This window comes from Saimiri boliviensis, chromosome 1 (genome assembly GCF_048565385.1).
Source record: "Saimiri boliviensis isolate mSaiBol1 chromosome 1, mSaiBol1.pri, whole genome shotgun sequence".
NCBI lineage: Eukaryota > Metazoa > Chordata > Mammalia > Primates > Cebidae > Saimiri > Saimiri boliviensis.
Window position 1 is genome coordinate 63,858,589 of NC_133449.1, and position 121,896 is coordinate 63,980,484.

General features: G+C 47.1%; 1 protein-coding gene across 5 annotated transcripts; it reads right to left on the minus strand.

The window, feature by feature from the left end:
- Positions 1-1,380: 1,380 nt before the first annotated feature.
- Positions 1,381-120,418, minus strand: TET3 (tet methylcytosine dioxygenase 3). Of its 5 annotated transcripts, none has more exons than XM_039460185.2 (12): positions 120,171-120,418; positions 118,584-119,312; positions 102,785-102,841; positions 58,860-60,993; positions 33,890-33,980; positions 27,402-27,495; positions 21,656-21,864; positions 19,975-20,125; positions 17,120-17,209; positions 16,125-16,262; positions 9,909-10,245; positions 1,381-9,157 (listed from the first exon to the last, which is right to left on the minus strand). In XM_039460185.2, the coding sequence occupies exons 2-12, from the start codon at positions 118,884-118,886 to the stop codon at positions 7,377-7,379; spliced, it is 5,385 nt and encodes a 1,794-aa protein (XP_039316119.2). In that variant the 5' UTR covers positions 118,887-119,312; positions 120,171-120,418; the 3' UTR covers positions 1,381-7,376. The 5 variants fall into 5 exon arrangements, with proteins under 5 accessions (XP_039316119.2, XP_039316124.2, XP_039316126.2 ...); XM_039460190.2 differs by lacking the exon at positions 120,171-120,418 and adding an exon at positions 119,628-119,681; XM_039460192.2 differs by lacking the exon at positions 120,171-120,418 and having other exon boundaries at positions 118,584-119,619.
- Between the last annotated feature and the right edge of the window lie 1,478 nt (positions 120,419-121,896).

Genomic DNA, 121,896 nt, shown 5'->3' on the forward strand with positions numbered 1-121,896 from the left:
TTAGTTCAATTTATAACTGCAACAAGTTGGGATGTTAAAGAGTTTGGTGAAACAGGGATGATTAAATGCTTCTGTAGCCATACCAAAAAAAATTGCTGGGCAACTATTTAAAAAATGCTATTCTGCATACTGATAAAGACAGTTTATGTGCAAAAAGATTACATTATTGTATTCCATTAAAAATTACATATAGGTCATATTTACATAAACTCAGAAAACGTTTGCAACCAATAAGCAGGTCTCTTGTGGTGGAATTTCAGATAACTTTTAAGAACTTCTGTGTTTTAATTTTCTATATTTGACATGGAACTTGTGTAAGAAGAGATGGCAGCATAGTTACAGCTAACCAATAGTGAAACCAGCTCTAGCTGAAGCAGGAATGTCCTGGCCCTCCCCTCAGGCTCTGCAGATGGGGCCATCATGACAGGGGCTCTGGAAGGGGACAGAACTAGGTCTCTTCCAACTCAAGAAGGAAAACAGCCGGTTACAAAGCACAGTGTGACTCCACTTGTGTAAAACATATAAACATGTTTGAAGATGCCTGGATAGCCAGGTGTGCCAAGGCATTTCCAGTGGGTTCCTTTGCAAGCAAAGTAAAATGGAGATTAAAAACCTCTAAGCCCATCACCTGGCACTCATGATCATCATGGGGTTTTCACTCAGATGCCCTCAGAGATGAACTTCCTCATCTAGAGTGACTTGGGATGTTGGGATATTGCTGAAGCCCTTATCAAACAAACAGTTGGGCTGGTTGTCCCTCAAAGATGCTGGATCAATTTGTCAGATGTTTCAAGCCGGAGGAAGGGGGAAGAGCGCTAGCATGGTTCCCCCCACTCACTCACTCACTCACTCTTCTTCCTCAATTCATATTCCCATTTCAAGAACAGCTATCTCCAGAACTGGCAATCTGAATTAAAGAAGGTAGCTCCAGGCATGGGATCTTACGGGAAACCTTACGGGATCAGCGGAATCTTGGGTTCCATATTGGCCACTCCCTACTAGACTTGCTATTCAAGCCATCAGAACCAAGCAGCATTCAGTGATCCTTCAGCAAACCTAACATCGGATGTTAATTTTAGTAGAAGGTGGGTATCTCCCAGTGGAAAGAAAAGAAAGGGACAAAAACGTAAAAGAAAACAGAGGAACAGAGATAAGAAAAAGGCCCTCTCTACTTTCCCCCTTTCGGTCCCGTTTTAACAGCTGACAGCCTTTGAACATTCCTTTATGTAGGCGGCAGAATGGACAGGTTCTGCCACTGCTATTAGTGAGGGCTTCATTTGTGCATCTACAACATACGGTGGGCAGGTGAAGTTACAGGGTACCTGACACATCACAGTCCAGAACTGGTTCAAGGAGGGGGAAAAAAGAGCCCACAATGAATTTGAGTGCAAAAAATAAATATAAAATTTATTAAAACACCCACAACATTTTAAAGATACCAGGAGTAATACAGTTCACAAACCCAGTTGTTTGTGTAAATTATAATAAAATACAAATCAAAAAGGATACATACTTGCAATTTCTAGGCACCCTAAATTAAATTTACTGAAACACTGGGGGAAAAAGGAGGGTAAGGAGGGGTAGCTCAGGAGGCAAACCAATAAAGTGGAAAGAAAAAAATATTAACAAAAAGGTAAAAATTATACAAAATAAAATTATCAGCATAAATTTACTGTACTAAGAATATCTACAGTTTAATACACATCCTATTGCCTTGAGACATTGCAAAAATCTACCATTCATCCATCAACCCCAGATAAAACTTCATTTCAAGTAGCCACAGTTTACAAAGTCAAGACGGAATATTCAAGTATGGTTGTTAAGTTCACCTCCATTGGAAGCCAAGTAACCAAACAGGAATTCAAAGAGATAAGAAATAAAACACATCAAAAAGCTACAGGGGTTCTAGATTAAGTCTAACGTATTAATATGCCACTATACGACCTGCCCTTGTTTCTTTGATTGGAATACATGAAAAAGAAGTGACATCACTCCTGTTTTTCTCCCCTCTTTTCCCCTCAAAAGAAAAAACAAAGTATTGAAACCAAGAACATTTGGAATGTTCAAATGAGCCAATTAGTTAATTAATTTAAATCCCCACGTGAAGAGTGATGAGTTACCCCTGAATGACGGGTAGTCAAAACGCGAAGAGGGAGCAAACAATACCACTACAAAAAGCATCCCTGATATCAGAATAGAAGCCAATGAGGAAGTAGGCCAAATCGCTCGCTGATTCTTAGGCAAAAAGCAACTTTAGACCTCGCATTTCTGTGCTGCGGTCTCTGCTCAGGGGAGAAGCCTATTGCTCTGCTCTTGCCTGCAGCTCTGCAGGAGGAAGGGCTGGGAGCACCAGAGGGGGCTGCCCCTCTCCCCGCACTTGCGGAGAAAACTGTGCACCTGGATGTGGGACTGTGTAACTTATGCTGGGGGTATGCACCTCAAAAATGTTTTGGTCCAGGGTATACTGAAGTTGGCCATGTACTACAGCAGAGGCGGCTGGCTAATAAAACTAGGTTTTGAGGGAGTCATTTCAAATGACAGCAACAATGACCGAGAAAGCTCAAGGAGATGGGCATAGAAAATTCACATTTTATTCAAAAGCAAAACTTAAAACATGAACTACAGCCAACCACACTCCTTCCTTTCGGCGTTCCGTTATGTTAACTGCTGAAGAATGAAAAACAAAACGACCCCAGATTTCTCAAGGTCAGGTACGTCGTGAGACGGACAACCTGCAGGTATCAGACCCTCATGGAATCTACTTTACTGAAGTTGTCATGATGTCCTGTTTTTGAGGTATTTAAAAAAATTATTGTGACAGTGGATGACACAAAATGGAGCTTCCTGTTGAGTTTTTAAAACATCAACTTCTGTGGACCCAAGAAGAAATTTAGGTTAGCACCAACTAAAAAGCAGCCTCAGTGGCATCGAGTGAGCAAAGAAAGCTCCTTCCTTTAGCCTGAACAGAATGAGTTACCAATGAGAGGCAGAAGCAACGCTGGGTTAGAGAATGAAGCCCCTGCCCACCACGGTCCCGGCCAGTGCCAGGGGAGGAAGGAGGTCCATCTGGTCTCCCTTGGTGTGCCCTTAGGACTCACAGAGATGTCTGCTTAGCACCCTGGGCTGCAGGAGAATCTGTGTCCCTGGCTATGAGGATGCCTATCATGCTAGGAGAGGCAGGAGTATCCAACTCCCCTTCCTCAAAAACAAAAACAAACAAAAAACCCTTTGCCCTTTCTTTCACATCAAGCCTGAGAAGACAGGTGTGGAACCAAACGCCTGCAAAGCCAGGCAGGCCCACTCCGGATCACAGCGAGGGAGCTGGCTGCCTTCTCGACTTGCTTTGTTTGGCCACCAAGGGAAGAACGATACAACAAAACACAACGCTGCTCAGAGCAGATTATAGCACGGTAAACGGGTCTAAGACAGCACCAAAAGAGGGGAGGGAAAACAGAAGCCAAGAGACTGGAGCCCACCTTGTTTTTGGTTGGTTGTGGTTTCAGAACGTTGATAGCACCTCAGCAAGACAGGATCAGGGACAGTCACATTAAAACACCATAGCACCATTTTATTTAGACTATTTCAATTCATAAAAATGCTTCCTAGTCCATAAAACACACTTCAGTAACAAAAGGAAAGAGATACTGGTTGAGGCACGTCAGGGATATCATATTGTTTTCCACCAGCTTTGCCTTGCTTTGAGATCTCATGGTGGTTAAACCTCTAGAAGCAAGTCTGGCTGGATTTCTCTCAATGAAATCAGGTTATCATTGACTCACTGTCAACCATCCTTGCACATCTGCTGCTGTGTGATACAAAGCAGTTAAGCTCTGCTACTTCTTTCCTTGCTTTAGCACTTTAAAAATCCCTTGCTCTGCAAACTACTGTTTCCAAAAGAGGCTGGTGGAAGGACCAAGAGGGGGCGGTGGGGTCTATCATCTCTTTCCACGCACACCATCGTCACCTTGGTGAGAAGGCAAAGCAGTACCCATGAAGCCGGGGTGTGGGAAACATTGGCCCTGCTAAAAACCAGACCCAAAACCAAAAACCAAAAAAACCCCCAAATCCATGCAACACCTTTAGTCAAGATTTCTGATGGTCAGATAATGATTTCTTGAGCTAGCACCAGTTATTTTGTGAGAACCTGCTGCGAAGCGATTTTTATTTTAAAAATCTCTTAGCACAGAACTTTACAAGTACTTCCCTTGCACGCGACAGGCAGGGAAAACAAAACACAGCAGAAAAGGAACCAAATGTTTTGCACTGCACGTGGATGGTGTCCGTGGACAGGGCACACTGGGGAGATGACTAAGACGCCATCGGTTTCCGTTGCTATAATATGACTCTTCGAACTTGGTCATGCTGTTAGGTTCTTTAGTTGCAATGGCTTTATTTTTCTTCTCATGATAAAAATGTCTGTTAATCATCTTTAGGATTTAAAAAATGATAGTGCCAGTAAAAAATAAAAATTTGATTTTTCTCTTTAAGAAACCTTCAGCAGCAAGGGGGGGGATAAAGAGCTGTGCATAGTTACTTTTTAAATATATGTCTAAAGCATGCTAATTTTAATGACTGAGATTTGAGGTAGGTTAGACATGTAGTGTACAAATCAGCATGGGCTTGAGCACGGTAATCACACCGCCTAACTCTGGAAACGCTATTCTGAGGGGAGTGGGGACATCCAATGGAGACTGCCTCTTGACTCACCTCTCAGCAGCCTATTTCCTACCCTAGAAACTGACGAACCAAGGCAGTTTGGCCTGGGGGACAGACATCGCATGCTTTTAGCTTGTATTGGTTTCTCCTTTCATCGAATGGCTTTCCTACCAAGAGGTGATGAGGGAAGAGTGTATTTCACACACATCAGGAAGATTCACACATGCCAAGTATCAGCATCACCTGGGTTACACTCGGGACCTTCCAAACCAACAGCCAACCTGGGGCTTCCATGGGTCATACAGACGGTCACATTCTCCACATGTTTCGTAAAATACTGTATTTCTTGCTTAAGATCATTTAAAATGAAGTTTTCAAGGCACCCCCGCATCTACCTAAGCACGGAGTCAAATGAGACCTGCATAAAAGTACTGATGCGATAAGCAAAATAGCATTTAAAGGACCCAATTTTTCCTCAAAACTAGAAAATTAGCATGCTCATTAAAGACTCTGCTTCCTTTAGCTTGTCAAACTGAAGGTCAGAGGTTTTCCTATAGATCTGAGTTCTGAATAATTCTAAGTCCTGATAAGCTCTTGGGTATTTATTTCAAAAGCAATAATATTTCATTTTTTGTCCTGTAAAATAAATGCAACTTTACAGAATATGGTAAAAGTGGAGGATAGACAAAGCACGTTAAATATTCAGCTACTATTTACAGTTTCTCCCACAATTACATGTTAAAACATATTTTTTTTTTCAAGTTGCTGTTTAAATCTAGGCAAAAGTGCTTAAAAAAATCTTTCACTATTTACAGTTAAAACCAGACCACATAAATGCTCAGGACATCTTACAACGACCCTCTGCCAGTGCTTCCAAACAGGTACAGTAAACACCCAGCAGGCCGGTTCTCAGCTCTTACACAAGGCACCCGGAAGCTCAGGAACTTGCCTCTAGCTGTCATCTGATTGTTAAACATGACTCATGAAGACCCATATCTGAATACAACTGCTCAGTAAATACCTGGTCATCTCAGGGCTTGGTGGTCATCCACTGTGTGGCCACATTTCCCCTCTGTGCGTCCTGATGAAGCCCCGCATTCACCACATCCACATCCACACGGGTAGCGTGAGATCATTTCTGCTAATATCACAAGAACAACCGACACTCCCAAGCCGTTTGACTTGGTGACAATGAGTGTTGCTCCCATCAGGCCCAACCTATCTCAACAATGTCACAAAAAGTAAGCACCACATTCTCATTTCAAAGAACCGAATGAATGCACCAGAATTTTAGAATGGGTATGTTCAAGTGGATGAAGAGGGGAGAAAGGAAAAAAATGATCAAATGGAGAAATGGCACCAATTAGGGAGGAAAATCATAGCAACCTGTTGAAAATGTTTGACTCTTGCACTTTAAAATTGTTAAGTGTAGGCCCCTGAACCCGATGATAGCATGGAGGAAGCAGGCTCAGGTATGAGGCATGCACCATTGTCCAATGTGGAAATGCAGGGATCAGGATAGATGCATTAACTGTTGTTACACTGGTCTGCTGAGCTCCTGTAGGATGTGACCTGCCCAAGAGTCAAGAAAGTCCCAGCACAACACTATACAGCACCAGGCTCCGCACAGCACCATGCACAGAGCACCACTGGCTTTTCACAGCTTGGGTTCAACTTCCTGTTTTTAAAGATACAGTAGCCCTTTTTCAGTATCAGCATAGACTTTGGGGGGCATTTTTTTTTTTAAAAAACTGCCACTAAGACAAATTCCTTCAGCCCAGCATGCATTGGGTTGGCAACATGGTAGGCGTGGCCCCTAAGAACCTTGCACTCCAGTTCCAGCGTGAGGTGCTGCCTAGTGAACCGTGACATCGTGTGACTCCATAAATAACGGACAGAGGATTCAGTGTGGAGACTAGCAAGCTTGAAGACATCTACTTCCAACCTGGTTTCTGGGGAAAGCTGTGCCAGCATCTCAGGGGGGCTGGCCTGGGGTGCATCTGCCCCTCGACTCCAAGCCAGGGACTGGAAAAGGGACCCCAGATGGTTTTCTGCAGACTCTCCCATCCTATCGGAGAGGACAGAGGCTGTCCTGAGGCTCCCTTCCCCGAAGGGAAGGTGTGTGTGTCGGGAGGGACGAACTGGGTGGCTACTGTCTGCGCTTGGCTCTCGAGGGGCAGATGGCTGAGGACTTTGCCAGTGCCCGAGGGGCTTGGCTCGCCGGGCCCAGCGAGACTGGGCGGGGGAGCACTGCTGGCCTTTCCTGCCCATCCTTTACCATTACTATTGTCGCTTTTTAAAAAATCCAATAAATACATTTTAAATGGAATTTAAAACTACTCCTTTGTGAAAGGACACTATAAACTTTCTTTCCATTATTGTGATATACAAGGATAGAGTTTTAAAAACAAAGAGAAAATAAAAGCCCCCCAAATAAGGGGGGGAAAACAACTTGGAGATATAAATATTAAGATCACGGAAAAAATCACCCGACAGCCGTAGTTTCTTCTTCAAAGTGCTGGGGAAGTGGGGGTAAGGGAGGGGCGGGTCAGTTCTGAGGTTTGGACCATAAATACATATATATGATATGCGCATCTATATATGTATATAGAGATAAAAAGACTTCTGCACCCCCAACCCGCCCCCAGGTATGAGGGCAAAAGCACCACAGAGACAGCTCGGGCCAGGCCCGACGCTGAGGTACGCTGGCTCCCTGGCACCTAGATCCAGCGGCTGTAGGGGCCAGTGACCTTCGTGTAGGCATAGGAGGACACGGTGACCGCCGAGTCTGTGGGCACGGCCAGCGCCTGCCGGGTGGGGACGATCCCCTTCTCTTTCTGCTGAGGCTCGGCGACCACGGCACCCCCCCACTTGCGCTTCTTCCCGTAGAGCTTGGCCTCCTGCTGGCCCAGGCCCAGCCGGGCGGCCTCCTCCCGCCGCGCCCGCGCCCTCTCCGCCAGCTGCTTCATCTTGGCCTCCCAGAGGGCCAGCCCGTGGTTGGGCTGGTTGAGGTTCTTGTGCTGGTAGAAGACCAGCGAGATTCGGGTGGGGTGGCAGCGGTTGGGCTTCTTGAGTGGTGTGGTGGCGTGCAGCTCCCGCCGGGCACACTCGATGAGGATGGAGCCGTGGGCCGGGGCCACGGCCACGCCGCCGATGTTCTCGTCCAGGAAGTTGTGTTCACTGTCCGACCACAGCTCCTCCTCCTCCTCCTCTGCGCCGCCACCAGCCTTCTCCTCCTTCACTGCTCCCTTGCTGGGGGGCTCCTCGGCCGTCCCCTCCTCCAGGCTGAAGGGATCCCACAGCTTCTCCTCAGACTTCAGGGCCCCAAACAGCTTTTCACTGGAGCCCAGGGGCATACCGAAGGACTGCCAGGCCTTGTCCAGCTGGCTGGCCCCTGCGGCTGGAATCCTGCCTTCCTCTCCTTTCATAGGGTTCCACAGCTTGTCTTGGAACCCAGGACCACCTTTCAGGGCTGAGTTGAAATCCCCGGCCCCCAACCCCCAGGGCTTCTCAGTCAGGCTGGGCCCAGCCAAGGCGGACGTGCTGTTCCCAAACTTGCAGGGGCTCCATGGTTTGCCTCGCAGCCGTCCTCCGGAGTGGGGAGCCGCCTGCTGCCCCTCGGTGGGGAACAGTCCCCACTGGCCATCTGTGAAGTGGGAGGGTGCCAGGCAGCTGGCCCCAAAGGAACTGAGCTTGTCGGGGATGATGGAAGGACTCTCCCCAGATGAGAACACACCCCAGCTGCCACCCACACTGTTAGTCCTCTTGGGGGACATGCTTGGGCCTCCTGAGTACTGTCCCCAAAGGTGACTGGGTCCCCCATTCTGAGACGCTTCGGGCAGAGGTGTCTTGCCCATCTTGCCAGTGTCTCTGGGCACAGGCTCGGCCTGGGTCAGCAGGTCTACTGGCTCTTGCTTGATGGATCTGTTGTAGCAACTGGAGCTCTGGGCAAAGGGGGAGGGGCCCCTGGACACTGAGTGGATTGGGTGGGCCTTGGGAAGCAGATACTCCTTGGGGCCTGGGTACGCAGGCTGCTGGTGGTGAGGAGTGGGGTGGTGGGTGTCCGTGGAAACAGCCTGGCTGGGCAGCTCGGCAAACTCAGCACCACCGTAGGCCGGGCTCAGGCTGTTGTGCAGAGCATGGAGGTCTGGCTTCTTCTCAAAACTGCCACTGCTGCCACTGTGCCCCCAGGCACCAGGACCTAGGAACTGAGAGGGGAAGACGGGGTTGCTGGATGGAAAGCCATAGTAGCCAAACGATGGGAGAGCGTACTTGGAGTGGAAGCCGTTGACGGAGGTCAGGCTGGGCTGTGCATAGTAGGAGTGGTAGGAGTATACGCTGTTCATGCTGTAAGGGTCGGAGGGCCGGCAGTTGCCCAGCACCGAGTAGCTCTCCACCACCGCGTTGCCACTGTACTTGAAGGAGCTGAAGTGATTCTGCGGCTCCACCTTGAGGGAGGGCTTCAGGCCTTGCTGGGACAATCCACCCTTCAGGGACAGGCCTGAGAAACAGAAGGCAAGATGGCAGAGGGGCAGACACCACCACCGCCTGGAGAGGCCCTGGGCGAGGGACTGGGGATGAACCCTCCCTCTTTTCCAGGGATGTTTTCCTCTTTCGGGACGGGCAGGTGAGGTGCTGAGGCATGTCCAGTCTGGACCTGGATGTGGGCCCCGCTCAGCACAGGCCCCCAGCCCCACTGGAGGTGGGAGGAGGCGAGCCCTGGTGGAAGCAGCTCATGCAGGGTCCACAGTCCCCCCGGCCCCCACCCTAAAGAACTCCAGAAGTTGCACTGAAGCACCACCACGCCCTGTGCCCAGCCCAGTGGGGATCACAGCAGGAACCAGGCCAGGAGACAAGAACTCAGATGCCTGCCGGCAACCATCTCTGCCCATAAGCCCCTCCGCCCTGGAGCACACCCACGTGTCCTGAAGTACTGCTACTCACCTCAGTATCTCAGAGAAGAACAAACTAGAGCTCAGAGGGGAGCCTCCGATTCTCCCAGGGGAGCAATCTAGAGAAACCCAGCGCTCCCCCTCTACCAAGCTCAGTTTCACGCAGATAACAAGTCCTGCTATACTTGAATCCCCACGGCCTCCCGTCAGGCTGGGTGTCCTGTGCCTGCTGCTGCTACCTTTCTGACAGTTAAGCAGAGGCCGCAGTTCCAGCGTGATGCAGGAGGATGCGTGGAAGCGCGAGGGCCCTCATGAGGACAGCACCAATGCCACCCCTGGCAGGCACCCTCCCCCACACACCTGGGTCCGACGTGACGCCCGCCAGCTCCAGGGCCTCCTGCTTGATCTTCTCGGGAGTGCTCAGCTTCTCCTTCTGAATCTTCTTCTTCTCAGCCGCTGCCTTTCTGGCTTCCAGCTGCCGCTGGCGGCAGGACTTTGCAGGCTCAGGCAGGCGCCGGACCTCGCGGGGGAAGGCGGTAAGCACCTGGATGGCTCCACTGCCCACCTTTGCATTCTGGTTCTCCTCGCTACCGAACTCATCCGTGTTGGCCATCTTGTACAGCGGGAGAACATGCAGCTGCTCATCCTCGGGAATCTTGCCCACGCAGCGATTGTCTTCCTTGGTCAGGGTGCAGACCTGCCCCAAGCAGTGAGGGAGAGAGGACATGGGGTTGGGGGACCGAGTGCTGGCAGAGAGGGGTCTGAGCACCCCAAACTCATGACCTCATCTTTCCCCACACAGTCCCAACACCAGCCACTACTACTTCTGAGAGTTTCTGGAAAGCACATTGATCTTGGTTCACAGGGCAACAGTACTGCCAGCATTTACAGTCCGCTCACCAACTTTCAAGGCACATTATCTCCTGTGATCCTAAGAAGGCTGAGAGGGGATGAGATGCCTGGCAAGGGGCCTGGCCAGGACGAGGAGGCCTGCTCTGCCCTCTGGCATAGCACTGAGGCCAGGGCACCACGTTGCCCAGCGGAGCTCGGACCATTCACCATTATCTTCCTTGTTCTAAACACAGCCTCCTTTTGTCCTTAAAAAAATGTTTCCTTTTTATGAAAAACCTCTATGTGCTGACTGTAGAAACTTTAGGCAAACAAAAAGGAAATAAAATCTCCCATCCCACCACCCAGAAGTAATCACTTTAAATACCAGGGTCATCTAATTGTGTACATACATAAGTACACAACTACTTTTTGGATATAAAGGGGATATTATGCAAATGGTCATATAATGGCTTCATTTTAACACAGTATATTTTCCTGTGCATTATTCTCCCCCAATATAAGAGTTGTATAATATTATTCTATTGTATCAATGTATTAGTTTAACTAATTAACAGATATTTCAACTTGTTTCCAATTTTTTATACCATAAACCATATTTTTCGCCGGGCGCGGTGGCTCAAGCCTGTAATCCCAGCACTTTGGGAGGCCGAGGCGGGTGGATCACGAGGTCAAGAGATCGAGACCATCCTGGTCAACATGGTGAAACCCCGTCTCTACTAAAAATACAAAAAACTAGCTGGGCATGGTGGCGCGTGCCTGTAATCCCAGCTACTCAGGAGGCTGAGGCAGGAGAATTGCCTGAGCCCAGGAGGCGGAGGTTGCGGTGAGCCGAGATCACGCCATTGCACTCCAGCCTGGGTAACAAGAGGGAAACTCCGTCTCAAAAAAAAAAAAACAAAAAAAAAAACAGTATTTTTCAAAATACCCTTTTAGCTAAATTTTCTAAGATTCTTAATTCCTTAGAATGAATGTTAAGTAGAACTGCCACATTGCCCTCAAAAATGATTTGGTTTTTCACTCATACTAGCAGAATGTATTCTAACTTTCCTATATTTTTTCCACTAATTTCTTTAAAAACTTTTTCCTCATTGGTAAAATTGATTTTGTTGGTGTACATTTCTCAACAAGATTTGCTTTTTTTCCCCAAGTTTACTCTCTATGCTTGCGTTGACTGTATTTTCTTATTTTATATATTCCTGATGCTCTGGCATTTAAGGTCTTGATCCCAGACAGGCTGCCCCTCCCAGGGCTACTTAATTCCCAGAGACAGCAAATGACTCCCTGCAAGTGTGCCTTTGATATATTAACTAGCAAATCTAGAGCCCACATCCCCAGCCATCTCCTTTATCATACTCACACACCAAGCCAATATTTCCCTGGCCTTAAATTGTAGACGGCCATGAGGAACCATCCCATAGCTCAGAGGCGGCCAAAGTATTCAAACTGCCCAATCCTAAACATCCCCGGTGTAGCCACCCTGTGTCACTCATTCTTTCCTGCAAAACCCCACTAAAGACTCCAGGCCATGCTCCCCACTCTTCCTCTTCTGCTCCTGACTGGCCTGGTGCTTCCCCAAGTGGCCCCCGAAGCACGACCTGCCTCCTGTTTCTAGGATCTGAGTATAAACTTCCTTCCTATTATCCAGGTCTGCATTTCTTACCATACCCAATTAAAATAAATCCTTGGCCCATTTTAACACAATGCTCTCATTGTCCTCCTCCTCTTGTGAGTTTTATGACTTTTGCCCACACTATATATGACTAGTCATTTCTTAAATCATGAAGTCATCTTTGTATACGAAGGTTAATATACAAAGATGACTTCATGATTTAAGAAATCATGATTGTTTCTTTATCATGTGTTATAAATACCGTAGCAGTTGGAGCTCTGTGAATTATTAGCCACTGTCAAGTGTTTACCCAGACGTGTGTGTGTGTGCATGGGTATGGCTATATAAAACTACAAATGGGGTCACATGATTATGTACATGCTATTCTATAACCTGCTTTTCTTTTTCTTTTTTTTCTTGAGACAAAGTCTCACTCTACTGCACAGGCTGCAGTGCAGTGGCATGATCAGGACTCACAGCAGCCTCAACCTTCTGGGCTCAAGTGATCTTCCCACCTCAGTCAGCCTCCTGAGTAGCTGGGACTGCAGGCATGCATAACCATGCCCAGCAAATTTTTGGTAATTTTTGTAGAGACTGGGTTTTGCTATATTGCTCAGGCTGGTGGTCTAAAACCTCCTGGGCTCAAGTGAGCCTCCCACCTCTGCCTCCCAAAGTGCTGGGATTACAGGTGTGAGCCACCGTGCCCAGCCTGACCTGCTTTTCTTTTCTTTTTTTTTTTTTTTTTTTTTTTTTGAGACAGAGTTTAGCTCTTGTTTCACAGGCTGGAGTGCAATGGCATGATCTTGGCTTACTGCAACCTCCACCTCCCGAGTTCAAGCAATTCTCCTGCCTCAGCTTCCTGAGTAGCTGAGATTACGGACACCTTACACCATGCTCAGCTAATTTTTTGTGTTTTTAGTAGAGACAGGGTTTCACCATGTTGGCCAGGATGGTCTCCAACTCCTGACATCAGGTGATCCACCGACCTCGGCCTTCCAAAGTGCTGGGATTACAGGCATGAGCCACCATGCCCAGCCTGACCTGCTTTTCTTAACTCAAGGATAATTCAAGTTATCTGGTTTGTACTGGCCTTTCGATTGTGATTCTGGTGTTTTACTACACTGAACAGAAACTTTGTATTTTTATGGCACTAACTTTATTAACCCTTTCACTTAGAGGCACTCTAAGTGAGTTTGGTGTCATGCCCTACCCCAGCTTGTTTCTTCCCAGACTGTGTGTGGGTCTTCGACTTCCTCTGCTCTGACCAGTCTCCTGTGTACTTTCTGGGTGAGACTGGGCATCAGCCCTGCTTCCTACCAGTCTGTCAGACCCAATGCTATCAACAACAGACCAAAGGGAAAACGCAAAGGATGAGATGTGGCAGAAGCTGTATTTCCCACAAGAGATACCTTACAGATATCAAAAGGTAAGGCTATCCTGATTTTAAAAAAAAAAAGTACATGGGCCGGGCGCGGTGGCTCAGCCTGTAATCCCAGCACTTTGGGAGGCCGAGGCGGGTGGATCACGAGGTCAAGAGATCGAGACCATCCCGGTCAACACGGTGAAACCCCGTCTCTACTAAAAATACAAAAAATTAGCTGGGCATGGTGGCGTGTGCCTGTAATCCCAGCTACTCAGGAGGCTGAGGCAGGAGAATTGCCTGAACCCAGGAGGCAGAGGTTGCGGTGAGCCGAGATCGCGCCATTGCACTCCAGCCTGGGGTAACAAGAGCGAAACTCCGTCTCAAAAAAAAAAAAAAAAAGTACATGAATGGGATAGTCACAAAGATGAAATTAAAATGGTTAAGAAGAAAAAGGAAAAAATGTTCAACCTCTCTAGTAACAAAAGAAACACAAATTAAAATGAGATCGTATGCTTCTCACTCCGGCAGCAGGCAAAGATGAAAGAGACCACCTAAATCCAGTGTTGCCGAGCAAGCAGAATTAGTGCCCCAAGACTGTAAATGTAAACATCAATGCAATCTCAAGGAGGTTACTGTGCCACTGCACAAATACATGAGAAGAATGGCCTCTCCCTGTGGTTTACGGAAGGGAAATGGCTGAAAGCACTTACTGTCCATTGATAGGGGACTGGTTAAATAAATGATGGCAGAGCCGTATACACAGCCTCAGAAAATGAAGTCCATTGACACAGAAAGCTTGAGTTAAGAAAAGCAGGTCATAGAACAGCATGTATATATAATGTGACCCCATTAAGGTAAAATTTCATAAAGCCATATACATACACATACATATTTGGGTATCTGAATGGATGCTCACCAAACTGCTAACTAGTTATCTCTGAGATTTCAGGCAACCTTTTAAATATTATTTGAATTTTAAAAAAATGAGTAGTTACTGTTTAGGAAAAAATAATACTTTCCATTTTAGAAGAAAATTGTCCTTTTTTCCACCCCAAACTCTAGAAGCTCTGGGGTCCAGATCAACCTCATGGTGCTCTTGCTGTCACCCACCTCCCAGTGCCCCTGGGCTCTTCCGCCTCTCTAACCCTGTGGGCCTGCCCTTTCTGTGTATTTCACCTAGAAATCCTCACAACAGAGTGCTGGCAGGAGCTGCCCCTTCTTGCTTCTCAGTCTTGGACATGGGGATGGAAAACAAGCAGAGAAATGAAATCCTGAGGTGGGGCCATCAATCCCCAGGGGGCATGAGCTACAACTGGAATCTGGGAGCCCTCTTTCCAGGTGAATGTGCTGGTGCCCTTGCCTCTTCCTCAGTCCCTGGAAGCCCCGTCTGCCCAGAACATGGCTAAAAGAAGAGCAGAGAGCTAGCATTATCCCTTCAAGGAAGCCCCTACCCAAGTCCAAACCTCTCTATTCTCCCTCCGCACTCACTCTCCGGGTGATGGCGTCAGCCTCACGACTTTAACTATAAACCATGTGCTCTCCAGACCCTCCTGCCTCCTGCCTATCCACATCTCCACCTACACTTCTAGCAGGCGTCTTGAAACAGGATTCTTGATTTCTTACTCCTAAATTCAGCCTTTCCCTGCTACTCTACATCTCAGTCAATGTTCCAACACACCCAGACGCTCAAGCAAAAAGCCTTGGTGTGCTCCTCAAGTCCTGCTCATGTAACAGCTACACAGTCCTCTTGGTGGAGAAGCAGCATCCAAAATCTGTTCCATTAGCACACCCCCGCCCCCACTCCGGCCTGGACGGCTGCCCCAGCCTCCTCCCTGGCCTCCTTCCTCCTATTCCCTCCCGTCTACCTCACCCTGCCCCCACCATCACACACCTCATCCTCTAACTGCAGCAGCAAGAGTGTGTCCAACTTTACAATGCAATCTTACTGCTGCCCAGCTGAGAAACTCTCAACAGCTTCCCATCACACTTACAGCAAACCCCGCAACCCTCCCCTGGCCCAAGGCTCCCTGTGAGCTGGTCCCTGCCGGTCTCTCCAGTCCCGCTCCCCTACCCCCTTGCTTACTCCCTTCCTGTTGTTCCCTGAACACACACCCGGCCTGCTTCCCACTCGGAGCCTGTGTGCATGCTGGTCCCTCTGCTTGGAGCACTCTACCCCCAGACAGTGGCTCCCTCACTCTCTTGCACCACTCACATCTCAACTCAAACGTCCCCTCCTCAGAGCAGCCTCTCATCTAAAGTAGCATCTTCTGTCACTTTGTCCCTCACCCTGCTTGGCCCTCATTGCTACAGGACATTCCCTCATGTACTTGGGCAGGAACTTTGTTCATGTCATCCTGCAGCACGGAGAACAGTGCCTGGGCACAGCTGGTACTCAATACACATTTGTCCAAAGAATGAATCAAGGGTCTGTCTGCGTTTAAATCCAAGTATCCAGAGACCAGGACCCATGCTTTAGATACTGGGCACTCCAGGTGCCTGAGGGGCTGCATCCTCCAGCATCTCCCTAAGACACGGACACAAAGCCAGCCTTGTCTGTTCAAGGGTTTTCTGGTGAGGGTTTTCTCTGGGAGGTGAGCAGGAACAGGCTGTCTTGCAGGGCACCTTATAGAGTTCTGAGGGTCCTGTCTCCATGTCCCTTCCTACCCTCAGCCTGCCTTTCTGCACAGTCCACGCTGGGCTCCCTCTGAGTCGCCCCACAGGTGGGGCTGTGACAGGGCACAGGCTTCCTTACCACGGTGCACCCATTGTAGAGGTTATGCTGGTCCTTGTGGGCGTGGGCACAGAAGTCCATGCAGGCCGTGACCCCCGCGAAGGGCCGTCCTTCCTTCAGCCCCAGACGGCAGTCAATTGCTACTTCCTCGTTGGTCACCTGTGTAGATGGCCAAGGAGAGGTGCTCACATGACCTGAGGTGAGTGGCCCCGATTCTGCACCTGAGGAGGCTGGGTCTTGGAAGGAGGGATGTAAAGGATCATCGTCATCTTGCCCTTCGACTGCAGGAGGGAGGCTTTCTGGCTGAGAGGCCAGGCCCTAGCTCCAAAAAAGTTACTTTAGGGCTCCTGTAGGAATTACTTCCTTCTGGGTTATCCCAAGTCCCTTTGCCTCGTCTGAGAGATGCAGGTGTGACAGGGGAGAGAAACTCAAGCCTCACCAGTGGAAACCAGACCAGAGGAGGTGGCAGGTTACCAGGGGAAGGGGGAAGACCAGGATAGAAGAGGAATGGTGTGGAATGCAGGTAGCCTGGTGTAAAAAAGGGGTTTCAGCCGGGCGTGGTGGCTCACACCTGTAATCCCAGCACTTTCGGAGGCTGAGGCGGGTGGATCACGAAGTCAAGAGATTGAGACCATCCTGGCCAACATGGTGAAACCCTGTCTCTACTAAAAAAATACAAAAATTAGCTGGGTGTGGTGGCCCACGCCTGTAGTCACAGCTACTCAGGCTGAGGCAGGATAATTGCTTGAACCCAGGAGGCAGAGACTGCAGTGAGCCAAGATTGTGCCACTGCACTCCAGCCTGGCACCTGGCAACAGAGCAAGACTCTGTCTCAAAAAAAAAAGGCGGGGGGTGGGGGCGAAGTTTCATCAAAGAATGACATCATCACTTTACTTCTGGACTGGGCTCTTCCCATAAGAAAGCAAAAGAGCCCGCTCTCCCACTTCCCACCTTCAGAGCCTGAGCAGAGATGTGGACGGTGACATGTGGGCAGCAAAAGGCCCGGTGCCCATTACCTGGTTCTGATAGGCCTGAGGGGCTAGCCGCTTGTACAGAGGAGCGACTTCGGTGGCCAGGTCCTGGAAACTCTTCCGGAGCACTTCTTCCTGCGGAGAGAGGAGCAGTCACACATCCAGAGCAGCCCTACCTGGCAGACGCTGCACCCTGGAAATGGACTGGCATTCCTGAAGCATCGCGGGGGAGGCCGGGAGGGAGGTGTCATCAGGTGTCTTCCCAGCCTTTCCTCCAGGAGGGCTGTGGTGCCATGTCCATTTCACAACTGGGGACACTGAGGCTCCGAGGAAAAGCTGTGGAAGCCATGGCCTGAAGGTCTCGTCATCCTGACTGCTAAACTACTGCTCCTTTAGGCTCCCGCCCAGTTCAGCCCAGAACACATCAAACAGTTTCTTGCTTTTGAATGCTGAATACCCTAGGTCAAGGGTGTGGCACAGTGGGAATGAAAAAGCCATGAGGAACATGTGGCTCCTGCCTCCTAGGCTACAGACGGGAAGGATCCATGCTAGAAATTCCATAGCCAGGCTACAGACAGGCAGGATCCATGCTAGAAATTCCATAGCCAGCCCAGTCCAGAGCTTGCCACAAGCCACGGACACAGACAGACTTCAAAGCTCCAGCCGCTAGACTCATACTAGGTAATGTGCTACTTACAAGCCACATGTAGCTACAGAAATACAGATGAATTCTAACTTTTTTTTCTTTGAGACAGAGTCTCACTCTGTCACCCAGGCTAGAGTGCAGTGGCACGATCTTGGCTGACTGCAACCTCCACCTCCTGGGTTCAAGCGATTCTCCTGCCTCGGCCTCCCAAGTAGGTGGGATTGCAGGTGCCCCCAACCACACCCAGCTAATTTCTTTTATATTTTTACTAGGGACAGGGTTTTGCCTGAGGTCTTAAACTCCTGACCTCAGGTGATCTACCCGCCTCGGCCTCCCAAAGTGCTGGCATTACAGGTGTAAGCCACTGCGCCCGGGCTGAATTCTAATAAAAATTAAAGAAATTCAGTCCCTCAGTTGCACTAGTCCCATTTTAAATACTCAGCAGCCACCATGTGGCTCCTGTACGGACAGCAGAGAATGTTTCCTCCATCACAGAAAGTGTTGTAGGACAGCACTGCTCTACATGAAGCAGCAGCCCCTGGTCACATGTGATAAGGAGAGTTCCGGGAATCCACAGACTCTGGCCCTCCAAAAACAAGCAGGGCTTGAAGGACTCCTAGGACACCATGAGCACAGGCACAAAGGGTTTATGAAGAAGCAAGCAGGAAGAGAGGAGAGAGAAAAAGAACAAAGCACACAGAATGAGAAATGGAAGGTGGAGACCCACAGCTCAGCTGTCCATCCAGTGGGGTGACCAGGGCTGCCAGCCACTCTCGACCAGGCCACCTCCCTGCCTGCTGTCCAGATGCTGCCACCAGCACAGCACGCAGTGAGGCTTGTGAGTTCTAGGGACACATAGGCCTGGGTTTCAATCCTGCCTTCACCATCAGCCACATGGCCTTGAGGAAGCCATCTGCCTCATCTGCAAAGTGAGGGGTAACAGTGCCTTGGTCACTGGGGTGGGGGGTCATGAAATCATCTGAGAAACCTGTGAGGGGCTTAGCACAGTACTTAGCACATCGCAAGAGCACAGGAAGTGGCAGCTGGTAGAACAGGGAAAGGATTTGAGAGAAATTAAGCCAATATCTTTCCATTCCTGGTAGTTCGTAGCTTGGTGGCCCCAGGGCTCCATTTGTTGAAGCAACTGTATCTGCTGCTCATGGGGGCGGGTGGATCTTACCGTAAATACAAATCTAATAACAAATTACACAACAGTCTAAAACCCAGGTCTGGGGTAAATAAAGAGTTCTGAATTTTTAAATGCTTTCTTTTCCTTATGAGGACCTGAGCTTGGCAGTCAGAGCACAGCAGGTGACATGGGCGTTGGTGTGGAGAGGATGTCTGTGCGCCACGGAAGTGGGAAGCCCTTCTGGTACTAGGAGCTTGGAGAGATTTGGAAGGTTGACACTGAGTCCAGATATTTAGATATTGGTCTGTATCCTAGCAAAGGGAGCCAGCACCCCACCCGCTCAGTAGCTCAGGCAGGAGGGAGGTGAAATGGCAGACAGCCTGGACAGGCTTGCGTCTTCCTTGCATTTGGAGCTGAGTGGAGCCCACCTCCCGGGAGGGCCTTTACCATGCAGGCATCAGAGGAGAAACGGCAGGGAGGGGACCTGAGGGTGCCTTCCCTTGTTGTTTCGGGGCTGGGGGAGGCCCTGCAGGCAGGGGCACAGGTAAGAAGCCTGCAAAGAGGTGCTATACCTAGTGGTCATACTGTGTGGACGCCAGTCCAGAGCCCAGGGACCAGGCCAGGTTCCCGACATGGAGACTGCAAGGGCCCGGACGACTGCCCAGCGTCTGTCCAGCAGCCAGGCAGGGTGGCAGATGCCTCGGGAAGTACAGCAAAGACCCAGAGGGTGGCCCATGTGCCGGAGACCGCCTTTCCTGCTAAACCTCACACCCAGAAAGATGACTTGGGAAGATGAGGGAAATGACCTCTGAGAGGGCCAAATTCTCATGAGGAATTCGAACATGTATCTTCAATATCTGGAATATTTGCCTAAAAGAGATGGTTTAAATTGGAAGGGTCTGGGGCACCTGTAACTGCTAAGTCTAATTTTTCATACTTGGTGCTCTCCACACATCCCACACCTCTTATTTCACAGCAAGATAAGGTCAGCTTTTAAAAAAACTAAAACAAGTTCCACTTCCTGTGCATCTGAGTCATGGCGTGCCAGTCCTACCTCCCGCTGAACTATTAAGGGTGCCAGGTGAGAAAGGGTGGGAGGCAGGGTTCCCGCCCAGCTCTGCTCACCTCTTTGGGATTGTCCCCCGCGAGGCGGAACTTGCGAGGTGTCTTGCTCCGAGCATACTTGCAGCCGTTGAAGTACATGCTCCAGGAACAACCAAAGGAGAAGGAGGCACCACAGGTGTTGGGGTCTTTGCCTTGGCACGCGCAGGTCCGGCTGCAACATAACATCACGGGTCGGGCATACAGACACAACATCCCTTCATTCTGGAGTATTTCTCCTCCTCCAAGGGGTGGCCGTGCTGAACCCTGGCATCCACCAGCCTCCCAGTGGCTGGGACTCATCCTTCTCTGCCCCCAACCTCTTTCTCAAGTTTCTTTGAGTACAATGCCAGCTCCAAGCAGCCTCTTCTGCCCCCACCAGTGAGAACCTACAGGTCGAACACTAAGTCTTGCTGGGAGCAGCACATGGGTTTACTGAAGTAAGGGGGAAGAATCTGGTAAAAACGCATGAAGGTTTATACTTTCCCTTAACTCTAATATCTTAACCAGCTCCAACATACACCATACGAACAGGGAAATGATGTGAGCCCCAGGATTTGGGCGTGTCTATTTCCTATAGCCCAGATGTTAACAGGCTTTTCTACAAAGTATATACTAAGATGAAAATTACCGCTTAATACAATCAGGAAAAACAACCCAAATGTCCCTCACTGGGGAATGAATAAGCGAATTGTGATAGATCCACACAGTGGATTATGACTCAGTGATAAAAAGGAATGAGCTACTGACACACACAACACAGAAGAACACCGAAAACACTACATTTAACGGAAGAAGCCAGGCTCGGAAAGCTACACCCTGTACGATCCCATTTATATGACATTCTTGCAGAGGCAAACCTACAGGAACAGGAAACAAGACTGCTGGCCGCCCAGGGCTAGGGGAGGGCTTACTGATAAAGGGCACGGGAGACTTGCAGGGAAGATGAAACTGTTCTGTATCTTTTTATTTTTGGGACGGAGTCTCATTCTGTTGCTCAGGCTTGTGCAGTGGCGCAATCTCGGCTCACTGAAACCTCTGCCTCCCGGGTTAAAGTGATTCTCGTGCCTCAGCCTCCTGAGTAGCTGGGATTACAGGCATGTGCCAACATGCCTGGCTAATTTTTGTATTTTTTAGTAAAGATGGGGTTTCGCCACGTTGGCCAGGCTAGTCTCGAATTCCTGGCCTCAGGCAATCCACTGGCCTCAGCCTCCCAAAGTGCTGGGATTACAGGCATGAGCCACCAGGCCCGGCCCTGTTATGTATCTTGACAGTGGTGGTGGTAGCTACGTGACTGTAAACATTTGTCAAAACTGTCCGAACTATATACCTAAAAGGATGAATTTCATTGTAAATAAATATACCTTCATTTTTTTAAATGGGAAAAACTCTAATTAAAGGGCAGGTTTTGTAAATACCATTGATACCTTCTATCTCTGGGGCACATGTACTTCACACTTGCTAACATCACTAGTGGCCAGTACATCCACCTGGGGTTTAACAGCGAAGTCAAGTTAGCAGACCCTCCGAAGCCTGAGCTAGAACCCAGCTCAAGCAAGAGCTGTGGATAAACCTTCCTCAACCACAGTCCTAACTGTGCAGGACAAACAGTGCTGTAGAGATGGCAGGAGCCTTCCCCGGGGTTGCCTGAAGTCTCCTGTGATCCCATGGGTGGGCCCTGGCCCTGTAGCCCCCCGCTACGTACTCATCGTTGAGGCCGCATCTCCGGCTGGTGGGGTTCCCATACTTCCGGAGGGTGTCGGTGAGCTCCTGGTAGAGGGTGTCGCCGAGGCTACGGGGGATGCCCTCCCAGGCCAGGATGAGGATGACGATCACGGCATTCTGACAATGGTGGCCCGCCCGATGCCGCACCAGGCAGAGCAGCTTCTCCTCCAGCGTGTGCCTGCGGATCACCTGTGGGGACGCAGGGTGTGAGAGGCAGGAGCCAGGCACCTGTGCTCCTCTGCATGGTGCCATCCCTCCCTCTGTCACACGGACCCAGGGCGCAGGTCTTTAGGGCAAGGTCCTAGGGGTGTCATGCTCTGACGACAACAACCTTACAGGCTGAGACCATTATAGTTAGGGGACAAAAACATAAATGTAATTTTTTTTTTGAGAGTGAAATAAAAAATAATTAGCACAAAGTCTAAGTTGCTGATGACTTACATAGGCTTAGGAATAAAAATACATGGATAAACACTGTAAGCCAAAATACAGTCCGATTTTTATGTTATCCTAAAACATTTGCAGAGAAAACGCTGCATACCTGCGTGTTTTAGTTAAAAAGCAAGGGGTTTGGCACTATGAAAAACAGTCTGGCAGCTTCTCCAAAAACTAAACATAGGATTACCATATGATCCAGCCTGGGCAATAAGAGCGAAACTCCATCTCAAAAAAAAAGTGTTTCATGCTTAGGCAGGGCAGAAAGTCGGGAAAAGGGCAAGATGGGGAGACCACCGGGTACACCACTGACATAACACAAGAAAAATGAATAAAATCCTAACGACGGCAGCGGGTAAGGAAGCGGGAGAAGGAATGGATTCCTGATGCTGAGGGACGAGGAAAAACCCTGAGTGACTGGGTGTGGTTCACTGGTGAGTTAACTGGGAGCACCCTGAGGCTGAGGTACCTTAGAGCAGGGGTCCCTGACCCCTGGGTACAGACCGGTACTGGGTCCGTGGCCTGTTAGGAACTGGGCTGCATAGCAGGAGGTGAGCAGCAGGTGAGAGGGTATTACCGCCTGAGGTCCACCTCCTGTCAGATCAGCAGTGGCTTTAAGTCCTTATAGGAGCAGGAACCCTGCTGTGAGCTGCACACGCGATGGACCTAGGTTGTGTGCTCCTTATGAGAATCTAATACCTGAATTGTCTTCCACAAAACCAGTCCCTGGTGCCAAAAAGGTTGGAGACCACTGCCTTAGAGCACCTGAGTGGTCTCTAAGGATGCCCCCCAGAGTAGGTCTGGAGGTCAGGAGATGCTGCGTTGCAGACAGACCTGGTCACGAGTGGATCCGTGCTGGGAGACACTGAATGGGGTGGCCAAGCAAGCACTACAAGTGAGGAAGGCGGGCCGGATGCAAGACTAGGGGGTGGTGTGGACTGCAGCAAAGTGAAAAGCATCTGCCCCGCCCACCGGGGGAAGCCAGGCCTTCTTGCCATCAACTGCCGCCTGGGGGAAATTCCAGCCCAGTGAGGTTAATTCCTTCAGTTTTGCAAGAAAAAAATGGAATTCCAGATTTGTATATAAAATCCCTCTGCAAAAACATGAGTGTTCCATTATTTTTTTTTTCCTGTGGTAAAATATACAAAAATTTACCATTTTAATCATTTCAAAGTACACAGTTGAATGGCATTAGGTACCTTCACATTAGGTATTGTTCATATCGTGTGCAGCAATCACTAACCACCCATCTCTGAAATTTTTTCATCTTGCAAAACAAACTCTGTTCATTGAAACTTTCCTTTCTCCCCTCCTGTAACTACTATTTTACTTTCTGCCTCTGTTTCTTGTTTTGTTTTCCTTTTTGAGATGGAGTCTCACTCTGTTGCCCAGGCTGGAGTGCAGTAGCGTGATCTCGGCTCACTGAAACCTCTGCCTCCCAGGCTCAAGCAATTCTCCCCACTAACAGTCTCCAGAATAGCTGAGATTACAAGCACATGCTACCATGCCTGGCTAATTTTTCGTATTTTTAGTAGAAACAGGGTCTCCTCATGCTGGGCAGGCTGGTGTCGAACTCCTGCCCTCAGGTGATCTGCCTGCCTTGGTCTCCCAAAGTGAGACCCTGTGCCTGGCCTACTTTGTGCCTCTGAATTTAACTGTTCTAGGTACCTCATGTAAATGGAATCATACAGGATTTATCCTTTCATGACTTGCTTATTTCACTTAGTGGATAGTCCTACGCATGTTGTAGCATGTGTCAGAATTTTCTTCAGACTCTGAAAGGATACTCTGCAGGCTGAACAAAACACATCTCTGGCCATGAATTCCTGTTCTGAGACACAGTGCTTCCCCACTAAAGCATTAATTATATCATTCTTTTGAAATGTGTATTTTGGGTATCAGTAACACCTCAACATGATATTACATCAGATACTGTGCTAGAACTCCCTGCATGATTGCCTGGCTTCCTGCAGATTAGGCTGAGTGCATCACGGGCATCGACACACATCTGTGGACGCTGATAAGGCGGCAGGCTCTGTGACTAGGGTTTGCGAGGCACTACGGTTAACTTCCACTCCCGGCCAGGGCAACGCAGCCAATCACACTCATGGGAGAGGCGTTCAGAGCACAAAAGTCACCCAACCAGTCGTGGCTGTGACTGAGGCTGTGCCATTCTGGTTTCCCAAATGGCAAACACACAATGTCATTAGACACAAGCAGATAGTTCTCTGTGGCCCATCCTCACAGGCCTGCAAGCGCATTAGAAAAAAAACTAAGAAAACAGCACAGAAGAGCTCCCTGCCCACACTCCTATGAAGGAGACTGGTAGGGCAGACTGCCAAAGTCAAAGGTGGACAGAGGCACACATACATCCATACCTGAGCAGAACAACAGAGACAGCTCCAACTCGGCCACAGAATCCTCAACAGCTCATCCAGCTTCTGGGCTGGAATTTGCTGAGCACCAGATGAAGGGTAACACAACCCCCAGCAGAACTCCAACCCTGTCTTCCCATAGCTCACCCACGGTGCTTGGTTCTAACACATGCAGCTTCCTAAGTCTGCTTCACTGTGTCCCCAGCAAGCCTACAAATACCTGCCTTCTGACTTCTGTGACCTTTACACACTGGTCTGGGCATCATTTCTGGGGTTCTTTTCCCAGAGCCCATCTCGCTGTCCCAGAGGTTGTCTTTGGCATGCCTCTGTTGTTCTGAGCCTTCAGAGTGCAAAACCGGGACATGCCTGGAATCTTCCATATTTTGTACAGGCCACGTTAAAATCACAGATGACCAGAGGGCTCTCTGGGCTAACGCACTGCTTCTTAGGGCATTCTTTCAACACATATTTGCTGGGCACTCATGGTGTGCCTTGACTGTGTAAGTCAAGTGCAAAACGTATAAGGAACACTGCTTTAAGCTGAAGGTATTAATTGGGGGCTTGGGAGAGGCTGAAACACAGACACGAATCCTGGTTGGAAAACAAAAGCCAGGCTCTGGACACGGGACCAGGAGGTGCTGGATGCCTGAACTCACCCATGGCCGCCGAGCTGGCTCTAGGCTCCTGACACTGCACTGCCACTGAGAATAATCCATTCTTCTAAGCATCTGTGGGTCACTTTCCCAGTGTGGCAGGGAGAAGGAGCACCCAAACCCTCTCCAACTTAGAAAGGAGGTGGAATTCTTTAAACTGAGCCTTCTCACAAAAATACATAGGGTATTTGGGAGCTGTGCAGCCAAAAGAAAACCCCAGAAATCCACCACACTAAAGGAGATGGCTAGAAAAGAAAAACAAAGCAGCCCTCAGTACTGCCGTTTTCTTGCCACTACAATAGTTCCGTGATTGACCACCCATTCGCTCCTTCCATAAAAAATGATCTTTCCTCTTCTTTTCTCTTCACTCATCAGACATGGGAAGAGTTCCACCCTCTGCAAACATTATCACCATGCATTCCCTTCTATGCTAATCCACCAGGGCTCGGTGACACCCACAAGCTGTTCCCTCCTTTCCCTCCTTGGATGTGACCTCCAGTTCACTGCACCCCATGCACCCGGCTCTGGGCATCTGTCCACAGACCCCAGAGCAATGGCATACTGGGGACCTAGTTTCTGCCTCTCCAGCCTCCCGTCTTCCTCTGCCAGCTCCAAGAACTGGCCCTGGTCTCCAGGCACACATGCTCTTCCCAGCCCTCAGTGGGGCTACAGGGGCCCTGGCCAGGGCTTAGCGCTGTATCTGGGGTCTACAAATGCATCTTCTTTAATGCCACCCTCAGGGCCAGCTGTTCTTTAAGGGGCCAACTTTACTGAAACTGGAAGAGTCTCCAACTCTACCTATGCCCCAAGATTTTCATTTTTATGTCCAAGACTTTGGAGTTCCTCAACAACTGCATGAATTAGCAGGCAAAAGGGGCAGCTGTCACTCTATGGCTGATGTCACTTCTCTGATGGGTTCTCTGGGGAGGTAACACCTCACCATGATCTGCCACATCAGACCTCTCACTGCAGTGACCACCTCTCATGAGGGCAGGGGTAGCCTGCTTCTTCATACTTGTGAATACATTAAGTGGTTCCAGGTTCTTTGGTTGTATATTATCCTGCAATGCTGACTAAAAATTGCTAAAAATAGTAAGCTTGGTAGTTCAAGTTCAGACACTTTTTTTTCATCAAACACAAAGACGCAAAGGCACAGGGTGTAGCCCAGGTAAAAATGGGCGTGTGCACAGATGGACATGTGCTGACAGGAGTTATCTTACCAGCCTCCCTCACACAGTCAGCCATGGGTCTGTCCACCCAGCCTCTCTGCCTCTGGGCACGTAAGTCTCCTCACTGGGAATGCTTCCCCCCTCTCCTCAGCCTGACTAATAACGACCCAGTATTCACAGCCCCCTGCACTCCCACCTAGCCTAAGCATTCCTCCTCCTGTGAACCACAGCACCATGTCTGCCTCTCAATCATCCCCGTCTCCATGACTTTATGTCACGTGTCTCTGGAGCACAAACAGCTTGAACACAGGGACGGAGCCCTCATCTTCCACCCATACCCCCCTGCCCAATACAGCACGAGGCTGAGCTTATAGGCACCCGAGGAACCTGGCTGCTCCTTCTCAGCATTTGTTCTGCAGAGGCAGATGCTCTGCTATTTAAAGATCTCCCTGTGGACTGGGAGGGCAAGGTCAGAAGGACTCTGGTGACTTAGGGTCTGAGTTACTGACATTCTCCCTGCAGAGATGTCCAGGCTGCCTGGTAGGAAAGTCTGTAGAAGCAGGACAGGGGCAAGACTGGCCCATAGTGCTGCCTGGAGGCCTGGCCTCTTCCCTCAGGTTGGACCTCAGCATGCCAGCCTTCAGGTTTGCCCCTGGCTTCCAGGCAGCAGACAGAAGCACTGGCAGCTCCAGGGCACATGGAAGGGGATAAGGAGGCTGACAGTCCACAGGGGGGCCCAGCATGGAGTCAAGACAGTATCCCAGCTTCCCCCTTCCTATCCCTCCAGCCCTGAGCCATGGGGAAAGAATGAGCCGAGTGTGAAGACTAATGTACTTCCAAGGCCGGCCCAAGACCCAGGGACTGGCATTTAAACAGGATGAGGACAAACAGCTGAGGCTGGGAGAAATGACCCCAACCCTCAGCCAGATTCCAGTTCCAAGGCTCCCCTGGATTGTCAACATGTCGTCTCCTACACACACATACACCTGGCCCCTGCCCCTGCCCCGGCCCCCACCCCCACCCCGACCCGCTCAGCTACATGCAGCAAGGCGAACCAGGCACAGCCATGGCTCTTGGGTGGGCTCAACACTCACCCACTTTGCAATGGGGCAGCCGCGGGAGCTCTTTCCCTCCTTCCCCGTGTAGATGACCTTCTCGATCCGGATGGCTTTCCCCTTCTCTCCATACCTGAAGAGGGAGACAGAAGCCACCATTAACACAGCAGAACCCCAAAGGAGCACAACTTTCGATCAGAAGGCAGCCTCAGCGTGCTTTTGTTTGAGTTTCTGGTTACTGTCGGGGCAACAGAGAAGAAAAAGGTTTAAATGTCATTTGGTACCTAAAGGCTCTGGAGACACAGTGGCCACTTCTGGGCTTCCAGGTTCACTTGCTCCTTCTCTGCTCCTGTCCATCGGGCCCCCTCTGATCCAGGGCAGAAGGACAGTCAAGCAGAATGTCCCTGATTGTTACCTCCGAGCTCCAGAAGGGAACTGAAACCAAAGGCTAAACACAGGTATTTGTAACCAGCCCCGTTAGACGAGTCACCCTGAGAGTTAGCTATTTATAAATAAAATAAAATAAATGGGAGAACCTTTATTGTTCTCTTTGAATAATCCCCAGCTGACATTGGACCATGATGAGGACAAACAGCAGAGGCCAAGGAGAAGCTGCTCTACCAAGCCCGAACACCAGCTCTGAGCTTCCCCTGGACAGTACACACATCTGGTTCCTGCACACGCCACCTGCCCTGCCCACCGCCCCCCCCACACACTCAGGGCTTTAGAATCCCTGCTCCCTAGGACTGTCTAAACAACCACACTATATTCAGTGATGGTGCAACTACGGCCCCTGGAGCTGAAATGACTTGTCCAAGGCCACACAACTACAAAGAGGCAGCAGTGGTCTAAGCACAGGATATCAGACAGACTAAGTTTGAGTGCCAGCCCTGCCACCTTCTTGCTACATAACTGTGGCCATATTACTAAACTTTTCTAAGCCTCAGTTTTCTCATCTGTAAAATGGAGACTAAAATGGTCCCTGCCTCCTGGGCTTGGAAAGATCAAACAATAGTCCACAGGGAGTATATTATTTAAAGTGCTTTGAAGTTTCTGGCATGAAAGAAGAGCTCAATAAATAGTAATTATTTTTAATAATGTAAAAGCCATCTTACAGAATCTTATTTTTAACAGTGTTTTAGTTTCAGGTGCAATGTCATATCACCTGCAGATAATGGCCATTTGCCACCTACTCCTTTCCACTCTTCATCTCTCTAGCCTGACTCTTGTCTCTCTGAACTGGCCATGTGCTCTCTGAAGAGCATGCAGGAATCTCTGTTTATTTCCTGACTTTACTGAAAATGTTTCCAACAATTCATCTCTGAACAGGAAACTGGCTAACTTTGGGAAAGAGACAGATTTCCTTACTTTGAAGGATGCCACTAAGAATCTCCTGTCCTAAGGACTTTTAATCAAGAATTACTTTTATAAAATACATTTTTAACACATAAGGAGACAGATGATTGAATGTTTTTCCTTTGATCAATTAACATAGCATGCTATTTTAACAGCTTGTCTGAATCTAACTACCCTTGTATTTCTGTAATAAATTCAATTTGATCATGGCATGTTATTTTAATATACTATTTAATAGAGCATTAACGTTATCATAGCTTCTAGAGTTCAGCATACCCATATTCTTTATCTTATCCACTCCACTTCTAGCAACCTCTATCCCAGAAATAACTGTACAAATGCACAAAGCTTTAGGAACAAAACTAATTCACTGTCTCATCAACAACAGAAAAATGAAAAAAAACTTAAATATCTAACATGAGACTAGTTAAATAAATTATAATAAATTTCAACAAAAAAATACAGTTTTCATGCAATGTAAAACCATGTCCCATCAAAAATGATTAGGTTTTGTGTCCTGACATAGGAAGAAATTAAGTGGGGGGGGGGGGGGAAGGCAAGCTACAGACAGTGGGTATATTATGATGGACCCCATTTGGTTTAAAACTTCTCTATATACATATTAATACATTTATCTTTGTGTATATACATATATATACCTTTGTAAATGCTTAGAAAATACTGAAAGGTAAGCATCAAACTTTAGAGCTTCATTCACTCTTTAGACTTCTCTTAAAGCCTTCGTTTCATTTTTATAATTGAAAAAGAGAACAGAGTTTAAATGTTTTTAATTAATGAATTAATTCTTTAAAACAAGCTCTTGTCAGGCCACAAAGATTTTTTTTTTTAAATGCTGATCTAAGGTTCCTCCGAGTTCCATGTTCTCTATTTCACTCAAGACCTTAGCAGAAGCTGAAAAGTTTCTGATAACTACATTAAAATTCTAAGGCTCTTTTCGTGCCTTATAGAAAGTGTTGGGAGACAGGACTCAGGAGTTTATATAGCGTGGTCTGCATGAAGAGGAAAAGATCACATAATGCTGCTCTTGTCTGGTTCCTGAACAATTTTCATTTCAACAAGCATTTATCAGGAAGCCACCCACAAGGGCAGGGCCTGGGCCCCTGGTGTGTCCTGGTGATCCCTGTCAGGAGAACAGCCTGAGGTGACCGCACGCCTCTCGCCGAGACGGAAGCACGATCGAGTTCCTCGCAGGAGGGTGAGCTGAGGACACTGGCGCCACTTTCCAACCAGGTCCTTCCCCACCATTCCGCCCCTGTGAGAAATGTGACCTGCAGTGAACCTCGAATTAGACAAATAAGAGGGCCAGGCACTGTCTGATCAGCTAGACTTTAAAAACCAAAACAGACCAAACCAAACCAAAACAAAACAGAACTGTCTCTTTGTGTTTAAAGACAGCCAATCAACTCTCCCTTTAGCTCTTTCTTCTTAAGTGTCTTACTTTTTGGCCTATCATGAAGAGGCCCTTCTAGTATTCAGATTAACTATTAGACCCTAAACCAGGCGTCCCCAAACTACAGCCCGCGGGCCGCATGCGGCCCCCTGAGGCCATTTATCCGGCCCCCCGCCGCACTTCAGGAAGGGGCACCTCCTTCATTGGTGGTCAGTGAGAGGAGCACAGTATGTGGCGGCACTCCAACGGTCTGAGGGACAGTGAACTGGCCCCCTGTGTAAAAAGTTTGGGGACGCCTGCCCTAAACCAAGTCTGCATAGATAGCCTAAAAACTTATTCTAAAGGATAACTGATCATCCAAGCCAGTGGCTCTACAAGGGTGGTCCCAGGGCCAGCAGCATCAGCATCCCCTAGAAATCTGCTAGGAATGGAACATAAATTCTCAGGTCCCATCCCAGACCTGCTGAGTCAGAACCTCAGGGGAGACCCAGTCATCTGTGCTTTAACAAACACTCTGGAGACTGAGGCCCAGTGAAGTCTCACGACTACTGCTCTAAAGCTTTACTTTTCCAGGATTGTCTCTATCGCACAGTAACGAGACCAGCTCTCCCGAAGCTCAGAGAACCTGCTAGTGCACTGTTGGTTCATTGTTTCTGGAACAAGCATTTAATGAACTCCTAGGCTGCAGAGAATCTCCTTCCCAGACAGAGCACACGAGGCTCTGTGCTGTGCACCCGTCTCAGATACGGGTTTGACAACTGACTCCAATTATCTATGAAGATAAGGGCCTAGATACCCACAAAGCATGAAGCCCATAAATAAGTTGAGATATTTTAGGATTTGCTTTAGACCTTCCCCTCCTTTCTCCAAATCTTTACAAGAGCTAAAAAAACCAACTTTCCCTGATTTCAGTTTATTTTCCCTCCCTGCCTTCAGCCAACTCCTGACAGCAGAGCAGTCCTGAAGAGAAAGGGTTGAGGACGAATGTAGGCAAAGAGACAGCCTAGACCTGCCATTCACAAACTAGACCCCTACCCAGGGGACTTGCAGCAATCACTCATAACTCCTCTTGTTCCAGAAAGGATCTTATGAAGGTATCTCTTAGATGAAACTAACAGGTGATGAAATTAGAGTAAAGGTCGAAAGAAAAAAAGGTATGTTGGTACATAAAATGCAATCAGGGGGGTTTTGTGTGTATTTTTGAAAGATGAGCCTGAAATATCTTGTTATATGAGAAATCCAAGAAAGGCTTGTTAGGGTCATGTTAAAAACAAAACAAAATCAAACAAACAACCCAGAGGAGTGAACCTGAATAGGTTCTATGGGCCAAAGATGAGAAATTACCTTCCTCCTGATGCGGTACACAAATCTGGCTCCAAGTTTACTAGCAGGCAACATAAAGATGAAAATGCAATCTGTTACATGATTTGCAAGGTCCTTAAGATAAAAATAAACCAGTTGCTAAGGGAAAACACAAGTATTCCTGGTCTTGAGAGGAATTCCTCCCTTGGATCAGTTTCTGAAGAATCTACAGCTGGATGTTATTTTTAAAGCAATCAGGGAAAAAAAAAAAAAAAAGACACATTTCAACCTTATCTTACCAAATTTCAAAGATCTCTTGATCCTTGTTTCAAAATGTACTTTTCTAAAATGAAAAGTTGTTTAAGTGAGCTGTCTGGAAATCTTATAAAACTGTTCCCCCAAAACACCCCAGAACAAAAAACCTGCTCCAGATCGAGCTTGTACATTTGACTCCCCAGCAGCAAATGATAGTGTCAGGATTCCTTACAAAAATCATTGGCTCAGAAGCTGCCTGGTCTAATCTGCAAATTACAACACACAGGCATGTGAGCACATGCAGGCAAACATGACAACACTTACACAGCATCAAATCTGTCTCGTGCTCACGGACTCAGAACTGCCCTCACACCAGGCTGGAATTTACAGATTGGTGAATATAAATGTTCCCAGATGGTTTAGGAAATTAAGAATGACTGCAGAGTACTGTCCTCCATGTATCTTACCTTTTATTCATTCAGAGAAGCTATTATAGTCATTCAGTTCAAAATCGTGTTCCCTGCTACACAGACAAGAGTATTTGGCTCCTTGCCAGGCATGGTAGCTCATGCCTGTAAACCCAGCACTCTGGGAGGCTGAGTGGGTGGATCACCTGAGGTCAGGAGTTCGAGACCAGCCTGGCCAACATGGTGAAACACCATCTCTACTAAAAATACAAAAATTAGCTGGGCATGGTGGTGCACGTCTGTAGTCTCAGCTACTAGGGAGGCTGAGGCAAAAAAATCCCTTAAATCAGGGAGGCAGAGGTTGCAGTGAGCCAAGATTGTGCCACTGCATTCCAGCCTGGGTGACAGAGCAGACTCAGTCTCAAAAAAAAAGAAAAAGAAATAAAGTATTAAGTTCCCATGGTCAGACAAAATCTGATTCCCAAATTTGTGAGAACTCTAAGCCTCACAGCTTTCCATGTATCTGTACGTATATGTATGGGCAAGTATATGCCTGTATCTAGATCACCTTAGCTTTTATTATTAAAATGCTAATGTTTGTTCTAAAAAATGCAATCAGTGCATTTGTATGTGAGGTACTTAATGACTGTCTACCTTTTCTGTAGCACTCATGACAAGCACTACATGTTTCCACACATCAATTCAGTTTATCCTCACAACACTCCTATAGTGTATGTGCTTTTATCATCATCTCTATTTTGCAGATAAGAAAACTGAGTCAAAGAAGAGCAGAACAAATTGCTAGGGACCCAGCAGTGAGTGGCAGGGCCAGGACTGGGCCTCAACCTGATGCAAGTCTCTGCTCTCAGTCCCAGAGCCACACACTGGAACTCTGAGTGTGTACTAACTGCCGTGGACTTCCACGGGTTTCCAAGTCTCTGTCTATATGAACTGCTTAAAAACCACGATTAGCAAACAGAAACCCTAGAGTCCTGAATTTTAATTGCGAGTGTCAATATAAACTTATGATGCATATAATCACTAAACAATACCAAAAATGAAAAATCCACAGACTCACATGGCTCCTTCGACTTAAGCGGCCTCAAACAATGAACAACCCTGTGAGGTCATGAGTGACCCTAGCAGGCAGAGTCTGTTTTCTAAATACTTTTTCCTCCAATAAAAGGAACCGGGACTTCTTGGATAAACGTACAATGTGAACCCAGGATATCTTGTCATATGAGAAATCAAGAAAGCGACGAAAGACTCCTATGACCCTGTCCAAAGGATCTAGGGAACAACCTGAATAGCTTCCCACCGGCCAGGAGTGAGACACTGCATTCCTTTCAGGGGAGGTAAAAAATGCCACCTATGAATTAGTTTTGAAAAAATAACCTGATCCCAAGCAGGCCTTTAGGTCTAACTACCAATTTATAGGACACAGAGGCATGTGAAACACTTTAATGATACCACAATACCATGGGAAAGCTATTAGCAAAATTCAGACTGTGGGAAATTAACTCTGCAGGACATAGAGCCATATAACCATGTTTCTTCAATGAAAACATTTCAAGACAGAGAGAAGCGGGGAGACATAAATTGGGCAGAACTACAGAATGAAGAAACTCAGAAACAACGTAAGTGAGGATCCCACAGTCAGACTTCCATAACCCCGTTGTCAGGGCTTCCTTTCTGTATGTTGTCTATTACAAGGCAATGAAAACTGAGAGCTGCTTAATATCCACATTTGATTAACAGCACACCCATTTCTCCTTGGACATCTGTGCATCACTCACCGCTCCTCCATGAGTTCCCGGATAGAGGCGACCGTGGGGCCAGATCCCAGGTGAGTATAATACGGACCTTCATCTTTCTCCACTATTTGTTCTGCAGAAATACAAAGAGTAAACATTATTTGGAATATGAATTAGTCAATATTAATTTAGAAAGGCAAACCACCAACAAGAAAGTTAATAGGCATATCCCAAAACAGGAAACCCACATGGCTTATGAATATGTGAAAAGGTGTTCAACTCCATTAGAAATCAGAAAATACAAGTTAAAATCACAATAGAACACCATCACACATGGACCAAATTGGCAAAAATTTAAAAATCGGATAAAACCGGCTGGATGTGGTGGCTTATGCCTGTAATCCAAACACTTTGGATGCCAAGGTGGGCGGATCAGCTGAGGTTGGGAGTTCAAGACCAGCCTGACTAACCTGGTGAAATCCCATCTTAAAAAAAAAAAAAAAATCTGATAAAACCAAGTGTTGTCAAGATTGTGATCTCAGCACATTGGGATTCCGTCTACTATTATCGATGCATCCTGCATGACCCAGTAATTCCATTTCTAGACACACACTCAAGACCAGGGGTCAGCAAGCTACTCCCCTCCAGTGAGCCACCACACCCAGCCAAAAACACTTTGTAAGTGAAGGAAGCCATCCTGGGTAAATACCCAATCGAACTTATGAAGACAGAGGCTCAAATAGATACTTGTACGCCAATGTTCAGAGCAGCATTTACTCACCGCAACTAAAATGTGAAAACAACATAACTAACCATCAGCAGGTGAATGGATACATAAAATGTGTATGTCCGTATGACCACATATTACTCAGCCAAAAAATGAATGACGTTCTGATGCATGCTATTACATGGATGAACCTTAAGAACATATGCCAAGTAAAATAAATCAGACACAAAGGACAAATCCTGTAGGAGTTTACTGATATGAATTATCTAGAAGAGGCAGATTCATAGAGACAGAAAGTAGATTAGAGGTTAGCAGGGGCTGGGAGGAGCAGGAAATGAGGAGTTATTGCTTAATGGGACAGAGTTTCTGTTTAGGCTGATGAAGTTTTGGAAACAGAGTGGTGACAGTTGCACAATACTGTGAATCTAATTAATGCACTAAACTTTACATGTAAACATGATTAAAATGGCAAATTTTATGTTATATACACTTTACAATTTAAATTTAAAAAGTTCTGATACATGCTACAACATGATGAACCCCAAAAACATTTTTTCTTTTGAGATGGAGTTTCAATCTTGTTGCCCAGGCTGGCGTGCAATGGCAAGACCTCGGCTCAGGCTGGAGTGCAATGGCACGACCTCGGCTCACTACAACCTCCGCCTCCGAGGTTCAAGTGATTCTCCTGCCTCAGCCTCCTGAGTAGCTGGGATTACAGGCCTGCGCCATCATACCAGTTAATTTTGTATTTTTAGTAGAGACGTGGTTTCACATGTTGTCTAGGCTGGTCTCAAACTCCTGACCTCAGGTGATCCACCCGCCTCGGCCTCCCAAAGTGCTTAGATTACAGGCGTGAGCCACCGTGCCTGTAATCTAAACACTAACAAAAACATTTTGTTAAGTGAAAGAAGCTAGATACAAGATAGGCCACACGTTGTATGATTCCATTCATATGAAATATTCAGAATAGGTAAATCTATAGAAACAAAAAGCAAATTGGTGCTTGCCAGAGGCTGGGGGTTGGGAGCAGGAATGAGGAGTAACTGCTTAATGGGTACAGGGTTTTTTTTGGAGTGATGAAAATATTTTAAAACTTGAGGGAGATGGTGGTTGTACAACATTGTGAATGTACTAAATGCCACTGAATTGTTCACTTTAAAATGGTTAATTTTATGTTATGTGAAGCTCAACTCAATTTTTAAAAAGGAACAAACCATTCAAGTAACAACATGGATGAATTTTAAATGACTTTTTCTAAGTGAATGAAAACAGACCCAAAAGGCTACATAGTAGCAGCTCTGGAAAAGAATGTTTTGGCTGGATGTTAGGAGGCTAAAAACAAAAAAAAACTACATATACAGTAGTGCACCTACTATACTACAGTTGGTAAGTTTGCTTCATCTCTAGAAAGACATGACATTTAAATGTAACAGAGTATCCTACATTGGGTCCTATGACAGAAAAAGGAGCTTTAGTGGAAAAACTGATGAAATTCAAAAAGTCTATAGTTAATAGTATTGGACCAAACATTAATTTCCGTGTTTTAAATATATCATAACTACATAAGACATTTATAAGCAAGAGAAGGTATATAAACGGTATATAGGAACTCTGCACTAACTTTGTAACTCTCCCATAACTGTAAAATTATTTCAAAATAAAGTATTTAAAGAGTAAAAGAAGAAAACAGTGAGCCATCATTTGCTGATCCTTAGGAGAAATCTTATTTACATAAATTGAAACCCACATACAAAGATTTTCACAGCAACACTGTCTGCAAGAATCAAAGCTGTAGACAGCCTGCTGTGGACTGAAAGTTTGTGCCCCTCCCAAAATTGTATGTTGAAGCCTAATCCCCAGTGGGATAGCATTGGGAGGTAGGGCTTTGGGAGGTAATTAGGTCAAGAGGGTGGTGCCCTCCTGAATGGGGTTAGTGTCCTTATAGGAAGGGATACAAGAGAGGTTGCTTCCCTCCCCTTTTCCTCTCTCCTCTTGCCCATGTGAGAATTTTTTTTTTTTTTTTTTTTTTTTTTTTTGAGACAAGGCCTTGCTCTGTTGTCCAGGCTGGAGTGCAATGGCACAATCACAGCTCACTGCAGCTTTGACCTCCCAGGCTCAAGTGATCCTCCCCCATCAGCCTCCTGAGTAGCTGGGACCATAGGTGAACACCACACCTGGCAAATTTTTATATTTTTTTTGTAGAGACAGGGTTTTGCCATGTTGCCCAGGCTAATCTCCAACTCCAGGGCTCAAGTGATCTGTCTGCCTTGGCCTCCCAAAGTGCTAGGATTACATACAGGCTTAAGCCACCAGGCCTGGCCAGTATTTTTGTTAAAGTAGTCCAAATAAAGACACAACCCATAATCCGGCAACAGTGGAATAGATCTCTCTTGAAATGCAGTAGTCATTATTATGAAATATATTCAGCAATGAAAATCAGAAACCTGCAACAGCGTGATTGACTACAACAGCACAGTGAGTGAAAGCACAATGCAGATGATGTGGTCCAGCTGTGTCCCCACCCAAATCTCCTCTTGAATTGTAGCTCCCATAATTCCATGTTTTGGGGGGAGATAACTGAATCATGGGGGTGGTTTCTCTCATACTGTCCTCCTGGTAGTAAGTAAGTCTCATGAGATCTGATGGTTTTATAAGGGAAAACCCCTTTCACTTGGCTCTCATTCTCTCTTGTCTGCTGCCATGTAAGACATGCCTTTCACCATGATTGTGAGGCCTCTCCAGCCACGTGGAACTGTGAGTCCATTAAACCCTTTTTTTTTTTTTTGAGACAGAGTCTCGGTCTGTCACCAGGTTGGCATGCCGTGGCGTGATCTGGGTTAACTGCAACCTCCGCCTCCTGGGTTCAAGCAATTCCCCTGCCTCAGCCTCCTGAGTAGCTGGGATTACAGGCACACGCCACTACACCCAACTAATTTTTTGTATTTTTAGTAGGGAGGGCGGTTTCACCATGTTGGCCAGGATCATCTCAATCTCCTGACCTCGTGATCTACCCACCTCGGCCTTCCAAAGTGCTGGGATTACAGGTGTGAGCCACTGCGCACTGCCTTTTTCTTTACATAACAGTAACATGAAAACAGACTAATACAGCAGAATACTGTTAAGATTCCATTTAAATGATATTCAATAACAGGCTCAAACTATACTGTTTAGAGATCCATACATAGCTGGTAAAAATTACTAGGTGAAAAATATGAAATTTCAAAAAGTCAATGATTTTTGACCTACCAAAAAATGATAATTTTATATGATTCAACCTTAACATAAAAAAAAAGCAAGGAAATCACTGTCATGAAAGTTAAGAGAATAGTTACTTTTGGGAGATGGAAGAGGAATGTGACTAGAAAGGCATACAGGTCTGGGCATGGTGGCTCACGCCTGTAATTCCAGTACCTTGGGAGATCGAGGTGACAGGATCACTTGAGTCCAGGAGTTTAAGACCAGCCTGGACAACATAGTGAGACCCTGTCTCTACAAACAAACAACAACAAAAACCTAGCAAGGCTTGTTGGTGTATGCCTACAGTCCCAGCTACTTGGAAAGCTGAGGCAGAAGGATTGCTAGATGTGAGGAGTTCAAGGCTGCTGCACTCCACCACTGCACTCTTGCCTGGGTGACGGAGCAAGACCCTCCCTGCATCAAGGAAAATAAATAAATAAGAAAGGGCACAAAAAAAAAAAAAATAAAGAAAAAAAAAATAGAAGAAAGGGCATAGAGGTGACTCCTGGGGCGCTAGAAGTAGCCTATTTCTTGATCTAGGTGGTGGTTACACAGGTGTTCATTTTATAAAATTTCATTGAACTTTCCGTGAATTATTTTCCTATGTAAACAAATCACAACTTGGTTAAATGTAAAAACTTAATTTCATCCCCATTTTATTCAGATCATTATGCTCAGCTTTATGGGGGATACAAGATAGAGTAATACCTGATTGTTGCCTTTAAACAGTATATGATCTAGCCAGGTGGACAAGACCCACACATAAGATACCCAATGGCATTTTCTATCAATAGGGCAAGATCAAACTTTCAATGCATAGTGTTAGGATAACTGGGGTGGGGTCGGGGGGGGGGAGTTTGAGCCATACTTAATACCTTATCCCCCAAATCCATTCCAAATGGCTGAAAGATTAAAATACAAAAACTGTACATGTACTAGAAAGAAAAAAATGGAAGTTTAAAAAAATCATCATGAAGGGTCTTCTCTAAGTATAACATAAAATTCTGAAGCCACTCCCAAAAATAAATAAAACCCTGATAAATCAACTAAGAACACGGTAATAACTACTGAAAGCGAAGCTGAAAGACAAACACCACACTGGGAAGAGAGATCTGGAACTCACATCAATCAAAAGGCTAATTTCCTTAATAGATCAAGAGCTACTGCAGCTAAACAAAGTCAGCAACACAAGGGAAATGAAAAAAAGATACCAATGGGTCCTCAGAAAATGCAAATGGCTCAAACACACATAAAGCTACAATGAGATGTCATTTTCCCTCTATCAGAGGAGTTCCTATCAAAAAGTCTGATAAGTCATTGTGTTGGTGAGGATGCAGGCAGTATGAAGAATAATTTAGCAATACATTAAAATGACAAATGCATAATCTGTTTCAACTAGAAATTTCAAAGACCTTCAAACTCCTCAAAAAACTTATTTCTAGGAATCTCGTTATAATTGTATATGTAAAAAAATGACCTATGTAACAAGAATACTCATTATATCATTGTTCATAATGAAAAAACATCAGAAATAACCTAAATGTCCATTATCATGGACTAGTTAAATGCATTACAGCATATCCATATAATGAAATATTAAGTAGTTGTCAAAAGGAATTAAGTAGCTTCAGATTTACTGACAGAATATGACCTCCAAGATATTTTAAGTGGAAGGAAAAAAAAATTCAGTACAGCATGTATAAGATGCTACAGTTCATGTACACACAATCACACATACATATGTACATACACACAGGTACAAACATAAAGGTATATACATATATCATTATGAACTCTAAGAATAGCAGAGGAAAAGCAAGTTTAAACTGAGTTCTATTGTGTTCCAGTAAAAAAAAAATTTAGCCACGGAGCGTGCAGCCGAGCAGATGACCTGATCAAAGTGACTTACCACTGACGGCATCTACTCATGGAGGTTCCTCAGCCCTCCCTACTGCCCTGGGTCAGGCTCTTGCCTGAATTATCACCATGGTCCTCCAACAGCTGGTCTGAGCCCTTCTAAGTCATCCTATCCAATACCACCAGTTACAGTCCTCCAACAGAAATCTGTTTACATCATTTTCCATTGATGATGCCACGCTGGACAGAAGATAGAATCCAAATTTCAGAAAGTGGTCCACAAAGCCCCCACCACACCATCTCCACACACCTCCCTGCCTTGCACCTTGCCCCAGCCACCAGGGGCTCTGCCAGACAACCACTCAGTACCCTGTGTCGTTAAATATGTTATCTTATTGACAACAGTGCCTTCCCAGATGTCTCCCTTTGGAAAAACTTTTTTTTTTTTTTTTTTTTTCCTTTCTTTCCTTGGAGCTCCAGCTCCAAGAAAGGGCCTAGTTTGCCCCCTTTTCTGTGAAGCCCTATTGGACTTTCTCAGGCTGTTTTCCCTCTGGACTTCCAGAGCATCTTGTATACAATGTCAATTATCAAGGCATGTATATATACATTATATAATTGTTATGTAATTGTTAGTGTGGCACAGAATAACGAACACAGATCTTGCAGACGGAAACCTGGGCGACTACAACGCGTTACCTTCCCAACCTCTGGAATCCTCATGCCTCTATGTGTAAAATACACAAAAGGCTTAGCACAGTATTTGGCAAATAACACGAGCTCAATGGGTAGCTGTTGTCCAGGCTCGCCAAACAAATTACATGACTGTGGGCAATTTACAAAACCTCTGAGCCTTAATGTAGTTAAAATAATGTATTTACATAATAGAATTGTTCAATATTAGATGAGATGCAAGGTACCAGTGCTTAAACATTTCATGAATGAATATTTTCAACTAAAGAGTTAAAAGCCTCATTCCAAGTGGGCTCTATTTTGAACCATAAAATAGAATTATAGAACGATGCATGTAAAGAAGTGGGGAGAGGGGAAGGCCAAGGGGGAGCAGGGGGGAGTGGGGAGGGAGAGAAAGAGAATATGAGAATATGGGTGCTGGAGGCAGTGGTCTGAAAGCTCTTTATAAGTGTAAGAAGACAACATGGCATACAGAAAATAGAACATAAGAATATGCCAGAACTTCCGGGCTCTGTTCCAGTTTCTATCCTCTGGAGAAAATTCAAAGTAACAAATTGACTGCAGGGTCTTATGCTGGGAACAGAAACATCATGTAGCTTTTGGTGACCACCTTCTGCCCTAAATCACAAAAACTCAAAACTTACATGGCTAAAGGCAGAGAAAGGAAGTTTTCAAGGAGAAGGCACAAACTAAATCTTAGCAACTCCTTCCCAACAGCTGGAGAAGAAGATACGAAGATCTAAAACCAAGCCAACCTAGAACTGGCTGGTCAGGTTTCTCTGGGAAGGCCACTAAAACACAAAGGGCAGAGAAAGCTCCAAGTGCCAAACAAAACCGAAGCCACTTTGAGCAGTTTACAGGGCAGCCCAAGGAGTCTCCTGAAAGCATTATTTCTTTTAATTATGTCCCTCCCCACCCCTGAATATATATCTGTATAGAAGAGAAGATACTCTAGAAAAGAAATCTGACAACCAAGTTGCTGACTCACAACAAAGTTATAAAACTAGTATACATGTACAAATTTAATTATTGTCCTCATATATGTTATATGAGAACATATAAATATATTATATTATCTTCTGTTCATGCATGTGTAACATATATATACACTACTCCCATTGATTTCTTGTTATGTAAATGTCTCATTTTCATATAGTTTTCACTTTATCACTTTACATAGTGAATAAATGGTATATATGGTACTTAAAGGATCCCGAGCTAGGAACTAAGATATTAAGTATCTTATTAAGTATAAGATAAAGGAGATATAAGTATAAAAATCAAAAAAAGTAAAACCTCTGTACTTTGAGTCTGAATTATAAATATCATTATCAACTCTGGTCCTACGCACTCAAGGAACATAACAGCAATGACATTCTAGTAGCTGTAAGTACCCATAGCTCTCTTGTTTTGTTTTCTAAATACCATTATCCTTTAAAAGGAACCAGGTGGGCCGGGCACAGTGGCTCATGCCTGTAATCCCAGCACTTTGGGAGGCCGAGGCGGAAAGATCACGAGCTCAGGCGATTGAAACGATCCTGGTTAACACAGTAAAACCCCATCTCTACTCAAAGTACAAAAACTTAGCCTGGCATGGTGACATGCGCCTGTAGTCCTAGCTACTCGGGAGGCTGAGGCAGGAGAATCACTTGAACCTGGGAGGTGGGGGGTGCAGTGAGCTGAGATCGCACCATTGCATTCCAACCTGGCAACAGGGACAGATTCCACCTCAAAAAAAAAAAAAAGAAAAAAAAAAAAAGGAATCAGGTGGCCTTGGATAAATGGTTAATTCAAGGTCTGAGGCAGGAAAAGTATGATGTGCCCTGAATATTTCTTGCTGAACAAAAAGCAAAGAAGGGATCAAAGAATGATCTGTCCAAAGACCACAGGAACTGGCCTGAAGGGGCATCCCACTGGCCAAATTTGAGATAATCTGGGCAAAAAGAATGACTGAAACTAAAACACATTACATATATACATTAATGTGTTCATAACAATGCTCAAAAAAGAGAAAAGACAAAAAAATGACAAACACTCCTTTGTCCTTGAAGATGACTATTGATTTTTCATTTCAACTGCTATAATATACACAATTTTTATTAGTTACCATTAAAAGATAAACCCTGTCACTTAGACCATGGCAATACTATACACATATCACTTTCACTTTTTATCTCATACTCATTGAAAAAGCATTTAGACTTGCTTGGATGGATCTATCAATCACTATATATACATAAAAAGAAAAAATGTCAGCTAAATACAGTAAATGAGTTGCATGTTCTACAAGAATACAGTTGACTCTTGAACAACAAGGAAGTTAGGAGCACCAACCCCCAGCACGGTTGAAAATCTGCATATATCTTTTGACTTCCCTGAAACTTCACTAACAACCTATTGTGACTGGAAGTCTCACTGATAACAGCTGATTAACACACAGACTAGTATCTACACATATTTTATGCATTTGTAACATACCATTTATTAAGAATTTTTTTTCAATATTTCTAGGCTATGCATTTTGCTTGTCAGTTTTTTCAAACTTCTGCAAATCTCCAAAAAATGTTTCAATATATTTAGTGAAGAAAAATCTGGGCCAGACACAGTGACTCATGCCTGTAATCCCAGTACTTTGGGAGGCTGAGGTGGGCAGATTCCTTGAGCCCAGCCTGGGCAACATGGTGAAACCTCACTTCTACCAAAAAAAAAAAAAAAAAAAAATGAAAAAATTAGGCAGGTGTGGTGGCACGAGCATTTGTAGTCCCAGCTACTCAAGCGGCTGAGGTGGGAGGATCACCTGAGCCTGGTAAGCAGAGTTTGTAGTGAGTGGGGATCACACCACTGCATTCCAGTCTGGGAGACAGAGTAAAGCCTTGTCTCAAAACAATAAAAAATAAAAGTGCTCAGAAGCTTAGTTTCCACGTTTGTATACACAGTAACTTTGTTTCAATACTGAATCACACTGTACTCTTTTTGAAGACAATTTAAACAGTATTTAGTCTTAACACATAATACTAACAATATTCATAACTCAACCAGATAAAAATATGAAAAGCTATGACCAAATTCATATGCATATGAGGAGGCCATAACGGCTGCCTGGCCAACAACTAGTATAAAACACCATTGATTTTAAGATATATCCAGAGCTTCGAGATGTTTTTAAAGAAGTATATACACACATATACACACTTCTTCCAACAGATGAAATGTGATATTAAGCCAACTCTTTTTTTTTGAGATGAAGTGTCACTCTGTTGCCCAAGCTGGAGTGCAGTGGCACGATATTGGCTCACTGCAACCTCCAACTCCTGGGTCCAAGCGATTCTCCTGCCTCAGGCTCCCGAGTAGCTGGGATTACAGGCGCCCACTACCATGCCTGGCTAATTTTTGTATTTTTAGTAGAGACAGGGTTTCACTATGTTGGCCAGCCTGGTCATGAACTCCTGACCTCAGGTGATCCACCTGCCTCAGCCTCCCAAAGTGCTGGGATTACAGGCGTGAGGCACCATGCCCCCAGCCTTAAGCCAACTCTCATATTCTGACAATTGGTAACTAAGGAGAAAATTAGGCATTTATCCTGGCTTTCTTACTTAGTAATGAAATGAAGAACAGCACTTTTTTTGGTAAGAACTCTTTAAGATCTACCCTTCTTTTAGAATCTATTTTACTTACCTATTTTTTTGTCTGTAGAGATGGACTTTGTTGCCCAGGCTGGTCTCAAACGCCTGGGTTCAAGTGATCCTCCCACTTTGACCTCCCAAAGTGCTGCGATTGCAGAAGGAGGTATTGCGCAGGGCCAGATCAGCCCTCTTAAACTTTTAAGCGCACAATACCATATGGTTACTATGTTGTACAGCAGATCTCTCGAACTTACTCATCTTGCATAACTGTAACTTTATACCCACTAAACAACTCATTTCTCCTCCCCTATCCCTTAGCAATCACTTTCTATTTTCTACTTCTATAAGTCTATTTTACAAAAACTCACATAAGTGAAATCATGCAGCATTTGTCCTTCTGTGACTGAACTATTTCATTGAGCATATCTTTCAGGTCGAATGGATAGAATTAGAATATAATCAGTCTGCAATCCCTAACGAAAAATGAGCTTACATAAGGATCATCAGTAGACATGAAATGACTAAAGATTGATGGAGAACTGGATAATCACATGTTGGTGAAGTACTGCCTGACGAATTATTTGCTGGACACAAAGGGGAACACATAACCTTACAACGGCAAGATGTGGTTCTTGCTCTTATCACCTTAATCTCAGCTCCATCAACAGTGGGACAATCAGACTTCTGAATGCAATTTTATAAGAAAAGCCTGGCATATTCAAGAAAAAAAAAAAGTTCAGGCCAGGCATCGTAGCTCAGGCCTGTGATCCCAACACTCTGAGAAGCTGAGGTGGACGGATCACTTAAGGTCAGGAGTTCAAGACCAACCTGGTCAACATGATGAAACTCCATCTCCACTAAAAATACAAAAATCAGCTGGGCATGGTGGTATCACGCTTGTAATCCCAGCTACTTGGGTGGCCGAGGCAGGAGAATCACTTGAACCCAGGAGGTGGAGGTTGCAGTGGGCCATCATGCCACTGGTACTCCAGCCTGGGTGGCAGAGCGACACTCTGTCTCCAAAAAAAAAAAAAAAAAAAAAAAAAAAAAAAAAAAAAAAAAAGCTTCACTTTAACCTAACCAACCAGACCTTTCAATAAATTGTTCTCTTTTTTCCTCACAGTGAAACAAGGTTTACTAACCTTCTTGGTGCAGTTTAATGCTATTCATCTAAAATTCAATAGGTGACCTTACCCTACTTACTTTCATTGTTACAACGTATTTCTGGCATTTTATGTTTTCCATGTTTAATGCTTCCTTGCCTTCTTCTTTTGCTGCAGATTTTGTATTTTCTATTTCTCCCACCAGCACCATCCCTGGTAATCTGGATAATCTGTAGTTAAGTTTTTAGAAACGCTAACGGTACTTCTAAAGAGAAAAGTTAGCACCTCTATACTTTCTCCCACCTCTTCCTTCACTTCTGCTTTTCACCGGTATCCTCAGGAATATATTTCCCTCTGTTACATGTTAAGATGTTTAACATATTTTAAGTAGGGTTTAATATCTTTTGTTTCAGCAGTTAGACTTTACATCTGAACAGATTTAGTGTTCATTGCCGGCTTCTCCATACCACAACTTCCCCATCTATTATTATTTTGATTCATTTCTAGAAAATTCAAGTTCTTACATATTTGAAAATTTTTTTTTGAGACGGAGTTTCGCTCTTGTTACCCAGGGTGGAGTGCAATGGCGCGATCTCGGCTCACCACAGCCTCTGAAAATGTTTTCATGAAGACTTTACACATGGATGGTGACTTAAGTGGGTCAAACTTGGATCAAACTTTTTAATCTCAATATTCTACTCTTGAGAACTGCAATGCATATATCTAACAAAGGACCCATATATCCAAAATAAAGAACCCTTACCACTCAATAAGAAAAAGGAACACAACAGATAAATGGGCTTGAACAGGAACTTGAATGACTTGACAAGGACTTGAACAGAAATGACTTAAACAGAAATGACTTGAACAGGAACTCTACAAAAGAGGGCATTATGAAAAACTGCTCACCCTCATTAGGCATCAGGGAAATTCAAATGAAAACCACAGTGAGATACTATTATACGTCTACCACAATGGCAAAGACTGATGGCACCATTTGCTGGTGAGAATGTGGAGCAATGCTGGTGGGAGCTTAAACTGTAACACTTTGGAAGACCAATGGTACCTACTAAAGCTGAACACACACAATTTCAGTCCTAGGTAAATACGTAAGTATATACATGTATACATAAATGCACCAAGAGACAAGTATAAGAATGTCTTAATACCAGCATGATTCATAATAACCCCAAGTTGGAAACAACCCAAAAGACCATCAGCAACCTACTGGATAAATTGTGGTGTATTCAAAAAATGGAATACTGCACAGCTATGAGAATGAATGATAGGGGCAGATAACAAATGTATATATACAGATAACACACAGCCAGGCACAGCGGCTCACACCTGTAATCCCAGCACTCTGGGAGGGCAAGGTGGGAGACTAACCGGGGCAACAAAGCGAGACACTGTCTATAAAAGATAATTTAAAAATTAGCCAGGCACAGTGGCATGTGCCTGTAGTCCCAGCTACTTGGGAGGTGTGAGGATCGCTTAAGCCAAGGGGTTCATAGTTGCAGTGAGCTATGATCACATCACTGTACTCCAGCCTGGGCAACAGTGATATCCTGTCTCTCTAAAAATAAATAAACAGGCCCAGTGCAGATTACACCTGTAATCCCAGCACTTTGGGAGGCCAAGGAGGGTGGATCACCTGAGGTCAGGCGTTCAAGACCAGCCTGGCCAACATGGCAAAATCCTGGCTCTACTAAAAGAATACAACAGTTAGCCAGGCATGGTGGAGCCAGGAGAATCACTTGAACTGGGAAGGTGAAGGTTGCAGTAAGCTGATATTGTGCCGCTATGCTCCAGCCTGGGGACCTGAGAGAGACACTGTCTCAAAAAAAAAAAAAAAAAAAAAAAAAAATTAAAAAATAAGAAACAGATAATATAGATGAATCTCACAAACACAACACTGAGCAAAAGCCAGAATATGAAAGAGCACATACATATATATGCATGATTCCATTGCATAAAGTTCAAGAACAGGCAAAAGTGATCAGTGTGGCAAGAAGTTAGAACAGAATAGTTACCTTACGACAGGGGTCAGCAAACTTACTCTGTTAAGCACCAACAGTAAACATCTTAGGCTCTACAGTCTCAGGGGCAACTACTCAACTCTGCTGTTGTAATGCTAAAGTGGCTACAGACCACAGATCAACAAATGAGCATGGCTATGTTTTCATAAAACTTTACAGACTCTGATATTTAGATTTCATATAATTTTCATGAGTCACGAAATTTTATTCTTTGATTGACTTTTTTTTTTTTTCCCAACCATTTAAAAACATAAAAACCACTTTGATTCATGAATGTGGGCCAGGCTTGGTCTCCAGGCTGCCAGCCTATGCTTTAGTGGACTGGGTGGCACACGCCTGGAGGGGTGGACCTCAGAGGCTTCCAAGGTGCTGATAAAATTCTGTTCTGCTGTTTACATGAGTGTGTGTCTTTTATAAAACTGTACTGAGCTGTGTGCTTGTGATTTACATACTTTCCTGTAGGTGTATTTCAATACAGAATTTTTTTTTTTAATGCTTTTAAAAAAGCAAAAAACAAAACCACTTGTTTACAAAAACCTAATATATGTGACCAACCTTTTTTTTTTTTTTTTTTGGTTAATTTGTAGGTGATTCTTCACCCTTGAAATTCAGTAAGTTAATCAGCATTGTTATTCGTCTATTTTTCCCTATTTTTTACTGGGACATGATAACTTTTTATCATAACACTTTTTCACCTCAGAAATGTTTTTTATTCTACCTTTGCCTCTCATGTTTGTTCAGTTTGCTCCATACTCTTCGCCAGGAACACTGAGTGTTCTCAAGATTCCCACCAGAATGAATCTGTGTGTGGGGTCCCTACTGTACCTCTCTTCTACCTCCCTCATTGTACGTCACAGTGATACTGTTCATTTCTACATTTTCCCTGTTTTAGGGTGATCTTTCAAGACCATGCCTCTTCCTCACAGATCTGCTTTTTCTGTTAACTCTGATTCTGCCTTTTGTAGCTTCTCAATGCACTTTTAAGTGCTTTATAATGGCATGGTTCTTCTGGAACTTAATCCATAACTCTTACGACTTCCTTATAACTTAGCACCTCATCTTTCATTTTTTATTTCATAGTGAATGTTTTCTTCAACTTCCTTGAAGATATAAGTCAGTGGTTTAAACAATTCCTGTATTTTCTCATTTTTCTTTTTTTGCTTAAGTATTTGTTTGCAACGAAGTTTAACACTAATGAAAATGTACAAAGAATTATAAATTTTCATATTAAATGTCAGACAAACCCCTCCACTTTTCCTACAGAATTTGGCTACCATGTTGACTTTGTTTGCTAATCAATATTCTGACAAGAGAAATTGATCGCTAGTCTCTCCCCCTTGGCAGAACTGATATTTTGGATCACTTAGTTCTTTATTGTAGGGGTTATTCCGTGTGTTATAGGAGGCTTAGCAGCATTCCTAGCTTCTAGACACCACTTGTAACGACCAAAAATGTGCTCAGATGTTGCCAAATGTCCCCTGGGGGAGAGGAACAGTAAGCCTCCCATTGAAAGCCACTCATTTGCTCAAAAATAGAGTGGGCAAAATTTCCTTACTACTTTTTCTAGTTTTTCTTCTTTTGCTTTTCTCCACCTTGTATTTCTTTACTCATATTTACCTGGACACTGCTCAAATTCTTCCCTTAAAAATTCAGCTAGATAACTGGATGCTACAGAGGTTTCAATCACTAGTTTGAAAGTTCAGCAGTCTGAGAGGGGATAGGAGAACTGGGCTGGCTGTGGACAGCTGCAACTGGGAAATTTCACCTCCAAGCACTCTGTCTGTTGGAGCCAATACATATAAATTTTTATGTGTATGTTGAGGGTTGGGTTGTACTCTGTCCTGATGGGGAAAGACACTCTAGGATTTTGGTTCATTCCCTCGAAAGGGACTGAGCTGGTCATTCTGATAAGACGTCAAGTTAAAATAAAGCCCTACAGTTGGCAGGATTTTTGTTTGGTGGTTCAGCAAATATTTTTTCTTTGCACAATAGCCCTTTTGGTTTTGTTGGCCCTCAGCTATAAAGCCAGCTCTTAGGATGTGATTTCCTATCTCTCTAGCCCATCGTCCTCAGCCCAGACCTTATCCCCTTCAGAACAAATGCGGAACATGCTCTGCCTGCGTTCCCTCCTTTCCAGAGAGCATGCTTCTAGACCAGGCGTCCCCAGACTTTTTACACAGGGGGCCAGTTCACTGTCCCTCTCACTGACCACCAATGAAAGAGGTGCCCCTTCCTGAAGTGCGGCGGATAAATGGCCTCAGGGGGCCGCATGCGGCCCGCGGGCCGTAGTTTGGGGACGCCTGTTCTAGACAGTGGTCTCCCATCTTCTTTTCTTTCTTTCTTTTTTTTGAGACGGAGTTTCGCTCTTGTTACCCAGGCTGGAGTGCAATGGCGCGATCTCGGCTCACCGCAACCTCCGCCTCCTGGGTTCAAGCAATTCTCCTGCCTCAGCCTCCTGAGTAGCTGGGATTACAGGCACGTGCCACCATGCCCAGCTAATTTTTTTGTATTTTTAGTAGAGACGGGGTTTCACCATGTTGACCAGGATGGTCTCGATCTCTTGACCTTGTGATCCACCTGCCTCGGCCTCCCAAAGTGCTGGGATTACAGGCTTGAGCCACCGCGCCCGGCCTGGTCTCCCATCTTCTAAGTCCGTTTCTCCAAGTTGTGGGGTCCCTCTGTTATTCTTCCCAACACTGGGAGTTGTGTACCCAGTGTGTCATCCTTTATTTTAATTCACTTTGATCTCAAAGTGGCAGACAGCCATTGGAATTTGTGGCTGAAGATTGGGGCTATTCCCAAATTTCAGTTGATGAAACCGTCTCCTCTATTTTTATTGCTTTTGGTTCCTTCATCAGGTTTCAGGAAAGGAGTATTTTACCATCTTGCTGTTAAGTCACCATTTTTCCTTGTAGTCCTCAGGGTAATATTTCTCCCTTCTCCATAAGGTAAAGTGGCATCGCTGGGAAACGGCTCAACTCCTCGTAAAGAAAAATCTATTTTATGTCTTGTTTTGATCACTGAGAGAAGTGTTTTTTTTTTCTTCTTTCTTTCGTTCTAAAATACATGGTAGAAAGCTCTGGGGGAGAGCTCAGGAGAGCAAAATCCAATTTTTGAGAAAATGCTGGTTATATGGCTTCAGGTGTTTTTCTTAACCCTGTGCACTTAATTCTATACTCATTAAAATAGAAAAATATGTTCTGTTCCATTTCTGCTCCAGGCTGGGGAGAGAATGAATATATCCTTTTTGCTATCAGCAAGAGACACTTAACACAAGAAATCACTCATTACTACCTAACAGAAAGAGAGATGCTTAATTTCTAAAAGAACCTTCCACCTTTCCACACTCTACACACAGACTAAGGCATCCATACTTTTCCAGTGGGGAACCAATGGCCAGGAACATACACGGAGCACAGCTGAGGCATTTCTTTTTTATGACACTGGTACAGAGAGACAGTATACAATTAATGTACAGATGTCAAGTTCACACAAAGGTTCCATTTGTACCTATCTTCTCTTTCCAAACAATCCTATATACCTGCCTCAGTTTCTTAGTCTATTTTCTATTGTTTATAAGAGAATATCTGAAACTGGGTAATTTATAAAGGAAAGGAATCTATCTCTTACAGTTCTGGAGTCTGAGAAGTCCAAAGTCAAGGGGCCACATCTGGTGAGGGCCTTCGTGTTGACAGGGACTCTGTAGAGTCTCAGGTGCTGCAGGGCACATGGTGAGGGGCTGCATGTGCTAGCTCACGTCTCTCTCCCCCTTCTGAATAGAGCCACCAGTCCCACTCCCAAGCTAACCTGTTAATCCATTAACCCATTAATCCATGAATGAATTAATCCATTCATGCGGGTAGAGCCTGCAACACCCAATCACCTCTTAAAGGCCACTCCCCTCAATACTGCCTTTTGGGGATTAAGTTTCAGCATGCGTTTGAGGAAACAAAAACATTCAAACCACAGAACTCGGTTTCCTGATATAATTTTAGTGGACTTAAGGCTGAAGAGCTTAAGATTATATAGCTAATTAGATTCCATTTTAATGACAGTCAATGACTGCTAGCATGATGCCTCCTGATAGTCACAAATCCACAGCCACGGGCAGGTAGAATGTTAGGCCCTACTCTGGATCAGGTGGGCTAGATGAATTTTTTAACACTAAAATCTCAGGTCAGCTGCCTGTTAAACCATGTACAGCATGCTGTGCCTTTATAATAATGGGCGCATTCACGACAACAAAGATGAAAGGTAAGGAGATCATTCCTAAACCCATTTGATACCTTCACAGAATATAAATATAGAGGTAGAATAGGGCTGATCAGTAGACAAAAAAATACCAAGGGCCGGGCGTGGTGGCTCAAGCCTGTAATCCCAGCACTTCGGGAGGCTGAGGTGGGTGGATCACAAGGTCAAGAGATCGAGACCATCCTGGTCAACATGGTGAAACCCTGTCTCTACTAAAAATACAAAAAATTAGCTGGGCATGGTGGCGCATGCCTGTAATCCCAGCTACTCAGGAGGCTGAGGCAGGAGAATTGCCTGAACCCAGGAGGCGGGGGTTGCGGTGAGCCGAGATCGCACCATTGCACTCCAGCCTGGGTAACAAGAGTGAAACTCCGCCTCAAAACAAAACAAAACAAAACAAAATAAACAAACAAAAAAACGAAGGTACTTGCCATATGCTTAGTACCAGTCTAGATGCTTTATAAAATAAATACAACAGATGGCCAGGCACAGTGGCTCACTCCTGTAATCCCAGCACTGTGAGAGGTCAAGATAGGTGGATCGCTTGAACCCAGGAGTTCAAGATCAGCCTGGGCAACACGGCAAGACCTTATCTCCTCTACAAAAAAATTTTAAAAATTAGCCAGGCATAGTGGTGCATGCCTGTAGTCCTGGCTACTTGGGAGGCTGAGGCAAGAGGATTGCTCAAGCCTAGGAGGTCAAGGCTGCAATGAGCTGTGAGCACGCCACTGCACTCCAGCCTGGGTTACAGAGCAAGATTCTGTCTCCAAAAAAAAGTAATCCCTTTTTTTAGGGAACCTGGGATTTAATTGCAAAGACTGGTGCACACAGAACAAAAACGTGAGGCAAGAAAAAACCCGGCATTAAATCCTGACCCTTCTTTTCTGATGCAGTTAGTTCTCCCAACCTTGAAACTATCCATTGATTCTTTAACCTACCCTCTCCTCAATTTCTTCCTACATCTTTTCCACACTTTCTTCGAAGCCTCCTGTTTGAGCTCCTCTCCCCTAGATGGTGGTATCCTCCATTCTAGGGCTTCTTTTCATTTTTATTTTTTGAGATGGAATTTCGCTCTGTTGCCCAGACTGGAGTGCAGTGGTATGGTCTTGGCTCACTGCAACCTCCGCCTCCCAGGTTCAAGTGATTCTCCTGCCTCAGTCTCCCGAATAGCTGGGACTACAGGTGCATGCCACCATGCCAGGCTCATTTTTTGTATTTTTAGTAGAGACAGGGTTTCACTGTGTTAGCTAGGCTGGTCTCAGTCTCCCACCTCGGCCTCCCAAAGTGCTGGGATTACAGGCAGAAGCCACTGCTCCTGGCCTCAGGCTTGTTTTTAATCTATACAGTCAGCCTGGTCAAATGATTAGGACTGAACATTTCAAGTACGATCAGTCTGCCAAAGAACCACCAGTTCACAGATCCGACCAGACAGACACTGCCAGATCCCACAGACATCTCAAAGACCAGGAACCCAGACTTGCTGCCCTCCTGGTATTTCTAATCTTGGTGAAAGGCAGCACCATCAACCTGGTCGCCTAGCCTGGAACCTCAGGAGTCACCTGTGACCGCTCCTCCGCCCTTACTTCTAACATCTAACCAGTCACTGGAGCAGTTAATTCTTCTCTTAATCTCCCCTCTCCCCTCCTCCTTCCTATTCAACGTCACTCTTGTCGTTCAGACGCCCATTATTTCTTGCCTGAACTACATCTGAGCCTGCAAACCGGTTTCTCTGCCTTTGGTATCATCCCTTCTTCCCCTGAAACTCTCCTCTCTAGCCACTCCCAATCTTTTATCCTCCACACCCGTCGCACCAGGAGGGCCTGTATTTCCCCACGTGTTCTCTCATCTTCCGCATCTTCATGTGGCTTTCCACATGCCTTTCATCTGCATAAACTTCAGGTCCCTTCTCCCCGTTCCTCTATTAAACTTTTATTTATCCTTTAAAACTCAGTAAGACATCATCTCCTGCAGGAAGTTCTGATACCCTCCTGCTCACCATCAGATTCCCATCCTTTATATGGTGTCTAAATAGTCATTGTCTCAAAAAATATTTAAAAGAGATGAAGTTTCCCTTCATCTCAAAACGAATGCAGTGGGGCACGGGATTTATGTGATAAATTCTCATAAAAACAAAAACTGTAGAAAATAGATTTTACATGATTGTAAAGAAATAACTTTGTGTCCTCCATTCAGGACTATGTCCCATCTGAAGTTCCCTGATGGACACGCCATCGGCCACATTCACTGGACAATACCTCTCTCCCTCACCCAGACTTTCACCATGCTCCAGGCAAAGGAGGTATCTTCCCCGTGGCTACTTCTTCAGGGCGAACGGTAACAACCATCTGGTTAAAAATACGACATATTGGACACAGGGAGGGGAGCACTACACACTGGGGTCTGTTGGGGGGAAATAGGGGAGGGACAGTCGGGGGGTGGGGAGTTGGGGAGGGACAGCATGGGGAGAAATGCCAGATATGGGTGACGGGGAGGAAGGCAGCAATCACACTGCCACGAGTGTATCTATGCAACAATCTTGCATGTTCTTCACATGTATCCCAAAACCTAAAATGCAATTAAAAAATAAAAATAAAATAAAAAATACGACATATTTCTATGAAGGCCACCACTAAATCTACACCTCCTAACCTCCTGCTTTTGCTGTGGTTTAGTCTCTGCAGCTTCCTGTTGGCTGCTCCTCGGAGACATCAGGACAACACTTAGAAACTAACACAGACTGCTTCCTCATCTCTGAGACAGTGACTAGATGATCTCAAAGGATGCTTTGCCCACTAAAAAGGCATTCGGATTCATTTTCTGTCCTAAACTGGCTCCTCTTGGGAATTTCCCTGTCACTGAAAATAGACAAAATACACAAAGGCATCGAGAACAACAGTCTCTATAGCTCCTTGTCCTGCTTCTGACAATGGTGCTATAGGAGGTTGGGGGCAGTGGGGGTGGGGGGAATCGCCAATGTGCATTTTTAAATATTAGAAATATATCCACAACTGCAAGTCACCTGCAATAATTCAATATAGAAATTCAACTTGTGTTAAATATTCTCAAACTATAAACATCATGCTACCTTTTAGAGAATGGCATTTCCTTTCATAGCTTATAAATTTACTTCTTTGAAGCTTTAAGGGGTACCTTTAATTCTAGTACTTCAAGATTCAGATAAAAAAATACATATGCGTCCTATCCAGACCTTCAGAAACCCATCATTTTTATATAAGGTGGTTGGGGTCTTTGGTTATGTGGTGATGCCCATATTGGCTAAATGGCTTATTTGGCCAAATTACCAAATAACTTGAGAGGTTGGTGGTTTGTTTTGCTCTAAGAACTTGTATGCTTTTATGAATTTGTTCCCATATTCTGTTATCAGTTACTGGGTGACTTCACGGAGTCTCCATATTTTACTTCCACCTCTGTGGAAAATTCTTCCTTATATTAACCTGCAACTCTCTACCTACTACTGGTGAGCGGATAAGTTTCTGGAATATAGGATTGTCCCATTGTAATCCCAGAGTGAGTACTTTGATTTCTAAGCCTTGTTCTGAGCCTGAATACAAAGACAAATTCTACCATACCAAACGAAGAAGCGCCTCTTCAGGCGCAGTGGCTCGCGCCTGTAATCCTACCACTTTGGGAGGCTGAGGCAAGAAGACTGCCTGAACTTAGGAGTTTGAGACCAGCCTGGGCATCATGGTGAAACCCCGTGTCTACTAAAATACAAAAAGTTAGCCAGGCCAGGTGGTGCGTGCCTGTAATCCAAGCTACTAGGGAGGCTGAGGCATGAGAATTGCTTGAACCCAGGAGGCAGAGGTTGCAGAGAGCCGAGATGGCACCACTCCATCTCAGCCTGGGCAACAAAGTGAGAAGCATCTGGCTAGACAATTCTGGAAAACAGAATGGGTTTTCCTAACACGAACCTCAGGCCTTCCAGAAACTGTTTCAGAGCAAATCTCTTCGTTGGCCCTCTTCATTCTACTACTATTGTTTTAGCGAGGACTTGTTTCTCAACTGACCAGTTTTGATCACAATATGGTATGGTGGTTAAGAGGTTCTAATCTCACTTTCACTAGTTTGTATGGTCTTGGTAAATTACTTAATCCAACTTCTGTTTGCTCATGACTAAAATGGAGCCCCTGACAGTACTTACCTCACATAGCTGCTATGAGGATTAAGTGAGGTGGTGACTGTGAAGCACTTGGCAGGGTGCCTAGACCAGAGCAGGTGCTTCATAAGCACTATGACTCTCAACAGCTTCCTAACGGGTCTCCTGACACAGGGTAATCACTCTTTGCCAATCCACCTTCCATGCTCCTGTTAGCATGCACTTTCACATATATTTCTTGGTTATAAAATACAAATTTCATTGTAGAAAATGCAGAAAACACATAAGGGAAATATCATCCATACTCTGACCATAGAGACAATCCACTGTTGATATATTTTCTCCTAGTCTATTTTCCATTTTTAAAAACTTAACTGAGAAGATAATTTACAATGTGTTTCTGCTGTTTTCACCTAAGTATTTTCCTCGAATTTAACAACACAAAGTGTTGTTACCCCCCAGTTTCTGGAGATCTGGTTTCTCTGATGCCGACGTATGCTTGCACTTTGGCTTACTGCCTTCAAGCGAAGACGTATCCTCTCTAGTGGGGGCTCCTCAGGTCCGAGGAATGCAGGAGAACAGAGGTTTCAGGTCACCCTTGCAGTCTTGACAGGCTTGCTCCTTCTGCCCCAAGACTGTGCTTATGTACTCCGCGGTCTGAAAAGCCTTTTCACCTCTCCCCATCTGTGTTCACTACAGTTTTCAAAACCCAGCTCTAAACAAGTTTCCGAGATGAAACATGACCTCCCATGATGACAACCCAGCCTGGAGCTCCAGGGCACTCCTATAGTTTTGCCACTTCCATACAACAGCATGGGCCTTGGACGCAAAAGGCACTCAGCACACACTGGTTGAGTGGGTAACTAAATACTTTATTGTCTATTTTTTTTTTTCCTTAAGTAAACCATAGGCTGGGCACAGTCGTTCATGACTATAATCCCAGCACTTGGCGAGGCTGAGAAGAGAGGATCGTTTGAGCCCAGGAGTTTGAGACAAGCCTGGGCAACACAGCGAGACTTTGTCTCTACAAAAAATATTTTTAAATTAGCCAAGTATGGTGGTATGCGCCTGTAATTCCAGCTACTCAGGAGACTGAGGTGGGAAGACCGCTTGAGCCCAAGAAGTAGAGGTTGCAGTGAGCAGAGATTGTGCCACTGCATTCCAATCCGGGCAACAGAGTGAGACTCTGTCTAAAAAAAACCAAAAACCAAAAAACAAACAAACAACACACAAAAAAACAAAGTAAACCACAAAATCCTTCAGTGATGAACCATTTCTCTTAATTTTATCGTTACTGGTAGTTATATATGGCTAGGTAATTAATAAATTAAAGAAACAGCCAACTTTTTTTTTTTCCTTTACAAAGGTACGGTTTTACTTTTCTTGCCTGGTTGAACTTGATAGGCTTGATAACAGCCGACACTCTTGTGTCAACACAGCTCTAAGTGCTTTACACACAGTAACTAATTTCATCCTTACAACAGCCGCGGTGAGGTAGGTACTATTATCATTTTCATTTTACATATGAGGAAGCAGAAACCCTGATGGGTTATGTAAAAAGCCCAAGCCCTCCCAGCTAGTAAGTGATGGCGTTGGGATGCAAATTTAAAAACTAGTTTGACCACACATGATATAATTACAATTAAATTCAACAATTAAAATATTTAATAAGGATCAACTTTGTCTTAAAACACTAAGAAAATTTCCCACATTGTAGAAGGAGAAATGAGATGCTCAACACAGGCGGATGGGACAGACATATACACACACGGAGAAAAGGGTAGGCGGACCCCATGATCAGAATAAGTTTCCCCTGTATGCTGCTAAATAAGAGGGCCCTGGAAGTCATGTCATTACTAGTCATATCTAAGAATGGACAGGGCCAGTGGGAACCACAATCTCGGAGCATGTCTGTGAGTGCCTGGCAGCATATCGGTTCACCACCAGGTGTGAGCCCTGGGGCCAGCTTTTCCTTCTTCTACACGTGACTCCTTGTCACCCACCCCTCTGCCTCATACCCCAGGAGTTGGGGGGTGGCTGTAGCAGGCAGAACAGCCCAGCTCCTCCTCACTGACCGGGAGACAACATCCCAACAAGTCCATGACTTACTTGATATTTACATATTTTCACAAGTTGGGAAGACAGCCTTTTCCCAAGACCCGTCTGTGTATCATAAAAAGACAAGAATTCAATATGCTCATCGCCAGCATCACCGTGTTTTCTGTCAACATCTGAAACGTACATATCTTTTACAGAACACTCCATAAACAGAGCGTGGGAACCAAGCGGACCTGGAGCCTACCACTGCCTCAGGGACCTCCCAGAGAGAGCACACTTAGAGGGGAGGGTTCCTCAGCAGCCTGCACCCTTCTCTCATTCCAGAAAGCAAGACTGAAGTTGACTCAACTCCTTAGTGCTCTCTTATGCACAGCACAGCTTCAACTATGACTTGCATGCTAACTACGTCCAAACGTGTAACTCAGACCCTGACCTGGTCTCCTGGCCCCTTCAGATGCAGCTCGTCTAAAGGGAACTTACTTCCTGTCCTCCCAATCCATGTTCTCAGTGAACACCACCACCCCAGGCAGAGGCCTGCAGTGTCTCATCCCCTCCTCCTACAAGACTTCCTCCGGAGACCTTCCAAGCCCTCCCTCTGCCACCGGCTGTTTCATGCCAGGCCCTTGTCATTTCTTGCCTGGCTCATGACAACAAGCTTTCTTAACAGCTATGTCTCCTCAACCCCTCAAAGCTTTCCTCCCCACCACAAGCCAGATGTCTTTCAAAAGCATGAGGTGACAGGGCATTCCTTGCTTTAAAATCCTCAGGAGCTCACTACTATCTGTGGGGTCAAGTCAAACGCTTGGCCTTGGCTCCCTGGGCCCTATACAATCTGGCCCCCGACCATCCTCCCCACCCATCAGGCCACCTTTTGTTCATCCCCACATATACCCGACCCCTTTTGCTCCTGCATGACCAAGAAGAGTCCAAGTAAGTCCCATTCCCTCACAGCCACTAAGCTGTTGCCCAAACTGTCCCTCTTCTTAGACGTGTCCTTTCCACCTGATGGCTCTGCAGGGCTCGGCACAAACACTACCTCCTACAGGAAGGCATCTATTATGCCTTCGCCTCCATTTGTGTATCAAAGCACCTATGCCCACCTCTACCAACGTGGCATACCCCAAAGTATCACGTCAGTTTCTTTCAATGTCTTTTCCACTAGGCTATGAGCTCATTTCTGTGTTCCCAGAACTCAGTGTGGCAGTTGGCACACAATAAACGTTTGCCAAATGAAAGACAGAGCCTAGAAAACGTAGCTCACCGGGCCACAGCCCTTTCTCTGCCCTTCCCTGATACCCAGGCGGACTTACCGACGCAATCGCAGGTGGGGAACTCGGCCTGGGCTCTCTTGGCAGGTGTGTCCAGCAGACTCTTGGTGGGTGTGTCCAGGTACTTAAGAGGTGACTCCAAGAAGCCACTGAGGGTAGGTGTGAGTGGGTTCTCAGCCTTGGTGGGTGTGGCCTCCTGGCCTCCCTCTTCTGAATGGAAGCAGGTGGTTGAGAGCACAGTCACAGCCCCTGAAGACTCAATCTTGATTTGCTTGGGGGAACGGGTGGCAAAAGGGCTTTCAGGGGCTGGGAGACAAGTTTGCTGGTTCTCGGGGTCCTGAATGGGCACAGAAGGGGGGCCGGGAAGCCCAAAGCTATCTCCAAATTCAGCCTCAAACTGCCGGATAAGCTCTTCCAGCTTGTCATCGGCAGGGGGAAGAGGGCCGGTGGAGCCTGGCTGCAAGGTTGTCATGGGGCTGGGGGACCTCATTTCCTGAGTAGGGGGCAGCAGGCTGTCCCTGGAGGGACTAGGTGCAAATAGCGCAAGAGAAGGTTCTGGGGGCAGGGGCACAGCAGAGCCCTGTGAGGCAGGCAGAGGGGCCGGTGGATGAGCCTGCGCTTCCTCGGAGGCCGGGGACCTGAGCCCTTCTAGGACAATCTGCCGGACAGGTGGGAAGAGGGGCTGTGCTTCCCGGGGCCTGGATTTCTTGATCTGAATGGGCTTTCGGACACTAGGCTTGATCCCGGGGGCAGCTTTCTCCGTTCCCAAGGGACCTCCAGCTGGTGTTGGGAGCTTCTTCTTCTTCTCCTTGGGTGGTCTGTCTGGAAGCCGTGGGGCAGGTGAGCTTGATGGGGGCCACCAGCCAGGAGCAGAAGGCTCCGAAGGAGCAGGGAAGGAGGTGTCGTGTGCCTGTTCTAGGAAGAGGCTACGCTTGTGGTGGAGGTGCTGCTGCAGGGCGGTCTGGGCCTTCTGATGGGTGTCGGGCTCCGAGGAAGGTATGGGAGCCTCCCTCTGAAGTACGGGGGATGGGGCCGGGGCTGGGGAGGAAGAGGGTGCCTCCACCTTGACCTTGGGCTTGGTAGGCAGGGCCTCAGGCCGCTTGAATACTGACTGGATGTAATCACTGGCACTGCCTAACAACTGCTCCAGTTCAGCCATAGGGTCAGGGCTTGGGCGAGGCATGGGCCAGGAGCTCCGGGGCGTTGCTGGAGGGGTGTCGGTGCCCCAGGCTTCAGGGAACTCAGTTCTAGGAGTTGCTGGAGGGAAGGTGGAGCTATCAGGAGCAAAAGATGAGTGCTCTTCAGTGGGAACCACAGGCCACGAGGGAGTCCGGAGGTAAGACTGGGGAGATCTGAAAGGGGCAGGAGGTGACAAGGCCTCAGGAAGGGGGCAGGAAGCCTGGGGGGTGGAATGAGAAGGCTGCGGGAGGGCGGAGGAGAGCTGTGTGAGGGCCTCGATGGCAATGGCGGTCTGCAAGCTGATGTTTTTTTCCTTGGCGATGCTCAGGGCACTCTGGGACAGGGGCAGGCCCTCTGGGGGAGAGATCTGGGGCACCTCAGAGCTGAGGAGTGGCCTGGTGCTTGGTGCTGGGAGGCCAGCCTCACCAGGAGGCAGAGGCCCTGGGAGCCTGGGCCGCTCCTCCCCTCCTTCCATGACCACAGACTTGATCTTCCCCTCCAGCCACTCGAGGTAGTCAGGGCATTCTGGGCCATCGCAGTTGCAGTTGGGTGGTTTCATGCCATGCCGCGCGAGGGCCAGGGCCGTCTGCAGTGTGTCAAGGTCTTCGCTGCCAGCAGAGCAGCCCTCGGGCCCTGGCCGGGGTCCCCTGCTGTTGTTCCCAGACTCACGACTCATCTCACGGTTGAAGGTTTCATAGAGCCGGGTGCTAAGGACCCCATAAGAGGATACAGCTTCGGCCACAGCCGAAAAGGCCACCAGATCGTGGGCATCTTCCAGGCGAGCAGTATGAGCTGGGCCTGGGGCAGCCTCCCAGTCGGGCTTTTGGTCTACCCGCCAAGGACCCCCAGTCCCCAGTAGACTGGGTCCAGCGGGTTCTCTAGCACCATTGACCGGCACCCCTGAGGCGCTTAGCTGCCGTGAGTCCCCATGGTACACTGGCCCTGAGTCCATCTGACCTGGAACAGGTCCATCAACTGGGCTGAGCTCTGAGCCTGTCTAAAGAGAGAGAGAGGGGGGAAAAAGGAAAAAAATGAACCACACTATTTGAAAAGCATTTCCCTGCTTCATACCACTCAGGAATCACATCTGACCCCCAACTTTTCTCACAAATCCTCTCTCTGGTACTTCTTCAGCCTCCAGTTCATCCTCCCGTGTCTCTGGTTCCCTAGCGAGCTCCACCAGCAGAAATAAAAAGATCTTTAAGATACTTTTAAAGAGAAGATCCTAATGTGACATTCTTAATGTTGCTCAGAAACTTTCAGAGCCTCAGATCAATCACACGAATCAGGCTCTCCTAAAACCAGGGACACACAAAAGGATCCTTAATTCACAATGATTAAAGTCACACTAGGACTTTGTTTTTTGTCAAGATGAAAAGAAATCCAACCAAGCCTGTGTGTATACATGTGCTCTAAGCATGAAGTGTGGGTTCATCCGGGTAGGGAAAGAGGAACTTTGATGAACAAATTCAGCCTAGACCAGGGTCAGCCATGGCTTCCTAGTGGGAACCCAGAGTACCTTTCTCCTCCTAAAACTATCCTCACTTAAGGCCAGGCTGAGCACGGAAAGCTGGCAACAGACCACATTTCCACACACAGCCCCAGGCCTGATGATCTGACACGGTATGCATTTAGCCCCATGCTGGGTCAGTCATGCCAAAGACAAGCAAGTTGCTGCTTAGAGAAGGATCCAAGCCTCTCCCTGAGCCCAGGAATGACCATTATATACCTCATACCCACAAAAGCACACCAAAGGAGGAGGATGAGAGGAAGAGGGCCAGGAGGGCCCAGCCCAGCAAGTTCAAAGTGAAAACAAAGATGTGAAATTGAGTTTGCAGACCCATCCCTGAGGAGAGGAAAGCTCTTCCTTACTACAGAATGCTAAGACAAATTACAGAAGAATTGAGGGATTTAGAAAGTCATCAGTGGCAGCAGGTGAAAGCTTGATAAGGGACAGGATGTATGCATGGTCTTAAAGCATCTCCTCGAAAATTACGTGAGTGCAATAGTAACTGTAGTGGAGAGATCTGGTAGACACCACCTTAACCCAAATGACAAAGTTATCATCACCACCAATACTAAGACAAACCAATGCCATATGCCTCTTGATGTAAGACATTGCGAAGGACTTAATACTACTCACACAGAACTCCTGCCAAAATGTATAACCTGAATCTAATCATGAGGAAACATCCAATAAACCCAAACTAAAGGGTGTTCTAGAAAGTACCTGGGTTGTTCTCTTCAAAAAAGTTCAAAGTCAAGAAAAACAATCTCTTCTAGCTTACACAGACCAAAAAGAACAGCTAAATGCATGTTCATGAGTTAGACCTTAGACTGGGGAAAAACAGCACTATTTTTACTTGGGACAACTCATGAAATGTGAATATGAACGTGGATAAGATAATATTCTGTCATTCCTAATCTTGACTTGGACCATTAGACAACGAGTTATGTAAGACAGTGCCCTTGTTCTCAAGATACACACACTGAAGTGTTTAGAAGTAAAGGGACAGTACAGACAGTCCCCAACTTACGATGGTTCCACTTAAGATTCCGACTTTGTGACATGCATTCAATAGAAACCATACTTCGAATTTTAATCTTTTCTGAGGCTTGCGACCCTGGGCAGTGACAGCAAGCCAGAGGCCTGGGTCAACCACGCAATCACCAAGGTAAACAACTGAGGCTCTACAGTGTTCCGCACTGTTAGGGCTTTCTGGATATTGTGCTGTGTTTTAAAATCTCATCATGTCTGTAAAACGCCCATTTTGTTTGTTTGTTTGTTGTTTGAGATGGAGTCTGGCTCTGCCACCTAGGCTGGAGTGCAGTGGCACAATCTCGGCTCACTGCAACTTCTGCCTCCCAGGTTCCAGCGATTCTCCTGCCTCGGCCTCCCAAGTAACTGAGATTACAGGCGCCTGCCACCACGCCCAGCTAATTTTTGTATTTTTGTAGAGATGGGGTTTCACTGAATTAGCAAGGCTGGTCTCAAACTCCTGACCTCAGGTTATCTGCCCGTCTCAGCCTCCCAAAGTTCTGGGATTACAGGAATGCACTTGGCTAAAATGCCCATTTTTGACTTATAATACTTTCAAATTTATGATTAGTTTATTGGGACGTAACTCAGTCATAAGTTGACTCATAAATTGAGGAACATCGTGTATTCAATCTCAAATGGTTCAGAAAAGAATTATATGCATAGGTAAAAAATATGTATATAGAGACAAAATAATAAGTAAATGAGGCAAAACCTACAAATTTGGGGTATGTGGGAGTCCCACGTATGATGCCTGCTATTTTTCTATACATTTTTCAATTCTGTAAAAATAAAAAGCTAAAAAAGAAATCAGTCCTTCAGGTAGAACACAAAGTGTTTTATTTATTTATTTTAGAGACACATTCTCACCCAGGCGAGAGTTTAGTGGCATGATCATAGCTCACTGCAGCCTTCAACTCCTGGACTCAAGCAATCCTCCCACCTCAGTCTATCAAGTAGCTGAGACTTCCTGCATGTACCATGCCCAGCTAAATTTTTGTTTTGTTTTTTTTTTTTTTTTTTAAAGAGCCAGAGTCTTGCTATGTTGCCCCAGGCTGATATCTAACTTCTGGCCTCAAATGATCCTCTTGCCTTAGCCTGCTAAAGTGTCAGGATTATAGGTGTGAGACACTGTGTCTGGCCTCAAAGTGTTTTAAATAGGCGGCTAAAATGATGCCACTCCTAAAACTGTCAGACGAGACCATCATGGGCTCCTAAGTGTGGTGGGAAACTAGGGTTTGGGATGAGCTCTGTGGGAGGTTGGCAGAGGCCAGAGCCTGTAGTTCCTGCCTCATCCTCATCCCTGCCCCCATTCTGGCCACAAAAGACCCTCATGCTTTTCTAACAGGCCATGTTCTCTGACGTCACCAGGCTTTGTACACGCAGTTCTCATTGCCTGGAATGCCCTTCTCAGCCTCTTAGAGCAGCCTCTCTGGCTTATCCTTCGAGCATCAGCTCAGTGTCACCTCCTCCCCTACCTACTTCACAGAATTATCTGTGGCTCCTTCCGCGGGTTCTCAGGGCATGTCTATTAGCACTTATCACATGCCACTACTGTTATTTGTTCAAGCAGCTGCCTCCCTCCCCCACTGGATGGTGGCTCCTGCCAGGCAGGGTCTAAATCTCAATGACTCCTGTGCTTCCTGCCCATAGCTGGAGCAGCAACACTCAGGCAAATGAAGGCCCTGCCATCCCCACTGGCCATGGAATATAACAGCCTTTCCCTGACCCCAGTGGAAGACTGCCTTTCAGAGGTCTAGGAATGTGGCGGATCACCCAGCACTCTGTTCTTTCTTAGAAGCCTAAACGAAGGTGGCTCACGAGGCTCTACAGTCTGAAGTGGTCAAATCTTACATGCGCCTGCATAAAAGATGGAGGGAGCACACATAGCCAAGAAGAAACACCAGAGAGTAGCATGGATTTACAAAAGTGTCAGGAAGACTAATGCTACATGAGCAAAGGCTTCCCCAAAATGGTCAGGACAACTAAAAGGGATTCAAAAAGTTATTTTTGGTGTGTGAATAAGAACAACGAAGGGCTAGGATGGCTCTTGTGCCTCTGAATTCCCTGGGAAGGAAAATGCTTCTTGGACCAAAAAGAGGAAAAAGGGAAAACCAGACATAGGTAAGAGGTAAGTGAAGCCAGCATGGATGGGGAGAGCTTAAGAAACTCTGAATTCCTGTTTCCCAACCAAAGGATCCCACTGACACCTTTCTCAACACTTGTCAGTGATGCCAGAGGAAATCTGCCAGCAGGAGACGGGGCCAACAGGCAAGAGAAAGAGAAGCATCCTTCCCGGCTGACAGTCTGCTGCATGTAAGAACAACTCAGGTAAGAACCACAAGGAGTCAGGTTCCACAGAAGGCCATTAACCTACCAACATCCAAACAATCTTAGTGCTTTGAGTCATGGGGTCACTGGACCAGCAGATGAGGAGATACTGTGGCTGACAGGTCACAAAGCCGAGAGCTTCAGGCCAAATCTGCCCCAAGTTTGTTTTAGTTGCCTATATGGTGTTAATGTTTTGTTCTGTGTGTGTGTGTTTTTTTTTTGAGATGGAATCTCGCTCTGTTGCCCATGCTGGAGTGCAATGGTGCAATCTCAGCTCATTGCAACCTTCACCTCCTCAGTTCAAGTGAGTCTCCCGCCTCAGTGTGAGTAAGGGACTACAGGCGTGCACCACAATGCCCCACAAGTTTTTTGTATTTAGTAGAAATGGGGTTTCACCATGTTGGCCAGGATGGTCTTGATCTCCTGACCTTGTGATCCATCCGCCTCGGCCTCCCACAGTGCTGGAATTACAGGCGTGAGCCATTGCACCTGGCCAGTGTTAACGTTTTTGTTTTCCCAAAATTTGAAAATCAAATTCCACATGAAATCTGATTTTCTTGAAGGTCCACGCTTCTATGGGCAAATCTGTCTGTAACTGAGCAGGCTACTGCTTACACAGAATACAACTGCTCCAACTCACCCCCAGCTTTCCCACTCCACACTGCCTTCTTGAAACCAAGGCTGGGGTCAGGAATTACTTATTAATTGCTTGAATTAATTATCACTTCATTCACTTGTGTTACCTGCCAACCTCCAGTAGGCCTTTGACTTTGCAATGTTGGCTGTCTGTGTTCAAATTTCACAAGGTCTGCCATTACCCTTTCGAGGCCAGCTACAGAGAATGACAGGCTGAAGGGCTGGTTCACCACTGTGAAATGACCATGCTCAAAGGGTACAAGAGGTTTATGAACTTAGTGGCCTGCCACAGGGCTCTGTTCTTGGAACTATCTTGTTCAATATATTTATCAATAATGATAGAGAAGGCACACTTAATAAATAAGTAGATGTTGAAAACAGAAGGGATAAAGCTATGTTGAGTGACAGAACCAGGTGCCAAAAGGTCAACAGACTAAAGAGAAAAAAATCTAAAAGGGTAAACCAGGTCTCATACTTAGACCCCAAACCACATCTGTGCAAATAAATTAAAGATGGGAGAAGCACATAACAGCAGCAGCGGTACCCATAAAAATATCTTAGGAATCAGGAGAGGTAAAACCCTGAGAGCTAGATGACAACACATCCAGTATGACGTGACGTGGCAGCTTCAAAGCGTCTCATAACCCAGTTTTTTTTTCCCCAAAATTTTCACTACAATCCACAGTAAGAAATACATTTTACACTGTGATCCTTTAGCTACTTATATATGGCAAGTTTCATAAAACAGTACTTTCCCTTAATAGATACATTAATGCATCTTTCTTCTTTATTTCTGAATGCAGGTTGCAACCTTCCAAATTGACTTCAGGGTCTACTAACGGGTCCCGACCCACAGTCTGACACACACAGCTGCGACCTGACCTGAACAGGACTACAGCACAGGCAGTGACAACCCTGCTGTGCCTGGCAGTCCCCGCCTGAACGCAGACTTCCCTGTGGGGCTGTACTCTCTGGGCACAGAGGAAGGCCAGCACGATGGTTCAAAACCACAAGAGGAACAGCTCCCTTTTGGTTCTGAAGGAGATAAAACTCCAGAAAGTCCTTCAGCATCTGAAGGCCTACTGTTTGGAAAAAGAATTAGACTTGTTTTGGGTGGCCTTAAGGCATGGAATTCGAAAATGGGTAATGAGAGAGAAAAGTTTAGGTTCCATTTAGGGAAAAGTTTGCTTCATAGAGATACTAGAAAATGCACTGAAACCCATCCCCCTAGCGACCAGAGGAAACAAGTTCTTATCAATGGAGACGCTGAAAAGAAAAAGCAAGAAGCTATTTGGCAATTATCGGCAGGGAGGCAGGACAATGCCAGGGGAGGATGGGGACCAGTTTAGGCCCTTTCAAAGCCTCGGCTTAGACCAGTCCCAGCTCAGAAACCCTCCACTTTACCCCTCAATTCACATTCCCCTCTGGGCTCCAGCAAACACTGCTGTGAGATGTTTCTTTTTTTGAGACAGGGTCTTGCTCTGTTCCCGAGACTGGAGTGCAGTTGCGCGATCACGGCTTAATGCAGCCTCAACTGATTCTCCCACCTCAGCCTCCCAAGTAGCTGGGACCACAGGTGTATACCACCATGCCCAGCTGATTTTATTTTTAGTAGAGACAAGGTCTTGTTATGTTGTCCAGGCTGATGTCAAACTGCTGAGCTCAAGCAATTTTCCCGCCTCGGCCTCCCAAAGTGCTGGGATTACAGGTATGAGCCCCCACCCCCAGCCTAAATGTCTGCTTTCTCTCAAAACTTCTCAACTACCCTCCAGCTAGCTTCAACCCCTAGACTGTGCTACAAGCCCACTGAGAGTCAGCTTGTCTAAAACAGAACTGAACTCTTCCTCCTGATAGCTCCGTTCCCAACTTTCCCATTTTTGCATTCATGAACATTCCCAATCCGAATGTTACTCATATTCTTCCAATGTGTGTAGTCAATAGATCCAAACAATTCTAAATGTGAACTGTCTCTCAATTTTATCTCCTCCCTTTTCATCCCTGCCTTCCTAATCTGGGTCTTTCTGTGTATACCTTTTAATTGTCTCACCTGACAGTGCGTCCTTTAAGCAACTCTATGCATCCCCAAGTCTCCTCCCTGTACATGCAACCACACACACACTGTTGTCCACTGTACAATCTCTTGAACATACCCTCTCAAGACTCCCAGCCACCAACTTCATAACTCTTCCTCATAGTCCACTCTGGCTTCAATCTTCCGTTTAAGAATGCCATTCGTATGCTTCAAGTGCTTAACATGTGTGACAGACTGTGCATCCCAAAGACAGCCACAACATTCTCTCCAGCCCACAAGCGCTTCTTACTGTGCGACTTGGACACTTCTCCCGTGGAGAGGTGGTGTCTATGTTCCCTCCTCTTCAATCTGGGTGGGCTTGTGACAATGGTGGAAGTGACACTACATGACTTTCAAAGCTAGATCATAAAAGGCAATTCAGCTTCTGCCTGGTTCTCTTGGGACACTCACTCTTGGAGCCCAGCCACCATGCTGTGAGGAAGCCCAGGCCATGTGGAAAGGCCACATGGAGGAGTCAGCTGACATTCCCAGCTGAGGTACCAGCCAACAGCTGCCATCATCTGCCAAATGTGTGGGTGAAGGAGCCCTTTGAGGATTCCAGCCCAGTCATCAAGTTACGTCCAGCTTTTATGCCTTCCCAGCTGAGGCCCTAAACATCAAGGAACATACACAAGCTACCCGTGCTGTTGTCATTTCTGACTTCCCAATCCACAGAATCCCTGAGCATAACAAAATATTTACTGTTTTATACCGCTGTGTTTTTGGGTGATTTGTTACCTGACAACAGACCAGACTACGTATTTCAGGAACCTCAAGAAGTTCTACGATGAAAAGGAAGAAAAAGGCCTATAAATCAATGCCCTAAGTCATTCCAGTGCAGGCCCAGTATCTACAGGGGCCTGCGGGGGCTCAGCCTATACTGTTATCTGGGCAGGTGGCTGTCCAGGAAGGTTTCATCTCAAAGAAATCTCAGAGAGGTTGGAAAGAGTGGCAGGTATTTTGGAAGAAGGGGAAGCATTCTGCAGGAATTCCACATGGAAAGAACAGCATGTGCAGAGCCACAGAATCATAAGGCCAGGCAGGCTTGGAGACAGGTAAGCTGTTGAGTATATCTTGATCGCAAAGGCAGGGGAGGCAGATGTGTGAACCACAGCCTGAATGTTACAGGGAGTAGATTCACATTTCAGGAGGGGCATTCAGGTATCCTGCAGAAGACAGACTGCAGGGTTCCAGGCTAGGGATCCAAAGACCAGTTAGACTATGCAACTGTCCAGATTAGTAACAATAAAGATCTGAATTAAGGCAATAGCAGACAGATGGGGATGAAACATGGTCATGGAGGTAAGTGATTAACTGTAGCAGTGAGACATGGAACAGAATCAACCTCTCCCTGAGAAAGTCCTCCTTGACTAGTCCTGCCCACCGCAGATTGCCCCAGAGTCTACAGTCACTGTGTACAGCCATGTACTGTTAGGCATCTTTTCCTAAGACTGTGTGGTCAACTACACCATATGCTCCTAGGAGACCAGGCGTCAGCCACACCTTCAAAACGTAGTGAAGTTCAAAAAGCTCTGTCACTTCCTTCTCCCCAGGGACCTGGCTGGTGCAAGCCTCATCACTCCCATACTTGGAGAAGATGACCTGTGGAAGCTCTAGGCAAAGTTGGCGATCTCTCTGTTACTATGGCACCCATTACAATGCACACATGGCAGAGGTCTGCAAAGGCTGTAGGGGGCCTCCAGAGAGGCCCACCAAGGTGCTGGTGCTGCCCATCTTACTGCCAACTTCCAGGTGCAAACCCCTTTCACCCAACCCCATCAGGTTTCTTCCCTGCTTCACAGTACCACTGAGAGGGGTTATGCTCATCCCAGGCTAGGTCTTCAAATCCTTGCTGCCCCTAGGTGATGGGGCACACCCAAGTTGGAGGTATGTTCCCATCACCGAGGGGCAGCAGGGATTTGTTATTAGGAGACTGAGAGGCAGGAAACGTTCCTCAGGCAGGGAAAATGTCCTTCTCAGATCCAAGAAGAGATCTAACTCTTCACTATACTCCATGAAGAGTTCATGTGCATTGAGCATCACCAACCCCAGTCACATTTCCCACCTTCAGAGGGCTGAGGACCCTGTGCTGAAGGTGACCCTGTACCCCGCCTGGCTAGCTCACAAGGTCCTCTGCCCATCCTCTACACTGCACTCCCTTCTGAGGCTCCCAAATCCCCATAGCTGGTCCTGTGTTCAACAGCAGCAGCCTGCCCTCCCCAAACAGGGGGGCTCCAGAGCCCCCCAAGATGCCAGGTAAGGCTGGAAAAGTGTGGAATGCCTCTCCCCAAATACCTCATTCAGCCAACAACACAGTGAAGGGTGCAGAAATGACACCAGGCTTCCCAAATCTTTCCTAACTTTCAACACATCAAAACCATATCAGCAATTCTCTATTAAAGAAAAACAGAAGGGAAGAGGGAAGATGAAGAATGTTATCTTGAAAGAGCAAGTTTCTCATTGGCTATACCTTCCTAAGGCCTCTAAGAAAGGGGAAGTTACAAGAGGAACAGAATCTGAAGGGCTGTTCTGCTGACCATCAGCAGTTACACACTATATCAGAAAAACCATGTCCAAGAAGGTGTTTTTAGCCAAAATGAACTAACTAGCCTGTAGTCAACCTTCAGAGGCCAGTGGCCCATCCTCTGCAGGGGAATCTCTTGAAGTGAATTCTCATGGGACACCAAGATAGTGGTGGCTGCTCCCTACCCTGCTGGCCGGTAAACTCCACCCAGTACTTTCCAAACCACACATACCACCAGCTCAGCGACTCTGATCCACAGCAGCTGTTCAAGTGGCTGCTCTTTCCAGCCTCATCCTTTATCTCAGCGCCAGAGTTCAAAATCCACCTCCACACAAAGCCAATGCCTTCTTCCTTGCCACCAAATGGATAGCCCCACTCTCTCTAATAGCAAATGGATTGTATTTATGGTATGTTCTGTCTAGGGTTGATCAATTATTCATTTCTTAAGGGGATTCTCCCTTCCAAAGATTTACTGATAAAACCAATCAGTGAGTGCAGAAAGAGACTTTTAGGGGAACCCTTGCAGAGGATGTGCACTTCGGTCTGTTCTTGCAGAAGCGAAGGAGTGTGTGCACATGGGCACACTGGCTAGCCAGTCCCATGTCTACACCCTCTATACCTAAACTGGCCCTCTCTGCAGAGAGCAAATCCAGGAGGGTCACGTCTAACTTCTTGAGAGCATTACATGTTGGCAGAGGGTATTCTTGCATGAGGTCGGGGAGGCAGTTGTTCTTGTGGTTACTACATGCTTATCAGTAAAACATGTTTTTCTTACTACAAAATGGACAGATACAGCAAATCTTCCAGTGGCTGGAGCGATACTTAGGAAAAAGCTGAAATGGGCCTAATTGCCTGGGGTCATCATATCTGGCAGAAGCACAGGACTCTGTTCATGTCCTCTGACCTAACAGTAATTAAAGTGGGTTCCAGGAAGAACGGAAAAGAAGAGAAGGAGCCAGGAAAAGTCTCCACGTAGCTCTGATGGAACCCTCTCACGACAGGCAGAGTATCACGCCATGAACATTGACTTATCTCATTTAATCACCACACACTCTTCCAAAGTGGAGATCAGAGATGAGGACACTAAACACAGGGAGGGGAAGTAGTTGTCTCAAGATCACAATGCACGAAGTATCCTTAATTTCACTGGAAATGCAAAAGGAAACAAGCCAATAGAAAACATTAAAAAGCTACATGTGCCAACGATTTTCCCTCAAGCATAAACAGTAGAGAATTACAAACCTGGGTGCCCAACAATACGGAGGTGGTTTTAAATTTTATATTTCTTCTTCATGAAAAGAAAATGGGGACTAAACATATGAAAAAAATAGTATCATCAGTAATCAGAAAAATACCAAATAAGATCACAACAAGATTCCATTTTATACCTATCATGCAGGATTGAAGAGGAAGAACATGTCGTTTGACTCTTGGCCCCACCACTTACTAGCTGTGTGATCATAAGCAAGTTAACTAATCTCTCTGTGCCTCCGTTTTATCACCTGTAAATTGCAGATGAATAACAGCACCTATCTCACACGGTTATTTAGAAAATTAAACAGTATATGAAGAGCATATATAATAGTACCAGGTATATAGTAAGCACTGCAAGAGTTTTAGGTTAATACCAAGTGCCAATGGGGTTTAGCAAGAACTTTTTTTTTTTTTTTTTTTTGAGACAGAGTCTCACTCTGCTGCCCAGGCTGGAGTACAGTGGTGAGATCTTGGCTCACTGCAACCTCTGCCTCCAGGGCTCAAGTGATTCTTGTGCTGCAGCCTCCCAAATAGCTGGGACTACAGGTGCGTGCCACCACACCTGGCTAATTCCAGTATTTTTTTTTTTTTTTTTTTTTTTTTGAGATGGAGTTTCGCTCTTGTTACCCAGGCTGGAGTACAATGGCATCATCTCTGCTCACTGCAACCTCCACATCCCAGGCTCAAGCAATTCGCCTGCCTCAGCCTACCGAGTAGCTGGGATTACAGGTGTCCACCACCATGACCAGCTTATTTTTGTATTTTTAGTAGAGACAGTGTTTCACAGGCTGGTTTCGAACTCCTGACCTCAAATGATCTGCCTGCCTTGGCCTCCCAAAGTGCTGGAATTACAGGCTTGAGCCACAGTGCTCAGCCCCAGTAACTACTGCTTATACCTCACTGGCAGGCAGGTAAAACAGAACAATTACTTTGGAAAAGTTTGTGGTACTGTCTTTTAATGTCAAACATGCACATCTCCTATGGCCCTGCAATCTGACTCCTAGGAAAGCTTTGTACACATCCATCAGGAGACATGTACATAAACGTTCATAGCAGCATTTCACATAAAAACCACATAATGGAAATATTCTAAGGGCTCATAAACTACAGAATGGACAATGGAATACTATAGAGCAGTGTGAATGAATGATCCCCAGGAACATAAATGAATACCAGAAACCACAGCTGGGTTTAAAAAAAAAAAAATGAAGTCTCGAGAATTATGTACATCCTACTGAGTCTACAAAGCTCAAACAAGCAAGCAAAATTAAATGTATTATATAGGAATGCAAACTTACATAGCGAAAACTTTAAAAAGCAAGGGAAAGAGAAAAACAAAATTCAAGGTAATAGTTACCTCTGGAGGTAAAGAAGGGAGAAAGGGTTGCGGGGGAAACACCCAGGTAATTTCAACGATGTTGGCAATGTTCTAGCTAACTTGGGGAGGTGGCCTGTGTTTATTATTATGCTTTATCTGTTTAACATATACAAAACACTAGAGTCAAGTATGATTCAAGTAATACATAAAATAAGAACAATTTTTAATACAGGCATACTACCTCTTTTTACTGTGCTTCATTCTACTGCGTTTCGCAGATACTGGGGGTGGGGTTTTTTTTATGACAAATTGAAGGTTGTGGCAACCTCACATTGGGTGAGTCTTACTGGTATCATTTTCAATAGCACGTGCTTACTTTGTTAGCATTTTTAAGCAAAAAAGTATTTTAAAATTAAAGTATGTACACTTTTTAAAAAGCCATTATGCTATCACACCCTTGATAGACTACAGTATAGTTAAACACAACTTTTATATGCACTGGGCAACCAAAAAATTCACGTGACCAGCTGTACTGCCATATTCACTTTATTGCACTGGTTTGGAGCTGAACCTACAATATCTCCAACATACAACTGTCTATAGTATTTAATCAGTAGATGCAGACAACTGCTTAAAATGATATGGAATAAGAATATAAAACAAAACAAATGTATTAAATGAAAAAGTGAAACTCAACAATGTACTTATTAAATGAATGCTGTCAGAGGTTTTTATGACGGGGGAAGTACGTCCTATTTGAAATGGGGGAAAAAACAGGATTTGAAATATTGTCCAATTTAACAATTCAATTCAATCACAGTGCATGCCTGTGTACACAAAACAGCAAGGGAAAATATACAGAAATGTTAACAGTGCTTATCCTCTACATGATAGAGAGTGAGTAACTTTTTTGTTTATAGTTTCCAAAATTTATCATAGGTATTTTCATTTTTATTTAGAAAAAAAAAAAAAAGATTTGCGGCCGGGCGCGGTGGCTCAAGCCTGTAATCCCAGCACTTTGGGAGGCCGAGGCGGGTGGATCACAAGGTCGAGAGATCGAGACCAACCTGGTCAACATGGTGAAACCCCGTCTCTACTAAAAATACAAAAAATTAGCTGGGCATGGTGGCGCGTGCCTATAATCCCAGCTACTCAGGAGGCTGAGGCAGGAGAATTGCCTGAACCCAGGAGGCGGAGGTTGCGGTGAGCCGAGATCGCGCCATTGCACTCCAGCCTGGGTAACAAGAGCGAAACTCCGTCTCAAAAAAAAAAAAAAAAAAAAAAAAAAAGATTTAAGAAATAGAGCACCTATAACACACCTGAAACTCTGTGCAAACTACACATGCCTGTGAACAGGATGAGAAGGGAGCAGTCAGGGAGAATTTCTGGGTATTTATTGTGCTATTTCCTTTGCTAAAGTTGACTGGTTATAACATACAGAGGCAGATCAAACATAATGCAGAAAGAAAATGGAGAAAATTTCTAAGAGATGAGGCGCACTGGAAGGTGAAGATGACCCTGTTTGAGATGGGGTGCCAAGCCTGAAACTTCCTACCCATTAAAAGTTCTATGTAACTTGCTGTTCTCTGATCAGAACTCCAAACTACTGCCCTGCAACTCTGACCCATGCAGAGCTAGCCCCAGGGCAGCACCCGTTCCCCTGCAGCAGGCGGGGGTGAAGGGGGAGCACAGCTGCAGGCTGCTCTGCAGGCTCCCTGTGCCCCACCCCCAGCCTCTTGATCTGCAGCCCAGAGCAGGATCCAGTTCTCCTGACGGAAGCCCCTGCCTCAAGCAGCCGGTGGCGGCCCGGCCAGAGGCCAGCAGGGAGGAAATCGAGCCTAACCACATCTGAGGCCTGGCAAAAAGCAGCAGCAGCTGCTCTGAAGCTGCCAGCACACAAGAACCAGGTCATGATGCAGAGGCAGCTCCTCAGCCAGACCCAGCAAGAGCCCCAACTCCCCTAACACACACACACACACACACACACACACACACACACACACACCCCCTCTTGCAGCGCTGGAGCCATTGCCAAAGCCCCGCAGTGCACGTCCCACAGCCAGAAAAGCCCCCATCAGTTCCCAGCGAGGCAGGACATTTACAGCTCAGACCCACTTCTCATCACCCACCTCCTAATGCAAAAGTCTAGAAGGCAAAGGAAACAGAAAGCATGCATTGCTAACACCACAGTACTCCGCAGAGCTGTCCTTTGCTAAGGGCTCCACACACTTTCCCTAAAGAGGCTCCCAATCCCTCAAAATCCACTGACAGCTCAGGTGTGTCAAAGGGACCAGGGTTAGAGGAGGAGGAGGAGGATAGCAGCCCACAGTTTTGAGTGCTGAATGCAAACTTTAAATAAGCACTTTTATGTTTAAATGTAACCTTTCTATTCTTTCAACAACTCCACATCCATTTTAGTAGGTAAGGTACAGAGAGGATAACTAACATACTCCAAAGCTCAAAACTCCAAATTGGTGAGTGGCAAAGTCGAATCCAACATCAGAGTCAACAGTGGATGCTCATAGCCTCCCAGGTACCAAGGTTCTAATCATTATTTTGGAGAATGAGCTCCCAAATGTGTCTCCATAATTATTCATGGATTTCAGCTTTTCACAGGAATCCATGTGTTTGCCCCCACTCAATCCTTTCTCAAGGACTTAATGCATAATTTTTTCATTGAAAGAAATAAATCTTTAAGTGACCACCCAAAAATCTAGAGGAAAACTAACTTTTGGCAGAAAGGCATCCACCTATCAGTTGTAAGATCAACTTCACAGAGTAGGCTAGGAAATGCCATTTAGTAAGGGAAGCCTGCTGCTGTCCAGAAGGAAGGAAACTGGGGAGCATAAATTAATTCTCTTTATCCTAAACTTCAACTCCTGGAAAAATCACACAATTCATCTCAGTGTAAAGCTTCATTATCCACAATCACTACTGGTTTATTAAACCAGATAACTGATAACTGAAAAATGCCAGTAATCTGGGTTTGTACATATTCATCTGAAAGACCTGTGTGCAATACCGGAGTAACAGAATAGGTATCTCGGCATCTGCAAGTCATTATCTATTTCTGAGGGTCACGAGGAAGGCCATGGGGGTCCCTTGTCTCTGGCCTGTCTATGGTAGCAGATCACCCACCCACCTGCCCACCCCAGGTTTCTGAAACCCTGCCAGTCCCTGGACCTCCTCCATTCTCCTTTTCCTCCTTCATCCCAACAGAGCTGTTCTCCACTCTCCTGCCCTCACTGCTCTCCGTACCCCCCAACCTCGGAAGCCTCCCCCTCCCATCAAGGCCCCACCACTCAGCCTGCACCAACAGCCCCAAAGTTTCCTTTTTCCTTGACTGCTCTCCAGCTACCAGACACACTTCCACGAGGTGCAATTTAAGCCCAATATATTTAAAACCTAACTGAGCTCCTGCCTCCTTTTCCTCAGCAACTCCTCCGCTGGACATGCCTTTTATTTAAAAAAAAAAAAAAAAAAATCGTGTTAAGGGCCATTTCCCTGAGCATCCTGGCTCAAGCCCTCCAGCCCCTCTGATGTCCTCTTGATGTTTTCATATGCAAGCAAACCCTAGTCCTGCCAACTGCTCCTTTAGAGCCTTTCAGATCTGCCTTCTTTTTGTTTTCTCCTCATTTATCTCTCACAAGGACAAACACAGCAGGTGGCTTGTGGACCAGCCACTGCCTCTGCTTCCACCCCAGCACACTACTGTTGGACTCACATTCAACCCACTGAGCCTTGAACTCCCATCACCCAGCTCCCAGGCCAGGGTGCCCTGTAATTCACAACTTCAATTTTCTGTCTTGGTTCAAACAGTAAAAATAAATAAATCTGTAGATAAGCAAATAAATGAACACATGAACAAATGTTATCAAGAACAATAAAGACTACTTCCATCAATCAGTGCTGTTCCTAGAAACTTAAGCTGGTAAGTTTGCATTAAAAAAAATCTTTCCCACACATTACGGAAAGCAGAAAACTCAGTATGAGAGGCGTGGTTTGGTAAACTATAATACACCTCAACAGAGTATTATATACTCATCTAAACCTGTAATTATAATAAACACTAAAGAAAAAAGCTAGATGAAATAGGAAGAAAAGCAGAATATCATACTGTATGAAGGTTAGATTGCAACTATGTAAAACCAAGCACACAAATGAGAAAAGTAGGTAGTTTTTTTTAAAAAGTGAAAATAGGTATTTGTAGCCCACAGAATTATGAGATGTCACCTACTGATGCTATCAGCACATTATAACAACCATTCCTTTCCTATGTGCGTACATAATTATGCATTCGTTCCTGTATCTCTCAAATATATATTCAGCCTCTCTTCTTTGTGAATACAGTAGTGAACAACAGAGTCCTTTCTCGTGGATAGGGACTTTTTAGATGCTTGAATTTGTCTTAGATCCTATTCAAAGGTAAGTTCCTTTAGGAACTGGATACTGTACCACTATTGCTAACATGCACAGGGCAACATAAACCTATGTAACATACATACTCTGTGGTTTTGAGTATGTGATGAAAGCAATGAAAACTGTTATTAACTGTGACTTTTATCTCCAAGTGAAGCTGCCTCTTATGTAATTACTGATAGGATATCAAAGGCATACTATAACTCCTGATAGAGCAAGAAGAAACCCCAGTGGATGATCCAAGAGAATAAAGAGAGGTCACAGGCATAGAATAAGGAACAGAAAGGACAGCTGCAGTAGAAGTTTCTGAGCGAGATGAACAGGAGGTTCTTTTCACTGTTAAGTGGAAAATAAAAAAGATGTAAAAAAACTCCCACTGCCCAAAAATGACTATAGTTTATATTTGGTATCTTTTTAAACTATGCAACATGCACTTAATTTACAAAATTGGGATGACTGAGTATATTAGTAGTTTTTTCTTATATGCTAATTTTTTTCCTGACTATATTATAAACATTTTCCTATAGAGCTAACTATTCTTCAGTAATTTCATTTTTAATAGTTGTACTGTTTTCTCTGGCATGTATATAGCATACACAGGGCCCCAGAGGCTGAATTTCTAGATTTGCTCCTGTTTTGCTATATTCCCAGGGCACGTGTTGACTGTTGGGGTAGTGCCTTTTCTCCTCCTCCCATGTCTAGTTGGGCTTATTATTCTCTTGAGGACAGAGATGGCAACTTGGCATGAAAGGCTGAATAGATGAATTCTATTCACCCTGAAGGCTGTAGGAAACAAGCTTGATAACAACAGGTAGAGGTAGGAGTTTACTCACATTAGCACAAGGGTTTCGTCTTACTTGGGTGGCTAAAAATTTAAAAGGTATGTGTCTAGTAAGCCTTTGGGACAACTGCCCCTTCCAAAATTGAAGGAGAAGCAGTAACACTAGTATTTGCTGTTCCAGTGCCCCAAGGTAACAATGATGAAACCCCCAACGCCCATAGTTCTAGAAACACTGGCTGAAGACATAGCCAGCAAGAGACAAGCAGATTGAGCACGGCCAGCTGGGTCTTGGCCAGGACTCCTGGAAGTGTGATCTATCGACCAGCACTGTTCTGCAATCTCTATCAACCCGTGGCAAGGTAAATACAAAAGCTAAGAGTAAGTGTTAACTTTAGAAACTTGTATCACAATTTGACATTGCCAAGGCATCTAAGCACGTGATCATTTTTCTAGTAATTCATTCTTCTATTTTTATGAAATTATCAGTCCATGATGAATTAGAAATTTTTAAAACTTAGTCTTTCACCAGAAATTCTGAAGAGAACTGACGTATATCATACAAATGTTGATATCAACCAGTACATGCAAGTAATCAATAAAAATATAACGATCAATCTAGCTATCTCATCTAGTATAAATATCTACAAAACATTTAGAGGAAAACTAAGATATTCAGTGGGAAAAGAACAGTATTTTAATTGGGACAACTGGATATCCAATTGCAACAGAATTAATGTAAACCCCGCCTCACACCATATACAAAAACTCACTTAAAATGGATGAAAAACCCAAGTGTAAGAACTAAACTATAAAACTCTTAAAAGAAAACAGACATAAATCTTTATTATCTTGGATTAGGTAGTACTTTCTGAGATATGACACAAAAGAACAAAAGATAAACTGGACTTTATCAAAATTAAAAACTTGAGTTCCAAAGGATACTATCAAGAAAGTGAGACCATCCTGGTCAACATGGTGAAACCCCGCCTCTACTAAAAATACAAAAAAGTAGCTGGGCATGGTGGCACGTGCCTGTAATCCAAGCTACTCAGGAGGCTGAGGCAGGAGAATTGCCTGAACCCAGGAGGCGGAGGTTGCAGTGAGCCGAGATCGTGCCATTGCACTCCAGCCTGGGTAACGAGCGAAACTCTGTCTCAAAAAAAAAAAAAAAAAAAAAAAGAAAGTGAAAAAAAGCGCTAGGCATGGTAGCTCACATCTGTAATTCCAGCACTTTAGGAGGCTGAAGGGGGACTGCTTGATCCCAGGAGTCCAAGACCAGCCCAGGCAACAAAGCAAGACCCCAGCTCTACAATTTTTTTTTAAATTAGCCAGGCATGGTGGAAGCATGCATCTGTAGTTCTAGCTACTAGGGAAGCTGAGGCGGGAGGATCCCTTGAGCCCAGGGGTTCCAGGTGGAGTGAGCCATGATGGCTCCACTGCACTCTAGCCCAGGTGACAGAGACCCTGTCTCTTTAAAAAAGGGGGTGAAAAAAAAACCCACACACAATGGGGAGAAAATTGACAAATCACATACATAATCACATACAAGGGACTCATATAAAAGAGAGAACAAACTCTTACAACCCCGTAACCAAAAAGCCCCAATTTTAAAATGAGCACATTCACACAAGAATATGTACATGAATGTTCATAGCAGCATTATTCATAACAGCCCAAAGCGAAAATAACCTACATGTCCAGTGATTAAAGAATGGATAAAGAAAACATGATCTGTACATACAATGAAATAATATACAGTCATGAAAATGAATAAAGTATTAACACAGGCTACAACATGGATGAACCTTGAAAATGCTATGCTAAGTCAGTCGGACACTAAAGGTACATACTGTATCATTCCATTTACATGATTAGGATGATTAAATGCATGGATTAGGTAAATCCACAGAGACAGAAAGATAAATGGTTGCCAGGGGCTGAAGGGGTAAGGAGAACAAAGAGGGTGAATGTTATTCGCTGCAGGGTTTCTTCTGGGGATGACAAAAATTTTGTGAACGAAGAGAGTGGTGTTGATTGCGCAATCCTGATTATACTAAAAACCACTGAACTGTACACTTCCAGTGGGTGAACTGTGTATTGTATGATTTATATCTCAATAAAGCTGTAATTTCAAAAAAAAAATAGCCACTTCTTATCACCCACCTTCTACCTCAAAAGTCTAAAAGGCTAAGGAAATGAGAAAGCACCCATTGATCCTTCATCTCTACCTCCATAAGCAGCTTTGAGGCAAAAGCAGAAGCTGAACAGAAGCTCAAGGAGGGTGCGTGAGCTGCTGGCCTCACCCTCAAACAATGGTGGGGTGACAGGGACAAAGGAAAGGAAAAGGCAGGAGTGTTGTGAAAATGTTCTCTGCAACTCTCTCATCAGCATTTCTCCTTTTATTTCTCTTCTGGGTTACAAGTGAAAGTGAAAACAGGAGTGTCTTGTCTCAGGGAAGGTAGTGGTGGTCCTTTTTTCATCAAAGGAAGATGAAGAGAGCACCACCCATGTCACTGCCTGGGACGGCAGGAGTAGCGGCAAGTCTTGAGAGGGGAGGGAAGCAAGCTGGGGGGCAACCCTGAGCTCTGGGTTGGGGAAGAGAGATGAGCTCTGGAAATGCATGGGCAGGGGGCCCAGGAAGAACTACTGACATAAAACCAGCTGATTCCCAGGGTAGAGCCACAGATAACAGAAGACAGGAAATGGAGCTTGGTTCAAAGGCCCTTAGAACAATTAAAAAAAAAAAAAAAAAGTTGGAGGGGATGAGTTTGCGAGAGATTCAATAAAATAAAAATAACTGAGACAAAGAATATTTAATATGCAATAAGTATGCCCTTAAAAAGCTAAATGCAAATCATCTGCAAAAAAAACAAATCATGTTTTTAGTATCTATTATACAAGGGAGTTCTGCTACTACAAGATAACGAACAGTTAATTATCTGTTAAGCACTGCCCTTGTAATGCAAATAACCGCTCTGGAACCTCTTAGGTATTCCAGGGCAAGGAGGCCCTGGAACCAGTGACCTGCACCCTCTGGCTCACCCTCAGGACGTATCTCAGTTAGGACACATCTCAGGCTCCCACCTCTGACTGGGGATTAAAAATTCCTAGCCACTGACCTCAAAGTTGTGGCGTGTAGGAAGAGGGAGGTGACAGGGCTGCTAAAACCCATACCAAACCAAACCAAGGGTGTTACTCTTCAGAAAGCAGCAGCTGGGCCCTGCCCAAGGCAGTGATCTCGGTTCCTCAGCCCTGATCTCAGGGAGAGGCAGTGGCAGACCAGTGTCAAAAGTCCCTCTCTCCCCCGAGCAATGCCCTCCATCCCAAGCTAACACCAAACCAGCCAGGGAATGCGTGGGATGGGGTGGGGTGGGACGCTGTGTGGCTCGGCATTGCAAAGACAGAGAGGGGAAAGGGGAGAGCAGAAGGCAGCTCCCTGGGACGCTGGGCCCTGCCCCATCTCTCTGCCTTGGGCTTCTCTGGTGACACATACACCTAGGAGCTGAGCATTCACTGGGAGCTATGAGGACAGGGAGTCAGACTCATGTGCTTAAAAACAATTTTTTTTTTTTTTTTTTTTTTTTGAGATGAGGTCTTGCTCCGTCACCTAAACTGTTCTCAAACTCCTGGCCTCAAGTGATCCTCCTAACTTGGCCTCCTAAAGCACTAGGATTTACAGGCATAAGCTGCAGTGCCTGGCCAAAAACAATTCTTTAAAAATATCAGGAAAAACTAAGAATCTGCTCCAGACTAAAGGAGACTTCAAACAAACAAACAAACTGGCCACCAGACATGTGATCTGGGGGGTTTCTCTCACAAAAGAGGTTGTGACGATTGGTAAAATTTGAATAGGTCTAGGTTAGCTGGCATAATAATGCTGTATCCACATTAACTTCCAGATTTTGGTCACTCCTTTGTGGTTATTGACATGATTTTAGAAAGTCTACATTCGAGTATTTAGTAGTAAAGGACGTTTGCTACTTACTTTCAAATGGTTCAAATACAAATTACAGAGAAAGAAAATGATAAAGCAAATGTAAAATTTTAACATTTGGGTATCCGGGTGAAGAGAATTCTTTGTACTATTCCTGCAACTTTTCTGAAGCCCTGAAATTATGGCAAAATAATATATATATATGTTTTAATATATGTATTTTTTAATTGTACTTCAGGTTCTAGGGTACATGTGCAGACCATGCAGGATTGTTGCACAGGTACATACATGGCAATGTGGTTTGCTGCCTCCATCCCCCCGTCACCTGTATCTGGCATTTCTCCCCATGTTATCCCTCCCCAACCTCCCCACCCCCAAGAAATATTTTTTAAAAGAGTGATGTTACTGGATGGTATCTACGGCTCTTCCACTTTCCGTGAAAAGGTAACATTCCCCAAATCTTACAACAAGGAACAGGAAACAGGGTGAAGCATGCAGTCACTGACAAATGGCTGGTCACAGGCAGGAGAGGCTCCAGAACTCAACTCTCTGACTTATCCCATCCGCCTCCACCAGCCCCCAGCTCATCTAACACTCAGGGACGCTGAGCCTCAGACACTACCCTGGGTATCGGACAACTACTGCAGAGCAGAGGACAAGGAAAAAGGCGGCCCCCTGGATGGTCTCCGGGCTGAGCAGCAGCCTGAAGAGGCGAGGCTGATAGGAGAGGGAGCCTGGGAACAGGGTCCACCCACTCTCCTCTCAAGACCCCTTCCCTGCACCCACAGAGGGCACAGACAGCCCCTGTCAGGTGCTCCCCAGAAGGCCAAGTCAAAGCTTCAGCAACACACATACACAAGTTCCAACCATGAACAAAGAGGACCACGCAGAGCACCGACTGACAGCCTCGTCGGCAAACAAGTAGAGCCCAGGGAAGGCAGCCTTCAAGCCCTCGCTAACCCAGGGGAATACAACACCCGAAAGTGCTAAGCAAACCTCCTAAATAACTCCAGGGTGAAGGAAAAAAAATAAAGTCACAACTACAGATCTGAAGATTAAACAGTATCAGTGAGAACAGTAGCTATTAGAAAAATTCATGTTTCCATAAGTAATTTTACTAAACGAGAAAAAAAATAATTAAGGCTTCAATCCAAGAAGCTAGAAAATAAAAACAAAGAAAGGTAGGAAAAACTGAATCAGGAGGGATAAAGACAGAAATAGTGGATTAGAAAACAAAACGTAGTGGTATTTATAAATGAATCCAAGAGATGACTCTCCCGAAAACCAGTAAAACAAACAAACCTCCAACAAGACTGGTTATTTTTAAAAGCAAAAAAACAAATATTAGAAATATTAGGAATAGGCAGGGTGCAGTGGCTCATGCCTGTAATCCCAGCACTTTGGGAGGCCGAGGTGGGTGGATCACCTGAGGCAAAGAGAATGAGACCAGCCTGGCCAACATGGTAAAACCCGGTCTCTTCTAAAAATACAAAAAATAGCCGGGCGTGGTTTCAGGAGTCTGTAATCCCAGCTGCTCAGGAGGCTGAGACAGAAGAATCGCTTGAACCCAGAAGGCGGAGGTTGCAGTATGCCGAGATTGTGCCACTGTACTCCAGCCTGGGCAACAAACAGCGAAACTAAAAAAAAAAAAAAAAAGAGAGAGAGAGAAATATAAAAGGAATATAACGACTATCTGTGAAGCGCTTTACTAAAAACTTTGAAAATACGAATTAAAGTCCCTGTATGGTGTGAACTGGGCTGTGGGGAAAAAAGAAAAGAAAGAAAATATGAATTAAAGAACAATTTTCTAGGAAAACATATTCAAGAAGTAGTAGAAATACTGACAATATCAATCACCAGAGCCACTGGGAGCCACTGTCTTGAAGTCACCCAACCAGATGTGGCCAAACTCAGCACAGTCTCACAGTCTAAAATCTCTGGATTAAGGCACAGAAATATGAGTTCCAAATTGCTCCTCAAAATCTTAACTAAACTGGGCACTGTGGTTCACACCTGTAGTCCCAGCACTTCGGGAGGCCAAGGTAGGAGCATCACTTGAGCCCAGAAGTTCAAGACCAGCTCAAGCAACACAGTGAGACCTCATCATTACAAAAAATACAACGATTAGCCAGGCATGGTGGTGGGCGCCTATAGCCCCAGCTACTTGGGAGGCTGAGGCACGAGGCTGCAGTGAGCCACGATCATACCACTGCACTCCAGCCTAGGTGACACAGCAAGACCCTGTCTCAAAAATTAAAAAAAAAAAAACAAAAATACACCAGAACCACATATCTGAAGATTGATTAGTATCAATGTTAATGAGGTACCTCTGATGATCACCCAGGTTTGGAAAACTCCTGGCCCCTTGCTACTCAAAATTGTGGGCCGAGGAACAGCAGCATAAACGTGACCCGAGAGCATACTTAGAAATACAGAGTAGGGCCAGGTACAGTGGCTCATGCCTGTAATCCCAGCACTTTGGGAGGCCAAGGCAGGCAGATCACTTGAGGTCAGGAGTTTGAGAACAGTCTGGTCAATTTGGTGAAACCCTGTCTCCACAAAAAATACAAAAATTAGCCAGGCATGGTGGTGGGTGCCTGTAGCCCCAGCTACTTGGGAGGCTGAGGCATGAGAATCACTTGAACCCGGGAGGTAGAGGTTGTGATAAGCTGAGATCATACCACACCACAGCACTCCAGCCTAGGGCAACAGATCGAGACTCTACATCTTAAAAAAACAACAAAACAAAACAAAAAAGCAGAATCTCAGGCCTCACCCCAGACCCACTGAATTTGAAAATGCATTGTAGTAAGAATCCCAGGTTATCTGGATGAAGAAGATAAGTGGAGAAGCACTGGTTTGGCCTATACCTGCCTAATTGCCCCTTAATTCCTCTTAATATGCAAAAGCAATACCTGTTCTGTGTTCTGTCTGGCACAACCAAAAGAAAAATATAATAATAAACTGATTACTGGAGCTAGATGTGATCACACAAGCACGTCAAAAAAAAAAAAAAAAAAAGGTTTGGCAAAATTTAAAAAAAAAAAAATTAAAAGAAATTTGCAATACTTGCCGAAGCATGATAAAGAGTTAATACCACTAATATATGAAGCTCTCTTATCATTCATAAAAAAAAGTATATACAAAAAGTAGGTAAAGGAAATCAAAATAGATTCACAAAGAAAAAAAGCACATCACAACTAAACATAGCAAGGAAAGATCTGCAAATCAAACATTTTGCACCCTTTTATACCAATTAGAAAAGAAATAGTTTTTATAATAAACACGTATTATTTTGATAATCACAGAGGAAAAAAACCAAAGATATTTAAAATCAGAAAAAGAAGGCATCCTAGAAAGACTGAAATAGTAACAAGAGTTCTGAGTAGAAAAACTATATATTTTTATATTTTTCTCTATCTGCTTATCTGAACTTTCTGATTTTTCTACAGTGAGTTTTCATTCTTTGTAACAGACAATGGCAAAAAAAGTTTTAACTATTTCCTAGAGTTTGATCATATCTGAAAGGTCTTCCTGTGTTTTCACAAGCATTTGCATAGCATCTGGCCTTTTCACAAACCATCATGCCATTTAAAGGCATGTCTTTTCAGTCCCGATCAAGTACTGGAAGCCCCAAACAGGCAGCCTCTTTTGTTACAGTGGTCTATAGGCCAGCAGTTCTCAAACTCCAGTGGGCGTGGGAATCACCTGTAGGAAGCTGGCTATGGATGTAGAATCCCAGGTCCCACCAGAGATCAACCCTGCCTGACCACGGAGGGGATTCTGACCCAGGCGGCCCCTGAACTACCTTTTGGGAACCCCTTCCCATAACCCTATGGGGCTGAGGGTGAGTGCAGACAAGGGAAAGGCCTCAGCTGGTTCAGAAACCAGGTGAACTAAGGTAGTCTCTTTCCACCTGGCCCATGTGCACATGCAGGCCTGGCCAGTCAGTGATCAGTTCTGATGCTCTTCCAGAGGCCAAAACATGGATGGGGGAGGCAGTGTAGAAACAGACTGTCCAACAGGTGAGCTGAAGCCCTCAGCAGCCCTGCATTGCAGGCTCACTGCCGGAATGCGCTATGCTCTGGAAGGAGGCATCTGGAACAGCTCCATGGGTTCATGGAGGTCCATTTGTCAGAGTCTCTGCTCGGTACCCCAAGAAGGCAGCTCCTCCAGAGCTGGCACAGATGCAGCTGTGGATGCAGCTGGGGCCTCTTGCAGCCTCAGGGCCACCTGACTGGAGACTTACAAGCCCCAGGTGGGCACTGGGAAATGAAGTAAGAAACCAACAGGAGGGGGTGGGGGCAAACAGAGCAATACTTCCACATCTTTTCCCCAATCCAGCATTTCTTGCATGTACTCTTGGTTCCACTCTTTCCTGGGAATTAAAGCAAACCAGTAGAGGAGCCAGAGAAGTCTTTCTATGTCCTGTCCCACCCTGAGTATGAAAGATGAGTGAGTGGGAAGCGGAGGGTGAGCACAGACCACAGGCTAAATGAGTAACAGCTCACCGCTGCCGTCAAGCAAAACCCAGGGAAACCCCAGGACATGCTGAACCAGATGCATAACTGCTACAGAGGTATTGGAAATCAGCTCATGTCCTCAATCCCGCCTTCTTTTTATGCAGGTGGAGAGGCAGGAATCCTGACCCCTGCTTAACAACAGCAGGGATTCCTATCTCTCGAAGGATATAGCCTCTCTGAACAAGAGGTGGGAGTTCCCGTGTTCATGGGTCCCACCGAGGCAAGTAGACATCATCACCATCCTAGCTCCAGGGGCAGCAGAGACCAGTGGGGGCAGGGACCTGAGGGTCTGGAACCACTGCCAAGGGTACAGAGTGAATTGGCATGCCCCAGACAGCTTCATCAAGGAATGGTGCTCCCCAATTACAAATAAACGCTTACATATAAAATGCAAACACCAAGAGGGCACTGTAGCTCACACCTGTAATCCCAACACTTTGGGAGGCCAAGGCGGGCAGACCATTTATGCTCCAGAGATCAAGACCAGCTGGGCAATATGGCAAAACCCCATCTCTACAAAAAAATACAAAGAATACCTGGGTGTGGTGGTAGGAACCTATAGTCCGAGCTACTAGAGAAGCTGAGGTGGGAGGATCACTTGAACCCAGAGGTGGAGATTGTAGTAAGCTGAGATCGCCACCACTGCACTCCAGGCTGGGTAACAAAGCAAGGCTCTGTCTCAAGGGGAAAAAAAAGCAAATGTTTTGATAAAGATTAGCACATGGATAGGAATAAACTTCATGTAGGACATATCAGGTTGAGAGGATGCATATACTATGGCGAACAGTAAAAGAAAAAAGAAAGGCACTACCATAAGAGTGGAGGCGACTGGGCACATGGGTCTGTATAAACTCTGCCTCCAGCCTTTCACAATGGTCTCTATAAGCTCTGCCTCCAGCCTTGATGAGTCCTCATCCCCTAAGAGAAGTTGCAGATAAGTTTGTTTGTGCTACCTTGAAATGACTGGGAACTAAGAAAGCAGTTCTCCCAACTAGTTAGCACTAATGAGGGTTAATGACAAGTAGGCTGTGGGTCTCAGGATAATAATGAGATACAGGATCAGAGGGCTCCTCCCTGATGTCTGCATGCGGGAAAATGGCCCAGGACCTCCTTTTTCCTGTGGGGACAAGACGGGTGCCCCATCTGTTATCCGGATCACAGCCTGCAGGCTTGGAGCCAGGGCTGCTTGAGATTCTGCTCCTCACATTGGCCCAGGCTGTCACACTTTGAAGAGGTGAAGCTCACTGCCTCTCTCATCAGTCTGATGCCACGGCATTTATTAAAAGGATTTACTGCATGCTAGGCTTTGTGCCAGGCACTGGGGACACGAAATGGAGTGAGATGAGCACCCCACCACTAGGAACTCACACCCAGGCATACATACAGTATTGCCACAGAGGTACAGACAATGTACCACGAAGACTTGAGGGAGAAAGGGACAGAAGTGACAGGGAAGGCAGCAGAGAGCAGCTGGATTTCTAATACGCCAGCAAAGATGGGATACAAAGCATAACAGAAAAGATCCCATTCCCAAAGCAACAACAGCAGCTACAGCACACCTAGGAAGAAACTTCACAAGAAATGTGTGAGAAGAAAACCTTCAAATGTTTCATTTCTTTTGTTTGTTGGGTTTTTATTAGAGACAGAATCTCCTTCTGTCGCCCAGACTGGAGTGCAGTGCCCACATCATAGCTCACTGCAGCCTCCAACTCCTGGGCCAAAGAGATCCTCCCACATCTGCCTCCCAAGTAGCTGGGAGTACAGGCATGTACCACCATACCCGGCTAATTTTGTTTTATTTTTTGTAGAAACAAGGGGTGGGCGGGGGTCTCGCTATGTTATTCAGACTGATCCCAAACTCCCGGCTTCAAGCAGTCCTCCTACATCAGCCTCCAAAACCACTGGTGCTACAGGCATGAGCCACCAAACCTGGCCCTAAAACTTTGATGAACACACAAGACAGACTAGAATAAATGGAAAGATATACTTCCCTTTCTCTGGATAGGAAGACTCATTGTAAAGCTGTCTATTCTCCCCAAAATAACCTGTAAATTTCATGTGATTCCAACAGAAAAATCCTAATTTTTTCACCGAACATGACAAGTTGTTTATAAGCTTATTTGGAGAAAGAAATGCTTTTTTTAAAAAGGCAAGAAAAAGTATGTTTTAAACCAAATTGTTATATAAAAATGGTGGTAATTAAAGCAATGGAATACACAGACTCAGACAAATAGTTAATGAAAGTGAAAGAGGCCTTAAAACACCCATGATTGTAAGAGTATTTATGAAATGTTTAAGGTAGAACTCATAGACCACAGGGGAAGCTACAAACAATAAATAGATTGGGGATAATAGGCTTTCTATTTAGGGAAAGTTCAATCCCTATCTTATATCACATACAAAAATAAATCTCACCTTAGAAATATGAATATCTAAAATAAAACTTAAGTAAAAACAAGCCAAAATACCAAATTCTGGTTGTATAAAAATCAAATTTTTATGATAGACACAATGAAAGATCAAATAGGCCAAAATTTTTTTTCAAAATATAACAGAAGTTAGTATCAAAACCCCGATAATGATGAAAGCTATACTATGTTTTCTAATTTAAGATGACAGAAGAGGGCTGGGTGTGGTGGCTCACACCTGTAACCCCAGCACTTTGGGAGGCTGAGGCAGGGGCAAATCACCTGAGGTCGGGAGTTCAAGACCAGCCTGACCAACATGGAGAAACCCTGTCTCTACTAAAAACACAAAATTAGCAGGTCATGGTGGTGCATGCCTGTAATCCCAGCTACTCAGGAAGTGCAGAGAGAGGGGAATCGCTTGAACCTAGGAGGCAGAGGTTTCAGTGAGCTGAGATTGCGCCATTGCACTCCAGCAGCCTGGGCAACAACAGCAAAACTCCATCTCAAAAAAAAAAAAGATGGCAAAAGAGGTATCATCTCATTCCAGTTAACATGGCTGTTGAGAAAGACAGAAGAAAAAAAAAATGCTGGTGAGGATGTGGAGAAAGGGGAACTCTTATGACTGTTGGTGAAATGTAATGTAAATTAGTACAGCCATCATGAAAAACAGTATGGAAGTTTCTGAAAAAACTAAAACGAGAACTACCGTATGATCCAGCAATGTTACTTCTGGGTATACATCCAAAAAAACTGAAATAGGTGTGTCAAAGAGATATCTGCACTCCCATGTTTACTGTGGCAGTATTTGATGTCCAAGATATGGAATTGACCAAAGTATCAGTCAATGGATAAAGAACAGGTGTTACACACACATAATGGAATACTAGACAGTGATAAACACACACACACACACACACACACACACACACACACACAAAACAAAAACAAAGTACTGTCATTTGTGGCAACGTGGATGAGCTTGGAGGATATGTTAAATCAAATAGGCCAGGCACAGAAAGATAAATACCACATGTTCTCACTTATCTGTGGAAGCTAAAAGAAAGCTGATCTCATAGAAGCAGAGAGAAAAACAGTGGTTATCAGAAGCTGGGGAGGGGAGGGGCACAGGGGAAATAGCCAAAGGTTGCTTAACGAATTAAACAGTACAGCCAGTTAGGAGGACTAAGTGCCGGTGTTCTATAGCACTATAGGGCAACTATAATTAACGATTTATTGTTTGGTTGTATGTGTGTGCAGTGGAGTACAGTGGTGTGAACATAGCTCACTACAGCCTCAGACTCCTAGAATCAAGCAATCCTCCCACCTCAGCCTCCCAAGTAGCTGGGACTACAGGCACACAACACTATGTGGGGCTAATTTTAAATTTTTTGCTATAGAGAGAGGGGTCTCACTTTGTTGCATAGGCTGGTCTTGAACTTCTGGCCTCAAGCAATTCTGCTGCCTCAGCTTCCCAAGTAGCTGGGATTACAGGAGTGTGCCACTGTGCTTTGCTTATTGTATATTTACAAATAGCTAGAAGAGTAAATTTGCAATGTTTTCAACCCCAAAAAAAAAGTAATGTTTATGGTGATGGATATTCTTATTACCCTGATTTAATGATTATACATTGTACACATGCATCGAAATATCATACTGCATCCCACAGATATGTATAATTATGTGTCAATTAAAAATAATAGTAAAAGCAAAAAAAAAAAAAAAAAAGACAGGAGAACCTATACATTTTTGTTGGGTTTGTGGGTTTTTTGAGGTAGCGTCTCACTCTGTGGAGTCTCACTCCGTCCTCCAGGCTGGAATGCAATGGCGTGTCGTCTGGGCTCACTGCAACCTCCGCCTCCCGGGTTCAAGTGATTCTCCTGCCTCAGTCTCCCACGTAGCTGGAACTACAGGCATATACCACCATGCCTGGCTAACTTTTGTATTTTTATTAGAGAGAGAGTTTCCCCATGTTGGCCAGGCTGGTCTTGAATTCTTCACCTCAAGTGATCCTCCCACCTCAGCCTCCTAAAGTGCTGGGATTACAGATGTGAGAGCCACTGTGCCTTGCCTACATTTTGCATGTAAGAATCATGTCGCTCTTTTTTCTTTACCCCTATCTAACAGCACAGTGCCTGGCACACATGAGTTAGTAAAAGCTCACTGAATTTTTTTTTTTTTTTTTAAAGAGACAGGGTCTTGCTCTGTAGCCCAGGCTGGAATGCAGTGGCCTGATCATAGCTCATTGCAGTCTCCAATTCTTGGGCTCAAGCAAGTTCATCTTTTGTAGGGATGGAGGTCTCACTATGATGCCCCCACCGGTCTTGAACTCTTGGCCTCAAGCAGTTCTCCAACTTAGCCTGTCAAAGCACTGGGACTATAAGCATGAGCCACCACGCCCAGTCTAACTTCTTTATTAAAAAAAAAAAAAAAAAAAAAAAAAAAAGAACACTGATAGGCCAGTCACGGTGGCTCCCAAGTGCCTGTAATTCCAGCACTTGGGAGGCCGAGGCAGGTGGATCACGAGGTCAAGAGATCGAGACCATCCTGGCCAACATGGTGAAACCCCATCTCTACTAAAAATATAAAAATCAGCTGGGTGTGGTGGCACGTGCCTGTAGTCCCAGCTACTCAGGAGACTGAGGAAGGAGAATTGCTTGAACCTGGGGGGCAGAGGTTGCAGTGAGCCGAGATTATGTCACTGCACTCCAGCCTGGCACCTGGCGACAAAACAAGACTCTGTCTCAAAAAAAAAAAAAAAACCATTGATAATATATCTTTTTTTTTTTTTTTAAATTTATTTGAGGCAGAGTTTCGCTCTTGTTACCCAGGCTGGAGTGCACGGAGTTACGGGGAGTAGTGGGGAGATGAGAAAGCTGCAAAGACCCAACCCTCAAAAAAGAATGGAATTATTATTTAAGCTGTACTAAATTATACCAAAGGATAAAGAAAAAAAGCTTTCACAGTCACTAATATATGAAGTTACTATTATTCTGAGGCACTGCACCTTCTCCCTTGGGTGTGACCCTTGGTCCAAGTCATTCCTCTGACGACTTGAACAGGTTCGGACTGGAACAAAGAGGGCTGTCCCCACTGCACCAGGCCCTGCTGGACCCAGAGAGGGGAGACTGTGCCTTTATCACATGATCATTGTTACCCTATACTCTGCGCTCTAAGGGAGGAACCAGAAATGGGTTTTCAGTGGAGCCCAGGAGATGGTGTGTAAGAGATGCCCACTGTATTTTTCCTGGCACTGTGGATCCCTCTCTTCTGTTCTCTCCATTCTTGGACACTCTTCATGGACTGAAGGATCCCATTGGACCATATTTTCTAGAGGCTCATGAAAGATGCAGGGAGCAAGCCTTTAGCCTGCAGCCTAGACCAGCTCAGCAGGGCCATCAACTCTGGGTCAAAGTCTTGGTTTTTCTTCTGGCACATAGCTTCATTTCTTCTGATGCTAATGTACAGACTTTTCTAAATACTACCCAAACTTTCATTTAGGCTTAGGATATGCTCTCATTCTAGGCAAGAAATTCAAACTGATTTTGCTTAGGGAAAAATAATAATTCCACAGGTCCTGGTGGCTAAGCTAGAAGGCTGTTACTAGGGTCCCTACTTGGGGGTTTAGAGACAAAGCCCAAAGGAGTCACCATGTACTGCGCTGCCTAGCTGTGCCACTGAGCCATGCGCAGGGACTCTCCTCAGGGCCCCTACTGGGAGGAAGGGTGGTCGGGCTAAATCGGGGCTTGGAATTCTCATGCTGGGTATACCATCAAAACCTCTCCAAGAACTCCAGACAAAAAATATCAAAACCGAGAGAATTAGGCCACAGTGGAACTTAGAGAAAGTCATATTTTTAAATGTATTTGTTATCAAAGAAGAAAAAAATAGAAAAAATGTGCTAAAGATCCAACTGAGAATCCAGAAAAAGGACATACCAAATAAACCTAAGGAAAAGACGATAATTTATGTAAGACTACAGCAGAAATTAATACTTTGGGAAACAGCCCAACTGACAGATCTGTGTGCTTTTGAATTACATAAAACTCCAGCAAAGATACAGAAGAAAAAGAAAAAATATACAATATTAGAAATGAAGAAAGTGAAAAAACACACACACACCCAGCTGCTGAGGTAACTGAAAAGCAGTAACTATAGACAGATTATGCTAATAAATTTGAAAAGGATCACTTTCATGGAAAATACAAAGTAAACATTTAGTAACATTAGTTACGGGGAGTAGTGGGGAGATGAGAAAGCTGCAAAGACCCATCCCTCAAAAAAGAATGGAATTATTATTTAAGCTGTACTAAATTATACCAAAGGATAAAGAAAAAAAGCTTTCACAGTCACTAATATATGAAGTTACTATTATTCCAATACTAACATCTGACAACAAACACACTAAAGGAAAATTATAGGTCAATCTGATTCACAAATATAGATGCAAAATTCCTATGTTAATAAATCAAGTCAAACAGCATGTTAAAAAAAAAAAAAACCCATTTACCAAGTATAGTATATTCAAAGAATGCAAAAATAATTAAATAGAAGAAATACTATTTGATCTTCGAGCCACGCTAAACAGACGTGACAAAATCAAACATCCACTACTAATAGGAAAGAAACTTCTTAATAAAATGTAATGAGACCATTTCTTCAGCATGATATAGAAGAATTCAAACCAACAACCAGAAGACCTCAAACAATCAGCAATACCACACTTAACAGGTAAAACACTAGAGTCATTCACATCAAAGCGGAAAGAAAAAATACTAAGGAAAAAGATGTCCTCTACCCAGTACATATTTGGCAAATGAATTCAACATGCAAAGACGGTCCTAGGAGGGAGGCAGCAGTCTACAGACAGAAGCATCAGCTCTGAAGTCAGATATCCTTGGCTTGCATTCCAGCTTCATCCCTTGTGAAACATCGCCCTCGGGTCAAGCTCCTGGCCTGAATCTCAGTTTCCTTTCTGAAAGGTGGCGCTACTACCACCTCCCTTGGAGCTGTCCTGAAAACTAAGAGAGAACTATGAAAACTTTGCCTCCGTGTGCCTGCCCCGCACATGGTAAATGCTCAGTAAGTGACTGCCAGTTATAATGTAGAGGAAAGTGTTCTACAATGTGGCATGACTCCATTCTTATAAACAACACTAAACAGGTATGCAGTACACAGAGAATAAAGTCTGGAAGGATACTCCGGTTAGCAATGACTATTAACTCATGCCTGTAATCCTCACACCTGTAATCTTAACACTTTGGGAGGCCAAGGTGGGATGGATCCCTTGAGCTTAGGAGCTCAAGACCCCAGCCTGGGCAACATGGTAAAACCCCATCTCTACAAAAAATATAAAAATTAGCTGAGCGTGGTGACATGCGCCTGTAGTGCCAGCTACTCAGGAGGCCGAGACACGAGGATGGCTTGAACCTGGGAAGCAGAGGCTGCAGTAAGCCGAGATCGAGCCACTGCACTCCAGCCTGGGCGGCAGGCTGTCTCACAAAAAAATGACTAACTGGACTGACAAATTACGGACAAATTCTTCCCTTTCGATCCTTTCTATTTTCTTTTATTTTCCTTTTGGTAGAGATGGAGGTCTCGCTATGTTGCCTAGGCTTATCTTGAACTCCTGGCCTCAAGGGATCCTCCCCACTTTGGCCTCCCAAAGTGCTGGGATTATGGCATGAATCACACACCCAGCCCTATTTCTGTTTTCTCATTTTTCAAAAGAATATTTATTACTTACATAATCAAAAAAGAGAGTAAGAGGCAAAAAAAAAAAAAAAAAAAAAAAAAAGATATATAGATTTATAGATTTTTGGATTCACCTAAGATAGGGGACTGGGACACCTAAAGCCCAGGTGGCAAAGAAACTAAAGGTGACAAGGGAGAGAGTGACACCAGGGAGGGGCTGGAAGGGTCCCCTACCCTTCCCTGCACTCTATCACAGGAGGAACCCACTCAGTTTCAGAAGAGCCCACATAGGTGTGAAAAGTATTTAAAGGTATTCCCAGCGGAGGCCAAGCTGAAGCTCTCCAGGCCCAAAGCCTGCATGCAGTACTGTACTATGGCCTGGCCTGACCTTTGTCCAAATGCTGTAGAAATTCTGGGCAATGGAAACAGAGTGGGGGTACTTATTTCTTGAGCCAGGTGTTGATTACACAGGCATTTACTTGTGAAGATTCACCAAACTGTACACAGTATGTGCCTCCTGTGTGTACGCTATACTTCAATTTTAAAAGTTTTTAAAAATTAAAAACTAAGCAGAAAATTCAGTTCCTATCATTTGCTGTAGTTTCCCACTTAAGTTCTGGTTTTAATAACTATGAACTCATGGAACAGTCTCATGAAACACGAAACGGAACACTAAATCCAGTATTTTGTCTGACATGTCTGTCTTCACTTTTGCAGACTCTGTATTGATTACCACTAAAATTATCAATGAATGAGAAAAAATTTCTGGGGCAATCCAGAGGTATGGGAGAGGGAGGGAGACCCAAACTGGATATGGCAGCTGCTCTCAGCTCTGACTGCACATTCAAATTACCCGGGGAGCTTTGAAAAATGCTGGAGTCCAGGTTCCACTCGACACCAGTAACAGCAGACTCTCGGGTGCTGAGGCCCAGGAATTGATAGTTTCTTTTCTGAAATCTCCTCAGATGATTCTAATATGCAGTTGGTGTTGAGAACTACCAAACTCGTTGAACCAGAGGGACCGGACCCTGGAAACACTCTTGGCAAGTTGAAGCATGGCCCTGTCTGTCCTGGTGGTGGCCGTGGGGGTAGGAGCATTTAGGTGAGGTAAGCTTAGGGATGAAGGGCCCTGGCATCCACCCAGGTCCTCCTCCACATCCGGCTTCCCCCAGACCTCTGGCAACGACCCAGCAGGGAACAACGCTCCCCACATGGAGGCAGCAGCATCTGGAAGGTGACGGGGAGGGGCTTCCCAGGGTGGACACGGAGTCCCGGCTTCTGGCTTCCAGCCAGGGTGTTCAGACTGCTTTGGCCCACTTGCCAGTACAGCCCTAAGACACACACCACTCCAACCACACAACCCCAGAGCTCAGCCCTAACTACTACCCAGGGTCCAAATGACGCCTCTGGGAACCCGCAGCTGGAAAACAGGAAACCAAGGAGAAATAACAGTGGCAGGAAAGGCCACAGGGCAGAGGTCCCCATACAGCTCAACCATCAGGTAGGACCTGGCTCAGAGACCAGTGGCAGGGCTAGTGAGGAGGGGGAGGCCACAAGGCCCACCTGCCCAGAGCTTCCAGCCCTCATACCTGGGGCCCTATGCCACCCTTGTCTTGAGCCCATTCTACCTAACTGCGCAGCAGGAACCCACGGGTTTGACTCTAGCAGATAGCTATCCTGGCTGGGCAGCCCCTTGGCATCTTACACATTACCTAGATGATTGACACAGAGCCCTGGGCCCATGCTTCATAAAGCAAGTCCTTGGAGGCTCTCTCTGCTCAGTCTAGGTTTTAGAGCTGAGATCAAGCACAAGGGGAGGACCAGGGACGGACTGAAGCCATGAAGAGCGTCCTAGGATGGAGAGGACAGCAGCAGAAAGAGATCCACAGTGCCAGGAAAAAAATATGGTGGTTATTTCTTGGGCACCACCTCCAGGGCTCCCCTGAAAACCCATTTCTGTATTCCTTCCCTAGAACTCAGAGCATAAGGCAACAATGATCCATGTGGTGAAGGCACAGTCTCCTCTCTCTGGGTCCAGCAGGGCCTGATGCAGTAGGGACCTGTGCCCCAGCCTGAACCTATTCAAGCCACCAGAGGAATGACTTGGCCAAGCGTCACACTCAAGGGAGAAGATGCAGCAGAGGAAGTTGGTCTGGGGATCCAGACAGTACTCTCAGTCCAGAATCCCTTCAGGGGCCTCTCTCTGCCTCCTATAGGAGTTACCAGCCTCCCTTAGCTCTTCCCCATCTGCAGAGTAGTCAGCAGGAGTCAGAGACGGAGCCTCCCGGAGGTACAGGAAGGTGGACTGGCAGGAAATGGCTCCTTCTGTAAATTCCATCTGCTTAGCAGGGCTAGGAACCAAGGCCTGCAGGCTAGAAAAACAGACTCCCGTGGACAAGGATTTTGGGAGAGGCAGTGGATGCTGCAGAGGAGGCAAAGAGGACAACTCAGTCAGCAGGGCTCACAGCACAGGAGCTCAGTGTCAGGGACAAGTTGCCAACCCTTTCAATGCCTTTGTTTCCTTTGCAAAGCCCATGAGGTTAGGATTACAGTGGGGGCGGGGTGGGGGGGGACGCCTGGAGGCGGGGTTGAGAAATCCAATTACTTAAGCACCAAGGGTGTAAGAGTTCCAGGCCACAGAGGTAACCAGGATTTCTTTAGACCCTAATCTTCCTATCCTTGGAATGTTTGCCTCTTAAGGAATATTTCTGTGGCAAGATACTGTTACCTCCCCCTACCCCTCCCTTCCCACTCTCCTCTAGCTAAGGCAGTCAGGGTAGAAGAAAGTTAGTATTTTTACTTTTGTCTAATCTTTAGCATTTCAAATAAAAAGGTCATAGATCCTCAGCAGGAGAAAAGTACAGGGAAGATGGCCAAACTCATGCTGTCAGAAATATTGAGATGTCTGTGTTTGTAGAAATCAGGGCAGATTTTGTGATCAACCCCCAGAGGAAAAAGTGTATACCTCTAGGTTATTAAGAGCCACCGCATGGAAAAAGCTCAAAATTCGAGGTGGCCTGCCTGTGGCAATGGCGCTTTAGTCTCCTGCGTGGTCAAGTCCACACTGGCATCCACAGGAGACTTGGCCTCCTCTTCAACTGCTCTCTTCCTCCAAGGCATGCGGTTCACACGCACACAGTCCTGCCCTTTCAGGGGCTCCAAGGGCTCCGACGGGCCTCCATCAGGTTCCCAGACTTGCAGAAGTGAAAGAGAAGGCAGGAGGCATCCTTCTCTACAGAAGCTGAGATGCAAGTAAATCTTTTGGGGCACTCAAGAGAATTTCTGGGACAAAAAGATCTCTACTCTTTCAAGCGGAGGCTTTGTCTATAAGATGAGGGTACAGAAGAGTGAAAAAGTCATGTCGAGAAAGGGTGGGCAGGCATCAAAACAGAGACCCTCAGCTCTCCCAGAAAAAAGTTCAAAAGCAGTGCTATTCAAGATATGGCCCGTCAACTGCTTAACACCAATCCACCGCCACATACATGCAAGAACCAAGAGGAAGCCTTTAGGAACCGTTAGAGCCATTTAAAGCTACCATGACGTCCAAGGGCATGATCACTAGGGTCGTCTGACTTTGGATGGTGCTGGGCCACACATGCAGCGAGCTGCAAACTCGCTGTACAAAGTAGGACCGCGTTTTGGTTTTGTAATCTTTTGGGAACACTGCAAAAACAAAGCAAACCACAAAAACTGGTCCTTCCCCAGATTTAGTCTGAGAAAGAATTAACTTTGGAAGGCAACCCCCTCACTTTATAAAGAAAGCTGAAGTCCAAAGACAGTAAGTGACCTCCCCATGGCTAATGACAGAACTCAAGAGTAGGAGTAGAAAACAGGGAGGAAGGAAACTAACAATCGCACTTCTCACCCTCCTCCTCTCAGTCAGTGGGTCTCACTGAAGCCCCCTGAAGCAGTAAGGGCTGCAGGATCCACACTCTTAATGAGTCCAAGGCAATTTCAGGTTCATGGTAGATTGCTCAGGCACAGTATTTCCATCCAGCTTTCTGAATCTCCAATCCAACACATCTAACACCAACACGTGCCTTTCAAAACTAAGCTCCCTTCCCAGCTAGTCCGTTTCTGACCCCACTGCCCTCCTCTGTCATTGCTAGATCCCGGAAACACTGACTTATTGAAAACAAACTTGGCATGTTGATTCTTCCTTCAAAGTCCCTTGAGGTTCTCTGAGCCAGAGAGAAAGCAAATGTAAAGTGCTGGGTGCATCTGCGGTGAGGATTCTGTCTGCCATGTGCAAGTTCACAGCCCCAAACACAATGCTGAGGTCAAAAGCATTCAATATATAAAACACAAAAGCTGCCAGTGCTAGCTTTCCCACTCAAGAGTTATAATTTTTGGTATTAATAGTTTAGTCAATGTCTTTTACTTCCAATAGTTTCATGAGAATCAAATAACAATGATTTATCTTATTTTTCAGGACCTAATGCTGTACCTAGAACACGATAAATGCTTAGTGGATGCTGAAAGACAAAGGGAAGAAGAAAGGGGGAGAAACTAGATAGGGATGGGGGTCACAGTCCTGGATAGTACAATAATCTGCAGATTTTAATCATTCAAGCTTTCCCTGCCTACTATTTGCCTAAAAGCTTCCTAATCTAGCTCCTTCTCCAAAGCTGTGGAGAGGCTGAGAACAAGGAGGGGAGCCCTCAGCTAACTGCCAGATGCCCGGGTGTGAGAGGAAATGAGGCTGAAAGCCCAAGAGGTCAAGGGTAGGAAAGAGAGGACTTAAGAGGATTGGGAGACCCAAAAGCTGAGCCAAACTATAGCCCCTCCCATACTCCCTGCCCCCACCCCCATCTAGCCAAACCATTTGCTGCAGCCTCCAGGGCATGGGAGGGGACTTGGCAAGACCACAAAGCCCAGTTCTAGCAGAAACCTCCATCTGCAGCTGGAGGGAGCCCAGTGCCCAGGCCCCTCCTCACCAGGCCCAGCTAAAGGGCTGCAGTCATCCTCACAGTGGTCCCCGAGTGCAACTCCAGGGCCCCTGCACCACTGTGGACAGGAGGGCTCTTCCGTCAGCTCACTCATGTGTATATCTTGCAAGACTCTCTCCCTCTCCCATGACATTCAAAAAGGGTGAGGGTCACCAAGGAGATGTAGCTAAGCTCTAGACTCCAACTCCAGTTCTTATCACAGATGAGGAAAGCCCCCTCTTTCTCTCCATCCTCAAACTCAACTCTGAAAATCTCTTGCTTAGTTCTTTCGCTGCTCTAGCTTGACATGCTCACCTGCTTTCACATCTCCCCAAGCTGGCTGCTGACTGTAAACATACCCAAGGGAGAAGGGGTGGGAAACAGGAAGGGAGGAGCAAGCAAGAAACAACTAGTGGGAAGGACCCACAGTGTATAGAAAGTTGAGGATCACAGATCCTTGACAACAGGGCATTTTTGCAGTGGTCAAAAGGAGAGACAAGGCAGAGATCCTGGGCACAAGCCCAAAATAGTTTCCAGACATCCTCAGCCAGTCAAGGGTTCCCATGGGGCAGAGTGTGGGAGCCGCGTGGGAGCCTTGAAAACAGGGTAGCCCGGTGTTCTAGGCACTGGGCACTCACTCCTCTCCAGGCTGCCAGGGAGGAGGTGGCAGCAACAGTGTCTGCTATAGCACGTTCCTTGGGATATCATGGCTGGACATGTAATACACCAAACAATAAAACATCAACTTGCATTCATCAAGCTTAACTCTGTGCCTATGCTAGGCACTACGTAGACTGATATATACATCGTAGATATTCTTGAAACCCTGGCAGGACTCAGCGCACAGTATATGTGTCTATTCCCACTGGCTACTAGATACCATTCTCCCATGGGGCTTCCTCAACCAGCACCCATCTCATGGGAACACAGATGGTGACACTCCCCTTTGTCTTGTGTTCCCGAGTCTTGGTCTGATCTTGTGTCAGTCCAAAACAAGCTCACAAATCGGACATATCCTTCTTACATCACGACCTGATAATGGAAGAGCCTCTGGCAAAACTGCCTCACCCTGGGTATGCGGGACACTGTAGCCAACTGGCCACTTAAGGAAACTCTATGCGGGGAGGTGGCACCAGGGACAGAAGACTTAGAAGCGAGTGTTTGCTGGCAGTGCCCAAGCCGCATATTATTTCTCAGACAACTGAACAATAAAAACAAGCATAGATACAATCTCAGAGTTTTAAAAACTCAGCCGGCTCAGGCCCTACTCTGAAAAGGCAGAAGAGGGAAGACTTGTTAGGAGGGCTTCCTCCAGATTTTCAAGTAGCCCCTGCCACATGTCCACAACACTAAGGGCTGGGGTATTAGGCTGGGAGCCTCCAGCAGGACTGCGGAAAACCAGCCTCCGTCTGGAGCCAGCTGAATGCGGGCAGGGAGACACAGAGAACACACTTGGAAAGAGCTGAGGAGAAGCGGGTCTGCCAGGGAGCCATCACTAGAGCGGGAGGGGGTGCTTTTGGGAGTAAACAAACCTGCCAGCCTGTCCTTTTTCCCAGCAACAGAGGGAAGCTCTAGGCTGACAAGGCTGGAGATACAGAGAAGGGAGGGGGCTGCCCCCTCCCTGAGTCCATCTGTCCTCATCCCCTTGGCCTGCTTTCCCCAGGCTGGGAGACAGAGCAGGTCTATTCCATGATCTCTGTGCCCACACCCGTGCAACAGCACACGAGGTGATTACAACTCCTCCAGCCAGCAGCGGGAGGCCAGGGGAGGAAGCGGAGGTGAAACCTGGGGGTTCTGCTCTGGAGAAGAGCGTGGAAGAATATGTAGTGAGAGCCAGCATGAGATGAGCTCAGCTCTCTCCTCCCTACTCACAGTATCAGCTGTACCAATTGCCCTCTGTTGCCTCCGAGTCTCCCACCGCCTCATCCCAGGTGATCACCCACTACTCCCAGTCTCACCAAAACACACCTACTCGACAGGGAAGCCTATGCCACCTGGCTCCTCCTTCCCAGGAGCTGCTCCAGAAGCAAAATTCACACCCTTCCCCAGGCACTTCCTTGCCTCAAGTTCCTTGGGACAAAGCCAGGGAACTATCCAGGCCTCCTGATCCACCCTGCAGCCTTGTCCAGAAGCCCCTGTCTCCCACGTGGGAAGCAGAGCCCCTATCTCCCACGTGGGAAGCAGAGCCCCTCCCTGCCAGCATCCCTATCCAGTCAGTGAGGTGGCAGGATGCCACTTCCAGCACTTCCACGGAGCTTCCCACAGCTTTCCCAGGAGGCGGGAGAATTTCCAGGGAGGAGACTAAGAGCATCTGGGGACACTAGCAGCTCACCCACCTGCTACCCAAGCAACCAAGATCGCCAGCTCCCTGAAGATTCCTGTGGTTGAGGGGGCAGGTGGGCTGAGGCAGGGCAGAAATAGGCTTCCTCTCTGCTAGGAAGTCCCATAAGCCCTGACCCTGCCCACCTGTCCCCACACTCCTTTCCAGCCTCTCCCTTCTTGGACTTGAGAGGCAGCTACACAGAGCCCTTTCCAATCTGTTTTCTCTGCCCTGGGCCAGCAGAGGATACTGCTGAGTAATCCCAAACTCACGGTGGCTCCTCAGCCCTGAAAAAGGGGACAAGCTCAAGGAAACCTACTGATCTGGTCCATGCCAACCTGGGAGGAATATCTGTGGTTTCCTAGTAATGGCTGATATTTCACTGGACTCTCCCCTCCCCTGCCCCAAATACCCAAGCTTCCCCACTCCCTGCGCCCCAGACAACCACAAGGGGAAGCTCAGTGCCCCCTTCTCGGCTTCCCACGCACCTGGGAACACTCTCTTCCCAGTCCCCTAGACACCAAGCCACACAGAGTAACAGCAGACGCCCGCCGGATTCCCAGTCATGATGTTGCATCAGCCCCCACCCTACCCAAAATATCCTCACCCCCACCACCTCCTCTCCTCTCCAGTCATCACCATGGTGACAGCAGCATGACTAATGACACCCTATCAGCTTCAGACTCAGGAGCGCAATTCTCCCTCCCCCTTACGCCCCCCCCCGCAACCCCCCCCCCTCCGGGATTTCTGCAGATTGGATGCAAACCAACAGTGCCAGGGACATTCTCGAGAGATTTCCAGAGGCAGGGGTGGGGAGTGGGTTGCATGTCTTAAAAAAACAAAACAGTTCAACAAACCAAACCCCAAACCCCAACTGCACCCAAAACCATCCAGCTGAGAAAGCAAAAAGAATCCAAACAAAACCCACACAGGCCTGAGAATTCATTGGCCGCCCACACCCCCGCCGCCCCTCCCCCTCAGCTGCTGCTACACACACAGTGGGAGATTAAGGGATCACCAGAGGAGACCCTTTATTTTTATCCAATCCGGTCAAACACTTCACTGCCACCACACACAGGCGCACACACACGCACGCACACACACAAGGTACCTTGACAGCCGCTCCTTGTCCCCACGGCCCGGCTCCTTCACCAGCCTTTATTTCCACCTGCAAAAGAAGCCAGAGGGACGCATGAGCCAGGCGGGTACTGGGAAGGTAGCAAAGTCCTCCTGCTACAGCCCCCAGCCTCGCCGGAGGGGAAGGAGGCGAGAGGGAGGGGAGGCAGCCGGGGCAAGAAAGGCTATCGGGGACCATCTTCCTGCCTCCAGCTGCCGCCCAGATCACGGCAGACGGACTCCCTCACCTTCCAGTGTGTTTTTGTTTTCATTTCTCCTCTGAGAAGCCCCCCGAGATCTGGGAGGACGCTGCCCCCCCCCACCTCCCGCCTGTGTCCGCCCGGCTGTCCTCGGCCCCGCACGCTCTACCTCGGCCGGCCTCCTCTGGTGCATCGGCCGGCGGGCCTCCCATTATCCCCGCCGGAGGGAGCGCACGGAGGGAGGCACTGCAGAGGAGGCGGCGGCCAGCTGCCGGCTGCGCTCCCCTCCCCTCCGTGGGGCTGGTGTGCGAGGGGGGCGGCGCGCTCGCCAGCCAATCCCCGCGGCCGGCCCTGCCCCCGCCCGGCGGACCTGCCCAGCCAGGAGGCGGGGGCACCGCCGAGGGTGCTGCTGAGCCGGGCTGGCAGCTTCCCAGGCCCGCCGCGCCGCTCCCCGGCAAGCTGGGGCATCCCAGGGCACCCCCGGCCTCCTCCCGCGGGGACCCCGAAGGTAATACCCAGAAGGCGTCCTCTGCGCCTCCAGGGTCAGAGATGACAGACTGCGCCTCCGGGCGGGGCAGAGCGGAGCGCAGCGGAGCAGACGCTGGGGGGATTCCCGCTCCGCCACTCTCTAACCCCAGCAACGTCCTGGCAGCAGCTAGGACAGCACCAAGCCCTGTGACAAGGGCATGAGGTGCAACAGCCCTTCATCCTCAAAGAAGAAGAAAAAGCCTAGGCAGCACGAACCTTTACTCCATTCTGCAGATGAGGAGATACAGTAAGTGAAACAACTTACCCAAGGTGACGCAGCTAGGAAACAGCAGAGCCAGGACTCCGAGCCAGGTCTGTCGGCTCTGAAGACCATACTCTTTAACAGCTATGCAGCTCCTCTCCCTGCTTCAGCGCCCACCTCAGAAAACAGGCTCCTCGGAGCCCACACCTCCTCTGTCAACCCTTCCTTCCTCCACACACACAAACAACCACACCTCACTCTAGGGTCACCCCCCACCCCCGCCAAAACATACCCACCCAAGACAGCCTCCCCCCCCCACCCCACGATGGGTTCTCCACTCCTGGAGAGGCTACAGGAGGTACCCCCCAAGACCCCAAGGGCCCCCAGACCTCAGGGCTTCCCATCTCCGAGAAAGAAAGAGGAGGGAAGGTAGCCGAGACCCCAAGATCTCTGGCCTTCCAGTTTCCAGACAGACTTTGAAAGGTGCACCAGGAGGCTGAAAGTGGGGCCAGATGATAAAGAACAGAGTGGGGAGAGGAGGGCCCTGTAATCTACTCCTGGATTTACTTCCCGGGCTGCCCGGGGCACATTGTTCTCGACCTCAATCCCTCCCTGTAGCTGAACACCCCCGAGCTTCTGCCTCCCAGGAAGGTGACTTCCACACTTTGGTAGCCACAAACTCCAGGCTCTACCACCACCTGGCTGGTTGTAACTTACCTCTCGTAGCCTCTCTTTGCTCATCTATAAAACTGAACTACAAATAGCAGCTACCACATTCAGTTTTGAGTATTTACTGCAGGTGAATCAATTTCTAGAAGAGCTCACTGGGTGCTCCTTCTCATTCTCACAGATGAATAAGCTGAGGTCAGGGGGAAGTGACTCACAGGATTCATTAGGATATGTGACAGCCCCTGACCCAGTGATTCGCTCTCCTACCCACTCCACCACAGATGCTTGTTGTCCCCTCCCTGGGGGCCCAAAGTGGGTACTCAAAACAGGATGAGCTGCCTTCGGAGAGACAGCAAGCTAGCCATCCAGTGAGGAGACTCCAGGAGGCATCAGGGCCCACACCTGCCTCCCCCTGGGAACAAAGGGCAGCCCTCCTGGGCTCCTCCCAGGGCGGGGAGGAAGGCAGGTGGCAAAGCATGGCAAGAAACAGTGTCCTAAGCATGGCTCAGGTCGAACAATGGGTTTCTGTGCCCCTCAACTTTGACAATGACCAGGCCAAGTGGGGTCCCTCCTTTATCATGGTCCCCAAAACTCCTGCCTTCCCACCCACCCGACAGTCTGCTGCTGGATAGGAGAGACAAACACTGCTTGGACAGTAACAATTAGCACAGTTGCTGCAGCGGCTGCCACAGTTTATCAAGCCCCTGTTACGTGCCAGGCCCTGTGCCAACCACATTATAGGATCATCTCATTTGACTTACTCCACGTACAACCTCACCTCTAACACGGCAACGGAAGGACTTTGCAATGTTAACTTACTCGCCTGTCAACACAGCTGGTGAGTGGTGGGCTGGAATTCAAAACTAGGTTCTTCTCTTTCCAATTCTCTAAGCTCTGTCTGTCTCTGCCAACCCCAGTGAGATACAAAGACGACCGAGGTCACTTGAACCTGATCACTTCCCTTTATGTCCTGGATCTAGTAATGTTTTCATGCCTCAGCGACTTCCCAGTGCTGCTCCTTCTGCCTGGATCCTTCTCCACCTCCCCCGACCTGGCAAGCTAATATGGTGCAAGGCTCAGTCCAAACATTGCCAGCTTCTCAAGATGACCAAGCTCCCATGAGCATCATCTGCTCCTCCTGGGTCCTGATAGAGCAATGTACTGCCTCGTCCAGGGCACCGGTCACGGTGAGGCGCCGTTATTTATTTATACGGCAGTCCTCCCACATGGGCGGGGGCCCTGTCTTCCCTACTTTCCTAGGCTCTGCACAGAGCTGGAATGTGCTGAGCCAAGTTTCTACACAAGGCGGGTGGAGAGGCAGGGGGCTGGGCACCGAGATGGGGAGTCCCCTCTCCTAGTCACCCTTCTCCCTGAGGTCTTCAAGGATCTGAGGGACACCCGCTGTCCTGGGAGTGCAGGACCTGCCAGAACTGAACTGTGATCTCCCAGACTTGCTCAATCAGCACCTATCTTCCTCAGCAGCCTGAAGGAGCCACAGAGCCAAGTTCCCACCCCAACTCCTGGCTCCACTCATCTCCCCATGGTAATTCAGCCCTACCCCAAACACATGTCCCACCCTGCTCTCCAGCAGCCCTTGGCTACACCAGAGGAGGAGCCCATAGTTCCCCAGGCAGTCCACCTGCTCCCAACCCCATCTCACCCTGGCCCCATTCCCTCTTCTGAGGCTCGTGGAATGCCGGGGGCTCAAGGGAGTCACAGAGGTGCATGCCAGACCACTCTGCCTCCAGCTGGTACACTCTCCACTCCCCTCTTGATCCTCCTCCTATCTCTACCTGTCCCCTTTTCTAAACTTTGCACTTCACAGTGACCATTTGCAGATACTTGGAACCCCTCTGCATGGGGCCAACGGTCCCTCCCCTCCCCACCTTCCACGACAACCCCCAGACCCTACTGTGCTCCCAGCAGGAAGAATGGGGCCACAGACCTCCCCAGTGGAGAGATGAATGGATTCACTCACTTCCAAGACACATAAAATGCCCTAACATTGAGAACCTCAGGAACATGGATACCCACAGGCTGGATTCCACACAGATATTCAAAGACCAAAGAGTGCAGACACAACCAGACAGGTCCTTGGGGACATTTACCAGAAATCAACCAAGCACCCACCCCATGTCAAGCCTCACACCTAGAACATGTCATATTGCATCTTTATTTAAAAAAAAAAAAGAGAGAGAGAGAGAGACGGGGTTTTACCATGTTGGACAGGTTGGTCTTGAACTCCTGACCTCAAGCAGTCCACCCGCCTCAGTCTCCCAAAGTGCTGGGATCACAGGCGTGAGCCACCGCGCCCGGCGATATACTGCATCTTATTTAACTCTCTAAACAAACCAATGAGACAGGAAATATTCGTGACCATTTTACAGATGAAGAATTGGAATACAGAGAGGCTAAGTATCTCCCCCAAGGTCACACAGCCAGAAAATGAATGGACAGGGTACTTGCCACCCCCTCACTTGCAGCAGCACAGCCAAGGCTGCTCTGTGTCGTTCTATGATTTTCATATCCACCTACCTCTTCTAAAGCTGGTAGAGGGTAGAGGGAGACAGGCTTCTCATCCTCCCTCACCATGGCTGTGTCCTGAATGAGGTCACTCTTCACAGGGCTTTAGTTCAAAGCTCAGTTTAAGCCCTGCTTCCTCCAGGAAGCCTTCTCTGATTATACCAGTCTTCTGCCAACCGACAGCACTTCTAACATTTCTCATCTGACTCCTGGTACTGTTATTTGTGTCTCTGTGTGTCCTGCATCCCCAACCAGAATGACTGGAGTCGTGCCTCTCCAAGCCTCTGCAGGGCTATGCCTACATTCCACACACTGAAGGCACTTGGAATTGACTATGAGAGAAGTCTGTGACCTCCTTTTCTCTCCATCACACAAAGGATCTTGCCAAAAAAAACCCAACACCCCCTCCACCTTCAGAGCCTATGTTTGAAGTCCCCGGTGTCCACGCATCAATTTCCACCCAAGTAATTGCCGCCCATCACACACACATCATCCCCTATATTTGAAACTCTTTGCGGTTGTCATGGGAACTGCCTTTGCCTTCATTCACTGATCAGGCCTCACAATTAGCTTTGGCAGCGGAAGTCTGTGTCAACGACAATCACAGGGGGGAGGAGGAGGCTGAGGAGGAGGAGCAGCAGCAGCAGCAACAGAAGAAGAAAAGATGCTCCTCTCCTTGGAGATGCGGCAGAACCAGACTGAACCAAGGCACCCAGCGACACTCGAGGGAAACAAGTCAGAGCCAGCCAACAACTCCATCATGACGCTTCTGTACCAACAAACGGCATGCGTCCAGGACCTCCCAGGCTGATAGGTAGCAGCTGACACTCTGCCTATATCCTACATGCCCTTCAAGATGCTTGTGGAAAGATCTTATAGTCCGTGAACCTCGTCAGGGTCTCCTTGCCCCAAATTCAACAGCCTTGGACCACCAAATGTTTCAGGACCTAAGCAAATAACAAGGTACTGTATGATGCTATTAAGAAGGCGGGACAAAGATGCTGAGCTAGAAATCTGGGGACAGCAGTACCAGCAGACTTCCAAGAGAAATTAACACATAGCGTCTAACCTTTCACCTCTAGGATCCTCAGGCGGTACCCAGCAATCTGTCCTCATCCTTCTACACCCCTACTGCCAGCATCGAACAGCGTCTCTACACACTGCAAGATCAGGGAGGTGCTTCCCCCTCCTGGAAGTCCTCCTCCTCCTTATCCTTCACATGTCACTACACTCTCAAGACATGTTCCTTCCCTTCCAGGCTGGGCTCTATGGGTCCAAAGGTGACTAAGGCCAGTCTCTGCCCTCAAGGCATCCCTCCCTTTCAGCCCTGTCAGAATGTACTTGATTTGTTTTCATGCTTGTCTTCCTCCCCAGACAGCAGGATCATTAAGGACAGACAGAGTTAATGTGCCTCCCTTTACCCACCTCTCAGACTCAGTGTGGCGCCTGCCAAACAGCTAGTCCCAGGCGAGGTTTGCGAATGGGGCCCGGAGAGCCACCTGCCTGTCTATAGTTCAAAGCAGATGAGGTCCTGCTTTGGGAAACTGAAGCAGCACCAGAGAGAGGGACTGCCCACCACCAGTACAAGGGACCTTGTAGATCCTGGGACCCAAGATACACCAGGAAAGTGTTTCTCTCTCCTTGTCCTCCTGGCACCAGCTCTTCTCCCACTGCACCTCACCCTATCCTGCAGCACGAACGCAGTACAGACCAGACCCAGCCCTCACAGAAAGAGTCTGCCATCCTTCTCTCTTCTAGGGCTCCAGGATCATTCCCAGCATTATTAAGGGAACTGGGGCACAGAGAGCTTACCTTAAAGGGCAGATCAATCAACCAAAAAATAAGACAGGAGAGAGACCAGTTACGTCCTCCCCACAAGAAATACTCAGAAGTGGAGCAGACTCTAGTCTAGTACTTTGTTACTTCCTTGTGACCCAGCACCTCCGTACTCCTTTCCTGAGACTTCCCCCACCCAGCAGCAATTAGGAGGGGCAGGTGGCATTGGGGGGACCCACAGTCTGGCCAATACCACCAAATAATTCCATCCAATGCAACTCCCCATCCATTCTGAGAATCTAGAATTACTGCTCTAGCAGCAGTGAGAGGTGCCTTATTTTGTCCATTAACACTCTTGTTAGGTGTGGTGGAGCTCGGACACAACGGAGCGAGAATTCGTACAAGTCACAGCCAGCAGTACAGGAACAGCCATCAACAGTACCCCAGCTGCATGCTCGTGCTACCTGAAGCAAGCAGGCAACAAAACCCCACACCTGTGGCCACCTGAAGGCCAGCCAGTTATCCCACAATGGGCTGCCAACCTTATCTTTTACCCCTCCTTCAGTGGTTATTAAAATTCAGGTTATTGAGCCAGTCATGATGGCTCACGCCTATAATCCCAGCCCTCTGGGAGACCGAGGCAGGCAGATCACCTGAGGTCAGGAGTTCAAGACCAGCCTGGCCAACATGGCAAAACCCTGTCTCTACTAAAAATACAAAAATTAGCTGGGTGTAGTGGTGCATGCCTGTAATCCCGGCTACTCAGCAGGCTAAGGGACGAGAATCGCTCGAATCCGGGAGCACTTCAGCCTGGGTGACAGAGTAAGACTCTGTCTCACAAAAAAAACAAAACAAAAAAACCCTTCGGTTATCAGATTTCCTATGCAAATGACAGGAGACAAGGTCACCAATGGGTCTGTCCACCCTGGGTGTGGCAGCAGCCTCAGCCCTGCACAGACATAGGCAGAGGCCCACAGCGACACAAAGGGCTCTCCCAGAAACAGCCAGCCAGGTTGCAGCAGGACTCAAAAGGAAGATGAAGGGGTCTCTTTCCTTTCCAATACCTCCTCTCTTCCTGAGCACTGTCCCCTCATTACAAAAGGGAGCTGTAAAGAAGTGAAGGGGAATGGAATGGGAAATTAGTGACAACTCCTGAGACCCAGGAGCTGGTCTCCCGGCCCGCCCAGTCACCACACTGCCTTTTCCAGAACAAGAAAACCCAAGACAGAGAGGACAACTCAGACAGGACCCAGGAGATAAGTTTGGGGCTGGAAGTCAACATGAACACAGCTCAGGGGGGCTGGTGACCAAGACTGTAGGTGGGGAGGAATGATTTTCCCCACTAGGGATCCTCGGAGAGCCTCTGGGTGGAACGCAACACCTCTACCCATGTACCTGTGGTCTCCCATAGCAGACAAGTAAAGCACAGCTGTGCCTTCAAGGAGAAGCAGTGGGCTGTGCAGTTAGAACCCAGGGAAGTACTGTTCAGAGACCTCGCCATTTACCTTGGGGTGGGAGCTGGGATCCCAAACCCTGAGAGCTGCCAATCCAGAAGCTATTTCCCAACCTAGAACAAGCCCTTGGTGAGGGTTCAGGCACCACATAGGGTCACTCTAATGCTGGCTCCCAGCACTGTCCCACAGAACCTCCTGTGATGGCAGAAATGCTCTCTAGCTGCGCTGTCCAATACATGAGCCACAAACCACTACCAACTATAATAGACAGCTCAGGTTTTGGACCCGCTCCCCTGAGAAAACACAACCCTGCACATTCATATAACATTTGGCTGAAATTTCCAGAAAAGTTCAGAGACCTTAGCCCAAATGAGGTCTGAGATGAGGTCTAGGTCTAAGATTAAGTCTAAAAGTTGGCCAAAATGCTGCCAGCCTAAGATTCATGCCTCTTGCAATGCAGTTGTCTAAAAAACATAAAAATAGACCAGGAACTGTGGTTCATGCCTGTAATCCCAACACTTTGGGAGGCGAAGGTGGGCAGATCGCCCGAGTTCAGGAATTCAAGAATAGCCTGGCCAACATGGTGAAACCCCATCTCTACCAAAAATACAAAAATTAGCCGGGTGCGGTGGCACATGCCTGTAGTCCCAGCTACTTGGGAAGCTGAGGCAGGAGAATCACTTGCACCCGGGAGGTGGAGGTTGCAGTGAGCTGAGATCGTGCCACTGAACTCCAGCCTGAACAACACAGTGAGACTCTGTAAAAAAAAAAAAAAAAAAAAAATTAAAAAAGTAAAGCGCACACACACACATACACAAATAGACCTGATAATATACTTCACATAATCTTAGCAAGAGACTGCCAAATGCGAATCTCCCTTCCCTGCTTCACCCCAACCCAGAGGATATCCTCATAACTTTCCTGCTAGCCAGCATCCAGACTCGCGCAGGCACTGGTCACACAGAACCTCTCAGGGCTAGTTCCTTGGTGTTGGAATAGTCAAAAATGTTAGCCAATTCTTTAACCTGCGTTCAGTCTGTCTAATAACTTTAACCCACTAATAAAACTCCTGCATACTCCCTCCAATGAGGGAACCAACTTCCTCTTCATACAAGCTTTGCCTGAACCTGTGTTCCTCTACTCATCAGCAGCTGAACAGCCCTGCTTCCTTCAACTGTCCTACATGTGACCACTCTGACAGATTTCAAGACTGACTGTCAATATTCTTTTTAGAGTTTCAGTTCTTTCTACCTGCTAAGAAGCCAGAGTTTATACATTTCTTTTTTAAAACAAGTATAGGCCTTTGCATTTGCCCTGATTAAATCCCACTGAGTCTTGCTGGGACTCCCTGTACCTGACTGCCCCAACCTCCTTAGCCCCTTGTTCTATTACTCAACGTAATAACTGCATCATCACTGCCACCCACCCATCCACAGATCTCACTCGCCTACTACCTCATCTTGTGAAAAGTGCACACATCCATTCTGCTCCATAAGCTTCCAGATCCTTCCATGAGACCCAAGATTTTATGAACACACCCCCTCCTCTGCACAACCACCACCATCCACTACTGTGTCAGGGAGCTCCAACCTCCTGAATCAGGCTGCTGAGCAGCAAACATCATGTGAGAGCCCTTTCCTGACTCTTCTCAGAACAAATACATAGGTTCTCTGATAACTCTGTAGATCAGTTTTATTGATAGGTTTTACTAATAACCCATTAAACTAAAAGGAAACAAATGCCAGAAGAACAAGCAGAAACATGCAGTAAATTAAGAGGTTTTGTCTCCTTGGCTTAGAGGGTCAAGAAATGGGTTGGGTCATCCTCTTCATCCTTGCTAGCACTTGGAATTCTTTGCCTGTTCATCACGGCTTATTTGTCACCTCACCCCCATCCCACCCCCATGTCTTTCTGGTCATAGAAATGCTGTAGACAGCTCCTCAAACTCTCATGGACATACAAATCACCTGGGGATCGGGCTAAGGTGCAGATTTTAATTCAGCAGTTCTGGGGTAGGGATGAACATTCTGCAGTTCTAACAAACTTGCAGGTGATGCCAATGCTGCTGATTCACTGAGCAGCCGGTGGAAATGAGGCTGTGGACCAAGCAGGTGTCCCAGGACTCAGGTGAGCAATTTGCCGTAAAAGAGTCCAGGTAGGTGTCCATCGTCTCTCATCTGGACCAGAGGGTTTCCATGCTAACTACATACCTGGGAGCCACAGACCAGCTTGGTCCACTCTGGATCAATTAAATCAGAATCCCCGGGGTATGGGACCCAGGCACCGTGTTGTTTTATTAGGTTTCCCAGGTGATCCCCATGTGGAACCCCTGATCCACATGGTTGATGGAAAGACTGAACAGGGCACTTACATCAGTGTCCTCCCTTCAGATGACTTTAAGTCAAAAACTGGATTTTTCATCTATCCAACAAACTGGCAAGAGATGCCATCATTTATTTATGGACTTCTAGATCTGTTGGTTTGCCTCAGCTGCTTTGAATGGAACCACAGGGACCCTCAAAGATTATCACTTGCCTTTCTAAAGTTTCACAAACCACTTTTTAAACTGTTCTAGAACTGTCAAAAACTGACATTAAGCTTACATGTTTACAGTTGTCAAAATCTCTTTCAGAAATGGACTTTCAGCCCATCTCTGGTCTTTTTGACTCTCTTTCAACCGTCATAATTCCATAAAAATTGTGATTCACTAGGAGTTCAAGACCAGCCTGGGCAACATAGTGAGACCCAGTCCCTATTTAAAAAACAAAACAAAACAAAACAAAGATTGTGATTCTGCGAGCACAAACGCAGGTGTTCAAGGAGAAAGCGGGTGGGGGAGCTGACCAGCTCTCTTTTCCCCATTTCCCCAGGTTATATCTTCTGACACCACAGGGACCCAGCATCTGTCCACTCTCCATCCCTAGAAAGCTGTAAGCCTACTTCTTCCCTCTCCTTGCTGGCACTATATACAAGACATTATCATGAGCATTTTCCACCAGCCTTAGCACATTCTGGCCACTGGACTCCCTGATGCTCCTCTCAGGAGCTCACACCACACTGCGGACTCTGTTTCAGTGCCACGCCCCCACCTTCCACATAATGTGCTTGGCCTGTTACCCCCTCCCTAGAAAACAGCCCACACAGCCACACAGATGGTTCAGTCCTTCCCTAGTCCCACTAACACCTTTCTCCTGAAGCTACCATTCATGACTGTTCTATCAGTGTTTCCTTTTTTCTCTCTTTTTTTTTTTTTTTTTTTTTTTGAGACAGAGTTTCACTCTTGTTACCCAGGCTGGAGTGCAATGGCATGATCTCGGCTCACTGCAACCTCCGCCTCCTGGCGTCAGGCAATTCTCCTGCCTCAGCCTCCTGAGCAGCTGGGATTACAGGCACGCGCCACCATGCCCAGCTAATTTTTTGTATTTTTAGTAGAGACGGGGTTTCACCATGTTGACCAGGATGGTCTCGATCTCTTGACCTCGTGATCCACCCACCTCAGCCTCCCAAAGTGCTGGGAGCCCGGCCAGTGTTTCCTTTTTAACAAGCAATCCTATTCCTCCAGCTAATTTTCTTTCAGAATCTGTGGACCTGAGGTTAAAAACTGCTTGCATTTGAAAAACAATACTCTAAAGACTGTGGTAAACATTCCTCCCTGCCCAGCCCTCTCTCAGGCTTGACAAATGCTCAGATTGAGGTCCCTTTCTCTAAAGATTCTCGTCACTTCTACATCTCCAGTCAATCCTCCCTTTGATGCTGGGACCAGCCTGAAAGCATTCCTCTCCATAGCCTCCATCTTCAGGAAGACAGAACTACCAGTAAGATGGGCAAGGATTCATCAGGTGTTCTGATATTGTTGAAAGATTCCAAATTCCAAGGTATCTTGTCTCAAATCTGGCAGAGATCTGTTTCAAGATCCAAGTCCACTTGGCTGAGGGCTAGAAAGTATTCTCCTAACATGTATCTTTCCATTTCTCTTTTTATTTATTTATTTATTTATTTATTTATTTATTTATTTATTTGAGACGGAGTTTCGCTCTTGTTACCCAGGCTGGAGTGCAATGGCGCGATCTCGGCTCACCGCAACCTCCGCCTCCTGGGTTCAGGCAATTCTCCTGCCTCAGCCTCCTGAGTAGCTGGGATTACAGGCATGCGCCACCATGCCCAGCTAATTTTTTGTATTTTTAGTAGAGACGGGGTTTCACCATGTTGACCAGGATGGTCTCGATCTCTCAACCTCGTGATCCACCCGCCTCGGCCTCCCAAAGTGCTGGGATTACAGGCTTGAGCCACCGCGCCCGGCCCCATTTCTCTAATTTTCACCCATAATGTTCTCAGTCATACTTCCAAACTCATGCACACATTTTACTGCGCTTTTTTTTTTTTTTTTTTTTTTTTGGTAAAGGGTTATTCTTCTATTCTAACAGTTATTCACTTCCCTGACCCATGGGCAACTTTTCAGTCAAGCCCATGACCACAGTGACTCCTTGGTGTCTAGCCTCCTCCCCCCAATGGAGTCTACCAAACTCCTCCCTCCCTCCGCCTGGCTCTATGGTTCTGCCTCACGGTTCTTCTATGAACAAGTGAGGAGAATGCTTTGAGATAAACACTTAATTTGTATTTTGTCTGGAGTTGTATGCAAGCTAGAGCCCAGTGGCCCGACTATGGCCCACTACAGCCTCGAATTCCTAGACTCAGGCAATTCTCCCACCTCAGTCTTTCCAGGAGCTAGGACTACAGGCACCTGCCACCATGCCTGGCTAATTTTTATTTTTTTTTGGAGCAACAGGCTATGTTGTACAGGCTGGTCTCAAGTAATCCTCCTGCCTCAGCCTCCCGAAACTCTGGGATTATAAAAGTGAGCCACCATACCCAGCCCTTGCTTTGCATCTTTACAGCTCAAAGACAAATCCACAGTTTTTTATGCATAAAGATTCATCCCTTTCTAGATGTTTAGGAATGTTTTGTCATCATGCATTGATTTGTGCCAGACATTATACACATTTTATCCCATTTAATCCTCATGACAACCCTACAAAGAAGGGTTGCTCCCATCTTACAATTGAGAAAATAGACACAGAAGGGATGGAGCACTGGTCGCCTAAGACAGTAAGGGCACAGCACTTACTCTGGGTTCTGAGCCCTACCTTCTGTGCCTCCATATTCAGCAAACCCGACTTTTCTAATCAGTCATCCTCATTGTGCTACCAAGCCACCACTCAGGTAGAAAGAATATGAAATAAAACAGCCTCCTCTAAATTCTTCTTGGAACTAGGAAGGAAGATCACAGCTACTACCAACCTGCCCCAGCCTCACATTAGGACACAGAGAAGTAGTCACCTCCCCCCAGAGCAGGAAGGCACAGAAGATTCTCATCACTTCTACTTCTCCAGTCAATTCTCCCTTTGATGCTGGGACCAGTCTGAAAGCATTTCTCTCCACAGCCTCCAACCTCAGCAAGATAGAACTACCAGCATGATGGGCAAGGATTCATCAGGTGTTCTGATATTGTTAAAAGATTCCAAATTCCAAGGTGTCTTGTCTCAAATCTGGCAGAGATCTGGCTCAAGTCCTAAAATGCTGAACTTCTTTTCTGAGGGATTCCCCTCCACCCTTCCTCCTCACCCCCAAAGCCCACTGAGAAAAAGAGTGAGGAGCAGGGAAAGATGGAAAACCCAAGATAATCTCCTTACAGAATGATATAAAGTAGCTGTAGGCAAACAGTTCAAAGGAAAGCCCCAAAGACAGCTAGGAGAGATGGAGACAGAAGGGAAGTACAGAAGAGTGGCCAGAGGAGCACAGCACTCTCACAGAGGAGGAAACGCCACGCAGCAGGGTGCAGGTAGATGGTCTGATGTCCAAGAGGCTCCTAGGATACTACGTCCCGCCCCACCTGAACAGACACCGCCAAAACAACCTCCCCAATCCCGGACACGTTCCCTTTGCCACACAACTGCTAAGATCTAATGGTTATGATCCCAGCAGTCCCCAGCATCTAGTAAATGCTGGGCTGGTCCTGGGGTCTCATCCACTCAGGCAGTCTCTCAGGAATGTCTCAGTTTTTCAATTATGCCAGAGATATGCCCATTAAATGCAGCATAGCCTGGACAGTGACTCTTTGGCATTCACCCTTCACAGACCGCCCCCGCCCCCCCCCCCAAAAAAAAAGTCACACCGGCACTGGTTACCATTTTGTATTTTACCAAGCAAAAACTTAAAAAAAAAAAATTCTATTTTTTATCATACCTTCACTTCACAAAGCACATTTTAAGAAAGCGTATTTTAAACATCAAGAAGTAGAAAGGACCTATCCTTAGAAAAAGGTAGAAGGCTCTTTAATTCACGGAAAGTTAGCTTTATGAAAAAACTTATTCCACTGTCCCCTTTTGTTTCTCTAGAAACAGAGAACTCCACCGTGGGCCAGCACTGATCCACAGACCAGCATGTAGACCCTTTGTCCTTGGACACCCGAGACCATCCAGCCTCACCTTACCTGACCCTGGGGCTTAGAGGGGCAGTTGGCCATGGCAAGGTCCACAGGGAAGCAGACACCTCTCAGCAGGGTTGTCTCTAAGCCTCAGCCACCCTAGATCCATGATATCTTAAGCAAGACCACCCGGTAGCCTGGGCTGACAGCTTACCCACAGGATGACAAGGCCCTGGCCTCACTCCCAGCCCCTTTCACTCAGGTATGTTCTGTTGTTGCCAAAAGCAGCACTTCAACTCGGTTCACAAGAGCCACTGCTTCCAAGAACATCTAGCCCAGGAAGCTCAGCATCCTCACCCCTCCAGTTTGAGTATGGGAGGAACTGAGTGAGACAATGGGGGCTGGGGAAGAAAAGGAATGCTAGAAGCAAGGGCGCAAAAGAATCAAGCTTTACATAGTAGACTCAGCAGCTCCTCCTTACACCAAAGCACCAGCTCTTATGTCCAGAAGTAAAGCCTCCCCAGCTTCATAGCATCCTGCTTTCAGTAGTGACCCACGGAACACTGGGCCAGCAGGATGCTAACTTCCCCCAACACCAGCAACAGAGAGGTCTCCCAGGCTGGGGCTGGTGGCTGCATATGTGATCCAGATGTCTGCTTTAACCAGAGACAGGGGAAACAGGGCCCTGAGTCTGCAGTCCCTGGGTCAGGACATACAGCTTCCACAGGGTGCAGACAAGACAAGGTGAGAAGGGGCAGAAATATCCAGCAACCCACCTCCCCATCCCCTACACTTAAATCTTTCTTCCCAGCCACGGGATCACAGCCCCACCAGCTTGCCGTGCAGCTCTGCACTGAGCGGTCAGGGAAACCCTAAGCAAAAGCTGCCAGCCTACTGCCAGCCTATCGCAGCCACGGGGGCCCTAGTCCTCAGAAGCAAGCAGCTTCCAGCCCAGCTGGAAGGGACTTTGAAAGCCATAAAGTAGGAAAAGACAGACCCAGAGAGGGGGCGAGTTGTCTGGGCCCCTGGACAAATGAGTGGTAGAGCAAGGGGGAGCTCCAAGACAGCGCAGGCCTCTGTCTCTGTCCAGCGCCAGTTCCCCTGCCTGGAGCGACCTCAGCAGCTACACTGCTCCTCCTAAGCTGCTCAACTTCACTCGGCCCTACTTCTGCCAACTCTCTGCTGTCGCGGCTGTCACCAACCCCAAGCCGGCAGTCCGCCGCTATAACGGAAGGGATAGATGGCCAATGTAAGGTCACCGTCTCTCCCTGTTCTTCCCGCCCTGCCTGCTCTCATCCCAAATCCTCCTTTCCTCCTCCACCCTGCTACCCCCAAATAAAGGGAGTACACCTCCCTGGGGTTGACAGTGTCTCAAAAGCATGTCCTCCATTCATGCAATTAGTATCTGAGTCCCTACTACCTGCCAAGAAACTGTGCCAGGTCCTGAGAACACAGAGATAAAGTTTCTGACTGCAAGAAGTACTAAGATAGGGGAACCCAAACCATCAGTTTCTCATTAGATTCCCAAACAGTTTCAACTGGCTCTCCGGCCCTCTGAGAAAAAGGATGAAAGAAGCATCCCACTCCATCAGGGCAGCATAAAACCACCCTGTCAACCCAGAACTTTCTCTCCGAATCCATCAGCCTCCATCCCTTATCTTACACCATCACTACCCAAGTCATCCACGCATTAGCATGACCTTGAAATACATCTGAGGTTTCAAGCAGCAGGACCAGAAACTTCTAGAGATAAAGGTAGACACACCATCCCATATCAAATGCAAACATCAGAGATGAGGGTGCTAGCTCAGAGCTCCCTTCTTCCCAGTTACTCTCATACAAACTGTCAGCGCTGCAAAGGAGCACAAACATTTCTGTTACACTCCTACACGAAGTTGGACCAAGAGGATCAGAAATGGGAGAATGGGCTCAACCGGACAAGCCTTGCTTGAGCAAGACCCCCAGGATGACCGTGCCCTCGAGGAAGGGACAGGGTAGCCTAGCAAAGGCCAGCTTACCTCCTTGAGAAGCCCCACTTTTTTCTTCAGCACCTCACACTTTCGAAGTTTGCAGATCTGGTGCGTGCGGCGGTTGGTACAGCTAGTGCAAGCCCCACAGTTTTCCAGCCGCCGGCAGGGCTCACAAGTACCACACCGTTTCCGTTTCTTCCGCCCATCTCCACCCCCTCGGAGTTGGGACTCACTCCCTGCCATGGGGAGCCCAGGCCCCGGGAAGCCCCCTACCATCACCTGGCCCTGAGGGAAGTCATAAAGGCCTGGCAGGTCCGGCTGGACGGCCAGGGGCACCTGAAACTGACTCATGATGCTGCCAGAGGTGGGGGCATAGGTGCAGGAGCAGAACCACAGTCCAGTTTCCTGCCACCTGCAAAGGCCACCAACAGGTCCTTCTCGCCTACAACAGTCAAGAGTCTATAAGGATGAAGGCAAGTGGCTTCCGTCTCCCAGATGGATGCCTCTTCTCAACCCCTCTTCACCTCCTCTGCAGCAGTCTGATCGGGCTCCGTAGGGGGCCACTCTCCCACCTGCTGGGGCCCGGGATCTGGGGGAGGACACCAGCAGCAGTCCCCAGAAAAAGGATCATCTTGGCCCGGTGGGTTCTTCACCCTTACCCACCCTGGACCCAGGCATTAGGTGAGCAAGTGGGGGTGTGGTGGGGTCAGAGCTGAGTGAGCAGTTTCTCCTGGTATTTTTCCTCCGGGGTCTGGACGCTGGAGAAGCCAGCGCTGCCTGAAAAAGACAGAAAGGGGAAGCGCATCACTCGGGGCTCAGGGACAACTTTCACGTGTCACTTCTTCCTGCTTCTGGGAAAAGAGAAAATGGGGGAAGAAATGGGGTTGCTCAAATGAGGTCCTGCCCAGAACCTCAGACAGGACGCACCCAGCACCCGCTCCCTGTCTGAGGGAGGCGGCCTCGGGCCTCCGGGTTGCTGGGCGCCCTGGACGAAGGATTCAAGGGGGTGGCCAAGGTGAGATTTCTAAGAAAGTTGCTCTCTTCCCCACCCCCACGGGCTAGTGAGAGTTTCACCCAAATTCCCCCACACACCCTGGCTGGAGGCCGCCCGGCCCTCCAACAGGGAGCTGAGCTTTCAAAATAAAGTTTGTTGAGAGCCTCGCTCTGCGGGGCTGCCCCGGCGCCCCCGGCAAAGAAGCGGCCTGGAGGTGCGGGCGCGCCCGGGGCAGCCCGCGCCCGGGGCAGCCCGCGCCCGGGGCAGCCCGCGCCCGCCGCCTGGCCGCCCCGCCGCCGGAGCGCAGCCCGCCGGCCGGACTTGGGAGGGCAGCCCGCGCCGCCGAGGGGCTCGGGGAGGGGGGCGCGCTCGAGCCGCTGGCCGGGCCGCGCGCGCGCCGCCGCTCGGGCTCCTTTGTTCTGGGGCCTCCGCCACTCGGCTCCGGCGGCTCCGCAGCCCCCGCCCCCGCCCCGCCGCCCCCGCCCAGCTCCGCGGCACAGCGCCCCGCAGCACCCCCGCCCGGCCCCCCGCACCGGAGGAGCGGCCCCCCGCCGGCTCCGGGCCGCCCCCTCCCCCGGGCCCCCGCGCCTCCCGCCGCCCCTCCCCCACTCCGGAGCCGGAAAGGCACCGACTGCACCGACCTGCCCGCCGCCTCCGGGGCGGAGCGCACAAAGGGGCAAAGTTTGCCGGCCCGCACCGCCGCCGCCACCACCGTCGCGGCCGCCGCCGCCGCCGCCTGGGGCGCCCGCCTCCCGGAGCGCCCGGCCCGACCGAGCTCGGCGCGCGGAGCCCCCCGCCCGGGCCGAGGAGGGGACGGCGCAGGAGGAAGGAAGAGGCAGCGGCGGCCGCGGCGGCAGCAGCAGCAGCAATGAAGGCGTCCGCGGGACTCCCCGCCCCCCGCGCACCGCGGCACGTGCTCGCCCGGGGACTCCCCCGCCCGGGAGGGCGCACACGTGCGGCCCCGCCGAGCCCCGCCGGCCCCGCTGGGCCCCAGGCCGGGCGAGGGTGGTGGTGGTTCCCGCGGAGGGGAGGGGTCGGGCGGGCGGCCCGCGAGCGGCGGGGGGCAGGCTCCGGCCGGGCCGCTGCGTCTCTGCACCTGCAGTGGCTCCCACCCCCGCGGTCGGCCCTCCCAGGACTCGGCCGCCCCCATCGGGCTGGTCACCCTCGCCCTGCGGCGGGGCTGCAGCCAGGGCCGGCGAGGCGGGGTGGGGCACGCGGACCTCCCAGCCTAGGCCCTCGGCCGAGCTGCCCTCGGTGTCCCCACTTCCTGCCACTCCCTGCGGGCCCGAGCGGTCCGGGACGGCCCCGGCGCCCCCGGGAGGCCTGAGCGCCGGGCCCGACTGACCCCCCTGTCCCGGCTGCTTCTGGCTCGTGCCGAGGCAGGACAATGGGGGACATCGCGCGTTTGCGTACCGAGTCAGCCTGGCCGGCAAGAAGGGGTTGCTTGGGGGCAGAGGCTAAGGGCACCCTTGCCGGGGTCACGGCCGAGTGCCCTGTCCAGGTGGACCCCACGGCCCTGCCATCGCTAGCCTCCCCTGCTCCGCGCTCGGCTCTTTCGCGTCGAAAACAAAGACTAATCCGATACCCCCGCCCTGCCTCCCAGAGGAGGGGGAACGGGCGCGTCGCGGAGGGTAACTGAGGAGGACAGCGTTCAGGAGGGGCTCGGACAGCTTCTGAGGGGGCCGTGACGCGACCAAGCCCTAAAACCTGGCGCAGACACTTTGGAGAGTCACCCTGGGCTATGTTCCAGGCAGGGGGTAAGGGGCAAGGCTCAGGAATATTTCCAAGTTGCCAAACTGCCCGTTCTCTCTGCTGCTTTTTTCCCTCACCTGTTGTGCAGGCCAAGTTGAAATTCCAGGTTAGATTAATTCAGCCCCACCCATCTGGCCTGACTGCCAGGCTGCTGCCTGCAACTGCCTTCCACCTACCTGGGTTGCAGGGGAGCAGGGTGGGTCTCTGACACACACGCGTACACACACTTGGGCGAGTCCTGGCAGAAACAGCCACAGGACGGACTGGCCTGACCAGTTTGGGCGGTGCTCACGGAGCCAGGTACCTGGCAGGCGTCGCCGCCGGGCTGCAGCTAACAACTCAGCCAGAACTGGAAAAAGAGCATTCGGCCGGCTATTTAGAAAGAAAGAAAAAAAAGTAACTGATCTGAAGTAGCGCTGTCCAGAAAGCCCTAGGCGGTAAAGCAGTCCGGGTTCTGCCTGGAACGTCCCTCTGATTTTGACAGCTTGCTCCAGGATCCAGGTTGTCATCGAAGGGTGGGTGGGGGTGGACATGGCTGCAATACCCGCTTCCTACCACGGCCTTTGGGAAGATTGAAGAGTTTCTGTTCAGGGTAGTAAGACGAGAACCAAGACG

Bases quoted from the DNA above. Each gene is read 5' to 3' on its own strand.
- TET3 (XM_039460185.2), bottom strand. From the start codon at position 118,886: ATGAGTCAGTTTCAGGTGCCCCTGGCCGTCCAGCCGGACCTGCCAGGC. The intron at 10,246-16,124 runs GTAAGGAAGCCT...TGCTTGGGGCAG, and splicing joins TCTACAATGGGTGCACCGTG to GTCTGCACCCTGACCAAGGA. The intron at 9,158-9,908 runs GTGTGTGGGGGA...TCTGTTTCTCAG, and splicing joins GGGCGTCACGTCGGACCCAG to GCCTGTCCCTGAAGGGTGGA.